Below are 141,939 nucleotides of genomic sequence, written 5' to 3'. Positions count from 1 at the left end.
ACAAATAATAGTGAGGACCCTCACCAGTGGCCAACTCTTCCTGTCTTAGAATATTGGGGTAGACAGGCAAGTGAGGGACTCTCCTGCAGAGCCAGGCCCAGTGGAGAGCGTGACGTCACACTGAGAGCCAACTGCTAACTCTCCAGACCTCTGGTACCCATGCAACAAGAAGAGGTTGCTATAAAAAAAATGAATCACAAAAGAGTGCTTATGTATTTTAAAATTCAACCAACCGCCAATTAAAACAGGAAGTACTAAGAAGAAGCTGGAATTTTCACAATGAGGAGTTGAAAGATAATGTCTAAGGTTGCTAAATGAATAGAGGGAACAAAATAGAGTCTAGAGTTGGGAAGGACTGACAAGAAAAGCTAGATAAAGAAAAAAAATAAAAAGCTTATCTCTAAGTTGTGGATTCAAGAGAGGGGAAGCTGGGAGGCCATTCCTTTCCATTGTAACTTGCTTGGTGTTCTTTGTATTGCCACAAGTGTGTCCTTCCTTAATAGGAAATAGAAGGGAAAAATCTAATAGGATGATGTAGTCTCCGGTAATGTCAGGAAATTCGGTTTCACTATAGGCATCAATGCCTGCTCGTTAAGACTCAACAGAATTGGTCTGTTACTAAGCAACAGAAGCCACTTGACTGTAAACTGTACACAAGATGCTATGACACAGGACCACAATCAGAGCAAATGCTTATTGATGCTTACTAGATGGCGGTTACTCGGGCTTTGGAGAATTTTATTTGCCCTTCTCTTTTGGTTTTCATAAAAATCCTAAGTCCTGAGTGATTGCAATACCATACCCATTTTACAGATGCAGAAACTGAGACAGAGATAGAAAGAAGCAAACCAAAATGCACAGGGCTAGTAAGTGGGGGACAGAGTCTGAATATAATCAGTCCGCTTGTAAAAGCACCTTAACCTCTGTGTGTCGTTGCCTCTAAGCTGTGCCCCAAATATTATCTTGGAAAATATTGGGCTAGGGGTTGGGAGTGTAGTGCGCGCGCACACACACACACACACACACACACACACACACACTCACACACACACAGAGCTATCATACTAGCAGGAGGTAAGTTCTTCATTCTAAAATTATATGTAAATTCAAATAATAATTGCCTTTAACTTTGTCTTACCTCATTATTTTACCCAAGAAATACTAGCTCCCGAACTGTCCTCTGTATATACCATCTATGACATAACTCTCCAGGGAACCCCATGGATTTACACAACTTGATTCTTCTTACACGAGCTTCAGAGCACACCGTGAGAAGCAATGCATCCGTGAGGAATGAGAGTGCTGGGCTGGGAAGCCTGACTCTCTTACCCTTGAGTGACACCACTCTTAATATACTTTCTGTTGCTATGACAACCCCTGAGACTGGGTGAAAGAAAGAGGTTTCTCTTTGGAGGCTGGGAAACCCAATATCCGGCAGCCACATCAAGTGAGGGCCTCCACGGAGCCAAGCTTCATCTCATGGCAGAAAGAAGAAGGGAAAGGGGGCATGCGCAGAAGAGAAAAGGAGGGCTGGCCTTGAAGGACAACAACCCACCCTCGGGGCATCTAACTCATCTCCAGGGAGTGAAGACTCACTCCTTTTAGGTGGCATTAATCCACTCAAGAGAGCAGATCCTCTAGACCCAAATGCCTCTTAAAGGCCCTGCGACCTCTCAGCATTGTTAGGTTGTCTACCTGACCTTAGGGCATGGATGACGTGGTGCACTAGCAGGTACTAAAGCAAGAGAGGGATTACATCTGGAACCAGGAGCACAGAGAGCCAAGGGAGAAGAGCCGTTTGGACTCTGAATCTCCAAAACAGAACTAAATAAACCTCTTCTTCATAGGTAGGCATGTGTCAAATATATCATTTCCCATTACCAGAAAGCCATGCTCAGTATAAATCACGGCTCCTCCTCATGGACTCTTGCAAACAGTGGCAGCCTTGGGGGTTAATCCTACCATACTTTGATCTCCTAGGAGGAAATGCAGACTCTGCCTCAGTCGTTCCCAACCTGGACTGGGGCTGTCCCTCTGCTGCAAAAGCTTTGGTCCCAGAACCCTTGACCATTTTTAAAAGTACTGAGGACCCCAAGACTTTCTTTTTTATGTATTTTTTTTAGTTGTAGGTGGACTTAATACCTTTATCTTATTTTTATGTAGTGCTGAGGACCGAACCCAGTGCCTCACCCGGCGCCAGGCAAGTGCTCTACCACTGAGCTACAGCTACAGCCCGCCAAGACCTTCTATTTACGAAGGCACACCTATCAATAATTACAACATTCACAATTAAAACTGAGGACTTTAAAAAATTGTGTATGTTTCATTTTAAAATTACAATAACAAGCTTATTACTGTCAATCTAAATAACATATTTCTATGGAAAAAAATCTATATTTTCCAAAACAAGAAATAGTGAGAACAATAGCTTTGTTTTATACTTTTTGCATATTTCTTTAATGCCCAGTTTAATGGAAGAAAAACAAGATTTACCTTTTTACTTCTGCAATCAATTTCATTATCACACAATTTATATTTTGGAAACTACTACTGTACAATGTAAGAACAAAAAAAGGCAACAATATCTCAGTATCAGTACGGTATTAGGTTTTTATTAATTTGTGGGGTGTGTGGGGTGTGTGTGGTGCTTGAGATTGAACCCCATGTCTTGTACCTACTAAGCATTCTGCCACTGAACTATATCCCCAGCTCAATTATGGTTTAAATTTAAACTTGAACATTGCCTGAAAAGTTCCAGGATCCCTGAACCACGTTGTGAGAACAGTTTTTCTAAGAGTGTTTGGAAACAGGTGGGGGTTGACTCAGTGATTTGAGGAAGGGAATGGCCAGGTTTGCTGATGTCCTGTACAGCCACAGATAGTTCTATAAAAGGAAAAAAAAAAATCACAGGGCCCGAAACAACAGTGTGCAGGGTAGGGAGACTCAATCTCCACAGGGGATGATCTGAATTCTTGCATTACTGGCCTCAGTATAACTTTACAAACATTTTTGAATTTGTTAAATGGAAATGAAGGAACCAACCTGTTGACCTTGATGACATACCTAATAATGAGTCAAAATCTAAATGAGAGTGTTTTCATTGTGCAGCCTTCTAATTACCATGATGTTGCCAAAATTATTGCATGTCCCAGACAATGTCTAATATATATATATATATATATATATATATTTTAGACATACTTTTTCTTTTTTTGGTAACCAAAACAGTTTGGCCATTGTTAGTCATATGATTGTCTTCATTTGCTATGTTAAAGTTCTACTGGACTAATGAGTAGATTTAGTGCAAGACAGCCCAGTGGAACCCACTTCCCCCCAGGAAACAGAGTGAGGCTATAAGTCCTATGGGGTTTCTGATTAAAGTTACAAATGAACACAGGGAACTCAGTATATTTCCATAGAAAATGTCGAAGAGAACCTCTATTAAGTTAGCATCCTTTTGTTTATTTTTAAAAACCATAACTTAAATCATAAATATGACTCATTGTGCACAGGCAGGAATTACCAGGGATGTTGCGTTCTGGTTTGCTGGTCTGGAAGGCCCTGCTTTTCACAATGGCATTGGAGGTGAGATTCGGACTTTGGAGGGATAAATGCTTCCGCCCTGTGCTTCCTTCACCAGCTCCCTGGATGTAACCAATAGCTCTACTTCTCACTGCATTTTGATAGTAATTATCATCAATAAACTCTATTAGTTGAATGCATTTAGTTTGCATCTTTTTCATCCTAATTAATCTCCCCCAAACCTTGCTGTCTCTTTTCCATTCAAAATGGTCAGCGCAATGCCGGGCACTAGGGAGCTTGCCTGTCTGCCCAGCTACTCAGGAGGCTGAATTGGGAGGATCACTCAAGCCCCCAAGTTCAAGATCAGCCTGGGCAGCATAGTGAGACCCCATATTAAAAAGGAAATGATTCAGCCCATCCTCTTTCCACTCTGGATGAATACAGCAAAGTTACTAACCCGTCATCTCTTTGGTGAGTATCTAAGTCATGTAAAATTTTCCTTGATTATGAATAATACCGTTCTGTTCATAATGCAAATTTTCCAGCTTAGTATTCCAGGACTTCACACACTGTCACCTATTAGCTTTCTTCATGTCCTGATACACCCTACATAAATCCTCTGCCTCAACGGGGCTCCTCCACTCCCGTCACTAAGCCCTGCCTCTCTTCTCCTCCTTGTCACCATTAAAGCACCCTCTCAAGGATCAGCCCAGCCATCCTTCCTCCAGGGGGTCTGTATTGACAGCTCAATGGCTGTTTCTTCTCAGACTCCTAAAATATTTACCATCAGTGCCACGCAGCTGGCACCCACTGCCTCTATACTTTTTATGTATCTTCTCCCCACTCCCTGACACCACCAGGAGATGAAAGTAACCTGGTTAGCAGGAACAGCATCAGAGAGCCTTAAAGGGAAGGAGATCCCTGCAGCAACCAGCCCAGGTCCAGTTCAGTCATTACCTGCTGGTTCTCATTTGACACACATGTATACATGGTGTATTTAAACTTTTTGCAAAGTTTTTTTTTTTTTTTGTAAGTCTTCATTTTAAACTCTCCCTTAGGTTGGTTACCATCCAAGTGAAAATAACTCATTGTAAAAACAAAAGGAAGAGAGAGAGAGAGAGAGAGAGAGAGAGAGAGAGAGAGAGAATAAAGAAGTATTTTAAGAAATTGAAAGTAAAAGTCTACCATTTCATTTTTAAAGGAAAGTGTGCTTCTCCCTGAAGATCCACATGTAGAAGTCCCCGTGGGTGTGGCTGGGTTTGCATTTGCCTCAGGCTTTCTGTCCAGGGGGTGGGGAGTGGGGGAGAAACAGCTGGAGAAGAGACCTGAGTGGTTGTTAGAATGTGCTTGGCGCAGACCCTGAGACCCCTGTGTGTGCACATGGACCTTCTGAGATCACCACCCCACAGGCTGACGCTCCTCTGCCCCAAATGGGGAAGATCAGTGCAGAGAATAACCACTTACCACCCTCTATCTGTAATTTAGGGAAACTGCCGCTGTCTTTCAACACTGGCCACTCAAGGACTGCTTCCTTCCGAAGCTTGAGAAACTAGTGGGAAAGGGTAACAGAGAATATTCAAATCACCACTCAGAGATGAACATCAACATTGTTTTGTATAATTTTCCAAATTCTACACACGTGGACGTGTGCATGTGTGCACATATAGTACACACACACACACACACACACACACACACGCACAATTGGGGCTCACCCCATATATGCAACATGAGCAACTATGTGGTCAAGGTCACAAGTCAGGCCTCTAGAGTCGGACCCCAGGATCTGAACCTGGCCCTACCACAAACTAGCTCTGTGACCTTGAACAAATTGCTCTCTCTTCACATGTTCCCCCAGCTATAAATCAGAATAATGGTTCCTGCCGCATAGTGTTTTGATGAGCTTCAATGAGGAGATGTGTAAAGTGTTTCTAATAGTGACAGCACAAAGCAAGAATGATTCAGCTATGAATGATCACAATTACACAGTTCTCCAACTTACCTTTGAGTGTGTATGTGTATCAGTTACTCAACCAGGGCCTCTAGCATGCAAAGCAGGTATTTCACTGAGGTCCACCCCAGCCCCTCTCAACTTACCTGTTAACTTAAAATTTTGTTTTGACTGTGTTATTAAATAGCCTTTGAAAATATTATTTTATGATTATGTGATCCTGTATCCTATTCTTTTTTTAATTTTTTTAAAGTTGTAGATGGACACAATACCTTCATTTTATTTATTTATTTTTATGTAGGGCTGAGGATCAAACCTAGTGCCTCACACATGCTAGCAAGCACACTACCACTGAGCTACAACCCCAGTCCCCCTATTTTTTTTAATTAACATTTAATCATGAACTTATGTTTTTAGACATTCTTTGAAAACATTATTTTTGATCTTTACGTAATTAAAACTCTATTTTCTAAATATGCCATAATTTTATCTACGATTACTGAACATTTAGGTCATCTCCTATGCATCAGCATTATAAATAAGACTGTGATGGATGATATACTTCAAACTGTATCACATCCCCAATTATTTCCTGAGGATGAATTTCTAAGAGAATTTCCCAGGGCAAGAGGGCATACACATGATTTCACGTTCGTGTTACCACACTGCTCTCCAGGAAGGGCAAAACGGCCTCCCCTCATCAGCGTCCTGTGAGAGTGGCATTTTAGTATTATCTCCTCTTCTTCTTTGCTATATGGGGAAAAGAAATTTCTTATTTCTTTTTGTTTTAATTACTCCTGAAGTTAAACCTTTATGGTTATATTAGTCATGGGTATTTTTTAATTGACAAAAATTATATAATTTTGTGGTGTGCATGTGTGTGTGTGTGTGTGTGTGTGTGTGTTATACATATTTCCTCTTTTTCCTTCCACCTACCCTCATGGGTGTCCCTAAAATCTTACAACCACTTTTATATCTCATGGTCTGGGACTAGAAGAATAAAAGTGTGCAGGGAGCTTTGATAAAACAGAGAAGCTTGGGGTCCCATAAGCAGAGGGGACTGTTCCTAGCAATAGCTCTAAGAAATATCTGATGCAACAAAGCCAACTTCACGAGATTCCTTTCCCTCCACTGAGGCACAGGAGGGCCACCGCAACCCTCAGTGGAGCCAAACTCTCTCCACACCAACCTGGGTGCACCTGTGACCAGATGGGTCACCCTCCCTCCAAAGTCTCAGCCCCTAGAAACCACTTCAGGGCAGGACATGGAGGGGACCTAGAATTGATTGAGATTGTGTTTCTGGCAATGAAAGAAAAGGGAATAAAAACAATTTAATGAATAAATTTCTATTTCTTATACATTTGAAATATCTCACTGCGGTTTGTTTGTTTGTTTATTTGTTTGTTTGTTTTAAAGAAAGAAACATCAAAAAAGAGATCATCGGGGCTGGGGTTGTTGCTCAGTGGTAGAGCGCTCACCTTGCAAATGTGAAGCCCTGAGTTAAATCCGTAGCACCACATAAAAATAAATAAATAAATGTCTGTCTACAACTAAAAATATTTTTAAAAAGAAGTTCATCATTGAATTACATAAGAAATCTCCACAGTTCTTTTTTTTGGGGGGAGGGGGTGTTAAATACTGAGAATTGAACTCAGGGTGCTTTACTAATGGGTCGCATCCCCAGTCCTTTTTAAATTAATTAATTAATTTAGAGACAAGGAACTGAGGGTCTTGCTCATTTGCCCAGGCTGACTTTGAACTTGGGATTTTTTTTTTTTACACAATACCTTTATTTTATTTATTTATTTTTAAAATAAAAAAATAAATAAAATACCTTTATTTTATTTATTTATTTATTTATTTTTATGTGGTGCTGAGGATTGAACCCAGGGCCTCACACATGCAAGGCAAGCGCTCTATCACTGAGCCACAACCCCAGTTGGAACTTGGGATCTTAAACCTCTGGAGCTGCTGGAACTTAGAGGCATGCACCATGGTGTCTGGTGAAATTCCTACAGTCCTTAAGAAGAATCTGAAAATGTATCCAGAATTTCATTAAGTTAGCAATAATAATAATAATAATTTTAAGTGAATTTTTTAAAGTGCAGTTTGAAAAACATTGTTTGTTCCATTGTGTCCAAGGTGAAGGTGACTGATTCTGCTCTTGCTGGCTGGCCCATCACAAGTACCAGAAGCACAAATGTCCTTCAAGGGCACACACAAGCAAAGACCTCCTGACAGTGGGTTGCTAAATGGTCCTATTGAGAAGATTCCTTCTTTTCTCCCCTCCCAATCCATAAGCCCCCTTAGCCATTCTCCTCCTCCTCTCATCAGAGGCTGGCCTCTATAGTGGGGCTTTTTCCTCACTGAAGCAGAGTTGGCTTTCGGTGGGAGGAAGCAAGTAGAGCAAAGCTCATAGAACACGGTGTCAAAAGAAAGCATAAAAAACATGCTCAGCATCACCAGTATCAGGGAAGTGCAAAGCCAAGCCAAAGGAGAGAACATTTCACACCCATACACCCATCAGGATGGTGGTCACTAAAAAAAGGGGGAAAAAGGGGGGGGGAGAAATTGGAGCCCTGCAAACCGTTGTTGAGAATGTGAAATGGGGCAACCACTGTGGAAAACTACACAATGTAGTAATTCTACTCAAGGAATGTTCCCAAAAGAACTGAAAACAGAGATTCAAACAGAAGTTTGTACACCCATTTTCATAGGAGTATTATTTACAATAGCTAAAGGTAGAAATAAGAAAGTAGCAGAAATGTTGTTACAGGGGGAAATAGGGAGTTACAGTTTAAAGCCTTATGACATTTCAGCTTGGGAAGATGAAAAGGTTCTGGAAATGAATGGTGGTGATGGTTACACAGCAATTTGAATGTACCTAATGGCACTGAGTTATCCATTTTAAAATGGTTTAAAGGGGCGTGGTGTCTGTAATCCCAGCTACTCTGGAAGTTGAGGCAGGAGGATCGCAAATTTTAGGCAAGCGTCAACAATTTGGCGAGGGCCTAAGCAATTCAGTGAGATTCTGACTCAAATTTAATAAACAGATAAAGTAAAAACAAAAAGGGCTGGGATATAGATCAGTGGTAAAGTACACTGGGTTCAATCCCTCATACAAAAAAAAAAAAAAAAAAAAGTTAAAAAGAGCGGGAGTGTTGGCGCCCGACTCTCAGCTACTCAGGAGGCTAAGGTGGAAGGATCCCAAGTTGAGGACAGCCTCTGCAATTTAGCAAGTCCCCATCTCATAAAAAAAAAAAAAAAAAAAAAAAAAAAAAAAAAAAAAAAAAAAAAAAAGGGAGGGCCTGGGATGCAGCTTAGAAGTAAAGCGCACAGTGTTCAATCCCCAGTACGAGGAGGAGTGGGAGGTGACGGTAAACGATGAGAAAAGGAGGGAGGAGGGAGAGGGTGGTGGTGGTGGAGGAGGAGGAGAATAATCAAGAGTTAGAATGGCAACCGGGGACCCGGGTTGACTGTCCCCAGGAGCAGGTCCCAAGGAGTCCTCGGGATTGTGCCGTCAGAAGAAAAGGCCGGGAAGCGCCTTGGTGGCCCTTCTCAAGCCCCCACCTCGCTCCTCCAGGCACCCAGCAGCCTGATTCCAAAGGGTTAAATTCAGAAATGGGAAGTGGACGTCCTCAGTGGTATTTAAACTTGAAGGCACCTCTGTCGCCCTTCCTGATGTCCCCTAAACCGTGCTTTCTCAAGGGAGGCCCCCCACCTAAACAGGGTGCAAATTAGTTTAGGGGGTAACAGAAAGCTCACTTAGTTTTCACGTACAGCACAGAACGGCATAGGGCACAGGCACGTCTGTGTCCCTGCATTTGATAGAGGTGGCGGCGGAGGGGGCAAAGCCCAAGGGGAAGGGGCACCAACGTCCCGGAAGCCGAGGAGCGCCCCGCGGTCGGGGCGGGCGGACGCGGCTCTGTCCGGTGGCCCACGCCAGCCCTGCGCTCTCCCCCCGGGACCTGGGAGGGTGTCCGTGCGACCTGTACCCGTCCCAGCTCTCCTCGGGGACCCCAGGCAGCGAACGGCGGGTCACGTCCCCCGAGTAGCGCACGCCACGCTCGCAGCCGGGGCTGGCAGGGAGGCGCCCGGGCAGGGCTTTGTCCCCACAGGAGCCCCGAGGCCCCGCCCAGCCTCCCGCGCCCCCGCCTCGCCCTCGGCTCGGCTCGGTTCGCGGCTCGGCCTCCGCCCGGGCCCGCAGCGGTCCTCCGCCCGCACTCAGCGTGGCGACGCCCGGGGTGGTGAGGGCCGCTGCCGCCGCCGCGGAAATGTGTACCCAGCGCGCGGCGGCCCGGGTAGCTGGGTCTCTGTGGCGCAATCGGTTAGCGCGTTCGGCTGTTAACCGAAAGGTTGGTGGTTCGAGCCCACCCAGGGACGGGGGCGCTTCTTTTCCCGAGACATTCTCCACGAGGGTTCATTTTAAAACTGCAACTCAGAGGTTTTTAATTGAGGAAGAGGACCACGTAGAAACAGTATCTCCTTGCTGCTTAGGGACTAACGCGATTGGTGCACCCCCGGTGTGGCAATGGGCTCCCTACCCTTAACCCTAGGGGTGTGCACGTGGGTTTCAGGAGACCCGCCCAGAAGTGCTCCCAAACAGCGAGGTACTGCAAGAATGAAACAGCAACCCAGGTGAAGACATAAATGCCATTAGTTTCCCCCCAAAATTTTACACCACCAAATAGCAAACTTATTCAATATTACTACCCCCCCCCAAAAAAAAAAATGAGCAAGCCTACAGATGAAACTGTGAAAAGGAGTCATCCAGAAGAGGGTGAAGCACACCATCTTCAGAAACTATTCGGTTAACCTCAGTCACAGGCCCGTCCCCCCAACAATGCACCTGAATCTAGGAAAAGACGTTAGAACATTTACCTTAGCTTGATGATGGAATTTTCCCTGAAGTTGATCTCAAGAGGAAATTGAATAGGTTTCTATGAAAAAGTTCCAAATGACATTTTTTTTCAACTCTAGTCTTACGGGGGACACAAATATTTTTCAAGTAAATGATTTACTTAACTATGAAGACAGAGAATCCCATGATTTTTTTTTTTTATATAATAACACAATTTTCTGTGAGGCTTGAGGTCATGTGGCAGGTGCTTTGTCTCTGGAATCAAAATAGAATTTAGAGACCTAGATGAAGGAACTGAGTCACTAGAATGTCTCTTAAAGAATGCCTAGGCAAGGGGCTGGGATTGTGGCTCAGCGGCAGAGTGTTTGCCATGCACTTGGAGGCACTGGGTTTGGTCCTCAGCACCACATAAAAATAAATAAACAAAATAAATATGTTGTGTCCACGTACAACTTAAAAAATGCCTAGTAAATGCTAACTGATTTTTTTTAATCAAATAACTTGACAATAAAATATCCTCTCTTGCATAGTTAGGGCCCCTAAAGAATGAAGCACAGCATTGCTTATGGCAGAATTCCAGGCAGAATCACAGGTAGTCCCCTCAAATGTTCTTAGGTTAAAGGCCTTCCTGAAGCCTATCAGAATTCCTCACTTCCCACCTACAATTAAGAGTATGTATTTTTTTCAGTGGAAACAAGAAAATGAAAATAAATTAGGTCATAAAGTCATGTATACACTGTTCAAATCTTACCTATCTTCATCATGGAGGGTATATTCTTTGCTACCACTACAATGATGAGGACTTAGAAAGCATGCCTTCCACTTAACTGAATATTGTATTGGAGGTTACAAGCTCCTTGGGGCAGAGACCATCTTCTATCACTAATGATTATTTTAGGCTTCAAGGTGCTTCCTTCAGGATACAGATCAATTTCTTGAGCTTAACCCACAAAGGACTTATATGATCCACAGCCTTTGTCTTATATCATGTTGTCCAGTGAAAACTTCCCATGGTTATATGTACTTACCCAGGGATCCTTGAGCGGCCCTGCTGCCTTACAGCCCCAAGATGCCCTTATAAGTCCACCCCACTCAGACTCATCAGCTCAGGAGTCACCTCAGGAAACTTCCCCTCACGCCCCTCTTCTGCAAACCACCACACCACCTTGAAAACAGTGGGCTTGTCGCTGACACTGGAGAGTATACACCAGGGCTTCCCATGCTTGCTCATCTAGCACAGGACTGTCACACAGCGCATTCTCAGTACAGGAGCAGTCCCTGCCTTCTCAGGATTCAGAGAGATGGACAATCATGTAAAAACGTGTATGATGGAACATTAGCTCCAGACCCACAGAAAAATGTTGTCAAGCAGTTAAGGTGGTGGTCAACATAATGGAGGAGCTGTGTCTTCATGGAGGATTTGAAAACCTTGTAAGATCTGGATAGGTCAGAAGTAGGGGAGGGGCATATAAGTCTCAAGAAAATTCAGGACCAGATGGTAGTGGGCAGGTGGTGGGAAATGAGAACAACTGGTATATAAAGCAAGTGTACTCTAAGAGGGTGAAGTGGAGCTGTTCTTAGCTGTGGAAGGGCCCTGGAGACCTGGGGATGAGGCTAGACGTCACCCTGTAAAGTAAGGGAGTAACTATTAGAAGGTTCTGCCTCAGGACAGAATAAAACAGACTTTGGTCAGTTAGTCTGGCAATAGGGCAGAGAAAATAAGAGATCAGAGAACAGTTAAGAGGCAATTCTATTTCAAGAGAGAAGCAAAGAGATTTTGTGCTAATGTGGGTACAGAGAAGGCAGGGTATGGATGCAATTCAAAGGAAGTCTGGGAATGGGCTTTGGAGATTCAGGCTTTTAATCCCAGTGAGTCAGGAAGGTGAAGCAGGAAGATCCTGAGGACAGCCATTGCAATTTAGCAAGACCCTGTCTCAAGAATTAAAAATGGCTGGTGATGTAACTCAGTGTTACAGTGCCCCTGGGTTCAATCCCCAATACTAGCGGAAAAAAAAAAAAAAAAAAAAAAAGACTGATTAAGAGACTGAAAGGAATGAAGAGCCCAGGGTAGTACCTACATTAGAGCTTGGGTGACCCTATTAATAGATATTTGAAATTTGGAATTGTTTTTGGCTTTGTTTTGCTTTTTGAAATAGGGCCTTGCTGTATTGCTGGGGCTGGTTATGAACTCCTGGGTTCAAGCAATCCTCCCCTTTCAGCCTCTGGAGTAGCGGAATGGAGTGGTCTTAAAGAAACATAGAAATAAGAAAAAGTATAAATTGTCTATCACCCTTAGCTTATCCAGTTCGCAACCAATGAGTTCTACTGGAAACTAGAACCTAATTCTAGAAGCAGACTTCATTTTTTTAAAGTTGAACCACCTCTTTTTTCCCCCTTCTTCTTCTGCCTTCAGAAAGGGTTTTCCTATGTTGCGAAGGCTGACCTTGAACTTGTGATCCTCATGCCTTAGCCTACTGACTAGCTGGGATCATACGCATGCATCACCATGCCCAGTTTTAAACTTCATCTTGACCTTAAGTTAAGCTTTTACTTATTTAAGGCAAACTTCCCAAGAGACTACCATAGGGATTCATGGAGCCCTGTGAAAATCAAAAGGAAAGGTAAGTACTCGGTTCCCCCAAACACATATATTCAGAAATAACATTTTGTTAATGATGTCCAAGGGAATCACAAGCCCTATGAAGTAGAGTTCTTGGCCCCCAAATTTTTAATCCCTGGCTCTTATTTTATATGCTGAATTTTAATTCTAATTACTGATAAAGGCCAGAAGTCAAAAAGTGTTTACACATGGAAAAATGACTAATCTAAAGATTTTAAGTTAGCACAAAGAATCAGAATAGTCAAGTACAAAAAGAAATCAGCTTTGGGGTTACTTTGGTTGAGCAATTAAGTAGATATGTAAAATCAGTTATAAAGGACTTGAGACTAAAACAGCTGCCTTGAGGTTCTCATACAGTGTTGTCTGGGTATAAACTGGGATGAGTGGATGTGAAGGGCTTTAACAGAGTGACCCTTTCAGGACCATTAGCAGATACGAATTTGCATTTCTTTCCTTATAAGTTACTTACATGACACTCCAAAAATTGCCACGTTTTGGTTACCCCTCCAAGGAACAGAGTCATTTCCATGGTTTTTTAGCAAAAACAAAACAGCCAAAACCAAAAAAGCCCTGGTGTATACTCTCTCTGAGTTCAATTCCAGTGTCAGCGACAAGCCCACTGTTTTCAGGGTGGTGTGGTGGTTTGCAGAAGAGGGGCGTGAGGGGAAGTTTCCTGAGGTGACTCCTGAGCTGATGAGTCTGAGTGGGGTGGACTTATAAGGGCATCTTGGGGCTGTAAGGCAGCAGGGCCACTCAAGGAACCCTGGGTACATACATATAACCATAGGAATGTTTCACCGGGCAACATAAGACAAAGGCTGTGGATCATATAAGTCCTTTCTGGGTAAAGCTCAAGAAATTGATCTGCCAAAGATTGTGCCAAAGATGACTCAAAATGGTTATTCCCAAACAAGTGAATTAAATACACACTTCAAAATAAGGAGAACCTCAACTGCCTTTGTAAAAAGCTGAGTAGATTCATGTGTGTGAGCATAGTGAAGGCTTCTTTATACTTCACTGAGCTATATGTTTATTTATGCTTAGTATATTCAATTCTGATGATTAGAATTAACTCGTATAAATGTTATCAGGTAAAAGATGCTTTGGTTAATACCTGGTGTAGAAGTTTGAAATATAGGATTTCTCTATTAATTATCAAGCACAGGGACTCTATCCACCACAAGTTCCATAGCCAGGGGGCTGGGGATGTGGCTCAAGCAGTAGCACGCTCGCCTGGCATGCATGCGGCCTGGGTTCGATCCTCAGCACCACATACAAACAAAGATGTTGTGTCCGCCAAGAACTAAAAATAAATATTAAAAAAAAATTCCATCTCTCCCTTTCTCTACAAAAAAAAAAAAAAAAGTTCCATAGCCAGTCAACATCAGTTGACCACTGCAAAACTTTTGCCATCCTCCTGAATGGGCCCGGTTTACATTGCCCTGGGGCTTTGGGAGGCTTTAACTATCAAGTGACTTGTAGAATCACAGGAACTTCCTGAGCATATTCAGATAATCTCTGCCTCCCAGCCTGTGGAAAGCTTGCAGAACATCGATGAAGTACCTGCAATACCTAAACAGAAAATGCGTTTTCATTTTGAGATCTAAAGTATTTCTCTGGGTTCTTTTTCCTTACAACCTCTCTCTTCTGTAGTTATATTTAATCTACTAATTATTTTCAATATCACCAATACCAGATTTATGGTCACTTTCGTACTTTGGCTATTTTGTAGATGCTAATCAGCGCCTTTTCATGGATGCGCTGTATTTAGAAGAACCTGATGTGCCCTTCAGCCCCACTTGCTTCTGTGGTTCTCTTAGGGAATGCTGGTGGGATTTAGGAGTGCCGGCCTCTTGGTGGTGAAAAGCTATCAAAAACCAAAATGTCAACAAATGGAGTTGGACCTGTGAATTGTGGGTGGTGGCTCTCATTACTAATGTACTTTTTAATGATTCATTAATAGAGCGCATCCCATCTATGAAATAGAAGGGTGCTTATGAGCTGAGATAGGTACTAGAGATAGAAAAAAGACAAAGCAATCAGAAACAAGAAGAAAAATGGGTTTGTTTCAGTAACTTTTCCCATGGGGTTAAAGCAGAAGGGCTGTCTTAGCATAGAGCGCAAATAGACCAGGCCCCCTTCTGATTGGCTGCAGTGATCTGCTCTTTTGGAAGACTCTTATAGCACCTAGTACAGGTGACTCCACTCCGGTTTGATCTGGTCTATTTAGCCTAGTGCTGTGACTCAGTCCAAAACAATGGCTGACCATAAATTTTATTTAAAAAGTCAAGAGGGCCAGAGATACAGCATCCCAGATAAGCTCATTGACCAGGTCTGTTCAGGCCTATGAACTGTGGGTGATGGCTCTTCGTGACAGGGATGCCCATCTGAAGGGTTGCCTCTGGAAACCACTCACAGTGAAGTCATTAGTTGAAGTCATTGCTTGAATGTCACTTCTGTGGGATACTTTCTCTAATCCATCAGGTTGATTACACCTTTGCTGCCATGAGCTTCCTATCATTTTTTCCTCCCTGATATAGCACACCCCTTTTGGACCCCAGACTCTAAGGTTGGAGAGGCCAGTCCATTCTGTGTTGGTTTTGCCAGCAAAACTCTAATGCATTGTCTTCCACTTTCCATCCTCTTTTGAAGGCTTGCCAAGGACATTTTTGTGGTATCTTAAGTGGATAAAAAATTGGCTAAAAATTTAATACTTTCCTCCTTGCATGTTTTCTTTTTCTTCCAGGGAATTGGCATTAAGTCCTTGTATTTACACTTTTCAAATGGCATTTGATAAGAAAATTTCCCAGTAACTGCAACATATAATGGGAATTGAATGTTGTTAGTATATGAAGTAAGAAAGATATATAAACAGTGTGTTCTGAATCATTACAGAACCATTTATTCAACGAATTTTATTCAAACAAGCTTACTATTTGGAGAAAACCAGAAAAAAACAAAACAACAAAAAATGTTACATATCAAAATACATTCCAAATTATTAAATTCATATGCCAAAAAAACACAAGTTTCATTAGAAAAAATCTATGTGAATATTTGTAATTTAGGATGGAAACATTGCTAAGATACCAAAAGATTCTAAAATAATGTAAAAACTTCTATATTTCAAAACATTAAAAATTATGGCTGCCTAGAAACTCAAACTGCCAAATAACAGAGAAAGTTAAGTATCTTTTATACATAGAGCTGATATCAATAACCTCAATTCAACTGCCACAGGACTGGGGAGGTCCATAGAGTTCTTCCTGCTTCTCCTTCAGACACTAGTGCTTAATTTGTCTTTAGGAGACTCCTCTCTTGCCAGGTGTGATGGAGCACACCTGTAATCCCAGCGGCTGGAGAGGCTGATGCAGAAGGATTGTGAATTCAAAACCAGCCTCTGCAGTGAGGCTCTAAGCAACTTAGTGAGACCCCATCTCTAAATAAAAAAATATTAAAAGGTCTGGGATGTGGCTCAGTGGTTAAGCATCCCTGGGTTCAATCCCAACACAAAAAAAGAGAATCCCCTCTTGCCTCACTCCAACTTTCTAAGACATCAATCCAAGAGGGATGCTACAATGAGAACAGCCTGTCCTGATTCCATTCCCAAGAGCTCTCACGACTCACACTATGTGTACCTCTGTCACCCTATTAACGAAGGCCTCCCACATCTAATCTCACCCAACTGCCCAACCTCTCTTGTCTAGCCCCTTACCCTCCCACAGTGCCAATTCATGGCCTGTCCTTGACAGGACCTCCCATGACTTTGACTTCTGTCAACAATCTCCCTCCAGCCCTGTGCTAAGGGTATTCCGACTCTCCCCAGGAGGGCTAACCCTCCAGTCCTATCCAGTGTTGGTTGTTTGTCTCCCACACACCACTGGACCTGGAGATGGGCCAGGTTCTTCCTTGCTGCTATTTCAGCCACTGTTCCTCCATCCCTCCAGTGCCTTTGAAGCAAATCTTTCCACTGAATCACCAACTCCTGCTCCTTTTGCTGCCATCTGTTATTTGCACGATACAGTTGTCCCTTGGCATCCTTGGAGGATTGGTTCCCAGACTTCCCTTAAGTACCTTCTATAAAATGGTGTAGTATTTGCAGAAACCTACTCACATCCTCCCGTACATTTAAATCATCTCCAGATAATATATCTAATATAAGTGCTATGTAAATAGCTGTTCTACAGTATTTAGAGAATAATGACAAGAAAAAGTTCTGTGCAATTTGGAGAATATTTTTAATCTGTGGTTGAAAATGCAGATGCGAAATCCATAGACATCAGACTATATACTGTCTTTCCTTGAAAATGTTAGCTCCTGGTTTTCTCTTTCCACCCATTTACATTATTTTATCTTCCAAAAAGATAACCCATGTACAACATGTTCTGGCCTCTTCATTCCTTGATCTCACTTCTTGTGGACTTTTTGCCCAACTTCCATTGGGTACTTTCGTCATACTTCATACTCTACATCACTAGACTGCTGTCTCTAATCCAATTACCTACTAGTTCTGCCTTGGCATTCTTGAACTCTCCTATCCATCAAGGTTTGCTACCCTTTCAATCTATTGCCTCCTAATCATAGCAATAATCATTACCTATGTCCGCTGGCTTTGTTATTGTATGAAATACCTGAGATAATCAACTTACAAAGAGAAAATATTTTGGCTCAAAATTTTAGGTTTCAGTTCTGTGATGATTGGCCCCATTTCTTTGGGCCTGTGATGAGGAAGCACATCCCGGTGGAAGCCTGAGGCAGAGCAAAGTTGTTTCCTTCATGGCCAGGGAGCAGAGAGAGGAAAAAGAAGGGGCATGGTCCCATTATCCCCTTCAAGGGCACACCTGAAGTGACCTGAAGACCTCCCACCAGGACCTATCCCTTACAGGTTCTAGCACCTCCCAATAGGGCTAAGCTGGAGACCAAGCCTTTAGCACATGCTAAAGACATTAGCTTTGGAGACATTCCAGATCCACACTTCGGCTTTACCCAAGCATGAAACCTTAATTCCTCCATCTCTGCTCCCTTTGCCTGACAATTCTTCTCATTTGGCTAAATCCAAATTTTCACATACTACGACCCACACCTGAGCAGCTAAACTGGGGAAAAAAAAAAAAAACCCAAAGACAAACAAAAAGCTCCCCACCACCATCTTAGCTGGTCTCAGTTAAATTTAAGACTGTAAATCCCCAGTGGGCTCTCCACACAGCCTAGCAAGACTACTGCATGAACTAGCTGGATTAGCTCTCCTCTCCCAGAGACTGAATATTTCAAACATCTCCTCTTCAATATTCAACTACTACTCGCTTCACACCCCCAGCAACTAATCATTTCCCTGAGAAAATCATCAGAAGAGACCTTCCTCATTTTTTTCTCATCATAGTCTCCTAATGTTTGTCTCCACGTATCTGTCTTCCCTAGTAGTAAAATGATAAATTCTTCTGGCTCTTAAGGTCACACTTGCCTCTTCTACACTGAATCCCATCCCTGGAGAAATCTGCTGCCATGACTGCTTGTTTTTACCTGTAACATCCCTTGACAATTCTCTCCAGGGAACATTCAGGCCCACCTAGAAGCATATTTGATATCTTCCATCTTACAGACAATAACAAAGAACATTGACCTCACATTCCCCCACCAGGTACCAGGAAATGTTACAAAAATTGGATCTATACCTCCACTTTCTCATCCCTTTCCTTGTGGGCCCAACCACTGTGGTTTCACAACTCCACTGAATTGTCCTTATTAAGTTACCAGGGACTCCTCTAAGGCCAAAACCAACAGTCCCAGGCCTCATATCACTCTACTTTTCAGCAGCAGCTGACAAATAATCACCCCTTCCTTTTAGTTAAAAAGAAAAAAAAAAAAGGAAAAAAAAAAAGCATTCTTCAGGTAACAAACTCATCAGATTTTCCTCCAACTGCCCTAAAAGTTCTCCAGAGCTGTTGAACTCCCTAAGTGACCCCACCCTATATTATGGCATTGAATATGATCATGCATTAATTCCACAGTGAGTACCTCCAGTGTCTGCTTCTCTCCTGAGCTCCACCATTCTACAGCCAACTTCCTGCTAAATTATCTCCACTTGGAGTCTAAGTAGGAATCTCACACTTAACTCACCCCCTTTAAATCCGTTCCTTCCCAAGTCTCTCATCTCAGTAAATGGCACAACCATTCACTTCGCAACAAAACCTGAGATTCATCTTCGACACCTCTTTCCAACCCAAATCCAATCTATCATCACATTCTATTGGTTTTACCTTTGAAATTGAACAGCTATCCCATGACTTTTTATTTCCTTCTTTTTTCCACAGATAGGGATTGAACTAAGGGCTTCAAAGGTGCTAGGCAAGAGCTCTACCACTGATTTACATCTCCAGCTATATGCAACCACTTTTAATACCTCCACACTTATCACCCTACTCTAAATCCTAAGGAGACTGTAATTGACAAGGATTTCTATTCTGACCACTGTAGTATTTCTCTACACTTCAATTATCATATTAAACTCAGACCAGATCATGTTAGCCTCTCGCCTGAAACCTTCCAATGGCTCCCTAATCTCAATGAAGTCAAGGTCCTCACAGTGGCCCATAAAGTCCTAGGAAATCTTGTGCTGCCAACTTCTTAAATCTCATGCTCAGATTTTCCTTCCTCTGCGCACTCTGTATACCACCTCTTTCCCATTTCTAAAGTGTGCCCTCCACAAAATCATGTTGAAATTTGAAATTTCCAATATAATAGTATTAAAAAGTGGGGTCTTCTTTCAAAAGATGATTAGGTCAAAAAGGATTACTGCTCTTATAAAAGAGCTTGAAGGGACTGCCCCTACCTACTCTGGTCCTCTAAACCATATGAGGCTACTGCAAGAGATGCCATCTCTGAAGCAGGTGGTGTACCTTCATCAGGCAACCAATATGCTGGTGCCTGGAGCTTGGACCACCCAACCTCCAGAACTGAGAAATGTGTTTCTATTATTTATGAATTTCCAAGACATTTTGTTGTATTAGTCTGCCCCCCACACACTTGCTCCAGTCACATGACTAACTCCCTAACCTCCCTTGATCTCAGTTCCAATGTCACCACCTTCAACAAACCTCCCAAGTCCACCCAGTCTAAAATAGTTCTCCAACTCATGCACTTTTCTTCTCCATAGTATTCAGTGCCGCTGACTGCCAATCCTAATTATTTGTAAATTCCATATTTGTGAATTCACCTACTCGCTAAAATTTGCAACCCTAAAATCAGTACTTGTGGTGCTTCCCATGGTCACTTGACATGTTCAGCTGCTGAATGCACACATTCCCAGCTCAAGTTCAACACTGTGCCTTTGTTTTTCAGCTTTCATACTGTAACCAAGTAATTTTGAGGTCTACTTAGTGCCCTGGTTTTCACATTTTTGTGACTTCCCTGTTTGAAATGGCCCCTAGCACAATGCTGAAGCGCTGTCTAGTATTCCCAAGCATAAGGCAGCTGTGATATGCTTGACAGAAAATCCATGTTAGGTAACTTTGTTCAGCCTTAATTTACAGTGCCATTGGTCATGAGCACCATGTACTAAAATTAAATAAGGTTATCTGTGAACAGAAACATACAAAAAACATGATCACTGATTGGCTAAAAAGAACATGACCAGAGGGTCAGGAATTTAACCCTGTACTTCCCCTAGGAACATAGTATCTAAGACATGACCTTACTACAAATTTACAACCTTGTATGGCACTCACCAGTAATCTGAAAATATATAAAGTGGGTAATACAAGTGAAAGATGAATGAGCAATTCCTGAAACTCAACTGACCAATAGTTACAGAAAATATTCAACCTCAGTAGTAATCAAGGAAATGTAAACAAAACAGCCAGGGTTGCCCCCTTTAAGCAATTATTAAGACTTTTTAAATGTGGATACCTTTTGACCAAGAAACAAAACTCGGATCTGTGCAAAAATTTATCAGCAATAGTAACTGATGTGGCAAAATTAACAGCACCAAAACAGTAGAGATCACCTCAGAATCTAAAAAGGATGAGCATATCCACCCAATGTAATATGTAGTTATTAAAAAGGTTGTTCAAAACTATGTGATATGGAAAAATGTCCATTATACAAACAAGTCTGATAGGATTTGGGGGGATATGGGGGATTGATCCCAAGGTCCTGTACATGTGAGTCAAGCAGTCTACCATGGAGCTACATCCCCAGCCCGTGGGATCTAATTTTTATTGTTTATGTGCATAAAAATATGAAAATTTGGTTATTAGCACTAGATATTAAAATGACCTAGTTTTTCCTTATGAAAAATATGCATTACTTTTATAATCAGAAAAAAAAAAGAGAAAGCTTAGAGAGTAAATTTGGCAAATCAATTACCAAGTTCTGAGTCTCTGGCAAAGTCCTGCCACCCCTAAACTGTGTGCCACTTTCAACCTGAGTTCAACTCCAATCACTACAGCAGGAACACTGTGCAGGCATTCAAACTTTTAAACGAAACCTGATAAGTGAAACCTGGAGAGAGAAGCTCAACACTTCTAACCCCTGTGATAACCACTCAATCCCTGCCCTACAAAACTCATTGACTATGTACTATTTTCTGTAAAATGTGACACAAGTTGTCTCACTCACAGGAATGGTGAATTTTAATGAAATAACACTTCGTATATTATAGAATCCAACATATAGCAAGCCTCATAATTATTGGTTATTACTCTCCCCCCAAACAGAACTGTTAGCTGGTGTCCCACTCTGGTTACAGAAATAAATGTATTGGGAATAAAGATGGTATATTTACAATAACGTGTAAACATTTCACACATCACAAATAAAGACTACCTCTGCCCTGTTACAGGTCATTTACTGATCACATAACATTACTCACAGTTCTAGTCAGGTTTCCTGCCATCCATTGTGAGGAGAGGCAGAAGAGATGAGTAGCATTGAGGCAGTCATGTTCTCTTCCTCTAAGAGACAGGCACAGGCCCTTCCGAGGAACCTCATTCACTCCACATGACAGCTTCAGTCTGTATGAGCAGTATTTATACTGAATCTAACCAAAACTTAAAATCTAGAAATTTAATGCACCCAACTGTATAAATCTTCAGGAACTAAACAATACTTTTCATCTTTAATGTTCTGAAATCCTCATTCTCCCACAAGTACAAAATGAAACCAACAACAAAAACACATTTCCTGATCATTTTTATTTGTAAAACTGATTCTATGACTCATGGGCAGAATCAAAGGTAAAACCTTCATCAGCTTACATTTTATTCAAGATTATAACACAAGGTCAGTGTATAAACACTACCTGAAAATACAGTTATGTATTTCTAAGAGCAATAAATATTACACTAAAGAGTTAACAAGCATTCATCAATTCTCAAACAGATATTCATCAAAATGAGGTAAGTCTAATGTGTCATTTGCTAAAGAATTTAATGCTGAAGTGGAAAAAAATTCATCGAAAATATCAGTCTTCATGGGGCTCTCCAAGTTTGAGGTTCTTAGGGAGGCATTATTCATTAGTGAGTCTGGATGAACTTCACATTGATTTCCCTTGGTGGGGCTGCAATAATTATGGTCCTGTTTCAGATGTTTGTTCTGGGGAACATCATTTAATTCACTGGGTACTGGGAAAGGGTTATCTCCCATTTCCAAATATCTGAAGTCAGTTTCCCCATTTTCTGAGATCTCTGTTGAAATAGTTGTAGGGGACAATAATTCTGCTAAAATTTCTTCATGAGTTTGACCACTATAGGAGGAAACAGGAATAGTGGTACATCCAGATTTATTATCTGCAATATCAATTTGATACTGTAGTTCACTTAACAAGTCTTCTATTGATTCACAGTCATTTGGAGACCCACAATGGGGCACGGGTTCTAAATTTTCACTTGGAAGTGTTTCACTTTGAAGGGAAGATGTAAGAGCAGCTAATTTCCTCTTTTTTGCCTTTAGCTTTTTAAGAAGTTTGAGACGAAGTTTATGAATCTGACCTTCAACTGAGTCTCCATGGTTTGCTGAAGAAACACCATTTTCATTTCTGTGAGAATCATGGCTGAGGTGAACTCCCTGGGAGGCACTTTCACACTTCTTCGGAAGTTCTGAAGTGCTGTTCCCACCAGTGTGCGGATGAACAGCTGTGGTACCTGATGGCAGAGGACCTGGTGGAGGACTGCAGACTGGAGGAGACTTATCTGCACTCTTTCGAGCTTTCTTAGATAACCGGTTAGCTTTTTGGTTTAGACCTTTAGTTTTAAATCCACCAAAATTATTTGCCCCTTTAACTGACGGCTGCAAATCAGTTACAGTGTTTCTATTATGAGCTGAAACACAAGGTGGCATAAAAGAAGCACCTCTGCTTAACAGGCCTTTAACCCAACTTCCCACAAATGGTTTCCTCTGATTTTCTTTTGGAGGCTGATTCTGTGATGACTTGGCTATTACGGTTTGAGAATCTGCTGCAGTGTTTTTCTTCAAATTAGATACCTGAGATGTAGCAAGTTGTTCCGGTTTTAATTTCTCAATTTTTGGTGGAAGAAACTGTTTTAACTCAGTCTCCTTCTCAATTTCTACTGACTTCATTCCCTGTACATGACTAGTAGAATGAATACTGTTCATAGATGTGGTAATTGACGTATCTCCTGAATTTGGCTGCACTGACTGTGTGTTCACATTTACAACTTGTGATGGAAAGCTTAAATCCACAAATTGGGCTTGGGTAAGCTTTTCTTTACGTGGACTAGATGCTGAAGAAGCCTTTAGTGATTCTTGAGATGGTAAAGTATTTGCTTTGCCAAGCCCTATATTTTCTGTCACAGATTTGTTTTCTGATGGGAGAACTTTGGAGTTAATGGGGAAATCTGGGGCAGTTTTCTGGATAGTTCCTTTAAGTGTCAAAGGTAAAATAATACCGTCAATCAAAGTTTTTTCATCCCGATTTTCATGAGCTATAGCTCTGTCCTGTGGAATAGCATGAGAAACAACTGATGATACATGTGTAGGGTGAGTCGCTGAGGACGTTTCTGCTGAGGCAGCCTCACCCACAGAACACCATGCTGGAGATGCTGGTTTCTTTTCACCAAAAGTGTGCTTGTCATTAGTCTTCGGAAGGCGAAGGTGGGTAGCTTCCTTATCTGTCACATGGGATGATTTTCTTTCCCAAATAACAATATGTATCTCTGAAGCAGGAACTTCAAATTTCTCATGCCTTTCAGCACACGGACCTTTTAAGTCATCACACTCTAGCCAACTTCCTGTGGAATGGGAAAGAAAGCCAGCCATTAGACAGTCACAAACCACTAGCCTAGGCTGACTTTCTTCTGGCCTTTTAAACTGCTATTATCACTGAATATCCATCCACTAAAGGAGATCACTCTAAAACAATGCCTTATCCTTGTTACCAGTCTTCTCTGTCAAATTTTTAAGTCCTTATTTGGATGACAAAAGTTACTAATATAAGCAGAAAACTGAAAACCTCAGATAGTTTTCTGGAATAGTTCACTCTTTCCTAAAAACTAAAAATAAACAAAAAAATAAATAAAATCAAGACAGCTTTATATTTAACTTGGGGGCTTAGAATATAGTATTGCCTAATTTACCCAAGAAAATCAGAACATAGCATAAGTTATTTCAGATATATGAATTTTCAAATTAATAAAGTTTATTACCTCCAGTAAAAAAACACAGAAAGTGCACTGTTTCCTTTCCCTGTTCTTTAAACACATGCATTTATCATTTTTGCAACAAAAATTTCAAATTATGAGGAAAAGGGAAAGTTAAGAAAGCATAAAAGAGATCTTTCAGCAACTACCACTTTAGGCCAATTTAGTTGCTAATACACTGGCCAATTTCTAAGATATATCATTTAGTAACTACAAAATGTCATTAGACATTTGTGACTACAAATGTCTATGACCAACAAGGTCTAAGATCCAACATATTAAAAAAATTCTCCAAAGAGAAGAATTAAACACAAGATTAAAATGCTTATTAAAATATAATATCTGATACAAAGTAAAATGAGTGACAAGTCACAGAACGGAAATATGAATTCTCTGATTTACCAAAAAGAAAGCAAAATATACTCAGATCTGCTAACCTCTCAAATAAACAAAAACAAAATCATTCACCTAAATATGTGGTTTATGTAGATATACACTTATAAACTACCTGAATACTTTTTATTCTCTACCAATTAAAACTTTGAGACTCTTCAGCTTGCCTACATCAATGATTTTCTACCATATGCATACCAAAATTACCTGGGGAACTTTTTTAGTATACGTGTTGCCAAAGCAAGCACTCACCTGGGGAACTTTTAAAACAATACTGACATTTGGGTCCAATGCCCAAGACTCATTTGTTGATATGGGGTATAGCATGGCAATTTTTATAAGTTAACCAAATGATTCTTATATGTCACCAGAGTTGGAAACCACACTGTACCAAAAGTGGATTTCTCATTTCCTGGAATACACCAAAAGTTACAATACTTCTATCCAAAGCCTGATGCAGGGTAAAACTTCAAGGTAATAATTACACGTATAATGTGAGTTTTAGTTTGCAAAGTGCTTTTGTTATACAATTTTGCATCATCCTTCCAAACCACCTCCAAGAAAAATATCAAATAAGAAAATTGCCCAAACAATAGAAAACAGCTATAACAAAGTAATTCCTCACTGAGGGCCTGAAAACACTTTACTGGGATTGAATTATCTTGTTTTAAGACAAAAGTGAACATTTTGAGGAAAACACACCTAGCAGTAAAACACACTGAACAAATGGAAGGGGGTGAACTTCCAAAATTTGTGAACTGTATTTATTTGGTTTTCCATTGAGAAATTTAGTCATTTAAGTAAAGGCTTCACATTTTAGCTGTTGGCCAACTATGGACTTCAGATGGCTATTTCAGCAACAGAAGGGCTACACAGTATTATGTTTAATAGTTTTAGAAATAGACATTCACTTTTATTTTGTTTATACAAACAATTATAGCAAAATATAAGGAATATTTTTACCATTATTAAAAATCATATTAAGTATGATATACTTTCTTTTTAGAAGTACAAAGTATCTAAAAAGTTAAAATTCCCACCATTCATTTTTCTATATTAAACACAGATTACATGTAACACATGTAATTTAAAAAATAAAAGAATATTAAACAGAAAAAAAGCAAACTTCAAACCAACAATAGTATCCGATCTCTATGTAAGAAAGAAATAAGAATGTGCATCATATAGATATGTGAAAGAAGAGTTAGGAAGGACACTAAAACCAAACTTTTAACAGAAGGGAAAAAAAGGCAGAAAAATTAAAATCCAAGGGGAGAGAAAAAAAGTCAAAGCATAGGTTGCCTTTTAAAAAATAAATAAACCATCAGAGTTTAGTTTGCATGCCTACTATCATAAAAGAAAACATTTCAATACTTACCATCAGCATCTAAAATCCAAGTTATAAAATGATTCTTTGCTTGGTACTGAATTACGGATGTTGCTTGATAAAGACAGCCTTCAAAATGAAATGCATAGTGCTCCAAGTCATTCTGTGGTAAGCCTTCTACGAAGTGCAACATGAATATGGGAGATACTCTGTGGGGAAGAAGGCAAGAGAAGTCAAACAAATTTAATGCCATGTGTCTGCTTATGCAAGAGTCTAAAGTGAACTAGTCAGTTACACATAACACTTTCAAGGCTAACTAAACTGATTTTTCTTGAGCACCTCCAGATGTGTGCCTTAATTAGAAATGAAGAACTTGCTCTAAGAAGTATGTAACACTAAACCCTTTTCAGATTGCTATCACTGACAGTTGGAAGCCGTCATGCAATAAGAGCAACACGGACCATTAAACAAAAATTGCTCTGTGAGCAGCAATGTTGCTTTGGCTTAAAGAAAATCTCATGGTCGCTACTTTGTAAAATTCAAAGGAAAAAGTCCAGATCATTTAGAATTTTCTTTGGCATCAAGTGCCCAAATTATTTACTTTTGTTAGGTGAATAGGCAACACATGAAAATAAGGTAATTAAACCTAAGACAGTCAAATAAATGTTAATTTGGCCTATTTCTTTCTATCATCTCAGGAAGCAATCTATCAAATTACAATTTCTACTTAGAAAAAAGTTTAAATTTGACTTAAAACATACTGGTTAATTTATTGTAAACTTCAAGATATTCAAAACTTTCAAAAATACATTTTTGTTATACTGCAACATGTCAAACTAGAAAACAGAACCCACAGATGGGCCTCAAATAACTAAATCTAACAAAGCTATCAGGATTTAAGAAAAATGTTGAATATCCTTTTTCCTAATATTTAAGCAGCTGTCAAGACTTACTTAGCTTATCAAAATTTATTCAGCTGAAATGAACTTGAAGCAATGTCCAAAACGTAAGATTATTCATATTGACAAGGGATAATTTGCAAATTATTCCTTGTCAGTCATTTTGTTAAAGAATAATCAAGTCCTCAAAATTTAAGAACCTTAGAAATACAAAGTCCTGAAAACTGTAACACTGAACCCTTTCCCACTGTTTTTAAAATCATAACTATTTTCACTGAATCCAAGACATCAATGATTATAAAGTATACCACGCCATCAATTTTGGGTGGGGGGTGTGCAGGGGAACCAGGGATTGAACCCAGGGAGCGCTTAACCAATGAGCCACATCCCAGCCCTTTTATACTTTAATTTTGAGACAGGGTCTCACTAAGTTGCTTAGGGCCTCAATGAATTGCTGAGGCTGGCTTTGAACTTGCAATACTCCTGCCTCAGCCTCCAAAACTGCTAGGCATGCCATCAATTTTTAAACATACTTTTATTTCACATGTTAAAATATGAAGTATATGTCTTTGAACTAATACTTCACAGTAAAACTACAGATGTGTTCACAAAGCTACAAATGCAGGCTTGAAGCACCTGCCTCTTTTATTACTATTAAAAAATTTTAAAATTACTAATATTTGGTTCCCTTGGACTCATACAATATCTGTCAAAATACCTTCTGAGGCTAGTTACTATAGCAATCTCTTTATAATCCTAGACTAGGAAATCTCAGTTTCCTGCCTTTATGTGATTTACACATGGAAAACGTTTTAAGATAATGTATACATGATCATTTGCCAATTTTTATGCTTTTTATACATTTTAAGCATTCTAAACTACTCTTTTGTAAGTTGGTAAAAGTAAAAACTGCCAAGACCAGTATTCAAGAGGCCTTGGGTTCAATCCCCAATACAACACGAAAAATAAATTGTAGCTGGGTACAATGGTACACACCTGTAATCCCAGCAACAAAAGAAGCTGAGGCAGGAGGACTGCAATTTAAGGTCAGCATAAGCTACTCAGCAAGACCCTATTTCAAAATAAAAATTTTAAAACGGATGGGGATGTGGCTCTGGTAGAGTGCTTGCCTAGCATGCATGAGGTACTAGGTTCAATTGCCAGTACCACTTTAAAAAAAAAGACTAACCCCCTCTTAGTGAGCTTCCTTAGATAGAGTAGGTAAATTCCCCTAAAGTCAGCTTTGAGATCTAGAGTTCTACAAGGCAGAAATTTGATTTTCTTATGGGGGGGGGGAGATCAGAGTGATGAAACAAATTTTAAAACATCTTTTTATATACTATTCTCTCTGGAATTACTGCACCAAAGTTATCCAGGGCCTAACAGAGACTGCAATGATGCCAAGCAGAAATATTATTCTTTTTTTTTTTTTTTTTTTGGCAGTACTGGGAATTAAACCCAGGGATGCTTTACCACTCAGTTACATCCACAGTCCTTTCATTTTTTGAGATGGGGTCTTGCTAAGCTGCTGAGACTGGTCTTGAACTTGTGATCCTTCTGTCTCAGCCTCCTGCCACTGGGATTGCAAGCATGTGCCACCCCACCATGCTTGGTTAGAATCAGTTTTATTACCATTTCACCTGAACAGAGGCAAACCCCTCAGAATATCCTCCATATTACTTTCTCGTTCCTATTTTTTAGTTGTGGGGATCAAATGCAGGGCCTCACACATGCTAAGCATAGGATCTTTCACTGAGCTATACCCCCATGCCCTTCAAACTACTTTCTGTAACTATAAAACTGCGTAAACTCCAAATACCAAATCAATTACAATTTTCTTTGTATGTGTTCGTGTGTGTCTGTGTGTGGAGGTGGGTATACAGAGGATTGAACCCAGGGCCTTGTGCATGGGAGGCAAGCATTCTACCAGCTGAGCTATATCCCCAGCCCTTCCCTCTGTATTTTAACATGTCTGAGACTGGGATGCATCTTATCATTGATGGCACAGCTAAACAGGCAGCACTTCTTTCTTAATGGCATTTGAAAAGATGGTACAATTTATTGGAATCAATCAAGTAATATGCTTCCTCCTCCTCCTCCTCTTATTCATTTTTCTCAGTGGGTTTCCTAAAAGTCACTGTATTCTCCTACACACAACTCCAGTTTGTTTTACATTTCCAGCCTCTCAGGTGAGGGCAGAACTCTGCCTCCATGTTTTGTTCTCAAGCTTCTTCCTACACTCAATGTTAGAGCATCAGTTAGAGATGATGCTCAGAGTTGTAGAGTACAAGTTAAGGTTCTGCCTGAACCATGAAAAAACTGGATGGCATGGATTAACAGAACTGGAATCAAAAGTCAACAAGAAATTTCAAGCTAAGACACATTTGCCTTCACCTAACATGGGGCCGATTTCCTCTTCTTATAAGGACCTTTTTTTCTTTTAAGAAAAAAAGCACAAAAGGATTGTGTTAACCACTGTACCCAAAGACAGCAAGGGAAATGCAAATCTCCATTACGCAGAGAGCAGCCACATCTTGCACTAATGGCCTGGAGTAAAAGTTTTTTATTTATTTTCAACCCAACTAATGAAGTAATTCATATTTTATAAAATGCAAATCTAAGCTGGGTGTCGTGGTACATGCCTATAGAGCCAGTTTTTCAGGAGGCAGGAGAATCACTTGAGTATGAGCACATGAGTTCGAGACCAGCCTAGGAATATAGCAAGACCCCCATTTAAAAAAAAAAAGTTAAAAAATACCAATTAAAAATGTGCATATATGTATATCTGAACTGTAATAATGTAGGCTTTAGGTAATATATATGTATATATATAAAATATATATACATATATATAATTTCTCATTACATTTTAGGTCTACTATATTATTTCAACTATTTTAGAATCTGATAAAAAATATTAATAAAGTCAGTTGCAATTCAAATAATTAGAACAAGATCATATTCACTGTACTAAGTAAATACATCTTCAGAAAAATTTAACTGGGTTGGGCACAGAGGTGCACATGTAAAGTCCTAGCAATCTGAGAAGCTCAGGAAGGATTGCAAATTTGAGGTGGGCCTTGACAACTTAGTGAGACCCTTAGCAACTTATCTCAAAATAAAAAACAAAAACAACTGGGGATGTAGCTCAGTGGTAAAGTGCCCCTGAGTCCAATTCCCAGCACAAAAAAAAAAAAAAAAAAGAGAGAGAGAGAGAGAAAAAAAAAATCTGCTAAACAAAGTTTATAAACTGTTCTTTGGAGTTAATCAAGGATCTTACAAATTAATAAATAAACACTTTCTTTCAAACAATGAAGACTTTAGAAAATCTATTTTCTATATTCCATTCAAAATTTTGTAGGGGAACCTGCAGTTACTTATAAAAAGAAATGTTAAATCATTTTATTAGACCTGAATAAGTTCAGTAAGCACAGAACAGAAATATCTTACTTCTCTTCCTACCACTCCACCAATCTTGACAAATAGTTGCTAAAAACAAACAAAACCATTAAGACTGAAGTTCATGTAAATAAGTTTTTAAAATGCCAACCAAGGAGAACTAGACTCTTAAAGGAAATTCATTTCAAAAGCTTGAGAAATAAAATGAAATCTGATTCTAAGATCTTGGTGGTTCCATGTCAGTGTGCTCTGAATATAATTCTAAATAATTTACTTAGAAAAAAATAGCAGATGTGGATCAGACAGACATTATTCACCTGATTTATCAATGGATTCTTTTCCTAATGGAGACATCACATTACAGATGTAGATTATCTAAGATAAGATATTTGGGGAATTTACAAGACTATTAGTCTTTGGAATGCTGTATGATTAAATTACTCACAGTATCGTGATGGACTTAATTATTTTTAAGTTACCTCTAACAACTATGTTAAATTTGTTTCTAAATTCCATTAGACACCAACAAACCGAGTTATACAAAGTAAAAATGCTACAAAGGTTTTGTATAAAGATCTTGTCATTTATAATTTAAGTGAAATTTTACATGTGTTCGATTTACTTTTGAAGAATACAGGAAATGTCCACATTACAAATTTTGCTTATAAATCAGCTCAGTGGAACTCAAAAAAAAAAAACACATTTTACACTGGAATACGTTTTTACCTAAAGGATATCTTTCCAGATCAGAACATGAATGTTTAAGTAAAGCAATTTATGTATATAATTAAAAAGTGTACGTTGCAAAGTAACCAATTAACAGATTAAACAAAGAACAGAATGAGTCTATCCTCAATCCTGAGGCTTAAGAAAAAGTAGATATAAATGTTAGGAAAAAACTATATACACCAAGATGCCTTAAGCAGCCCAGTAAACCAATGCAGGACGCAGACAGTCATGCTCTGCTGCCTTTCTACCCATCTTATCATCCAACGAAAGGGTTTACATAGAGGATCCCTCAACACTTAGATCTCAAAACTTGGCCACCAGAAAGGCAAAATAGGTTACTGACTTCTGGTTGAAGACAGCTCCTTGTTTCCTTGTTTTGCGTCCCACTCAGAAGCTTTCAAATGACAGCAAAGGACAAAAACCGGTAATAATCCAAAAGGGCAAAAGAAGAGAAAGGGCACTGAACAAACAAGCCAATAAATATTCAGGGGACAGCATACAGAGAAATGGCCTCTTATATAGCAGAATGGGTAAAGTGATGACACAGCACTACAGAGCAGGCATGCTGATGAGAAGAGCTTATCCGTCCCACTCAACTCCCAATCGATATCCACAGGCAACAGATACTGTGGAATATGGAGACGAGGCCTAGGCTAAAAACTGGAACAGGGAGTAAAAAAAACAGAAGTATAAAGAGCATTCCTATGCACAAGGCCTGGAGAGAGCCAGTACAGTCTGGAGCAAAGAATGGAAGGCAGCAGGAGAGAGGCTTCCAGGAGGGAAAAAAGGGAAAGATTCAAAAATTTTAAAGTATTGAGTGCTGGAAATTTATTATTTGAAGTATTTGGGGAGGGAGACCCACTATATGATAAAGTAAATGAAAACGTTGAATAAAGAATTATAAGAGAAATAAAATATAACCATGTATATTGCTTGGCTGGAGAGGGAATAATATATATGTATTAGTAATAATGCAACAGCGAATACTGGTTTAACCAAATACAAACACTTGGAGGAACCAAGAAAGGCAAAACAGAGAGATAGGGCCCAGGTGCTGATGCAGGAACTCTTGCTCTCAACTACTTAAAAGGTGAACAGGCCTCGCTGCAGCAGAAGCAGCCATCATTTTCAAATGTCTAAGTAAGTATCATCTTAATTTGAAGATCTGAAGCAGAAACTGAGAGACGGAGTGAGGAAGGGGATTTCCCTGTTTGCCTTCTAAGCCTTTTGGTACTATTAATTGAGAACTGATTGATTTGAACAATTTAGGAACAATTCTGAGGAGTTTCTGGTAGATTCAAGAGCATCAAAGGTTATTGATTTTCTTTTTTCTTTTTTGGTGTGGGGACGGGAGGTACCAGGGATTGAACTCGGGAGGCACTCAACCACTGAGCCATATTCCTAGCCCTTTTTATATTTTATCTCAAGACAGGGTCTTGCTAAGTTGCGTAGGGCCTTGGTAAATTGCTGTGGCTGGCTTTTGAGCTTGTGATACTCCTCTGCCTCAGCCTCCCAAGCCATTGGGATTCCAGGTGTGCATCACCGTGCCTGGCACTGATTCTTTATTAATATACAGTTACTGTGAAAATGAAGGCTAAAGAGGATGTGTACATTGTGTGAGCAGATTAACAAAGAGAGACACTGCCTAAAATGAAACTAACCTCTGAGCTTAAAGAGTGATTCTGGTAACATAGGAAAAGAGAATTCTGACCAACTTTCCTGCTCAGGACAAATTGAAAAATTGGCACAATATAATAAAGGCACATCTGCTAAGGGGCAGATGAAATAATAATAATAATAAAAAACTTACATGATGATGAAGAATTAGCAGGCCAAGATAGAAATTTAAACAGATGAGCCTGTGGCTTACCTTTGAAACATCTTGGTTCTTGAAATTATATTTTAAAATTCCCAGAATTCTAGTGACTTAAGAAAATTAGCAGGAGAAAAAAAACTAATGTTCAATATCCATAAAGGGAGAAAAAAGGCAAAGAGAAGGAAAGAAACTAGGTGAGCGGGGTCAATCACCCTAAGCCAGCAGTACATGGTATTTCACAGCTGCTTATACCCATTAAACAGCTGGTCCAGGTGAAATACCAGTGTTCCTATAAAGACAGGCATTTGGCAATTCATAAAGATCTATTAACTCAAACTTCTGAGAGACAGGTTTAGTTGCCATTTTGCACTCTACACACACACACAAAAAATGCATATCTACTTTCATCTTATTTTTTAAATGATGAGGTAATTTTAACTCACTTTTCCAATACCATTTTTCTTATTTGTGATTTACTGTTGCAAGCATTACATGGGCCAAAATGGGCAGCATTAAGTGGGTGCCACTCAGAGATGACATTTGTAAAGGTGACCAAACTCTTCATACACCTATGAAAAAAAAAAGACAAATTCATTTATGTTAAATTCATTTACATTAATCTACACCAATGTCTAAAATACCTTCATTTGTTTAGTCATACTTTCTTGTTTTCCTGAATCATGTATTAGTGTGGTAATTTTCCTCCCTATTCTTTGTTGTAAGGCATCGAGAATGTTTAGCATCATCCTGGCTTTCTATTCCCCAGATGTCAGTGTAGCCCCCAGCTACAGCAGCCAATGTCTCCAGAAACTGCTAAATGCCCTACTGGTGGGTGGGCAACAGAGCCCCTTATTGAAAAACCACCATTCTTTGGCTGTCGAATATAAAGAACTCGCTGCTTATTAAACTCAATCTAGCTATATGTTACTGACAACCCAAAATGAAAAAGGGTATCTTCTTTCTTTGTGTGTGTGTGTGTGTGTGTGTTTTACTGGAGATCGAACTCAAGGACACTCTCCCACCAAGCAATATTCCCAACCCATTTTTAAATTTTTTTTTTTATTTTGTGGAGACAGTCTGGCTAAATTGCTGAGGCTAGCCTCAAACTTGTGACCCTCCTGCCTCAGCCTCCTGAGTAGCTTACACCACCAAGACCAGCTTGTATCCACTTTAATAAGCATTTTTAATTTTTAAAAAAAAGTTACTTATTAGCAAAAAGCAATGGCTGTTAACAAAAGATAAATTCTCAGAGAAACTAATATTTTAAATGCAAAGCAACAGAGAAGTATTAACAAATACAACAACCATGTTCTGCTAAATTCTTCACTCTCAAAGGTACTGTTTAAGCAAAGCCTCCTGTTTTTTTTTTTTTTTCCTTTTGGTAATGGGAATTGAACAGAGGGGCACTTAACCACTGAGCTACACCCCCAGCCTCTTTTGTATTTTATCTACAGATAGGGTCTCCCTGAGTTGCTTAGGGCCTTGCTAGCTGCTGAGGCTGGGTTTGAACTCGTAATCCTCCTACCTCAGCCTCTGAGCCACTGGGATCAGAGGCATGCACTACTGTGCCTGGCCAAAGGCTCCTATTTTTAACTTGTAAAAGACAGTTTGTCTAAACAAATAAGTGTTAATGCTTGCCACGACAGCTGCCATTTCTGAGCACGCACTATGTGCAAGGCAAGGCACATTACTACATAGTTTTCTTCCAAACAACTCTTTAAGCAGTCAATGCTGCCCTTACCCCATTTTACAGAGGATGAAAACTGCAATTCAGAGGGTATTGATAAACTGAGTCTGGAGTTCCAAATCCAGGCAGTCAGCAGATGACTGCAAAGGCCGGTTTTTTAACTGTGTTTTTCTAAACCAAAGCCCTTAACTAACACAAAAACCAGCAGCACAAAATGAATGGATCACAGTCTTCCTTCAGCTTACATGAAAGTAAGTTCTAACTGTAAAACATTTAATGAATCGTTACTTGACTTTAGTTTTTCTATTATACTTGCTTTCACTTTTAGAGATTATTTTTAAAACAAACTGCAAAGTGTCTGGTGGATTCTTCCTATGAAGTTCTTGAGCTCAGTTAGGATGTATGCAAAGATATCATAAAAGTTGCAAAAAGAGCCAACTAACTGACCCTTTCTTATGTGTATATATATCATCTCTAACTAGTAATCTGAATTTAGCCAGGATAGAAATTATTTCTAGTGGCTAGGTGAGTTCCTAGCACACAGAACATAATGAAAAACTGTCAAAATATTATGAAGATGCACATTCTAGGAAAGCTATGATTAAGCTGATTCTAATCGTTAAAATTGTTTATATATTATTTTTAACCTAGGGAGTGATTACAGGAGCTTACTCCAGTAAGCAAAAAAAATCTTTACAGGTCAGAAAGGCCTGAGTGTGACTCCTAGTTATGTCTCTTTACTAGTGTGTCCCTTTGGGTACCACCTAACTTGTTTCAGGCTTGAATGTCTATAACTGTCAAAGAAGATGCTATGATCTTAATCTCAGAGTTTCTGTGAGAAAACCAGATGGTTTATACAATTCAATGCCAAAAAACTTGGAAACTGGTATTTGCCTTCATCAGTACTTGCTTATACAAAATTATTCAAGTCCTAATATGAATAACACATTAATTTTCACCCTGTTCTAGTTTTTAGCTCACTGTTTTTTTTTTTTTTTTAAATAAAGACTTTCTGTTGCCTGTCCTCTCCAGAGCATTCTCTCAGCCATAGATCTCTTGGATTGCTCCTTAAATGCCTACAGAGAGCCTCATGTTTAAATAAATGAATATCTAAGCAATATTCTACTCCCACATCTTTATTTATTTAATAACTTACTAGTGAGTTAAAGAAAAGAGGAAAAGAATTTATCTCTACTGTAATAATCCGAATACATGACCAACAGGACCAGTTTGGTATTCTTTTAAATTTCCAGCCTGCAATACTTTATCCAGGTATCAATGAAGCAAGAGTATCATGTCAAATGAACACCCACCCTGACTCTTCTCCTTGTGTGGCAAGTATATGACAGCAGAAGAAATCTGCAACTTTTTTCTTCTCCATGCTTCCTCCCAAGTGCCAATCTTAGGGCCCAGAATGTCACTCACTAAGGCTCCTAATTCTCACCTAGAGGACTCAGGGATGCAGAAAGTATGGCTGAGACAGTTCAGGTGCAGGAGGACTCTCATAGGACTAAGAGAAGGAACAGGGAAGTGTAGGTTATCTGTAAGATGCTGCCAGACTCTAAGAGCCTGAGATCTGTTTATATGATTAAAAGACTAAAGTTAATGAACAAAAAAATGCCCTAGCTTCCAACAGAGGAGTAAAGAAAACACAGTTTCAAAGAATTCTGAGTGGTATTCTTAGCTGGGAATCTGAAGTGCGTCTCAGTTTTCCCCATGTCCTTCTAAATAAATTCTTGAGAAAACTCCTATTAGCTGGGCACAGTGGCGCATGCCTGGAATCCCAGTGACTCAGGAGAGGAGGAAGGATCACTAGTTCGAGGCCAGCCTCAGGAACTTAGCAAGACCTTCAGCAACTTAGTTAGAACTGTCTCAAAATAAAATAAAAACTGGGGATATATAGTTCAGTGGTAAAGCGCCCCTCTACTATATAAAAAGAAAAAAGAAAAAGCCTATTAGTAATCTCTCAAATCATAAATTTTTAACCCTTCCAGTTTAAAGCAGCAAGCAAACTGCAGTTTCTTGCTAAAACATGTCCTTTTAACCTTAGTAGTAGAGAGAGACCTTAACATGTGGTGGGAAATTTTGTCAAGGGTAGAACTATAGAGAGCAAGTGCTGGTTTAGGGGCCAAAGTTTTATTCAAATTATATTACTCAGAACCATTTCAATAGAATTAATTCATTTAAGGAAAAAAAAAAAAAAACTAACCTGTTTTGATACCGGTGCCCACACTGTGAACATTCAAAGTCCCAAGAAAAAGAATATGTGAAGAGCTTTTCAATGTGGGGTTCTATTTTTAAGAGCAAGGGAAATGCGAACACAGGGCTTTCCATATCACCTTTCAAGAAAAATTAAAAAATATATATATTACTCTTACTTTAAAACTGCAAAAAGCAAACTCAAATAATGAACTGTTATCTTTTCTCACTGCATTTATAGTATGAATATACATGTATACAGTCTGATAGTTGGAGGGGAGTTTTAAAACCATTTTTTTTTTTCTAAAAAATGCCAGCACAAATTTAATTATCACCTCAGTTGCTTCTGTTTTTCTTGGTGGTAACATTTATGAAAACTTGAGACAAAAACAAAAGATCCATACTGTCTTCTCACATCTTTCTATTATTTCTCATGAAAAAAACAATTAAAATGTAACTGGTGAAGATAGTACAGAATAATATATGAATCTGACAAAAATCACTAAAACACCATTACTATTCTGACCCTCTTTTTCTACATAAGAGGACCCACACACAAGGGCTAAAGGATGAGACTCAATCCTTCCTACTCTTCATTTACCATTCTTTCCAATCTTTTATTCAAGTCCTTTCCTTAAACTCCAGTAACTTTAAGATCTGAATTTTGTTGTCATTAAGACAAAAACTAGGGGCTGGGGCTGCACCTCAGTGGCAGAGTGCTTGTCTAGCTGTGGGTTTGATCCTCAGCACCACATAAAAATAAATAAAGGCATTCTGTCCATCTACAAAAATAAAAATAAAAAGTAAAAAGACAAAAACTAGTCAATGCTAGCTTCCAGCTTTGAGATCAGCAAGTCAGTTAACAGGAAGACTCACACTGTTCTCACATTCACGAACCAATTGTTTTCCTTCCTCAGGGAGCTTAGATGGCCCTCCCTCCCTCCCTCCCTCCCCAAAAGAGCTCTCTTTCACCATCTAGTTCTCCCCCAAGCCTGCGACTATAGCTGTCTAGAACATGGCCAGGAACAGTCACCTTGGCAGGACCACAAGGCAGAGGGTTAAGTGCTATTACATGAGCATGTTCTATAAATATCAGTAGGTACAAAAGCTATTTTAATAGTCACCTCACCTTTGTAATAGTTCCACTGCTATTTTTGTACAAAAACATATAAAATCAACACAAAATATTTTTATAAGTAGAAATACAAATAAATCTCCTAGAAATGAAAAATGTAACACCTTGAGAAATGCAAACTTGAGAACAGTAAAAGTCTGTAAAAAGTTATCAGGCTTTAAATGCTTACCTTATCAAAACTAAGTATTACTGAAAAAGCAAACCATTTATACTTCATGACAACATAAAATCCTCAAATTTAAAATAAAATTTTCAGAAAGGTAGCAGAATACAACAATTACTAATAGGGCATTATGTAAAATTGTGGATGTGTAACCGATGTGATTCTGCAATCTGCATTTGGGGTAAAATTGGGAGTTCATAACCCACTTCAATCTAATGTATGAAATATGATATGTCAAGAGCTTTGTAATGTTGTGAACAACCAATAAAAAAATAAATAAAATAAAATTTTCAGTGAATCAAAACATCATAAAAGAGCTCAAAACTGTTAATTAGTTACATGATGGCAGATCATTTGAGATAACTTAAATAGCCCCTAAGTTGATCTTTATTATTTTTCCTCAGATTACAAATTTTACTACAGAATATATAATACCAAAACCTCAGTTTAAATCTTATAACTTTCTGCCTAAATTAGTTAAGTGGTGTCTTTTTCTCTAGAATCAAACACCAGTTCCTCAACCCAACTCTTAACCTAGTTTGCATATGTCCCTAAAATACCTCCACTTGCCAAGATGCAAACCTTTCAATGACTCCTTCTGTACAGTTATTGGAGTTTTCTTGTTAATTGCTCATTGATAATAGCAGGCCACTTCCCCCCCCCCAAATCAGGGTTTATTTTGTTTATTTCTTAATAAACAAAAGTTCTAATATATCCTGGATATTACTTCTTTGTTCTATCCTTGCCCAAAAGTTTCAAAATTTAAGGGGTATTTACAAATTTTTTCCATCTTATTTGTAATTTTATAATTTTTCCCCACTATATATATATATATATATATATATATATATATATATATATATATATTTATATTTATATTTATTTATGTCCAAAGTTTTAGAACCCTGCTTTTTTACACTTTGGTCTTTAAATATGCTGAAGTTTCTTTCCAACTATGCTGTGAAGTAGAGACCCAATGGTCCTCCTGTATCAGGAATCAAAATTACTCTTTACATTGACATAAATAAGCAGAAACTATAACAATAGTAGCTTCTACTTTAAAAAAAAATTTTTAAGTGATGATGAAGAAATGGACACTGGAGGGGGAAAACACCAAATTAAAGAGTTATCTTTGTGCAGAGATAAGGAAGAACTGGGGAAGTGTACAAAGGGGACTACAGTTGTATTTGTAACATTATATTTCTTAAATTTCAGGGAGGGAAAGCAAAGAGAACAGTATACAATGTGTTCTTTTAAAACAACAATTAGGATGATAAAGGAGCTGATCTGGAAAAAGTTAACCAACATTCACGGTCAGTACAGATTCTACTTGTCTTTATTACTCTGAAATAAATGCTAATATTTGGAATGACAAGACACAGATGGCAAGATTTTAAAGTGCTCTCTGAAGCAGATTAGGTTTCATTAGTAAGGTTTTAAGTTTTAATGTAGCACCTACCACTACTGAGTAGGTAGAGTATAAATAAGAGAGGACTTTACCATTCTAGAAAAGCTACACCTGCTCAAGTTATCATGATTGCACACAATAATATTTAATTTTCTTTTCTTCATAGAAAACCCCCAAGGCCAAGGGGGCACAAGAGATGCAATTTGCTTCAAATACAATTATCAGTGATAAGAAGGGTGGTGATTCTGATTAGGGCAGAAACACCTCTTCTTTTAGTCACACCTCAGGTTACCCTTTGGGGGGAGATGGGATGCGGAGCCCCTCAATTTGTATTCAGAGATGCTTTGGAAAAGGCTAGTTTGAAATGGGTATTCATGCAAAACTTCTTTGTGAGGAATAGGGTGGATTACAAAGGAGCCTGGTGAAGTTTTAGGGTGATAGATCTATCATGAATGGAGTGATCATTATACAACTGTATACATTTAAAAGGTTTTACTATATGTAAATCATACTTTGATAAAAAGAAAAAATATGTATCCCACTGGAGATCCCACCTGATGATAAACGAGAACCGTTCTTTAAACCAAAATGAGGTTATGCCAGAGACTGGCATATAGAAAACCTGTGTATTTTAAGTGGAAGGCAAACTCATATGTAAAAGTCTATGAAAAATTAAAGAAAACTAGGGGGTAGACTGTGAGACAAACAAGTAGGTCAAAAGCTGTCAGGTATGGACAAAAGACATTGCTTCTAGATACCATATCTAGGCCTGATGAAATAAATGCCATTCACTGAGAGGAAAAAATAGAAGGCACTGATATTTTGCATAATTGAGTATAGGTACATACTAATACAAAGCACCATACATTATTAATGGAAGAGTTAATACACAAAAATAAAAAAGGGAAATAAAAAGGCACTCCTCGCAAAAAAACAAAACAAAACACCAAACACCAGTGGCTCCTTCTTGTAATACTAAAGGCATGTAGAAAGATCTGGATGGAGACTCTGGTTTCCTTGCTTCACTCTGCTCCCACAAGGCCAAAAATCAATTAACAGAGGACAAAGCAAGTTCCACTCTTATACCCTTTTTAAAGATGAAAAAGCTTTCCTGAAAGGTCTTCAGCATAGTTCTCTTAATATCCCACTGGCCAAAATTGTACCACATGTCCATTCTTAGAATCCACTGGTAAGATAAGAATTACTAGACTGGTTTAGATCTGATTCTTAACCCTACCCACATATATGAGCCCCAGCACTGGTATTTACTTTTAAATTCCCTACATATTTCATGATGCACAGTCAAGTTTGAAAATGTTGAATTAGCCTATTGGGGTAAGAACTGGAGAAGCAACCAAGGATGTGCCCTCTAAATATTCACCTGGCTCTGAGCACTGCATCCACTCTCAAGAGGTAGAACACCAACCTGCAGATTTATCTAAACAGCTGTACACACCAAAGATTCAATCAGTGGTAGACTCCTAAGATAAACTAGCCAGATTCCTGCTCCCAAAGAATCCGAACATCCAAAGTACTAAACCAATATTATACCTCCTTATGATGTACACATTTCTATGATAGATGAGTTAAGGTACATCAATTACTTACCCAACGTGCATCTAAGCTGGGGCTGCAGTTCAGTAAAAATTTCGCCTCTGACTTCATTCAGACAGGTCTCTATCTCTGTGAATATTTTTGAAGTAATTTTATACTCTCCATCTATAAATACATTCAGAACATTATCATCAAAAAATTTCTCATCAATGTATATCTTTCTACATAAAATTTAAGACATTAATAAAAATGGAAGTTTATTAATTTGTGCAAACAGAGATAAAAGGCAAACGTAAAATTACAGTATAATATATAATTCCCTTTTTATTTGTTATCAGCACAGTATCATTAGCATTTACTACCTGAATAAAAATATCACCCAAATAATCAGAGGTCTAGTAAAACATAGGTTGGGATCATTAGTGTTTCACATTTCAGGTTGAATTTTTTGTTTTGTTTTTAAGATTTTGGAATATCTGCATATACATTTTGGGGAGAAGAGCTAAATCTAACCATGAAATTCATTTATTTTTACACAGAGCCTGAAGTTAATTCTAAAATATTGTGTTTTGACTATGACCTGTCACATGAGGTCAGGTATGAAATATTCCTACTTTGGCATCATGTTGGTACTCAAAAGTTTCAGTTTGAGGGCATTTTAGATTCAGATTTTTGGATTAGGAATATTTAAGATATTTTTGTCCATCTCTGAAACAGCCGAAGCTCTCTTTATATGCAATTATTACTTACACTAGAGACAACTTCTAATAATTTACTCCACTTTAAACTTTTCTTGAACCTACCTAAGTCTTAATGATTAAGTTATGATTATTTTCCTGATATCTAGCATATTTCCCTTCTTCCAAATCCTCCTTTTGGGGCAGGTAGAGAGGGTCCTCAATAGCATTACAGTTTTTATGCAATTCCACATCCTCCTTTGTTCATACAAATTTGCTTCATTAAGCACAGGGAGACTCAACAGCATGTTCAGCCAGAGGAAGGAGAAGTTGTGCTTCATTTGTGAAAAATGTGACAAAAATGCATTCTACTGTCATGTATAACTAATTAGAACAAATTAAAAAAAAAAAAAAAACCACAGTGGGCTAGCTGCACCCACTGTAACCAACAATCATTCCCTTATTGCTAGACATTTCTTTTTTCAATATCATAAATTTATAGTAATAACATCTTTGGGCACATATCTATCCATATTTTTGATCTCTTCAGGGTTAAAGTCCTCAAAGTGGAATCACTGTGACAAGAAACTAGCCAAGATTAATAAATTATTTTGAATATAAGCCTCCATATACATCCAAATACATCCAAGACTCTGGTTACTCTTAAGCAACAAATGGATCTTCTCTTGAAACTCTTACAAATGATACATACAGCTTGACCACTCTCTGCTTAAGTGTTTCACTAATAAAAATATCTCGATTGTCCTTAATAAAAAAAGTAAGCATTAACCCAAATTTTTAGTTATTTGATGATGGCAAAAAAGAAAATTTATAATGCAAAAAAAAGAAGTCGAATATAATTAACATACAGATTGTGAAAATACAGTTATTCTATAGAGTATAACAAATATGAAATTAATTCTGGTATTTAATTATTGCTTTTCAGCAATAATTGACTGAACAACTGTCTCAAAGCATGTGGAAAAGACTCTGAGACTTCTGTAATTACATAAAACAGAAATAGAAGAAAAAGCCAAAGGCAAAAATGCTTATGAAAGCTGGGCAGGATGGCACACACCTATAATCCCAGCTACTCAAGAGGATGAGGCAGAGGACCGCAAAAAAAATTTCAGAAGGGTTGGGATGTAGTTCAGTGGTCGAGCACTTGCTTAGCAACTGTGAGGGTCCTAGTTTTATGCCTAGTTCTAGGAGTAAAAATTTTTTTAAAAAGGCTTATTTTAAAAATTGCAAAAAAAAAATTTTGCAAATGAATGATGCATGAAAAAATTTAGTTTCAGGGAAACTTGAATCGAAACAAAAATACTCTTTACAACATCATAATTTTTTTTTTAACCTTGGGATTAAACCCAGAGCCTCCCACATACTAGGCAAATAGTCTACCATGAACTACATCCCCAGCCCTTAGATTTTATTTTGAGACTGGGGGTTTCAGTAAATTGCCCAGGCTGGTCTCAAACTTGGGATCCTCTTGTCTTAGCTCTAGAGTGGCTACTATCACAGGCATGTGCCGTCTAGCTCAAAGCCAAAGATGGCTAGAATACTCTGAGATATTTTCTTCCACAAAATGAAAATAGAACTATATTAGTATAACTCTCCTGAACCATAATATTCATATTTTAACATCCCTCTTGACATCAATGAGCAATACATTCAAAAGAATATATACATATTTGTCATAATGTGAATCTAAAATAGCAAAAAACAGTAAGCAACCTAAATGGTCCACAGTCAGAAAGCAATGTACAGGATCCATACAAAGGACTGCACAACCAAAGTCACATTTTTTAATATATTAATGAATATGAAAATACCTACAATGTCAAGTGAAGAAAGCATGGTATGATGTTAAATCTGTCAAAGAAAATATATGCATAAATAAGATCAGGGAAAAAATATACCAAGACACTTCAAAAGAAATTCAATAAAAATGAAGATCTTGTCCTTCCAGACAGCAAGACTTTAAAAAAAGTCAAAATAGTGTGGGTATAGGGACAGACAGACAAAACTAGGAGTTAACAGTTGCACATACATAAGACAAACATGGTATGGCAGGATCAACTGACAAAAGGAGGAAAGCTAGAAAAACAGGCTACACAAATGAGAGAAAAATGGATCTTTACTCCATACCATACACAAATATTAACTTCTGCTGAATTAATAATTTCACTGTCAAAAACAAACTTTATGATTTTTTCAGTGACAACAATGATCAATGTCCAACTTCCTGTTCTCAGGAAAAGGCTTCTTTGCCACAACACTAACTCCAAAAGAAAAGCTGAACACTTTCCTGTATATCAAGACAGCTTTTAAAAAGTAGAAAAACAAGCCGTGCGTGGTGGTGCACACCAGTGGCTCGGGAGACTGATTTTAGAGGATTGCGAGTTCAAAGCCAGCCTCAGCAAATGTGAGATGCTAAGCAACTCATTGAGACCCTATCTCTAAATAAAATACAAAATAGGGCTGGGGATGTGGCTCAGTGGTCAAGTGTCCCTGAGTTCAATCCCCTGTACCAAAGGAAAAAAAGTAGGGAAAAAAGATGTATCTGAGAGAAGATTCAGCAACAAATATCTAACATAAAAATAGCAACAAGGATATTCAAAAATTCATACAAATCAGTAAGAACACAATGACCAACAGAACAAATACGGATAAGACACTATTAAACACTTCACAGAAGAGCGAACATATATGGTCAATGTACACATGAAGGGTAAGATCAAGCTCCTGAAATCTGGAAATGCAAACCAAGACCACAGACCACTTCATGACACTCAAATAGCAAAAACCTCAAGTGTAAAATCACTAAGAGAAGATGTCTTATAAATTGCTATTGGGAGTTCCTGACTGATACAACTACTTTGGAAAACAACTGCCATTATCTGAATGACTAGACTCAGATATGGTAAATGCATTACTATGGAATATGCAAGAGAAACTCTCCTACTATTCCTACTATCTATACTCCTGGAAAATTATCCAAAATGGTCACAACAACAGTATTTATAATGCCAAAACAAGAACCCACTGTCCACTGACGAGTAAATCACAGCTGGTCCTCAGTACCTTCAGACTCAACCAACCATGGACTGAAAATATTTGGGTGGGGGGGATTGCAGCTGTACTGACTGTACTTGTACAGCCTCTTGTTCCCTTGCCATTATTCCCTAAACAACATAGTACAGCCACTGTTTGCATCACATTTGTTATATTAAGCAATATTAAGTAATCTAGACATGATTTCAAGTATATGGGAAGATGTGCATGGGTTCTATGTAAAAATTAAACCATTTTAAATAAGGGAATTAGCATCCTTGGATTTTGTAATCTGTAGGAGGTCCTAGAATCGATTCTCCACAAATACTGAGGGAAGAGTACATTGATATATTTCCAAAATGAAAAATACCATACATCAATGAAAATCAACAAACTGCAACTCCAGGCAGCTTCATAAACCCTTAAAAAAAGGTTCCAGAGGACACACCATCTTTTTTTAAAACATTCAAAATAAACTAAATTTGGCAATTTTAAGAAAAATTATTAAGTAGTAGTGACAAAACACAATTCAGGATAATGATTACCTTTGGGGGAAATGAAGGGCAGGATGGGAGGTACACATAGGTGGACTGAGTATAAAACAATGTTTTAATTCTTCTTGGGTTGAAAAGTAGGTTTCTGAGTATCCTATCAACTTGTAGAAAATTAAAAAAAAATATATCCCTCCCTGTAAGGATTCTGGAGGGCTGTAGGATTACAGGTGATTTTTACTTGCTTCTTTATTCTACCTTTCAGTAGTTTAAAAACTTAAAAGATTTTACTTTGATGGACTGTGATGACGACTACTACCCTGACAACCACTGCTTCTTTCCCCCTCACAATTAGTTTTTGAAAGATGACCTTTGTGGCACTCATGATGCTGTGGCCGGTGTTATCTCATCTTCATGACACTATCCTTGAGTTTCCTGCTCCTAGGAAACCCTACTGATGGCATCTTTTCCACATGCTTTGAGACAAAACTCAATAACATCTTTAAAAATTAAGGAGAAATAATGTACTACTACCAACCTTTAACTCCATCCAAATGATTGTTATACAGAAGCTTACTTGCTTGATCATATTTTTCAAACAACCTCCAAAATACAGATTCTTCCTTAGAACACAATTTAGTCACAGTGTTCTTTAACTCTTCCAAGTGTACCAAAGCTGACAAGAGACAGTCTAACCAACATAGAGCATTAGTATTTTTCCACTGGACACAGAGAGTCTGGAGAAATGGCATTTCCAGTTCAGATGTATATCCTTCATTCTGAGGGGAAATTCCCCCAGTTTCAGAGACATCAACAGTAATAGGATCTTCTTCAGCCATATCAACATTATCAGCGTCCAAGGTCTCATTATGATCCAAGGAATGAGCAGTTCTAACTGAATTCTGTTGACTACTACTATTGGGTAAGTTTGACAAGATTTCATCATATTTGCGGTTCAAAACTTGTTCTCCATCAGTAACAAGATGATTTCTAGTCTTTTTGGAATTTGCTAAAAAAGGTGAATCATTACAGATGGTTTCTAAGATCTTTCTTTTTTGAGGCTTATTCGGAATGTGACAATCTTCCAAATCAGGAGAAATTAAATTATTAAGTGATTTAGAGCCCAAAGGATAGATGCACTAGAAAAGAAAAATAAAATCATACAATTACAAAAATTCAAATAAGTAAAAGTTTTACTTTACAGTTTCTAGTTTCTACACTATGAAAAACAAATTTTTAGCATTAATTTAACATGAGAATATATTTATCAATCTAAATTTGAAAGAACTAATGACAAACACTATTTAATCAAAATGTGGACCCCCCCAAAGAAAAAATTTTCCTAATGAATTAAATCTAAGGTTTAATCTGAGTTATAACTAGGGTAAGATAACAAAGAAAACATATTTATGTTAATAAAAAAATCTAATTTCAAGAATATTAAAAAATTTCAACATTGTAAAGAAGACTGAGGACCACTACTCTTTTGGAACAAACAGTGTAACATTTTAAAAATTGGAAAAGTATGGTTTTTTTTTTTGGTGGTGGGACTGGGACTGAACCACCACCCATTAGTACTCTACCACTGGATCATATCTCCAGCCCTTTTTGAGACGGGGTCTTGCAGGCATGTACCACCACACCTAACTTGGAAAAGTATTTTCAAAGTTAAAAAACTGCATGGATTAATTTCTGTGTTTCCTATATTTTAACACTGAGTATAAATCTAAAAACATGCTATTTTAGTTCATATGTAATGGGTTGAGAGAAAAATTGCTCAATTTTAACAACTCATCAAATCTAACTGGGCATTAACACAATTTCAACCAAATTCCAAAATGTAAATACATCGTAAATCAGTGAATTTTTCTTAATTTTCAAGACCACCAAAACATTCTACAAGATAAATTCAAGAACCTATACACTAAATGCCCTCATTTAAAATATATATTTTGGAAAGAGATACTGTAGTTCAGTGATAAAGCACTTGCCTAGTATAGTATGCAAAAGGCTAATTCAATCCCTAGCACTGAGAAAAAGTAATTTAAAAAATTAAATGAATAAATAAATAGCATACTACAGGGACACAGCCACATGAATGTTTATAGCAGCACAATTCACAATAGCTAAATTGTGGAATCAACCTAATGCCGTTTTGTAAATGAATGGATAAAGAAAATGTGGTATACACAACGGAATATTATTCAGCATTAAGAGAGTACAAATCAAGGCATTTGCAGGTAAATGGATGAAGCTGGAGAATATAATGCCAAGTGAAATTGGCCAATCCCAAAAAACCAAATGCCAAATGATTTCTGATTTAAGGATGCTGATCCATAATATGCTGTGGGGCAGGTATGGGGAGGATTAAATGAACTCTAGATAGGGCAAAGGGGAAAAGGGGAGGGAGTACGGGTATGGGGTAGGAAAGATGGTGGAATTTGATGGTCATTATTACCCTATGTAAGAAAACATGAAAGATGTGAATCTACTTTGTGTACAACCAGATATAAAAATCGTGCTCTATATTTGTAATATGAATTGTAATGCATTGTTGTTATATACAACAAATCAAAATTAAAAATAAATATATATTTTGAATGGATGTTGTTTAATGATGTTCAATTTGTCACAACTCTGACATAATAAAATTATTTCTATGATAAAAAATTAAATTAATAAATAAACAAAACATGCCTTTTTTCTATACAAGTTTGGTAGACCGCTACACTTTGGTGGCCTTCAGTGAACTGAAGAACCATACCTTCTGGTAACTGATGTCCTCATATTGTCAAGTCCTCTACACAGACTGGGCTTAGGCATTTACTACCTTTGATGGGACATTTGGACACAAGATTCACATGAAGGTCTGATAAGCACTGGCCCATTCTTGTACTCTTGGAGGCCCTTCTTCAGTCCCAGTTTTCATGCAGTAAGAAGCCCAATTAGTCTCAAGAAAAAGAACTGAAATTCCCAGCTGGCTCCCTAAGCTGAGCTCCCAAACAGCACTTACAGTCAGACATGCAAGCATTTTCAGTCATCACAGCAGATATTGTACATACAAGGATAAGAACTGCCTAGAGAACCCACAGAATCATGAAAATAAAGCCATGCAGTTATTTAGTTTTGAGGTAATTCACTTCATAGCAACAGACAAGTGAAATGCACTGAAATCCCTCATCTAGCTTCTTCTATACAGTGAATACTATATTTAAAATACTATATTTGCATAGGCCTGCAACCCCAGCTAACTCTGGAGGCCAAGGTAGGAAGATCACAAGTTCAAAACCAACTGGGGTGAATTAGCGACAGTTTAATAAAAAAGGATGGGCTAGCGATATAGCTTAGTGGGGAAGCATTTGCCTAGAAAGTGGATGCCCTGGATTCAATCCGCAATACTTGGGGATCAGGGTAGGGATGAAGGAATACTAACTTGACTAACAATTTTATATCTTGAGATTTCTCAAATCCTACCCTATGCCAGGAAACCAAAAACACTTTAAAATCAATAACAATGCCAGATGTGGTGGCATACATCTGTAAACCCAGCAACCTGGGACACTGTTGACAGGAGGATCACAAATTTGAGGACAGCCTGGGTAACTTAGACCCTCTCTCAAAATAAAAAATAAAAAGGGCAGGGATGTAGTTCAGTGGTAGAGCACTTCTGAGTGCGATCCCCAGTATCACACACACAAACTAAAACTAAAATCAATAGCAATAATTGCATTTTCAGAGTCATAAAAGATTACATTCAAAAATATTGAAAGCAGGATCTCAAAGAGATGTTTGTACACCCATGTTCACTGTAGCACTTATTCACAATATCCAAAGGTAGGAAAACAACCCAAATGTGTGATGACATATATGAACTGATAAAGAAAATGGGGTATTATCCATTCAATAGAATACTATTCAGCCTTAAAAAAAAAATAAAGGAAACCATGTCACATGCTACAACACAGATGAACTTTAATGACATTATATTAAGTGAAATTAATCAGCCACACAAAAAAACCACATACTGTAATGATTCTATTTATATGAAGTACTTAAGAGTAATAAGATGTATCAAGAACTATGTAATGTTTTGAACAACCAATAATAAAATTTTTTTAAAAAAGAGTAATAAGATTTATTGAAATAGATCAGTGGCTGCCAAGAGCTAGAGTGAAGGGTGACTAGGGCATCTGTGTACAATTCAGTTGTGCAAACTAAAGAAAGTTCTAGAGATATACTGCATGACCAGGTGAGTACACATAGTACTCCTGAACTATACACTTAAAAATGGTTAAGATGTTAGATTCTATAATTTTCTGTCACAATTTTAAAAAACAGAAACAAAATAATTTTTAAAAAAATTACCCAAATACCAAAACAAAAGTCCTTCACCAATCTCAAGCAGTCAAGATCTTGGTGTATATACATACTGCTTGTATCCCTATTTAATGAAAAATAATAAACTATGAGGGTCTTGGGCTACAAAACTTAGTGCTTGTATCCCTATTTAATGAAAAATAATAAACTATGAGGGTCTTGGGCTACAAAACTTAGTGGCCTGGATGGTTTCCACACTTGCTTTACAAATGTTTTCACTGACTTTTTTTTCTATAATCTCTACTCCCATCACTAGGGCAACCAAAATTATAATTTGTTTTTACCATAAGTTTTCCCTTTTATAAATTAATACTTTTATATTATCTCTTTGCATCTGACTGTAGTTAGCATTTTATTTAAAATGTAATAACTAGAATAAAGCTTTTTAACTTAAACCTAATGCTGTTTCTCAGTGATTTTTTTTTTTTTTTGGAGCAGCTTAAGTAATTTCCTGTTTTTATTCCTGAAAGACAGTAATAAGAAAACATGTTTTGTTTTGTTGTTGTTGCTTTTTTTTTTTAGTTGTAGTTGGACACAATACCTTTACTTATTTATTTTTATATGATGCTGAGGATCAAACCTAGGGCCTCACATGTGCTAGGCAAGTGCTCTACCTCTGAGCCACAACCCCAGCCCCTATTGTTGCTGTCTTTGTGTGCAGTGCAAGGGATCAATCCCAGAGCTTCTCACATGCTAGACAAGTGCTTTATCCTGAGCTACATCACCAGCTATCATTTTATTTGGAAATTAATTAAGCTTCAGCCAAAGAAATTATAAAAATAATTTATAAATATCTTATGCCCTTTCCTTCTTTTTTCTTTCTTTCTTTTTTTTTTTTTTTTTTTTTTTGGTGTTACTGGGACTATTTTCTATTTTTTAGGTACTGGGGATTGAACCCAGGGGCACTTAATCACTGAGCTACATCCCAGTCCTTTTTATTTTTTATTTTGAGACAGAATAGGGTCTCCCTAAGTTGCTTAGGTCCTCACTTACTTGCTGAGACTGGCTGGCCTCCAACTTGTAATCCTCCTGCCTTAGCCTCCCTAATTGCTGAGATTAAACATGTGTACCACTGTGCCTGCCCTTTTTGTTTTGAGACAGGGTCTACATTGCTTAAGGGCTTGATAGATTGCTCAAGTGGTCTCAAACTTATTATCCTCCTGTCTGGGTCTCCCAAGTGGACAGGATTACAGGTGTGTGCAACCATTCCCAGCTACTTATGCCCATTTCACAAATGAACAAGTATTTTCTTTGATGACTTAACACTATTTAAAAATCTCTTTATAGCTGAACAAAGTGGCACACATCTGTAATCTCAGCTACTTAGGAGGCTGAAGCAGGAAAATCACAAATTCAAGGCTTGCCTAAAAGCAAGATCTCAAAAAAAAAAAAAAAAAGAAAAAGAAAAACAAAGTATGCAAAATCCTTTTCATTATAAATCTTTTTCTTTAAAAAAAAAGGACTGAATAATAAAATCCTCCAAAATAATGAACTACTCAAAAAAAAAAAAAAAAAAAAGAAAGAAAAGTTAAAACATTTTAAAAATACTTGAAAAGTTCCAATTTGGTATTAATTCTAAATTAGTTTAGAATATTAATTTTTTTTTCAAATTAAAAAACATTTTAACATAAATAAGCAATTGGGCTGGCGTTGTGGTTCAGAGGTAGAGAGCTTGCCTAGCATGCGTGAGGCATTGGGTTCGAACCTCAGCACCACATAAAAATAAAACAAAGGTATTGTGTCCACTCACAACTAAAAAATAAATACATAAATAAGCAATTAAAAGGGGTTCCCACATGCTTCTTCCAATTTAGAGCAAATACATGCAAAATGCTCAGCGGACTCCAAGTTTTATAGAACTCTTTACATATTATGTATTCAGGGGTCTTATGGACTATGAACCAGCAAACTTTATCTATAAAAGGCTAAAAAATAAACATTTTAGGGTTTGTGAGCTACACAGTCTCTGTCAAAAATATTCAATTCTGCTATTATAGTGCAAAAGCAGCCACAGATGTTATAAAAATGAGCATAGCTATATTCCAATAAAACTATTTATACACATGAAATTTGAATTTCATGATTTTCATGTTATCAAAGAGACTTCTTTTGATTTTGATTTTCCCCAACCATTTTAAAACAGGAAACTCATTCTAGCTTTTTATCATACAAAAAGAGTTTGCTGACCCCTGCTGTAAACCAATCTACTTCACAAAGTACACTAGGCTCATATTGTTGATTAGTAAAAAAACAAAACATTTAAATTAGATCAATAAATTACTCCGGTTCTGTGTGTGTGAGAGAAAAAGAGTTACTAAAAGTTGTACCCAGGGGTGGTCAATCACTGAGCTACACCCCTAGATCTTTTTATTTTGAGACAGGTTCTTACTTAGTTGCTGAAGTTGGCCTTGAACCTATGATTCTCCTGCCTCACCTCCCAAGCTGCTAGGTTTATATAGGCATGCACCCACATGCTTGGCTCAACTCCAGTTTTTTTTTTTTAAACATTTGCACTGTATATACTTAAAATTCTTGACTATATATTTTCTTCTATCACCTAAAAAAGAATGCTTAAAATACTAAAAGTGCAAATAACATATCCAATCTTAATAGCTAAAACCTACTTCCTGAAGACAGGAACTGCTCTATTGTTATTCTCCTTGGTTAAAGAGCTCTACTGAATATCACTTATGTATTGTTCCAGGAGGGCAAAAGTACTTTCATCTAAAATCAATAAGATTTTCTCTTTCCAATGGTCACAATTCCACAACTTTAAGTTAACTAGCAAACACTCTAAATATAGCCTGTTATTAAGAATGAGCCCATGAAAAGCTCCTACAATCAACCCCTCACTGTGGGCAACAAAGTCTACCTCCTGCTCCAGGGATATGCCTCTAGCTATTTTCCCAAACTGTCCCTCAATGAATACAACTAGTATGCTGGTCTTTTTCCCAGCATACTTAAAAATTTTTTCTACTTAAAATTTTAAAAAATTCTTTCACATCTATGCTTCTCCTTCTGTCTGCTCCACTCAGGCTTTTATCACCACTGCTTCACCCAATCTATTCTTCCTGAGGTGTCCAAGGACCTCCAGGTCACTCTAGTCAAAGATGAATTGGGTTGTCCTCTTCCCTGAGCTCTCAGCAACATCTGACAATAACTAACACATTCCCTCCCTTCAATTTTTCACTGGACTTCCTGCACAATGCACTCTCTTACCTGGTTTTACTGCTACAAACTTCTCAGACTCTACTGTGGTCCATTTCATCTTCCCAACTTCTTAATGTTGGAGTGGTTCAGGGCTGTTATTAGACCTCTTTTATCCACTCCTAGGGGAACTCTTCTAACTTTATGATTCAGTTAGCCACATGCTCACGACAACCAAGTCTTCTTCTCTAATCCCAAACTCTCCACATACAGCTCCAACTACTTACACCACATGCTGGTAGCAGGCCTTCCCTGGCCCCCGGGGCCCAGCCCCCAGTTCCTTGTTCTGCATGTCAAAGTGGCCAGCTCACAGGGTCATGATGCAGGCTTGCGGTTTCATGTTTATCTGCCTCAGACATATGTGCCTTTTTGGGAACATCTTGGCCTTCTCGGAGCTTCCTGATAAGGGACGGTCACGGTAACCCAAGAGTAGCAGGTGTTATTCCTCCCCTGTTTTGGCTAAATTTCCACTGCAGTTATAGAAAGTATATAAGGGAACAAAACTTGGATAATAAGGCGGCACACATGCCTCCTCCTGGATGAAGAACCTTGGTGTCCTGTGAACTCTTTTAACCCCGACGTCTCTCGCCGGACTCGGTCCATTTCGCCGGACGCGGCAACCACAGATGTTACAAGTCTCAACCTTGATTATTCTGACCTCTCAGGGGTTTTAAGCTTTGTGTGAGAACTGGGAACAAAACTAACTAGTCTCCTGGATTCAGTTCTTGCCCATTACATTTATTTTTCAACCCAACAGTCACAGCGATCCTTTTAACACATAAATCAGAATATGTTACTCTTCTGCCAACTTCCTTACTACAGTTCCTCACTTCAACCAGAATAAAAGTCAAGAGCTTATCATGGATTGTAAGACCCTACATGGTTCAGTCCCCAATTATTTTTCTAACTCATCGTCTATCACTCTGCCTCTCACTCAAAAGCATCTCAGCTGGTTTCAGTGCAATAGCATAAACATGACAGGAAACCTCTCCTCTCTCGTGGCCCTCCTAGTGCTTGCTTCTCCTAGTGCCTAGGATGGCTCAATACTCTCCACCCCACCCCCTCAGGCCTTTGCTCAAATTCCACTTTCTCAATGAAGCATTCTCCCCACCACTCTTTAAAACTGTGAACAACTCCTCCCAAACTCCAGTTTTATGTTTCTTAGTAGCACTTTTCATCATCTGACATAAAAAAATCATACTTCACTTGTTATTGTCTTTCCAAATCTAGAACATAATCTCCTCAAGGGTAAAATTTTTGTTGTTGCTTTATTCATCCCTGTATCCTAGCATTGTATTGGAAAAAGTGCCAACTCAGTGACACTCATTTGCTAAATAAATGCATAAGGAAATTTGTTTCTATTTGTAAACACGCCTGGGATTGTTTTCCCTCAAATTACACCAAGCAAAATATCTATTGCCAACTGTGTGATGTTGCCTTGTATTCCCAAACTGGGCTGTTCATTAGATTCATTCTCAAAAATTACAAAACTATAGAAATATGGGCCAACTTTAATGAACAGTGTCTAGAGGTGAGAACCAGAAATATTTTAATAACATTCCAGATGATTCTGATGAACTGCTAGTTGAGCTGGAATAAACAGGTCTGAAATTAGCTCATTACATTTTCCTTTTTTTTTTTTTTCCTTTCTGTACTGGGGATTAAGCCCAGGGCCCTCACACATGTCAGGTGAGTGCTCTCCAGCTGAGCCACATCACCTAGCCAACAGACCTGAAATTAGAAAACCACAATCCAATCACAGCTCTGGCACTCTATAAAGATCTTCTATTCCCCAAACCCTCTGAATCTAGGGTGCTTGTTTTGTTTTGCACAGTGCTGGGAACGGAATCCAGAGACTGACTCATGCTAGATAGTGTGCTACCACTGAGGCACATTCCAACCCTGAATATCTTTTCTTAAAAAAAAATGGGAATACTTATCTTGCAAAGCTTTGAGAATTAAAACATGTACAAAAAAGTTTCATAAAGTGTCAAGTACAGTAAAATGTAGAATATTACGGGATTAATAAGCTCCTATATAAATGTTGTACTAGTGGATACAATTACTATAATTAAAACATATTTAGAGCCTTTTAAAATTTTTAAGTACAAACTACTTAGCAAATAGAATAATACTGTTTTGGGACTAATGATTTCCGAAATACTTTTCCAGGTAAATTAGAAGGTAATAACTTTTCCAGTCTAAAAGTTCATAAACCAAAGAGAATAACTACTACATGCTAATAACTAACAAGAACTCCCCACCAAAGTTAAAAAATAACGTATGCAACAACTAAGAAATCCAAATGGAAAAATGACATAAAGAACCAAACAGATTTAGAAACTCAGATTATCTATGTGTTAAAAAGCTACATTCTAGGGGCTGGGGTTATGGCTCAGTGGTAGAGCACTCGACTCACACATGCAAGGCCTAGGTTTGATCCTCAGCACCACACAAAAATAAACAATTAAAACCAAGTTATTATGTACAACTACAAAAAAAATAAATATTTTTTAAAAAATCTACATTCTAAAAATACAAATCGAAACCGGGTATGATAGCGCATGCCTACGTCCCTATAACTTGGGAGGATAAGGCAAGAGGATCCAAGTTCAAAGCCAGCCTCTGCAACTTAGCAATACCCTATATCAAAATAAAAAATTTAAAAAGGGCCAGGAATGTGGCTCAGTGCTTAAACACTCCTGAGTTCTATACCCAGTACCAAAACCAAATTGAGTAATAATACAAATAATGAAGAAAAAAAAAATCAAAAGACTAAAACTTATGTGCTATATTAGATTAATACTTTACCTGCAGATCCTCACACAAAGAGATAGATTCTTGAAAACTAATTCGGTATGTCTTTAAGGCTTTTACTTTTCCCTTCTCTCTACAAGCGGGGCAATACCCATCTGAGGTAGCTTTAGCTGAATTATAATTCTAAAAGAGAAATAAAGCAATTAAAATGAAAATATTTTTAAATCATATCAAATTACAGAAAGTTCAATTAGAAGTGTCCTGGCAAGATTAAACACGGCAAATAAAAGAAATGCATAAGGTTTTAAATTTAACTATTACTGAAAAAAGAATATCATAAGAATTAAACTTTAAGTGTTAAAAACAGCATCCATTTTATTTGCAGGAAGAAAAAAAAGTAGCATCAACTGCCAGGGAAAATGTATGTTCCATACTTTCAAAGAATAATAAACTATAAGGTCTGTTCATACATCAATAAACACAGAGAGGTAAACACATTAAATTAATCTTTCGCCATTGCTGTAAGATTTCCGTGGAAGATACACCATTTTAGAAGTTAATTGGTAAAATTAAAACTGAATTTAAGTGTCAAAAATAGAAGGGGGGGGGGAGAACAACTTTGTACTGAGCCAAAAAATAAGTTCACTAACTTTTCCCAAATACCCCACCATAGGGAGTGAAGATACCCCTATATCAGCCCCTGGTCCAATCACTGGCAAACCATTTCCAATCTTCGGAGAATCCATCATTCCGAGTCATTGGCTAATTTATGTCACTTGAAACATGTCAATATCACTAAGGATTTTTTCAATGAACCCTGGAAAAAAAAAGTCAATAGACAATTAAATAAAAATTCTTATTCTAAAAAAGAGCTATGATATTTTACAAAAGATACATATTTTTAAGTATATGTTGAGAGATCTATATTCTAGGATAAACATATTCTAAAATTGTGATCATGAAGTTGAAAATATCTAAATTTATATATTAAGCAAATGTGTGAGGAGAGGGCAGAGAACAGCAATTAAACAAAATTTGTTGTAGACGCAGACACTATTTAAAGCACCCTATATTCACCAGAATTTGAAAATGTAAGTTTTTAAGAGCCTATGCACAAGTTAAAACAAATAAGCCAGCATTATAATGAGAAAGTCTCTAAAACCCCCCAGATTCACTGTGTTATTACTTGACAGGGAAAAAAGAACCAATGAACCACATACATTCCTACTGTTTTCAACCCCCAATACCTCACCAATTGAGAATGCTACCTTTTAAAAGTTACCAACAAAATATAAAATTCATGTTATTTGTAAACAATCTGTACCAGAACTAAAATATAAACACTGCCATAGTACAAATTACACAACAAGCTTGTTGAATGTAGTCGCATGAAACAGAACCATATTCAGTAAAAAATTATGACACGCAGCTCAGAATAAGGAAAAAGTTATTAAAAGCAGTTTAAAATATAGAAAAATCAGACATAAGAAACTTAAGTAAGGCAAATTACCACTTGGCTACAACACTGTTAAGTAACTTCAAGCATAAGTTACTAAAAAGCCTAAGAAACTACAATTCTACAACAACCATCTTCTGGGAATCAGTGGCTCACAGATTCACTTTGAAAACTGGTTATACTATTCTGTTCTAGCTGTATAAATTTTACACACCTTCAAGCCAAGGAATAATTTCAAAGATTAAAAAAAAATTAAGTATCAGTGAATCTCAATTTCCTATTCCTCTAAACCACAGACAGGGTTTCTTAACTACAGCACCACACTTTTTGGACCAGATTAATTCTTTATTGTAGGTGCTGTCCTGTACATTGTAGAATATTTAGCAGGATCACTGATCTCTACCCATGAGACAACCAAAAATGTCTCCAAATACTGCCAAAATGTACACAAAGAGATAAAAGTGTCCCATTGAGAAGTACTGCCATGGACTGGGGTTGTGGCTCAGAGGTAGATCGCTCGCCTATCATGCGTGAGGCCCTGGGTTCGATCCTCAGCACCACATGAAAATAGAATAAAGACATTGTGTCCACCTATAAGTAAAAAATAAATATTAAAAAAAAAAAAAGAGAGAAGTACTGCCATGAAAGTTACTACAAGGTGGATGCTTGTTATTTTCAGGCTCTTTATGGACAACACCAACTTATGGTCTCTAGCTAGTTATAATCTACTTACAAAAAAGAATTTCAGGGGGCTGGGGTTGTGGCTGAGTGGTAGAGTGCTCACCTAGCACATTCGAGGCCCTGGATTTGATCCTCAGCACCACATTAAAATACATACATAAGTAAATAAATAAATAAAATAAAGGTATTGTGTCCAACTACATCTAAAAAATAAATATTTAAAAAATAAAAAAGGAATTCAGGGGCTGGGGTTGTAGCTTAGTGGTAAAGTGCCTACCTATCATGTGTGAGGCACTGGGTTCAATCCTCAGCACTACATTAAAAATAAATAAATAGGGCTGGGGATGTGGCTCAAGGGGTAGCATGCTCGCCTGGCATGCATGCGGCCGGGGTTCAATCCTCAGCACCACATACAAAAATGTTGTGTCCGCCGAAAAACTAAAAAATAAATATTAAAATTCTCTCTCTTAAAAATAAATAAATAAATACATAAAGGTATTATGTCCACCAACAACTGGGGGAAAAAAAAAAAGAATTATAGGATACAGGAAAGAGTCAAACTCGTACTGTCCAGAGTGACTATCAGCACCAGTTTTGCACCTGCTGATCTGGGCTAGAAACTTGTTAAACTGTATCATTCTAAGGATTAAATGAAATAATGCATGTCAAATGCTTAACACTTGACACATAACAAATTTATAACTACTCCTAGTCCTAATTTCCTAATTGTATTTATTTATTTATTTATTTATTTATTTATTTATTTATTTATTTTTGGTGGTGCTAGAAACCAAATCCAGGGCCTCACACATGCCAGGCAAATGCTTTACCACTGAGCCACAGCTCAGGTCCTAACTTTACACTTAACTATGCAGAAACTGTGCAGTGTACTTTCTATCATTCTGCAGCATTCTCAAGAGATACTGATAGGCTAAGTATCTTCAATATTTTTTTTTAAATAAAAATCTCCATCTGCCTGAGGGATCTAGGAAACCATTTCAGATTGTTCTCTCTCTCAATTACAGACACAAAACACAAGGAGCCTTCAAATCTTCTCTCTGACACTACCACCCAACATTTCAATGGGAACAGCTGGTAGGTTGTGGAAAGAAATAATGAATATTCAAAATCTCCCCCCAAAAAAATCGTTATTAAAAAATACCAGAGATAGGTTCTTCAAGTCTTCTTTCAAATACAATTTACTCTTATATGCAATCCAGGAGTGGCTAATTACAACTAAATATGTCCCTTCACTGTCTTCTATTCAGAAATGTGTTCCTCCTCCCCAATCTCAACCAAATCTTGACATCTCCAGCCTCCTAAATATAGACTAGAAAGTGTGAATCGTTCTCTGCTTTTGTTTTTCTTTTCTTCATGTAGTAAAAGTCACCAAAGTCTGTGGACAGTTCTTTGGAAATGTTTCAAATTCGTACCTCTCTATTCCAATCTTACTCCACCCATCTCTGTCAAAGTGATGCTCCTATAAAACAAGTCTGAGTTTGGCACTGCTCAGCTTAAAAACCGCCTACTTACTGCAGCCTGATTATAGGAAAGTCCATCCGAACACCTCAGAATGACCTAAAGATACTAAGTACTATGACCTCATTGCATGGCGAAACCAGCCTAGCTTTAGGGTCTCCCTCCACTTCACTCTTGGCCCCTTTCTTCATACATCCCTTTTCGACACTTCTGTAAGCCACTGATGCTCCAAAGGTCCTCAGTATGCACCCAGTTACAGCGCAATGAATTTGTTAGTGAAGCTAACCATGGGGATGGCAAAAAGCACCCAATTAAACTTAATTCACAGTGCTATGTGAGAAATGATAAAACCCAGAGAAACTGTGCTCAAAGGAGCTTGCACCCATTTGAACTTGCCCTTGGGACCAAGTGGGCTCAGCACGTGAACTCTCAAAGGCCAGGCCACCAGAGACTTAAAGGCGAGGAACGGGATCAGCTTTTAACGGCCACCCTGGTACCAAACCCCAGGTGTCCTGAAACAGAGACGGACTGGACAGACACACGAGAGTTTCAAACCCCAGCCCTGGAAACCCCCGAGACGCCGCGTTCCGTTAACCCTGCCCATCTCCAAAGCTTCCGGGAGACGGAAACGAACTCTGGTTTCTCTTCAGCGTTTACCTCTCTGTGACCAAATAAATCTCTTAACTCCAACTCTTATACCTTAGCCATCAACCTTTCCCACCTGAACCTCGTCCCTGCCCATCCTTTCAGCGTGCCCACTATCCCATAGGGCATCTCAGGTGTTCCTTTTTCCTTATTTCGAAAGCCGAAAGAAACTACTCCCTCTTCTCCTTTACCTGCAATTGGAACTCCCCCTCTTCGTACCGGATCGGTCCGAACTCCACACCACCTAGTTGTTACGTTCAACCCACGTTCCCTTCGGAGTACTCCTCCCCCACCGGCATCTCCGCTAGGAAAGCAACTTCCGGTTCGAGTCCGCGGCAAAAAAAAGTCCCCCTTCCTGCTGCACGCGGGGCTTGAAAGAACGCCGACGTCGCGGGGAAGGCGAAGATGGGAACACTTCCGGAAGGGATCCGCAGAGGCGTGGCTGTGCGCCCTGTAATCGCAGCCGCAGTTTTAGCTGCGGCTAAAACTGACGAGGAGGGGCGGGGCGGGTGGCTTCCAAGCTCGCCGAGTGTGAGTGGTTGGGTTTGGGGAGGCGATGTTTCTGGAAGCTGCTGGAAAGCACTAGAGTAGCGGAGGTGACGCCGACGGCCAGGGGGTGGGGCGTGATTAAAACTAGTGCGCGGCCCGCAGCGGAGGGATTACGCTGCTGAGGAAAGAGCGCCGTGCGTCTCTTTGCGCCCGGCCAGGGCCGCGCGACCCGGGGTTGGCCACCACGGGGGCCCCCGAGTGACCCTGGGGGTGGCGCAGCAGAGGGGAGGACTGCCATGGAGGCTCTTGGCTGGCTCGTCTCCTTGGTGCCACGGTCGCCACGACGGGGCCACGCCGGGCACCCCTAGTCGGCTCGCTAAGCCTCGGTGAGAGCCGAGCTGCCACAGTGCCTGTTCACAAAGGGTCACCACACACGGAGCTGCCCCTCCCTTCTCCCTAAACCCCACCTTCGAGGCCAGGGGCTTTTCCACCAGGATTCTGGGGTGTTTCTCCTCCTTTCCTCCCTCCCAGATCTTCTAACGGTAAGGGGAGTAGCGAAATCCCAGGGACGCGGCTCTCCATGACCCGTTGTGACTCCTGAGTAGCCGACCCGTCCCTGCTGCACTGGTCTCAGCTGCCCTGCCTGGTTTTAACTTCAGAGGAAGGGGGAGTTCTCATTGAGTTGATAAGTTGCAAGGCTGCTTTCGTAGGGAGGTCATGTGGTGCACGGGACGTGGTGACCGCGTCTGCTGTTTCTGGAGTCTGCATTCTAAATCTCAGGGCAGCCTATTCAGAAGTACTTTGGGGTTGGATTGTTTCTGGGTCCTAGGATAACAGTTTGTAGTTTACTGACTATCTCTTTACATCGTCACCGTGTTGGGCATTTTGGCCTGTGGGTTTCTTTCAAGTGCTCAAACGAAATGATTATATTCTGGAATAATGCTGATGCCTTTGATAGGGTGATAGGAAGGAAACAAGTTCCATGTAGGAGGAAATTAATGACTAAAAGAGATTTTAGTTTGTGGTGTTTCTGAATGTCAATGGCCAAGAAATCCAACAAAGAATTGTTGGTTTTTTCCCTCCAGATGAAAATAGGCTGGTTAGGTTTTATTTACTACTTTTTTTTTTGTAGTTGTACTAGATTATTAATATACTGGTGCATTCGTTGTAAGATCTAATAATAAAAACATTCATTATTTTGAATTTATGAAAATTTGGAAAAGTAGTATTTCCTCCTGAAATAATAGCTTTTTTCTTGCTCTCCATTGCCATATCCATTTTTAGAAAGAAATACAGTAATAAACACTTGCTGAATGTTAACTCAAATTGAATAAAACCAAATACAAATGTAGTAAAAAATTTGAGATTGCAAAACAACGTCATTGACTAAGTTATGTCAAAAAGTAAACGTTTACAAAGTTGATTTTTATTCTTTGAGTGCAATTTTGATTTTTTCTTTTCTTTTTTTTTTTTTTTTTTTTTTTGGCCAGGAAAGATGTTAATATGACAGGAATAAAATGGAGATGGATGGGGCTTCAGTTATGGAGAAAAAAGATTTTAGTTGTTTTGGTTGTGTAATGACTCCAGAGCCTTTCTCCTTGTAGGAAGTTAGGAAAGTCTTAAAGGAGAGGATTCAGATATAGGCGATTAGAAGAATTTGTCTAGAAAACTCCACTTACATTTGTGTTAGAGAGCAATGGTCCCAAATTGGTAAAATTGTTTGTATTTCTACTTATTCCTTAACCAGTGTATTTGGAATCCTTTGAGTACTCCAGTGGCAGAGTGCAGTTACCTTCCAGTGGCTTCAAGCTATTGCCTTCACTCCCTTGTCAGCAGCATGGAACACAAATTACACTTCTTTATTTCCATTTATAATCTCACGTTTAATACATGGAAGTTTGTTTTTATTATTTATTAATATAGTGAACGACTATAGTAGTACAATGCCATACAATTAGGATCTCCTTTTTTTTTTTTTTGCGCTTCATTTTCTCTCATGATGTCAATTCTTAATAGATTGGCTCTTTAACCAATAAACTTTTTTATCTCAGATCTGGAATATAAAAGCTGCCTGCTGTGATTCCTTGTGTGGCTTCATCCAAAAGACAGAGACAAGTATTCATACTTCTTAGTAGCACCCTGCAAGTTCAGTGTCTAATCCCTTATGTAAATCTAATATTCAGGAAGCTTGGAAAATCAAAAGCTTTTGAAGTTTAGAGACACAATTCATCACAAAATACAGCCTGCATTAATGAGAATTACATAAAGTTTTTATTCCATTTGTTTTTCTAAAACAATATTAGTAATTATGATTGTGGGGTTCTGTTCTCGGTCACTGTTTTATGGAGTGTTAAATAATGGTTTGTGTACCTTGCAACATTTTTAATTCCAAGAAATTGTTTTTGTATCCCCCCACCCCACCCCCAGTTCTGGGAATTTTGCACCCAGGCCTCTTTACCCTTGAGCTACATCTCCAGCCCTTTTATTTTTGAGACAGGATTTTGCTAAGTCGCTGAGGTTGGCCTTGAACTTGGAATCTTGCTTCTGCCTCAGCTTCCTGAGTTCCCTGGCATTACAGGTATGAGCCACTGTGCCACCAGGCAAAAATTCTTAACACACCTAACTAATCTAATTTCTGAAATACAGCTAACTCTTGCATTTTAGGAATTTTGAAACTATTGCTTGTCAGTAAAGTTGTGCTAGGCATTGTATATTTCAAAACTTAACTTTAAGGGCTGGGGTTGCACATGTGAGACGCTGGGTTTGATCCTCAGCACCACATAAAAATAAATAAAATAAAGGTATAGTTCCCAATTATAACTAAAAAAAAATTTAAAAAAAACTTGAGACATTTTAGTATTTGTCCTCAGTGATTTGATTTGTTAGAAGGGAACATGCATTTATTTATTCTGCTCTATAAGTGCAATTGTAGAGAAAAGCACAAACTGTAAGTGTAGCCATTTAGTGATCCAAACAAGAAATTATTAATCCCAGGATTTAAGGTTGTTTTATACTTTAAAATTTAGATAAAACCTGACAACTTATAATGTAGCCCAAATTTACTTTTTGCCCACACAAAATGAAGACAGTATGATAAAGAGTCTTACAACATAATTTGGAATATCTGATTTCTATTCCAGAGTATCTATGTGACCTTACACAGGTCACTTAATTCTGAAGGCCTTGGTTTACAGATTATAAAATGAGAAGTCTGAAATAGATGGACATCTTAGAAAGGTCTTTTATAGTCCCACCATTATACCTGCAGATATTTACTTTTTAAAAAGTGTTTCCCACTCAGGACATCCCATTTCCCCATAAAGTGCTATCTTATTACTCTAAATTTGTTGTGGTGTTTTGGGTTGGTAGTATATTCGTATGGTTCAAAATTCAAAAGTGTATGTAGTGAAAAGTCTTCCTACCACACCTGTTCCTCAGTTACCCAGTTCCCTGCCTAGGAAGCAACAAAGGCTAACAGTTTCTTGTATATTTTTTTAATTATGCATATACAAGCAAATAAGTACTATTGGTGTTTATTTACCCCTCTTTTGACATAAGTGATATATACAATGCATGCTGAAATACCTTTGTTCACATATCTTAGTTATTGTTCTCTATTACTTAGCAAGCAGTTTGTTGTTTTTATGGCTGCATAATATTCCATTAAGCTTTTTCATTATTTCATCAGTCCTCTCCCCTTTTGGATATTGAAGGGTTTTTTTTAATCTTTATTTAAAAGTATTGTGCAATGAATTACATTGTATATTCACCTTTTTCCACCTATGTGAATATATCTGTGCCCTTAATAGTGGCACAGATGCATCCCCTATGTCATAGTGGGATAATGGAGTCAATGTCCTGTTTAGTTCTAAAGTAAGCACAAGATCTTGGGTTTGATCCCCCAGCACCACAAAAATAAATAAATAAATAACCTGAAGTAAGACTAGCTATATGAAGTCACATTACCTGAAGGACTGCTTCTACATTTAATCTCTAGAGGAAATAGGTGGTTTGTGTTCAGGGACAGACACAAATCTTTAAACATTAAAATCATTCAGCACAGCAAGATTTTCAATAAGAAACATATGAAAACAGACTGTCTTCTGTGCTTCCAAACCAATGCTTATTCCAAAGCATATGCTATTTAAACTTATTTTTTCTTATACATTTGGCTAAACATGTAGTTAAATTTGTCTATGATGCAACTGCTGTGCATTGTCATTTTACCAATAAGAAAACACCTAAAAGAAGTAAACAGTTTACCCAAATTTACACAACACAGTGGCAGACCTGGGACTAACACCCAAACCTTCTAATTTCTTTCTTTTTTTTTTTTTCAGTTTTTTTTTTTTTTTAGTTTTATTGATTTTTTTTTAATACACAACAGTGGAATGCATTACAGTTCTTATTACACATATAGAGTACATTTTATTTCTAATCTCAGACTATTCCAACATATCATCCACCTTCATAATTAAGTGGGTAGCTTCAGCCGTAGACCTGATCTGAGAATGCTCAGTGGTTAGGGACTGCTTTAGGTACATTTTTCTCTTCTTAGACCTTAGACTAACCTAGAGTTCAGAAAGCAGCAGTACATTTTTCTAGCAACAAAATGACATTCTATAAGTACTTTTTGAAGTAATCACACAACATGCTGATTAGCAATCAGGAGGCCTCCCAATCAAAAAATTAAGCTTATATAGAGAAGCATTCCTAATTGAAACATAGTTGTCAATTCAAAATTAATTTATCAGTCATAAGGACTGAAAGGAATTTAGGATTATTTGGAAATGGGTAGTCTGAAATTCCCCAGAGTTCATGCCATCATTTAATTTAGCCAGGAAATTTAAAACAAGAAATCACCAAGAAAATAAAAACAAACAAACAAAAAAACATAACCAGAAGAGAGTGATAATAGAAACAATAGCAAAATAATCGAAAAAAAAAAGTAGAAGGTTGGAAGATGTGCTGTAGTAATGGCATTGCATCACATGGCAATGCTATTCCTTGTCTTTGTAGAACTTGCTCTTCTCAAGCTTTTGATCTCAGCTTCAGTGTCTTATATCAAGTTGTCCACCCTGTTACAGAAGCCCTCTGTCCTTTACACCCACACTAGTTTTTTATTACCACTTACTGCTGTTTTCCTCATGGAATGAATGTGTAATAAATACATATATATTTACTTTCTCTGTATTAGGTTCTGTGAGAACTTGGACTACATCTGTTTTGTTCATATGGTGCCCAGTACATACATAGTATGGACTTGAATGATGATCTTCGTAACTTCCAATTTCCAATTAAAATGGTAGACTTTTAAAATGGAATATTGTCCAGGTTTTTTTTGTTTTGTTTTGTTTTTTGTTTTCTTTTTTGGGGGGTGGTGTTGGGGGATTGAACCCAGAGCCTTGTGCATGTTAAACAAGCACTCTTAAAAATGAACTACAGCCCTGGCCACTTAAGATGGAATATTTTCAATAGTATATTTCCCCTATATTTTTGTATGTATTAGTTTCAGTGTATATGTCATTGAGAAAAACATTAAATTTGTCAACAAGCATCCCTTAAATATGCAAGGCACTGTACTAAATATAGGGAGAATCAAGGTGAATAATGCATGGTCCTTATCTCTAGAGAGGTAGAAACATGTAAACAGGTGACTGTCCTGTCACACAAAGCAGAATGAAATTTTAATTACTCAAGTTGCAAAGCAATATTCTATAGGAGCAATGGAGAAAAAATTAATTATAGGCAGAACCTCAATTAGTTGAATTTTTACTTTGGTCTTGACCCATTGAAAATGGAACTGACCCATAAATAGAGAAGAGAGGTGAATGAATGTTTAACTTCACTTTTTAAAAAAAAGTTCTTGAAATATTAATATTGACCACAAAGCATATGTTCTTTTAAAATCTCAGTTATAGAGGCCCCTGATCTTAGCTGGGCATACTAGCACATGCCCGTGTTCCCCGGCTACTTAGGAAGCTGAGGCAAGAGTATCACAAGTTTGATAATAATTTGGCAGCTTAGCAAGACCCTGTATCAGAATCAAAAGGGCTGGGGATATAACTCAGTAGTAGAGCACCCATGTGTTCAATCCCCAGTACCACAAAAATATTAATAAGGGCGGAGATGTGGGGATGTAGCCCAGTGCTGGAGTGCTTGCTTAGTATGTGCAAGGCCCTAGATTGAATCCCCAGTACCACCAATAAATAAATAACTCCAGCCTTAAACTTTATACTTCTAAATTGAGGCTAACCGTAAAATCAGTTTGACTAGGTTGGCAGTTCCCAAATAGTAGCTAAGTGCAGTCTAATGATTGGATTGATTGTATTTTTACTGTTATTTGGGGGCTAATAATTTGTAAACTAATACAACCATGGAATGGTAAGAATAGACTCATATGTTTTAAAGAGCAAAACCACTGACGGTATTTAATGTATGATTCTCTAATCACATAATAAGTAAAAATGTAGACTGAGTTTTTGTGATCTAATCTGATTTCTTGTTTAATTTTACTTTTGCTTTTTTTTTTACTTCTATGTTTTCCTAAGCAATATAGACCTCCATCTACTCTTTAAAAACCATGCCAAAAAAAGTACAGGTTATAGATTCAGAGATCTGATTTCAACTTGGCCACTTATTAATTCTGGTGCTGCCACTGTTGAATTTGTTTCTCCAGACATTAACTTCCCTGAGGCTCAGTTTCATCTATAAAATGAAAATATCTACTAGTCCCACTTTTGTTATTTAACTAGTTTTGTGACTTCAGGCTAATTATTTATTCTCTTTTGAGCTCAGTTTTCCATGTATGAATGAAATTCTCTTAAATGAAGTAATATGTACAGCAGTGTCTGGCAGTTAATAAGCCCTCGCAACAAATGTTGGTTTCTCCTCATCTAAACTTTGCCTGTCCTTCAAAGTTCACTCTAACGTTTCAGTTGCTAGTTCTTAGCAGCCTCTCCTTCCAAAGTTGTACTTGCCCTATATGCCTGGGTTCCTAGATAGATACGGATGGCAGTACATTGGGAACTTGTTAAAACTGTAATTGTGTGGGTCCCATTCATGATTCCATGAACATGGAATGGGGATTGATCATCTGTATTTTTCTTCATCAAATTTTCTCCTACTAATAATCACAATTGCTCACCTATTTGTTAATAGTCACGTGCCCATTATAGTTTACATTTATTATGTAATTCTTAAATAACCTCTCAGGGTCTTTGCTTTGTATCCCAAATTTACTGCACATTTCATGCAGGCACGAAATACTCAGTTTAGAATTTGAAAAGAAATGCCTTCCTTTAGCTGGACATAGTGGTGCATGTCTGTCATCCCAGCAACTCAGGAGTCTGAGGCAGGAGGATAGCAAGTTTGGACCAGCCTCAGCAACTTAGTGAGACCCTGTCTCAAAAATAAAAAGGGATGGGGTTATGGCTCAGTGGTTACACACCACTCAGGTCAATCCCCAGTACCAAAAAGAAAAAGAAAAAAAATGATTACAAATATAATATGCTAAATAATATTAGGTTTCATAAGATAACAAAAAATAATAATTGCAGTGTTAGAGGGAACTTGAAATATTCATTTGAATTAAAAGTATATAATTCATTTGCCTTCCATTTTATAGCTTTTCAACAGTGGAACAGGTAATAATTTGAAGATTAAGGCAGAAGGTGTCTTAAGATAAACTGATAATGTCTAAATGTTCTTTGGGACTCCAACTGTAAGCATTGTTGGATTTCTTTGCATTTTAAGTTGCTTGAAGAATTTATACATAAGACCAGTAACAGAAGCCCAGCTATTAGCATGATAGGTTTTCTCAGGTATCTGTTCCCCATGTGGAAGAGCACACACAGTGTGGCGGCACAGACTTGGAACTCGTTTGGATGTCATAATTTCCAGTCATGCAGGTGTAGTTGACAGCAACTTTCACCCTCAAGAATTAGGAGGCACTATTTCACTGATCAGGAAAGAAATTTTAGGAAATTCATTTTACTTTCTAAATATAATTTGTCATGATTAATCAATAAAATGATGTTTGCCTTAAGTACTGATTAGCTTTAAAATGAGCTCTCCTCTGAATTCTTATTGTAAATGAGGGGTGTTAGGACATTTTTTCTGAATATGGAGTATATATAACCTGGATACTCAGTTGAGTCTTCAGAGCTAATAGGTGGAGATTAAATTAAAAAAAAACTTTTGTAATAAATTGAGGATTTTCTGAAAATAAAGGGCAGAGAGATTATAGGGAAGTTGGGAAATAGTAATTTCAGAATATCATGCCAGACATAGCAAATATATTTATTACCCTCAAAAACTCTCAGAATAGAACAAGTTAAATGGCATGACAAGAATCAGTCAGTCAAATCCTTTCTGTAGATGCGTCTTTTCAGCAAATCAGTAGCATTAAGAGACCAAAGAAACATGACAGACAAACGCAGTGCATGGACTTTGTGGATCCTGGATTGTAGAATATATGCTGGGAGAATTTGGATATGATGCCCAGCTGTAGAATATAATGGAGAACATGTTTTTAATTTTCCTAGGTGTGCTAATGGTGGCTTTATGTAGATGAATGGACATAGGAGACATGCCTGAAGTTTATTTAGAGATGAAGTTATCTTCAAATAGTTTAAACACATACCCAAGCACATATAGGTAAAACAAATATGATACACTGTTAAATGTCGGGTCTGTGGTCGGTATATGGTAAGGATAGTTGTCAAACTGTTCTTTTAATTTTTCTGTATGTTCAAATATATAAAATGAAAAATTGGGAGAAAAAGAAATGAATCCTCTTTTCACAGTTTTAAATATAGGAAAAGGTCTCAAAAAAAGTGTCTCATTGTTATCCAGGTATGGTGGTACACACCTGTCATCCCAGCAACTCGGAGGGCTGAGGCAGGAAGATCGAAAGTTCAAGGCCCACCGCAGCATTGTAGCAAGACCCTATCTCAAAAGTAAAAATTAGAAAGGGCTGGGGTATACGGCTCAGTGGTAGAGTGCCTCTGTGTTAAAGCCCCAGGCCCACCCCCAAAAAAGTGAATCACTGTTTAGAGCTGTTGTCTCTGTCTTCCCCTCCATTCTCGTGTGAATCCAGGCCAGTTAGGCCTTCACTCCTATCTCCCCAGCGAGTGCTCATTTCCACATCAGCATTGACTGTCATGCAGCCAGCTCTGGTGGTCATTTTTTAGTCTCCATTTTCCCTGGCCTCAGAGCAGCACTTGGTACCATTTATCACTCTCATGTACTCTAAGTTCTCCTACTTCTTGGCTTCCCCTTAGTAACTTTTACAGGTTCCTCCTCTTTGAACAGTGGCATGCCTAGGGCCAACATGGCTTCTCAGTTTCCATTTGTTCCCTAAATAATTTTGTCTTATAGCTTTAAACACTGTATGGCTACTAAAACTTCCAAGTTAATATCTCCAGCATCAGCCTCTCCCCGATCTTGGGACTGTGTCCATCTGCCTACCTGACAAACTCTCTTGATGACAAGTATGCACTTCAAATTCAGTGTGTCCAAAACAGAACACTTGAGTCCCATCAATCTCATCTGCTTTTCCACAAAGCACCTTCTTTCTGCCTGCTATTCCCACGTTATTCCTCATCTCATGTGTTGAACTTCATTCTAATTACTCAGGCAACAAATCTTTAGGTAAGCTCCAATTCCTCTTTTTCCCTTATACCTCACACTGCATCCCTCAGCAAATGTAGTCAGCCCTACTTTTAAAATATACCCATAAGCTAAGCAGTTCTGCAGTTGTCACACTATTATCTTAATCCAAGCCACATCCCGTCACAGGTTATAGCAGAGTTTCCCAATTTAGGCACTATTGACATTTGGGATCAGTAATGCTGGGGAACAGGCTTTCCTCTGCTCTCTGCCCTGTAGGATGTTTAATGCATTCTTTGCCTTCACCCACTAGGTGCATGTAGTCACCCATCCCTACAGTTGTGACAGCCAAAAATGTCAACTAGCCATTGCCAAAATGTTGTCTGTGAGGCAAAATTGCCCCCAATTGAGGACCACTGAGTTATAGTAATATCCTTGTTTTCCCTGCTTTTTTCTTGTCTCCCTTCACTTTGTTTTCCATCTAGCAACCAGTATGTCATTTAAAATATTTCTTTGTTTAAAACCTTCCTGTGTCTTACTAACTCATTAGATCAGTCTAGCAGCCTACAGATCCCTTCTCTATCCCCTCTCTCTCTCTCTCTCTCTCTCTCTCTCTCTCTCTCTCTCTCTCTCTCTCTCTCACACACACACACACACACACACACACACACTTGTTCCCCCACTCAATCGAAAAACGGCTTTTTGGGTGTGTGCAAATTGGAAAGGGCACCCCTTTCGTTAAGTGGATGCATCCCATTCCCCTGCTTTTTTTTTTCTCCATTGCATCATCTGTCACCACTTTACATGTTATGTTTGTTGAGTGAATGGTAAAGTGGGAACTAAGGATTATAATGTGTATTTAGTGACAAGTTACTTAAAGGGCACATAATGCCATCAGAATGTCAAAAAAAGGCTTAGCACCTAACCTACCTTCAGAAATCCTGTAAAGGTCTCCCAGAAGAAATGATGCTTAAGTAAGTCTTAGTCTGGAACCTGTTAAAGCAGAGGAGGAGTGGAGCAAATGAGAGGTTTGATTTTGAACTAATTTTGCAATACCTCAAGGAGGGGAGCCTTCTGTCAGGTGGTTAGAGAGACAGGACTTGATCCCAAGGTATACATCTGGATGGTAAGTACAGATTTAGGAATAATTGGGAAATAAGCAGAAATGAGAGAACATTTGCATATCAGAATTGCAAGAAAAGCCTTGAAGTTGAGTGTGGTAGAGGAGAAAAACTCCCTAAACCAATGCCACAGAGAAGAATAGGGAAAACGAGAAGCAAGATGGGAGACTACTGATTGTGTTTCTCTAAAACAAATGAAGGTGGGTCATTTGGTCATCTGTACTTTGGGACTCTTCCCATTACTTTAGTCTGGTTTAAGATAAATAATTGCTCTTCTTCAGGGATTAACAAGGTGGTGATTACATCAGACAAATGAAGCTGACGGACGGCACTACTCTTACAAGTTCTAAGGTGATTTTAATTTTTATGCTTCAGAAAACTTAGTTTTTCAAATTTGGAGATCTTTGGAGGAAAACTGTAAAAAGAGGACTATAAAGTTTTTTTTATCTCATTTGTATACTTTCTTGATCCTGTAGGTCATTGGCTAGTTTTTCTCCTGGTCTCAGTTTGGCCTGCTCACACAGCTGTAATCAGTTGGCAGCTGGCCTAGGGCCACAGAGTCTTAAGGTGGCTTCAATGACATGTCTGAGGCTGTGGTACAGGGTGTCAGCCAGCTCCTTCTCCCTCTTTGCTGGCGTTCTCTTCACTCACAGTCTCCCCAGAGGGCTTTAACATGGCAGCACAGAGTTCTAATAGGGCAAAAGGAAAGACTGCGAGGCCTGTTAAGGCCGAGTCTCAGAAGCCACACGTCAGTCCTATTGCATTCTACCACACTTAAGATTACACATTCACTCCTTTAAATTTCACAACAATGCTATAAAAATTTGGGACTTTATTATCAGTTTGTCCACTGACAGGCAAGCCACCAAGCCAGATACTTTCAGGCACTCCTTTCCTATCAACAAGCTCTGGTATGTTGATTTATCTAAGTTATTTTCTCATCTGTAAAGTGGAAGTTTATACCACTCCACAGAATTATTTTTAGGATTGAATGAAATGATTTCTGAAATGCCTAGCTAAATGCTGGATACCTAGCAGGTACTCAAAAATGTTAATATCAACACCTTCTTTTTACCCTTCTCAGGCTCCTTTTATAAGATGGGAAAATGTTTTTCATATATGTTACTTGTCTCATTTTCTTAAACAAAACCTAAGTGACCTAGACTGGACTGTTATTAAAGGAGACAGTGATTAACATTCCAATAGCTGAGCAGTTATAAAGAAAATTTCATTCTGACAGAATTGGTTATTTTAAGACTGTGATCTGAGCTGTTCTACCCTAAAGTGTTAGTGGCTGATGATCTCTTAATATATTACTCTTGCAGTGATTTACTTATATTTTCAGAGGAAATAAAGTACCAAAGAAGGAATAGAACTAAAGAATTTTAGGTTTTGTGGCAAGCCAATGAGGAAGCAGTGATTAGGAAAGGGATCTTTCAGTGGTGCTCCTTGTGGTCTGACTGCCACCATGGGCCTGCTCTGGCAAGTTATCAAGTCATACCACATTTTGTGTATAATTTATAGATTTGGGTTTCTGTAGGGAAAAAAGAGAGATGCCTTTTAATAAATTCAGATCATCATGCTACATTATTTCATTTGGATGTGTGACATTTAGATTAGCACAAATGCAGTTACCCTGCTATAAATCCAACTGCAGTGCTGACACATTAAGATTTGGACCTGTTATGAGCTGAATTGCCCCCCTCAAAAAAAAAGTTCATATGTTGAAGCCATAATTCTCTGTACCTGGATTGTGACTGTATTTGGTAATAGGGCTTTAAAGAGATTGTTAAAGTGAGGTATTTAGGGTGGGCTCTTATCCAATACTACTAGTATCCCTACAAAAAAAAGAAATTTGGATACAGAGTGAGACACCCAAAACAGGCAGAGGGGCAACCATCTGCAAGCTGAGGAGAGAGGCCTCAGAAGAAATCAAACCAGATATCAGACTTAGACCTTGAGACTAATAGTCTCAAGAATTGTGAAGAAAAAAATCTGTTGTTGTAGGTATTTTGTTAGTGCAGCCCTAGCAAATCGATACAGAGGCCAGTATCCACCTTTACACATGATGTTTAATATTGTTATTTTTTTCAAGACCAAAATTTTTCATTATAAAAAAGCAAACTGAGAATGAATTATAGAAGCTTGTTTGTTCTCATAATATAGTCAGATTAAGTTATACAACAGGGCATTTGAAATAGAACCAATTAGAAGAGCCTTCTCATCCTTTATTTTGCCACCAATGCCATAAAATGTTTCCTCCTTTCTTCTTCACTCTACCCTCCTATCCACCCTGTGCATTCTTATTGCTGGCTCTTTTACCTTCCTTTCCTTGTTTTTAATAAGCTTTCATCATTTTTCCTAAGCAACAGGAAAATGTGTGGGTTTCTTTTTTCTTTGTACTGGGGATTGAACCTAGGGGAGATTAACCACTGAGCCACATCCCAACCCTTTTTATCTTGAGACAAGGTCTCACTAAGTTGCTGAGGCTGGCTTTAAACTCACGATTCTCCTGACTCAGCCTCCTGAGTTGCTAGGATTATAGGCATGTGCCACCATACTTGGTTTGTGTTGTTTTGTAGCTTCATAAAAAAATACAAGTAGGGGCTAGACATGTTGGCACATGCCTTATAATCACAGTGACTTGGGAGGCTGAGGCAGGAGGATCACAAGTTTTGAGATCAGCCTTAACAACGTAGTGAAGCCCTAAGCAACTTAGCGAGATCCTGTCTGAAAAACAAAAGATGATAGGGTGCTGGGGATGTGGCTTAGTGGTCAGGCACCCCTGAGTTCAATCCCCAGTATCCCCAAAATAATAATAATACAAGTAGGGGGCTGAGGTGGTAGTTCAGTGATAGAGCACTTGCCTGGCATGTATGAAGCCCTGGCTTTCATCTCTAGGACTGGAAAAGAGGGGAACATGTTTTAACATTCATTGAGCAACTATTTTTTGGTAGGGACTGTGTTATTCACTTTGTATAAAACATCTGCTTTAGGGCTGGGGTTGTAGCTCAATGGTAGAGGGCTCACCTAGCACGTGCAGGATCCTGAGTTCAATCCTCAGCACCACATAAAAATAAATAAATAAAGGTATTGTGTCCACCTAAACTAAAAAGTAAATATTAAAAAAAAATCTGCTTTAATTGAGAAAACAGCAGTGGCCCAATTAGAAAAAGAAGGAAAAAATGACAGTGGTAGCTGTTTGACATGATTTTAGAACTTTCAGTCTCTGTTTCTGTGTACTTAGCCCTGCCATTGTCGGGTCTGCAGTATCTGGTGATTATGAAAGAGCACTCTTAATTATTTAAATCTCTAGATGTAAATCATTTGTGATGTGAAAACATTGTACTTTGGAGACATGTGTCTATTATAATGGGCCACGAGCAGCACGGGGCCCTAGTGGTTTGAGGGTATGTCATTGATGTCGTAAGTTGCGTGTGCTTGCTTGCTCCCTTCTTAATGAAGAGTAAATAAAGGAAAAATGGAAAAAGTTTCTAACTTCTGGACTGTGGGATGATAATTCTGAGGAAGGTACTACTCTGAGGACATTGGAAGCATGCCTGGGCTAGTGTAAGTACCACCTAACAGTGAAAAGAATTTGAAATAGTTTCTTGGGCTTGGAATGCTGAAGAAAAGGAGGCCAAGGGAAAGGGAGCTAGTTAGCCTGACACAAAAGGGATCTTCAGGCTGTGGATCATCAGGTTGTGGATCATCAGGCTGTGGACTGAGGCCTGTTTTCATACATCCCTTGGTTGAGAATGGCTTTAACATTTTTAAAGAACTATAAAAAAATATTTGACAAAGACCTTATAAATCCACAAAGCCTAAAATATTTTTATCTGACCCTTTACAGAAAAAGTATGAAATCCTTTGCATTATAATTATAAAGAATCCATTTGTGTTTTCTTCTTCTTTTTTCTTTTTTAATGGTGTTAGGGATTGAACCCAGGTGGGTCTACCACTAAGCTACATGCCCAGCCCTTTTTATCTTTGAGACAGGGTCTTAGGGTCTCACTAAATTTCGTAGGAATTCACTAAGTTGCTGAGACTGGCCTGGAGTTGGGACTCCTCCTGTCTTAGCCTCCCAAGGTGCTGGGATTACAGCTATGTGCCATTGCATTCGGCCTGTTTGTGTTTTCAGTTGGAAGACTAAGCTATACTGTAAATAGGTGAATATGAGAAATCTTCCCAAATATTTGTAGTGTTTCATAGAATTATCCAATTCTAAACCTTATCATTAAGAGATCATCTGTTCTGTATTAGTTTGCTGGGGCTGCTGTGTCAAAGTGCCACAAGCTGAATAGCTTGAGCAACAAAATTTATTATCTCATAGTTCTCGATACTTGAAGTCCAAAAGAACATGTTGACATGCTTGGTTCCTTCTGAGAATTGTGGGGGAAAATCTGTTCCATGCCTCTTCCTGCTTCTATTGATTTGCTAGCAATCTTTGGCGTTCCTTCACTTATCGAAGTATCATGCCAATCTCTGTGTTTATGTTCATGTAATGTCCCTCCTGTGTATGTGTCTGTATTCAAATTTTGCTTTTTTATAAGGATACTAGTCACATGGGATTAGGTTACCTCAATGATCTCATCTTAGTATCCCCTGCTAAGAACCTATTTCTAAATTCACATTCATAAGTATTGGCATCATCCATGAATGTGAGGTTAAGATCAATTTTATATGTTAAGTTCAAAAAGGAATTTACCAAGGTCTGCTGTTGGCTAGAGAGAATCTAAGCTTCCATGCACAGCATAGCATACACCAAACAGGTTATTCATGCTTCATAAATCTCTTTAGATAGTCTAGTGTGTGCTTGTTTACAAAAGTAATATTGCCATGTTGGCATATTTCCAGTTAAGGTGGTTCCCCCTTATCCACAGTTTTGCTTTCCCTGGTTTCATTTACCCTCATTCAGCCTCCATGGTTAAGTGATCCTCATGATGCATCATCAAAAGGTCAGTAGCAACCTCACACTGTTACACAGCCTACGCCATTCACCTCGCTTCATCTCAGCATGTAGGCATTGTTATTAGCTCACACCATCACAAGAAGAGCAAATATAGACAATAAGATATTTTGAGAGATCATATAACTTATTACAGTGTAATTGTACAGATTTCTTAGTTATTATTATTAATCTCTTACTGTGCCAATTTATAAATTAAACTTTATCATAGGTATATGTGTATAGGAATAAACAGTACATACAAGATTCAAAACTATCTGTGGAATCAGGCATCTGTGGGAGCCTTGGAAGGTACCTCCTGTGGATAAAGGGATACTACCATACAATTATTGGCTAGGTTATGTATGAGGGACTAAATCTAAAAGGTTATACTCTAGAGATCACCTAATAGTCACTACCATTGGTATACCAAGCATTTGGGTTTAAGAACACCTCATTTGCCCTCCCTAGATATCTTCTGTCTTTTATGTAGCCTTTTGTGGTAGCCAGCTACAAAGATGGCCCTCAGCATTTTTTAATGTTTAAAATTTTGTGTGTGTGGTCCTGGGGATAGAATGCAAGGGTGTTCTACCATTGAGCTACATCCCCAGATCTTTTTTATTTTTTGAGATAGGATCTCATCAAGCTGCTGAGGTTGGCCTTGAGTTTGCAACCCTCTTGCCTTAGCCTCCAGAGTTGTTGGGATTAAAGGCGAGTGCCACTACACCCAGCCCCCAATGATTCTTTTTTTTTAATATTTATTTATTTATTTTTTAGGTGTAGATGGACACAACACAATGCCTTTATTTTTATGTGGTGCTGAGGATTGAACCCGGGTCCCGCCCGTGCAAGGCGAGCGTTCTACCACTGAGCCACAATCCCAGCCCAGCCCCAATGATTCTTGCGTCTTGTAATTCATGCCCAATGACTGTGTAACTTACTGGAGTAGTGTGTTTATCACACACACATGGTGTGTGATTTTGAGGCTAAGTGATAAAAAAAAACATTGTGGCTTCCATTTCCCTCTCTTGGATCACTCTAGTGAAGTCAATTCCCATGTCATGAGGATACTCAAGCAGCCTTGTGGAAGTCATGCGTTACGAAACTGAGGCCTCCTCCCCCTAAAAGAGCAATAACTTGCCTGGTATCTGAAAGAGCCACATTGGAAGTAGATCTTGAAGACTTTGTCCAGCATGCAGAGACTACAGGCCCAGCCAACTTCTTGTCTGCCCCTAAGCCAGATCCACCTGCTTAAACTGCTCCTAGAGTCCTGACCACAGGAACTATATGGGATAATAAATGTTTATTATTTTAAACTACTGTGTTTGGGAGAAATATGCAACAATAGATAATATAATCTTTGTTGATTCTGCCCCCTTTTTTTTTCAGACCACTATTACTATATTTCACTAGATTTTTATCTACTTAAGGGCAGACAGGGTCGTGTTTAATTCATTTTTGTAAGCCTTACAGAGGTGATTGTTGTGCTTTATCAACTTCTTAAATTGAATGTGATTGGCTTCTATCAAGGCTAAACCTGGGTTGCTCCTATTGCTTCTGTTTGGAAAGGTGAAAATTACTTCTGTTTTATTTAGAAATAAAGGCAATATTTTAAAAGCTTTCTTAAAAATAATCTAGAGTATTTGAAATATGTGGTACAAAAATAGTTAATCATATGAGACAAAATTTTAACAAAGATCTAAACAAATGGGAAAGATAATAGAACAAAAAAAAAGGAAGGAGCTGGTAATCTTTGAAAAACTGACTGCTTGCTTTTGTTCCTTATTTTAAAATAAGTTCAAACACAGATAAGTTAAAAAAAAAACATACAACACCTATATACATTTTACCTAGATTCTCCTGTCATTAAAATTTTGTCTCATTTGCTTTATTACTTATGCTCATGACGACTCTTGCTCACTCTCTGAATATGTGTCTCTAGCTACAGATATACCTGAATATATGTACTCATATGTAATATTTTAAAGTCATTTATGCATATCTTCAGTACATCATATGTAATTCCTAAGAATTACATAAACAACTTGAAGTTTAATAGTGATCCTTTGTTATTTGTAATCCAGTTTCGTCAGTTGATCCAATAATGTCCCTTGTGGCATTTTCCCCCTTCCTAGTCCAGGATCCCATCTAAGATCATGCAATTATGTGTGTATCTTTGGATTCTTTCAACTTATAACATGTCCATAGCTTTTCTGTGTCTTTTATGGCATTGTTATGGGAAGAAAAAGACACCATGCCTCCCCCTTTTTAGCAGAATGTTCCACATATTGCTGATATTTCCTTCTGATTAGATTCAAATTATACAATCTACAAAATTCCCTTTTAAATTGTCTAAAATGTGAGAATAGTATTTTGTCCAAAAGATCAATTCAAAACAAAATTTAGGTTAAAAAAAAGTGCATGAGTTATTAGAAATCAAAATGGAAAACCAAAACATGCCATAGAATAATTTCTGTAGGAAATATTTAAGATCGTTTTCAGTCTTTCAAGTTACTGTATATGGTTGGTTTAATAACTAGATTTTTAAAAAATCAAGAGCTGAGCATGGTGGTACATACCCACAGTACCGTTGACTTGGGAGGTTGAAGTTGTATAATTGCTAAGTTTGAAGCCAGCCTCAGCAACATAGAAAGACTCTGTCTGAAAATAAAAAAAATAAAGAGATGGATATATGGCTCAGTGGTAAAGCACCCTTGGTTTTAATCCCCAGTAACAAAATTAATTAATTAAAAATAAAAAATTAAGAAATCTCTTGGTGCTGAAGTGATCTTAGGTGGTTTTATTTTACTTCATCATGAATTCTGCTTCCTAGAAAACCAATGGTATCTTTAAGAAACAAAAAATTTTCTTCCAACTTCCACTAAATTTATTCAACAAACATTATTAAATTCTTATTATCTGCCAGACATTGGGGTGGACCCTGGGAATACAAAGGAGAATATAACACAGACTCTGTATGCCACTGTGTATTAAAAGATCATCAGAGAAGTTCATGTGCCTCAGAGGACTGGAGGAGCTCCCTCTGGGGATAGTCTAACTGTGCAAAAGGGGGGCTGCCTAAAAGCCCCTTTCTGCCCTAAGAGGGCAATCCCTGTTGCTCCTATGAGGCGCTTAACATTTTTACCTATTCTGGTGCATTAAGAATGACTAACCTACATTGAATAGTACAAGAAATTCTTTTCAGAAGCTGAGAGATAAGATAGATTATTTCTTTTAATGCTTGAATTTTTGAATGGTTGCAGTTTTGTACTATATGATCTGCCCCAGGGACTCACTTCTTTAAATAACAATACCAAATTTTCAATGATGTCTGTTTGTTTATGCATTTTCCCAACAGTATCATGGATGAATTCGTAAATATTATTTTAAGATGGAGAGTGTGTTTAAGTCTGTAAGACAAGGCTTGACTCCCCATGACAAGATCTCAGGCAATTCATTTCATCCCCAGACTAATGCCTTCTCAGCCACTTTGTGTATCTGATTTCTGTTGAGAAATGTCAATGTACATGAGCTGCCAGAAATACTATAACTTAAGCCTGGAAATAAAATACTAATATGCTGAAGGTAGATAATTTCTAATAAGAGTACCACTGAATATAATTTTCATTTTTCATATAATGTAGATGAATGGGCATGGCTGCATTTTATAGAAGATGTTTTTAAAGACTGTATTACCCAGGAAGATTGATAATACTCATGTCATTCACAAAATAAGAATAAAGATGATGTAATAATTTTCTAAATTCTATATTGTAGACTCAGCACCCTATGATCCCAGCAATTTGTGAGGCTGACAAAGGACAATCACCAAGTTCAAGACTAGCCTCAGCATTACAGAGTGTGCCACTACAACTGGCCAGAATATTTTCTTCTTTTTTTTTAATACCTTTATTTGTTTTTATTTTTATGTGGTGCCAGGAATTGAACCCAGTGCCTCACACATGCTAAGCAAGTGGTCTACCACTGAGCCACAACCCGGGCCCCCAAAATATTTTCTTATATGAGTACTTCATAGCCAAAATGATCAGCCACTTGACATTTGCTCTTGGATATCTGCTGCCACCATCTTAATCCAAGCCCTTACAATTCTATACAGTCTTCTACCATCTTCACTGAATCTGTGTTCTCCCTGTTTTAATCCATCTTCTATGCCAGTTTTACAAATATGTTACTCCCTTATCTAATTGTTTTTTTTTAAATCTATTCCCTGTGTTCTCAGTGTACCCTTTTGTTGCCTTACTTCAAGACTTCTAATGTCCTGGCTGTGTGTTAAATGTCAAATATTTTAGCCATACAGCCTCCCATTATTTTTCATACTACAGAGAGATAACTCTTTTACTATCCCACTAATGTGCTGTACCTAATCCTGTCTCCTAGTCTTTATGTTACATCCCTGATAGGCAACTGCTTTCCCCTGCTTGTACCTATTCTAACTACCTGTCCTTCAAGATCTAACCCAGGGGCTGGGAGTACCACTCAGTAGTGGAATACTTACCTAGCATGTGCTCAATTCCCAGCACCAGAAAGAAGAAAAATATATCTAACCCAGATTGCCTTTCTTCCTTAAACTTTTCCTGATTAGTTTTTAGAATCTAACTTTTCTGTTCTTCACAATTATCTTTGAATGTGTATGTAATCATACATTGTCTTTCTATATTGCTGTGTGATGTTTTTAACATTACCTGGCCTCTTATTTTCTGTTCTCTAATTTGTGTTGATATTATTACTGTAAGAATAAACATACTACTCTGTATTTTCTCTGTATTTGCCATTGCTGAGCACATGATAAATCTTTAATGAATATCTGTTCATTAAATAGTATTTATGATGAGTAGAGGGACAGATATACATGACAGCATATGAAGGTAATTTTAGTAGGATTTTTGTTACCTCATAAATGCTGTTCTCCACTGATTGGCTTATTTTACATGGTTTGCAGAGTAGCCTCTATTGTCTCATTTTCATCATTTTGAGAAATTACCATCCCTTACTGAGCTTCTAGAAAAAGTGTTGAATCGGGCAGTCAATAGGTCCCTCATTATCAGTTTATTCCTCACAAATCTCTCAGTATTTTTCCAGACTCTCCTTTTCAAGATAAAAGAAAATCCTATCAAGTTGTCATTGATAATGACAGAGTGATGTAAAAATTGACATTGCAATAGCCCTACAAGAATAAGTAGTTAATCTTCTTGGCTGTTCTGTGGTATATGAACTTCATACCTTAGTGCTTAGCACTGTAATGAACTATATAGGGAGACATAAAAGATTTACCTGTATTCCAAATAATATTCTGATAGATATGAATCTGTTACTTAATAAATTGCTAGAATCTCATTAGTGAATTTGTGTAAATTTTAAGGACCCTACCAGTCTCAATTGGATAAGAAATTTAGAAAGCTGGATATTTAAAATTCTAACTTGGGTAGTGCAATTTGTAGTTAACTGAACCACTGCATCATATAATGGCTACTATTCATAGATTAAATACAGTATTATAGGAAAATACTAAATTTTTCATGATCTCATTTAATCCTCAGAATCTGAGGATATTATCCCTGTTTTATAGATAAAGAAGCTGAGATTTAGAAAATTTTAACTTTCCCTAAAATCTGTCAACCCCTAAGTGATAGAATAGACTTCAAAATCAAGTCTCTTCACTCCAAAATTATTGCCTTTAATTACTAGGCTAAAACTACTGCCTGAGTATTACTAGAGGTATGTGTTGTTCTCCAGGAGTACACAGAAAGGACACTTCATCCATCCTTGTTTGGGGGGTGTGTTACAGCTGGGAAAGGCTGAGGAACAGACTGTGGGGATAGCATTAGCAAATGCATTAGGTATTAAACAGTATGGTGTGAATGACAGAATTATGGAAGTTTGGTATCAACTGTTTTCCTACAGTATTGCTTTTGGAATCATTGATAACTAGAAGGTGACCAGAGTTGTGTCTAGTGCCTGTAGATGAACAGTGTGGGCATTGATTGGTTTTACCCTTACGGATGGATGACCTTATTCATGTTCTTCTGAGGGATTATTTCTTTGTCAAATGGGGAAGGTGTATTCACTCGAGGTTGCAGTTAGGCTTATGTGACATGCATATGGAAGATATCTATCACCATGGAGCATGGAAGGTAGATGTTGTGATGAATTGTATAAAAAAAGATTCAGTTCTGGGTATCAGAAAACCTAAATAAAGTGGCTCTGACCACACAAGACTGGCTCATGATCCAAGACCAGGATCACATCCCAAATTGGCAGGGAACCAAACTTGCATCTTGTTGCTTGGCCGTTGTGGGTCTCAAACTCATGGTTAAAGCTGGTGGCATGTGCACTTGAGGCATCAGGATAGAGAAAGGAATAGAAAAAAAAGACAATACTATGCATGTGATCTGTCTTTTGGGGGTATTAGCCTATATGTCATTGGCCAGAATTTAATGACTCGCCTGTATTTCCTTGAAAGAGAGTCAGAGATGTAATTATTCACACCAGCCATGGACCAGCTAAAATTTTTATTGCAACATAAGATGGGAATACCGTGTTTATAAAGTTATAAGATTATTATTTTTGACACCAATATTGATTTAGCTTATTATTTTTATAAAGAATCATAACTGGGTACAAAGGGAAGCCCTAGTTTCAACAAAGTAGAGATCATATTTTTGTTAAGTATCATACAGTGAAGAAAAAGGAACTAGATTTTAGTCCTTTTTTTAGTTCTTTTAAAAAATTTTTTTAAATTATATATGGACACAATGCCTTTGTTTTTTTAATGTGGTGCTGAGGATTGAACCCAGTGCCTCACACAGGCTAGGCAAGTGCTCTAAACTGAGCTACAACCCCAACCCTTCAGTCCTTCTTAACACTCTTAATATTTAAAGTCAGGCCAAGCATGGTAGTGCATACCTATAATCTCAGATACTCTGGAGGTTGAGGCAGGAGGATCTCAAGTTTGAGGTCAGCCTCAGCAATTTAGCAAGGTCCCCAGCAACTTAGCAAGAACCCGTTTCAAAATTAAAAAATAAAAAGGGCTGGCTTATTGGTTAAGTGCCCCAGGGTTCAATCCCCAGTATTAAAAAAAAAATTAGAGTCAGTAGAGAAATAGAAGCCAATAGAAGAACTGGGAGGAGGAAGAAGGAAAATAGCAGAATTGAGTATCGGAAAGGTGGAGAGGAAAGTGTTTCAAAGAGGGCATTATTAGCTAATGCTTCTGTGTAAGAGTGGGTAAGATGAGGACAGGAGATGTCCACCAGATTTGGCTACACAGACGTCACCGATGGCCTTCCTAAAAGCAGCTTTAGTGGAGAGCTACTGAGAACTGACGTCAGATTGGAGTGGGCAGAAGGTGAGTGGATCAGAAGGAAGCAAACAACTATCTTGAGAGGTTTTGTTGTCATGAAAAGGGGAGAAGTGGGCAGAGGGTTGGAGACAAGTCACTGGACAGTTTTTTTCCTTAGGTGGGGATCAAACAGAGCAGATTTGCATATTAATTACTCAGGTAGGAATGGAGTGAGCAGGCAGGCAGTCTTCAACCTGTGTGTTTGTGATTGATTGATTGAATCTGTGATGCTGAAAACTGAACCCAGGGGCACTTTACCACTGAGCCCTTTTTTATTTTTTTATTTTGAGACAGGGTCTCACTAAGTTGCCCAGACTGGCCTGGAAGTTGTGATCCTCCCGTCTCAGCTTCCCAGTAGCCGGGATTACAGATGTGCAGCACTGTGCCCAGCTAGATTTTGGTTTTGTGATATTAAAGGAAATATTCATACTGTAAAACTTCCCACAGTATCATCTGTATGCTTTTCTTTATATTGGATTTAAAGTTTCAGCATTGCTTTTTATTCATGGAAGTGTTTTCTGTATCAGTCTAGTGATAAGTACAATTTGCTAGAGAAGCTTGTGTTCATTGGAAGCATTTTTTTTAAATATTTTTTAGTTGTTGATGGGCCTTTATTTTATTTATTTGTATGTGGTGCTGAGAATCGAACCCAGTGCCTCATGCATGCTAGGCAAGCGCGTTACCACTGAGCCACAATCCCAGTCCCATTGGAAGCATTTTTAGAAGCTATTCAATTGCTCAAACACTTTCCAACATAATACTTACAGTTGGCCAAAATGGTTTGTTTATTTATCTACTTTTGGTACTAGAGATGGAACCCAGGGGCATTTTACCACTGAACTACATCCCCAATCCTTTTTATTTTTAATTTCGAGCCAGGGTCTTGCTCAGTCACTGAGGCTGACTGGGAACTTGCAATCCTCCTGCCTCTGAATCCTCCCAAGTCACTGAAATTATAGGTATGAGCCACAATGCTTAGTTAAGCATTTTATTTAAATAATTAGAAAATGCCTATAAAACATCAAAACTTTATTAAATTTCAAAGTGTATATGTTTTCTTGATAAAATGAAAATAAATAGATGAATTGTGTCATAGCTAGTCCATAAGCAGATTTTTCTTCAGTACCTGCTGTGTTCCAAGCACTGTTTTAGTCTGATGCAGGAGTGAAACAGACCATGCCCTCAAGGAATGCTTAAATTTTAGGAGCCCCAGTGGAAGACAACTAAGGTGATTTTTATGTATGGAAAGTACCTTGAAGAAAGTAAAATGGAATCATGTAGTGGAGAGTGACTGGTAGTCAAGAAAAGCCTCTTTGCACTGGGTTTTTAGTTGAGAGGGAATAATGGGTGGAGGAGATTCAAGGTTGAGAAAAGAACTGAAAAGAAAGCCCTGAGGCAGGACTGTTTTGACAATAGGAAGATAAAAACCCTGGCCTGGCTGGGACAGGGAGGGATGGAAGCAGAATGGTAGGTAAGGGTCACAGAGTCTGTTTGAGCCTTGTTTAGGGTAAGGACATCAGATTTGGGTTTTTTCTTAATGAGAATTAATTGAAGGGGTTAATCGTAGGGACATAATTAGCTTTATGCTTAGATCAATCTAGATGCTATGTGGAAGGAAAGACACTGTGAAGCATCCGTAGTAGTCCATGTGACAGACGAAGGTAGTTCAGACTGACTTTGACGTTGTAGCAATATAGATGGTGGGAGATGGTTAGATTCAGGATATACTTGGGAGGTAGAGCTGATCGGGTATGGTTATAAGGGAAGGAGAATCATCAAATTCAGCAGAAACACTTATGAAGTACCTGTCCTTAAGCAGTCCCGTGTTACAGAACAAACACACACATTGTAAGAACAAACATACATGTAAGCACGTATGACCCTTGCTCCTTGGAGAGAAATTCTTCACTTCTTCCCATGTTGCTGTTCCTCCCCCCAACCCCCACCCTGGTACCTGGGATAGACCCACGGGTGTTCTACCACTGAGTTACATCTCTGGCCCTTTTTGTTTTTTATTTTTTGAGACAGGGTCTGGCTCAGTTGCCCAATCTGGCCTTGAACTCGTGATCCTCCTGCCTCTTGAGTAGCTGGGATTATGGGTGTGCACCATCACACACACCAAAAAATGTGTGTGTTTGTGTGAGTGTGTTTAAAATCACCTAAATGATGTCATAAAATTACTTTCATTTTAATGTAAAACATGCATTATTTTTAAGGTAAATTTAATGTGACTGCAAAATGAGAAATAAGTATTGTTTTGTCTGCATTTCTATAGATCTTGTTTGAATGTTCGGCTCCCATGACACTGAAACATACCACATAAATGTTTCCTTGCCTCTGAAACAATCACACTTTTTTTTTTTTTTCCGCCAGAGATTGAACCCAGGGCCACTTAACCACTGAGCCACATCCCCAGTCTTTATTTTTTATTCTGAGGCGGGATCTTACTAAGTTGCTTAGGGTCTCACTAAGTTACTGAGGCTGACCTTGAACTTGGAATTCTCCTGCCTCAGCCTCTCAAGGTGCTGGGATTACAGGCATGCACCACCACACCCAGCTCCATCCCACTTCTCTTAAGGCATCTTGCTTTTGCTAAAGAGAGGCTTTAGTTTTGATGCCCCTTTGAATACTCTAATCTTTATTTTCAGATTGAATTCACTTTGCTTTCTTTAGCATGATATGGTGATTCTACTGAAAAATTATGAAACTCTCCCTTCACTAAATCCTGGGTCACTTTTACCCACAGCTCCCCCACCTTCCCAAAAGCTCTCGGGATTTACTGCAAATTGCAGTCTTGCCAGAGAAAATAGTGTGTAGCAGCATGGTTAATGGAAATTAAATGAATATCTGAGCACTTGGTCACAAGTTGACATGGACTCAGAACTTCTCCCTGCAGAAAATTCTGATTTTGCCTGCAGGTGTCTCCCTCCTCGTTGAATTAAGATAGCCTACTGTCAAAGCAAGAGCCATGGTTCAGAACCTCAGTTTCCATTATAGATGGTCAGCCCTATCACCTGCTTGCCTAATTTCTAATATATGCGGTGCTGTTCTTAATTAGCAATATAGAATGCTTACCCTCCAAAAATTAGCATACTTTCTGTAAAGGGTCAGATAAATATTTTCATCTGTGTGAGTCACTAGGCCTCTGCCACAGCTACCCACCCTGCAGTTAACAGCATGAAAGTAGCCACAGTGTGAAAACGATGGCCATGGCTGTGTCCTAATAAAACTTTATTTGCAAAAACAAGCGGCAACACAGATTCACCCTGTGCTCTGCCTTTCTCCAAAAGTTTGTTAGACAAACTGTTACTCTGTTCAGCTATCATCAAAAACTGGGCTAAGAGGGCTGGGGATGTGGCTCAATCGGTAGCACGCACACTTGGTATGCTCGCCTTGGTTCGATCCTCAGCACCACATAAAAATAAAATAAAGATGTTGTGTCCACTGAAAACTAAAAAATAAATGTTTAAAAAAAACTGGGCTAAGAAAAGTGCTGTTTATAGAATATGTTTAGGCGCAATTGGAGGTCCACTGCACTAGGTGATCTAAATTAGATGATTCAGTTCCTAGACCTGATTCCCTCTTTTGTTTTTTTTTAGGGAGAAAAAAAGGTTTTTAAAGAGTACAATCTATTTTTTATTTATTCATTGTTCTGGTCAGCTTTTTCACTGCTGTGACTAAAAAACCTTACCAGAACAATTTTAGGGGAGGAAAAGTTTGTTGGAGGCTCACAGTTTCAGAGGTTTCAGCCCATAGAAGGCTGGCTCCATTCATTGGGGAAGAAATCATTTCAGAAGAGTGTGGTGGAGGGAAGCAACTCAATGATGATCAGAAAGCAGAGAGAGACTCCACTCACCAGATACAAAATACATACCCCAAAGGATGCCCCTAGTGCCCACCTCCTCCAGCCACACCCTGCCTGCCTTCAATTATCACTCAGTTAATCCTGCCAGGGGATTAATTCACTGGTTGGGGCTAAGGCTCTCATAACCTCTAAATATTATTGCATTGCCCCACACCTGAGTTTTTAGGGGACACCTTACATCCAAACCATAACACTCGTTTATTTGGTGATGCCACAGATCACACCAGGCCTCACGAATGCTAGGTGAGCTCTCTGTCACTGAGCTACACCTCAGCCCCAATTGTGTGTGTTAAACAGGTAGACATGCTGCTGTAACTCTGCCTTGTCAACAATTGAAATGCTGAGGAAGAAGGTGCTTCTATAGCTGGTGATCTTTAAGGAAAATGTGTCTCAATGCTGACCAGTGGGGATTAGCTACATGGAAAAATATGGGCAACAATAAGGACAACCTATTGGGCAAAACATAGTAGTAATTCTCCGAAAGATCTGACTTTTCTCCGTTTCTTGACTCTTTGTGTGCCATTCTAATGTCTGGTATTTTTCAGCCAACAGTTATTAAATTCTATGTACAAGGCATGGTGTTATAAACATTGTCTCCTGAGAATACCTAAAAAATGCCTAATATAAATGATTGGTATATATTTTCCTGCCATAGAGGGCCTATTCCCTTCAGTGCAAGTAAATGCTCAGTAAATACTTGTGACCCAATTAGTATCTCCCATTATAAATCAAGAAATTGATATTATTATTTGTTAATTACTCTCCTGGATTCAGTTAACATGAATCAATGAATGAACTGATAAATAAAACAAGCCAGAGCTGAAGTCCAGCTGTGAACCCACGGTGATTCCAGATAACCTGTGATGTCTAACGATTTTAACGAAATTACTGAAAAAAATATTTTTTTCCTTACATTGACACCTCCCACACTTTGAATTAAATAAATACAATATATTAGGAAAAAAAGAAATGAGAGCTAATTTGGGGCCTAGAACAAGGCAGGTATTTTCTGGCTAATAGAGCAGAATTTGCACTTATTTTTCAACACTTACAAAGGTTCTAGTTTCCAATATTGTAATAGGACTTTTTTTTTTAAACTGGAAATTGAAATTGTAGTTATTTATTTTTACAGATGAAAAATTGAATCTAGGATACATGAAGTATAATTTATTTGAGGGAAATCCTTTTTTCTTCCTCTAATCCAAAATAAAGTCTTGGACTGGGGATGTGGCTCAGTGTGAGAGCACTTGTCTAGCACATCTGCAAGGCCCTGGGTTCAATCCCCAGCACCACAAAAAAAAAAAAAAAAAAAGGATAAATAAATAAAGGAAGGACAGTCTTGGTCTAAGAGACTAATATTAGTGTGATGTCTTATCTCTTGTATCATTTCCTTTTTCTCCCAGTGGATTCATTGCTGGGTTGAACCAGATGAACATTACTTTGTAAATAATATTCATTTTTTTTCTTTCTTCTATTTGTTTATTTATTTATTTGGAACTGGGAATTGAACACAGGTGTGCTTTACCACTGAGTCACATCCCCAAACTTTTTTTTTTTTTTTTTTTTTTTTTTGAGGCAGGGTTTCACTAAGTTGCTGAAGCTGGCCTCAAACTTGTAATCTTCCTGCTTCAGCCTCCCAAGTTGCTGGGATTACAGGCATGTGCCACTGCACCAACATGGTGCAGTGGCACATGCCTTTTAAACAGTAGTCATTTTTAAAATTTTAAACTATCTTCTGAAATACCAGCAGTGATCTCCTGACCCAGTTTAGTATTCACAGTGAATTTAAGCATATTTTACCAAAAGAAGGAACTAACATTTTTCTTAACTCGCTTATGTGCCAGGCACCAGGTGGTCATCATTACTAAGATTTGTTGAGTAAATACTAAGTGCCAGGCATGTAGGGTTGCTAAGGGTTTTACAATTCATTTTCTCCTCTACTCCTCAGAACACTCTATGAAAAAGATAACTATTACTGTTGTCAAAGTGATTTCATAAGGAAACTAAAGCATATGGTTTAATTTGATGTTTTGTAAGATATTACAGCAAGTTATGATACGAACCCATCTAAAAATATACTTTTCACATCTCATTAATCTTTCCAAAATTCTATATGGTGGCATTATAGTTGAAGTCATTACCAAATAAATTGGACTAAACTAATAAATGACCATATGCAGTATTTTTCAAACCTTTTTATAAAACCTTTTCCAAACTTTTTTATTCCACAGTGGGTAATATACATTTAACATTGCAACCCAAGACACACATACACATATATGCAACTAAAACAAAAATTATACCCTCTGCTGTTTACTATTATTCTCTTAATGGATGGTAACTTACAGTTGGAAAAGTAGCTATCTGATGATTCTATTCAATATGTATTTTTAGTGTGATGCACAGTAAAACAAGAGATTCTCTCATTTTTTCTAACCATCTATAAATTATTTAAAAGCTACACACATACTGAGTGCTTACCAAATCTCAAATGCAGCTCTAGGTCTCAGCATATACAAAGGTAAATAAGATTCAGCCCTTGAACTCAAATGGATAAGAGAGACAAAATCGTAATAATTTCTAGTAAGTGCTGTGCTCTCAGAATGAACAGTGTGTTGTGGGCACAAAGAGGAGTAAACAGCTCATTCTGCCAGTGAACATCCTAGAAACAATAATGGAGTGACTTAGGAAATAGTTCATAGAGCATGAGTTCAGAGGTGAGAAAGGACATTGGTGGCAGAGGGCACTGCATATGCAAAGGCAAGAAGGTTTGAAAGTGTGGAACTTACTCTCGCAACAGTAAGAAACTTAGTGTAGCAAGAATTTCTGTACACACAGAGAAGTGAGCAGAGAGAAGATTAAAGGACCAATGGGCCTTGTTAATTAATATTTGACTTTCTAGCTGACTGCAATGGTACACCCCTGTAATCCAGAGAATCGGGAGACAGGCAGGGTCACAAGTTCAAGGCCAACCTTGTCAACTTAATGAGACCCCGTCTCCAAAACAAAATGGCTGTGAGCATATCTTGGTGTAGAACAAGCACCCCAGTTTCAATCCCCAGTACCAAAAGGAAATTTTTTTAAAAAAGGTTAGACTTTACATCTTATGCTGTGAGAAACCCAAAGAGGTTTTGAATCTAGGGATGTATAAGATAGGATATTTGTGTTTTAGGAAGACAGTTCTGTCAGCTGTTTAAAGGATGGCGCGAAGAAAAGAGAGATTACAGGCAGGAAATCCTTTGCATTGCTTCACATGGGAAATAAAAACTTGAACCAAGATAGCAACAGCATGTATGGAAGAGATGGTGTAGATTCCTTAGCTCTCTTCCATTCAGTGTATCAAGCATTTACTGACTTTTACTGTATGACAGTTTATCAAACACTGATACAAAAAAAAAAAAAAAGAGTAAGAAATGGCCTTTGATTCTTCCATCTAGAAAGGCAAACAGATCACTGCAGAATTACAGTGGGTAAGTAAGTGTTATGATAAAGCTTTGCATACAGCATACGAGGAGCAAAGATGAAGAGTTCATAACCCAGACCAAGAAGTCCACAAAGGCCTCCTGGGAAGGAAATATCCAAGCAGAATCCAGAAGAATGAATAGGAGCTGGCTGGGCGACACCAAGGGCCAGGACATTACAAGCAGAGGGCAGAGAGAAGCAGGCCTGAGCATTACGGAACAGTGGGGAGCTGCTGCTGCGTTCAGCGTGGCTGGAGCTTCGAGTGGGTGAGGAGCCCTGCAAACGAGCCAGAGGAGGGGAAGGTTCACCTGAGCTCCTGTAGTGGAATTCACAGGTTCATATGGAGCCTCCATGTCATGCTGAGGGGCACAGCCTTTTTCCTCTTGGTGGTAGGGAGCCTATTGAAGTGTTTTAAAACATGAACATGACATGGCAGCTTTGTGGTTTAGGTGGCCTATTCTGATCACTTAAATGATGGTGATAGCTAACTTACATCAGCTGCTTACAGTGTGCCAAACACGATTAAGCATTTTACTTGTATCGCCTTGTTGAAACAACCCTGCTATCAGTCTCATTTTACATGGAGGTTACTGACACGCAGAGATAGAACTTGCTCAAGTTCACAGTCAGCGGCAGAGCAAGAACTTAAACCCCCGTGATGTGACTCTAACCGCAGTGATGAAGCGCTAGGGAATCGAGTCTGTGGCCAGCCTAGAGAAAAGAGACTAGGATGAGTTGCCCTGGGGCAGTGGTGACAGGTGGAGGGAAGGTGACTGTATTAGTCAGCTTGGACTGCAGTAACAAAATACCATAGACAGGGAAGTCTAAACTTCCTCTTTTGGAAACAGAAATTTTTTTTCTCATACTTTTAGAGGCTGGACGTTCAAGGTCAGGGTATTGTCAACATTGGGTTCTAGTGTGGGCTTTATTTTTGTCCTGTGTGTGGCCACCTTCTTGATGTGTTTGAACAGGGACTCTTCTTTATCCCTGAGTGTGGAGAGAATAAAAGAGCTTTCTTGTTTATTTTTCCAGCAATAGGGATTGAACCCAGGGGCTTTTAACCACTGAGGCACAGCCTCAGCCCTTTTCATTTTTGAGACAGGTCTCACTGAGATGATTAAGGTTGTGCTAAATTGCTGGCTTTGAACTTGTCATCCTCTTGCTTCAGCCTCCCAAGCCATTGGGATTACAGGAATGCACACCATGGCACTGGGCTATACGGTCTCTTCTTATAATGACACCAATCTTTTTTTTTTTAAGAGAATTTTTTATTTAAAAATTATTATTTTTATGCAACCTAATGGACATTTATCTTTTTAATAAAATGGTTTTATTTTTGAGTTAATAAATCAATCTCATATATATTATTGAACCCAAAGCTAAATTGATGCCTAAGAATTTCCTTATTTATTTATTTATTTTAATATTTATTTAGTTTTCGGCAGACACAACATCTTTATTTGTATGTGGTGCTGAGGATCGAACCCAGGCCGCACGCATGCCAGGCGAGCACACTACCGCTTGAGCCACATCCCCAGCCCCTATTTATTTTTTTTTAAATATTTATTTCTTTTAGTTGTACACAATGCCTTATTTATTTATTTATTTATTTTTATGTGGTGCTGAGAATTGAACCCAGGGCCTTGCACACACCAGGCGAGCCTCTACCGCTGAGCCACAACCCAAGCCCCAATTTTTAAAATTTATATATGACAGTAGAATTATTATAATTTTTATTACATATATAGAGCACAATTTTTCATCTCTCTGGTTGTATACATAGTCTATTCACACCAATTCGTGTCTTCATACCTGTTGTTTGGATAGTAATGATCATCACATTCCACCATCATTAATTACTCCATGCCCTCTCCCTTCCCCTCCAACCCCTCTGCCCTTCTAGAGTTCATCTGTCTTATCGGATAAGGGGCCCACCATTATGACCTTATTTAACCTTCATTACTACCTTAGAGACCACATCTCCAAATGCAGTCATCTTTAGGGGTGACTTCAGCATAAGAACTTTAGAAGTCATGAACTTTAAATCCGTGACAACAATAATTCTGGAAAATATTGGGAAATAAAAATAAGCACAAGTTGGTCATTGATTTGGAGAGTGAGGGAAAGAATGAGTTTAGAGTCACTATCAGCTTCTTCACAAAGGATGCAGAAGTCAGCAGCAAGTTTGTGGGGTGAATGGCAGCTCAGTTGGGGTTACAATAAATCAGAAGCACATGGAAAGCCTCCAGGAGATAACTGGCACTCCTGATATGAAGAGAGGCAGTGGTATGTGGAGCTGGTAGTTGAAGCCACAAGTTAGGTCACATCAGCCACGGAAAATATGGAGAAGAGACCTTAATCCCAGAACCCAAAGGGAATGAAAATTCCAAACAATAGGGAACCATCAACATAAATTCTGTAGCCTCTTATGCATTGGATTTGCATTCTTGGGTGAGAAAAAAGAACAACTGTAAACCCAGCGCCCTTTATTGCCCAGTAGGACCAGAGATGATTTTATAATCCTCTCCTCCTACAAGGGAGGGAAACCGAAGCCCTGCAAAGCCTTGTGATTCTGTCTTTCATAGTACAGACAGGACTAGTGTTTAGGTCTCCCAAACCTCTTGACTTGAATCTAGTGCTTTTTACAGCATATCAAATAAAATCCGCCATTGTAGGGTTTGAAAACTAGGTCTAAATTATTAAAAAAAAAAAGTTATTAAATAAAGTGGAGAAAGAAGGATCAGAATTTTTATACACATTTGGGGAAAGTTAAGTAATAGTACATAAACTATCTAAAACTTGGTTTAAGAGGGGAGAATTGTACTGTTGGCCTTGAGTAGTAAAAAGAAAATTGGTCTGGAGGTGCACAACTGTAATCCCAGCTACTCTCCAGATAGGTCAAGGCAGGAGGATTGCAAATTCCAGGTCAGCCTTCGCAACTCAGTGAGACCCTGTCTCAAAATAAAAATATAAAAAGGGCTGGGGATGCAGCTCAATGTTTAAGTGCCGCTGGGTTCAATCCCCAGCACCATTTTTTTTTTTAAAGAGGAGAGAGAGAGAGAGAGAGAATTTTTAATATTTATTTTTTAGTTCTCGGAGGACACAACATCCTTGTTGGTATGTGGTGCTGAGGATCGAACCCGGGCCGCACGCATGCCAGGCGAGCGCGCTACCGCTTGAGCCACATCCCCAGCCCCCCCAGCACCATTTTTTAAAATATTTTTTTGATGTTGTTGTAGATGGACACAATACCTTTATTTTTTATTTATGTGGTGTTGAGGATGGAACCTAGTGCCTCACATGTGTTAATGTGTGAAACAGACAAAGGATAGAGTTATTAACAGAAAAAAATGTGTGTTTGTGTGTGTGTATTCGTGCATGTGTTTAAGTATGTCTGTGTACAAAATATAAGCTACCACTGAGCTATGACCCTGAACAACCATTTTTAATGTGACTCCTTTTTATGTCTTTTGTTTCCCCCATCACATGCCAGGCTTATTCTCTTTTTTACTAACTTTTTATTATTTTCCAGTTATAAAAATAAGTTCAGCTGGACATGGTGGCACATGCTTATAATCTCAGCAACTCAGGAGGCTGAGGCAGGAGGATTACAAGTTTGAGGGCAACCTCCGCAACTTAATGAGGCCCTAAGCAACTTAGACTCTGTCTCAAAAAGAACTAGGGATCGGGCTCGGGCAATAGTTCAATAACAGAGCGCTTGCCTAGCACGTGTGAGGTACTGTGTTCAACCCTTAGCACCACATAAAATAAAGGCATTTTATCCATCTACAACTACAAAAAAATTAAACAACAACAAAAAAGAACTGGGTATGTGGCTTAGTGGTTAAGCACCCCTGTGTCAATCCCCACTACCAAAATAATAATTTTAGCATACTACTGAAATATAGAAAAGTAAAATTTTATCTTAATTTTATAACAAAATCATGCTTAATATTAAGTGCAATCCTTTCTCCTGTAGTATTTTACTCTTTTAATTGACACATGATAATTATAAATTTATAGGTGCATTATGAGATTTCAGTACATGTATATAATATATAATGATCAGATCAGGATAACTGGCTTATCTGTCCCTCCAACATTTAGTATTTATATGTTAGGAAAATTCAAAATCCTACTTGGGGGTCAGGGATGTGGCCCAGCAGTAGAGTGCCAGCCTAGCATGCGTGAGGCCTTGGGCTCAGTTTCCCACAGTACATACACACACGTAACCCTACTAGCTATTTTGAAGTGTTCAACTTTGTTGTTAACCGTGGATATCCTCCTGTGATACAGAACATTAGAGGTTATTCTTCTTTCCCACCTGCACCTGTTTATCCATTAGTCATACTCTCTCCATCTCCCTCTTCCCCACATCCTTTTCAGGCTCTGGTACCAACTGTTCTGTCCTCTACTCCTTTGAGATCGGTGTTTTAGCTTTCACATACAAATGAGAACATAAGAGTATTTGTCTTTCCGTGCCTGGCTTACTTCACTTAGCATAATGTCGAGTTCCATCCATGTTGTTGCAAATGACATAATTTGATTTTTTATGAATGAATAGCATTCCCTTGTATGTGTATACATACACACATCTTCCTTATTATTATGCAAATGTGGCATATATTTATGTACACATACCACATTTTCTCTATCCATTCATCCATCAATCAACACCTAAGTTGATTATCTTAACTGTTGTACATACTGCTACAATAAACATACAAGTGCAGATGTCTCTTCCACATACTAATGTCAGTGACTTTGGATCAACACTCAGTAGTGGGTTCACTGGATCGTATGGTGTTTTTATTTCTATTTTTTTTAAGAACCTCCATAGTTTTCTTTATATTCCTACCAACAATGTATGAGAGTTCCCCTTTCTGCACATCCTCAAGAGTATTTGTTATTTTTTGATAATAGCCATTCTAACTGAGATGAGATGATACCTCATTGTGGTTTTGATTTGCATTTTCCTGGTGATTAAAAATATTGAGAATTTTTAGATGCTTATTAGCCATCTGTGAAATGTTTGTCCAAGTCATTCACCCATTTTTTAATTGAATTATTTGGGGTTTTGCTTTCGAGGAAATTAATCCCTTGTTGGGTTCATAGTTTGCAAATATTTTCTCCTCTTCTATAGGTTGTCTCTTCATGATGAGTCCCATGTTAGATATTATAGTATTGGAAAATTGATCTCAAGTCAGTATATTTATGGAGAGGAAGGGCTTATGCTCACAGGATTTTTTTTTTTTTTTTTACAGTACTGGGGATTAAGCCCAGGAACATTCTAACACTGAATTATATCCTCAGCCCTATTTATTATTTTTATTTTGAGATGGGGTGTTGCTAAATTGCCAAGATTGGCCTCAAATTTGAAATTCTCCTGCCTCGGCCTCCCAAGTAGCTGGGATTATAGACCTGTGCCATCACACCTAGCCTTACAGGATTTCCAAGTTCCCTTCAGTCACATAAACTCCCCTAAGTGAAAATCTCTTTCAGTAAAGTTGATCATTTGATTAATGAAGTATATATTGAGTATCCATTATAAATAGACTTCAGGTGGTATGAATGAATTCAGTAGTGTCCCTATGTGAAACATACATGTAGCCTATTGCTGTAGGGTAAGAACAGTGTGATATGAAGGTTTAGACAATGTTTTAATAACGTTGCTTAGGAGTGCTAATATGTCCTATTCAGTACTTACTGAAAACTATGTGAGGTGATTGGGTTATATTTATCACTTTCAAATTTAAAAGAATGAGCACTATAGCAAATTTAGCTATTCTCTTGGCTTGTGTATGAATTGCTTTTTTGGTTTTGTTGTTTTTTTTTAAAGAGAGAGTGAGAGAGGAGAGAGAGTGAGAGAATTTTTTTTAATATTTATTTTTTAGTTCTCGGCGGACACAACATCTTTGTTGGTATGTGGTGCTAAGGATCGAACCTGGGCCGCTACCGCTTGAGCTACATCCCCAGCCCGCTTTTTTGTTTTTTACTAGCTAAGAAGCAAGTGTGAATTTGACTTTAAAAAAGTTTTCTATGTTCTAACTCTATAGTTTAAAACTATATAAACTAGCATTTAAAATAATAAATATATGCACACCATACAGATATTTTTACTCTGACTTTTTTTTCCCCCTAAACATTTTTTGGTTTTTTGTTTTTGTTTTTGTTTTTTTTGGTGCTGAGGACCTGTGGGCTATGTGAATGCCAAGCAAGTGCTGTCTCTGCCCACTGAGCTACACCTCCAGCCCAATTTTTGGTAGATTTTGATGTATTAGTTAAAAGATTCATAGAGGGGCTGGGGATGTGGCTCAAGCGGTAGCGCGCTCGCCTGGCATGCATGCGGCCCGGGTTCGATCCTCAGCACCACATACCAACAAGGATGTTGTGTCCACCGAGAATTAAAAAATAAAATAAATATTAAAAAAAATTCTCTCTCTCTCTCTGTCTCTCTCTCTCTCTCTCCTCTCTCACTCTCTCTTTAAAAAAAAAAAGATTCATAGAGATTGATTCATCAACAGACACTAGGCCATCAACGGAATTTTTATGTGGTATGTACAAACTATAAAGTACGTTATATAGAAAACAACAAGTGAGGTATATACCAGCATTAAATAATAAGGCCAACTAACATGCAGTTAATGTCATAAAAGTAATTTTTGTGTATGGCTAGACTAGTACAAGTTTCTACATTAGATACAGTGCTCTCTAAATTACCAAAAGGCAAAGCATAGCTTTAGAGGATATTAGTATATTGGCAGAAACCATAACATATGTTATTCCAAACATGAAATCTTGCCAGCGAAGGTGTTTTATGAAGTCTGAGCCAAAATGCTGCATTACTTAAGACTTTTGAGTAAAATGGGACTTGAACATATTCATCTTTTATTCCCAATTCCTACCATAGGTCATGGAAATTAATAGTTTCTCAATAAATGTTTATTAAATGAATGCTTTCTGTTAAAAGTAAAACATTAAGAAGCAGTTTTGACTGGGAGTAGTTAACAGAGGATTCACTTAGCACCTGTTCATTGAGCAACATTATGTGGAGACACTGTGGGCACTAGGAATGCAGAACCTGAAAAGGCAAGCTTTCAAGAGGTGGAACAGGAGAGGAATCGATGCAAGAGGGAAGGGAAAAATTTGTAAACAAAAAATACGTAAACAATGAGAGACAATTGGTAGTACAAGAGAAATACAAAAATAAGTAACTCTAAGATGGTTATATGATCATAGAAATATCTGCAAACAAAATACAGTTATGCTATTATAAAAATGCAAAATGTCCTGGGAGCTCAGAAGAGAAAGGAGTAGGTAGAAATAGGTAAGAGTGTTGGCAAGATTTCACAGGAGAATAGCTTTTGAATTGAACTTTGAAGAATATCTCACTGATGTATTCGGTATCCCAAATCCATGTGTCCATGTTTATGGTCATTATTTTATTATCTATCCCAAACCTGCACATGTGAGTCTTGAACATGATTACTGATGTTACTGTTCACCCCTGTATCATTCATTTTAGGAGTAATTTAACTCCCTCTTGATCTTTGGTCACTATAATTACATGAAGTTTTGAATAGTTAGCTTTTTTTTTTTTTTTGGTACCGGAGATTGAATTCAGGTATGTTCAACCACTGAGTCGCATCCCCAGCCCTATTTTGTATTTTATTTAGAGACAGGGTTGCACTAAGTTGCTTAGCTCCTTACTAAATCGCTGAGGCTGGCTTTGAACTCACCATCCTCCTGCCTCAGTCTCCCCAGCCACTGGGATTACAGGTATGCGCCACCACACCCAGCTAGTTAGCATTTTTTATAACTGATATATTTTATGCATTTATCAGTCTACTAGTTAAAACACACATACTGGTGCTGGAGATCTAATTCAGGGCCGTGTGCATGCATGCTAAGCATGCTCTCTATCACATTTTATTTATTTGTTTATCTATTTATTTAGAAGTGCTGGGGATTAAACCCAGGGATACTTTACCACTGAGCTATATCCCCAGCCCTTTTTAGTTTTTATTTTGAGAGAGGGTCTCACTATGTTCTGAGGCTGGCCTCAAATTTGCAATCCTCATGCCTTAGCCTCCTGAGTTGCTAAGATTACAGGTGTGTGACACCATGCCTAGCCCTATCACCTATTTTAAATTTTGTTAAAATATATGCAAAAAAATGTCATATTTTGAAGCAATTCATTTTTTTCTACATTGAAAAAATACAATTTTGGTTTTAAAAGACAGATCATTGAGAACTTATCATAGGGGAGCTGCCCTGTTCTACAATCATGACAGTATTTTTATTTTAAAATAATACTGTTCTAAAAATATATTTCTTTTGCTCTGTCCTTGTCTCTATGGAATGCAAAGTTTTTATTACTGTGGAATTTCCAAACAGTAATTTGTTGCTGCTGCCATTTGGAGGAGCTGGCATCCCAGGGTAATGAAGAGTTGATTCTGACTGGCAAAGATGTTTTCTTTGAAATTTAGTGCCCCCCCCAGAAGAATTTGCCATCAAATTCTCACAATTAATGAATTGTGTCTTTGTTTAGCAGTAAATTAATGGAAGTTACAATTACAACCAATTATTCTGTAGATATATTGAAGATGTTCTTACACCCCTGAAACAACAGATCTTCTGAAAACTGAAAGTGAAATTGTCAACCTTGGCGCCCATAGTTAATTGACTACTCGGTTTTGTTGATAGATAGTTCAGGTAATTCAGAGATTAAGCCAAGAGTGTGGGAGGCCTCAGGACTTTTTGAATGGAAACATTTAAATTTTGCTAAAATCCATGAAGCATAATCATAGTCTCTTTTAATCCAGATTTTTTAATTATATCTACAAATACTTGTTCTCTAGTGTGGTATTAGGAGTTAGGAAAAGAAGATGTGTATGAAAATGTATTTCACTTGTTCCCCAAGATTTACAACAGAGTTACTGAGAATTCATCAATGAGAGATTTGCCCTTCTGGTATCTTATTCTGATGAAATAGTAGAAAGATGTTTTAAGAAGTAGAAGATTAAAGAGTTTAAGGAATTTTCAGTTAATTAGCAGAGTTGCATTAAAATATCTTCTTACCGTGATAGTGAGGTCCTGAATTCTAATTTTGCCTTTTCTCACCTAATGCTAACCAAATATTTGGTTTAATTTTCAAATTTTCATAATAAACAAATAGCCCAGTTTCTATCAATAAGGTGGAAGGTTTGCATTTAGAATTGCCTTCAAAATGTAATTGGTTCCTATGCCATTATAAAATGTTACTGAACAGTCTCTAAAGGCCAACAGGAACAAATTATCTCTGGAATATTTGGTTGTGGCTATTTCCTGAAATAGATGAAGAAAGGAAGATTCTTTCTAAATTCAGTGTTCACCTGCACCTACCCTGATGTCATAAAATTCCACTGCCTCCTGCACAGTGCACATGCATACTTTAAGTCTGAACTCGAAATCCATTCTTTGAAATCATGCTTATTCTCCCATCTGGATCCTGCAAAACTAGGCCTGAAGCTATTATATTTCCTACCAAGTAATACCTGTTATTCAGGTATATATATCAATGCAGAAATAACCTAGGTCTACCCTCATAGTATATAGAGCTGGGTTTATCATACACTAATTACCAAAAAGCAAATATAAGCACCATTTTCCATTAAATTTTTTTTTTAGTATATAGTAACTCACTAAAATTTTTGGGAAATAAATATAAACAACTATCATTATACCATAAAAACAATATAAAGTAATACTTGCAAAATACAAACACACTGAGTTATTATTTTTCCTTACTACTCAATTAACTATCTTCCATCTCCGCCTAGACAAATCCTAGATTTCTCCAGACTTGAATATATTTAAATGTTTTTCACTAACCTTTTTTGTAGTTTCAAAAGTACCAGGCTCTGTGCCAGTTATTAATGGTGGAATTTTATTCTTTTTTTTTTAATTTTTTTAGTTGTAGTTGGTACAATATCTTTATTTCTTTATTTATTTTTATGTGGTGCTGAGGATCAAACCCAGTACCTCACACATGCAAGGCAAGTGCTCTACCACTGACCTACATTTATTCTTATTCTTCAGCTTAATTGCCTATAAAAGAACTTTGTCTTGTTTTTTTTTTTGTTTTTTTTTTGTTGTTGTTGTTGTTATTGTTTTGTTTTTTTTGCTGATTCTAGAACAGTGATTTCCAACACTTCTGTCACTACTTAAGTTGTCAGGCTTCCTACTTCTTTGGTTTTTGTCTGCCAAAATCAAAACAATATAGAATAAAATGATTATGCTGTATACATCAAAAATTTTCTTATAACTGCATTTTTAATCAAAACAAGATTTTCTTCTACCTTCTGACTACTATTACTCTTTTTTATATGAAAATATAATTTGTAGTAAATATATACATTTATTCATGAGTCTGACTTTTGAACAATTTTTTTTTTTTTTTTTTTTTGGTACTGGGGATTGAACCCAGAGGTGCTTTACCACTGAGTTACATCCCCAGCCCTTTACATTTTTCTTTTGAGACAGGATCTTACTAAGTTGCTGAGAGCTTCACTAAGTTGCTGAGGTCAGCCTCCAACTTAGAATCCTCCTGCTTCAGCCTCCCAAATCACAGGGATTACAGGCAAGCACCACCATGCCCATCTGAACAAGACTATTTTTAAAGTCTATTTTAAAGACTATTTTAAAAAGACTATGATATTTTATCTTTGGCAGTTCTGGGAATTGAACCCAGGGCCCGCACATGTAAGACAAGTACTTTACCACTGAGTAATATCCCCAGCTCCACTTTGATACTATTTCCTGAAAATGAATTTATATTAAAAATATTGCAAGAATATGAAAATCAAAGTGCATTAATTAATGTATTTAGAGAATTGCTTTTAGAAGAGGAAACTGCATGAAATTAGAACTTTCCCAGAAACTATGGACTATGTAACTATCATCTCTATTCAATATGGCCCTTGTCTGTTTGATGGTGTTTGAGTACAGGGGCTAGCATGGTGGCCCAGAGGGACATTTAATAAAAGATTTTAATTACCAGGAGATGAATTTCCCTTGATATGAAGAAGTAACCAAAGCAATGCTTTTATTCTGTCTCTAAAACATAGGAAAGCAGAACATTTAATATACTCAATAAGAAAGCTACACACAAGCCTGGAGCAGTAGCACACATGTAATCCCAGTGGATCTGGAGGCTGAGGCAGGAGGATCTCGGAATTCAAAGCCAGATCAGCAATAGTGAGGTGCTAATCAGCTCAGTGAGACCTGTCTCTAAATAAAATACATAATAGGGCTGGGGATGTGGCTCAGTGATTGAGTGACCCTAAGTTCAATCCCCAGTACCCCCCTCAAAAAAAAAGAAAGCTACACAGAAATTCAGAAGTATACCCTAAAGATTTACAGAGGCCCAATTACATGAAAGATGTAAAGATGTAAAGCCCCACATGTCAGTGTCATTACGTGGATGTAAATTGATTAAGCTAAGCACTTATCGAAATTGCTTTCAGAAAGCTGTGACCAGAAAATAAGATGCAGAAGTTCAAAATGAAAAAAGTTACCCTAGACTAAGTAAAATGAGGCCCCAATCAGGCATTAAAGCAGTTTGGCATTACTTGCAAGCCTTCACTAACATCTGGAAATTCACAAGTGAATTTTTTTAAAGAACGAAATGTGAATCATTACTTGCTTTATTATTAGTGTGCTTGTTTAAGCAGAAGGGTGGCTGCTTAGGCAGTGCCTCAGACTTCTTTTTCCCTCCTACTCTCTCTGCTTGTGAGTCATCAAAACCAGGGTGCCCTCCTTCACATACAAAGAACACGCTGTTGACCCATCAGCCAGGAATGCACTGGTTTGTATCATCTGCTCTGCTTTCCGCCCGTCTTGCTACAGTCGGCCTGGCACTGACAGACTTCTTGGCAGGTTAGGGAACCTTAGATGTCTGTGGAGGGAAGCAGGGATAGCTCAACCTACAGAAAGTGGCCTCTGGCCTCATTAATACAGGGAACTGACTCAATTTATAAAGCGTTTCGACTTGGTTTTGGTCCTAAAACATTCTTGTTGATGTTTTTTACCTTCCTCTCCCCTCCACAGCCTTCCCCTGTGAGTAGCCTGTGTTTGCTGTTCTTATCCATCAGAGCACACTGTGAAAGACAGCCCAGGAAAAGCATGGCGGCGATGGAGAGCAGGGGCTTTGGGGATCGGACTCAGTAGCTCAAGACTTGGCTCTGCCACTTAATAAATGTCTCATTCCAGGCAAGTGAGTCACAGAGCCACATTGTTTTCTCAGCGTCCTGATCTGTAAAATGGGAACAATACCCACCTGAAGAGGATACACAAGGTGCATATTTAAGGTGCTTAGTATACTGCCTGCTGTATAGAAATGCATACTGAATAGCTAAAAATGAAAAAGAAGGCAGACTGGTTTACAGTAAAATTGATACATTTAACTTACAAGATCATGTCTTACCTTTCCCAGAAAAATTCATTTTTTAATTTTTTCATTTCTTTTTAGATATACATGAGTATATATATAGAGAGTATACTTTTAAATTTCTTTTAGGTATACATGAGTATACAGAGAGAGTATATTTTGATATATTATACATAAATCGAGTATAACTTCCATTTTTGTGGTTGAACACGATGTGGAGTTACACTGGTCTGTGTCATATATGAACATAAGAAAGTTACGTCCAATTCGTTCTACTGCCTTTTCATTTTTTTAACAAGTTATAAAACATAATGTCTAAGTACAGACTTAGGAACACTACACAGTTTCTGAAAAGAGGTCATGTTTTAAATGAACCTATGCCGTACCCTGTAATCATAGACCCCATTGGGACATGCCTGTTTGCTGAATTCAAACCTACAGACTTTTAACCACCTCTTTTTGCTACTTCAGACTCGTCCATGTCCTAGGATGAACCACTTTTCCTTTCTCCTACTGTGTACTAGGTTACTAATGTTGTGCCATAACAAATTATCCACAAGCATGGGGGCTTACAACAATTAATTCTTCACAGCCCTAAAAGCCAGAAGTCCAAAATCAAAGTGTCGGCAGAGCAGGTTTCCCAGCGACTGTGAGGGAGGAGCCGTCTCGGCATCTCTCCTTGCTTCTAGTTGTTGCTGGCAGTCATTGGCATTTCTTGGCTTGTAGCTGCATTATTCCAGTCTCTACCTCCCGCCCCTCTGGGTCTGTCTCAAATCTCCCTTTGCCTTTCTCTTATAAGGACAACTGTTACTGGATTTAGGACCCATTCTAAATCCAGGGTGATCTCAAGATCCTTAACTACATCTTCAAAAAACAATTTTTCTAATACGGTCATATTCACAGGTTCTTGGGTTAGGACATGGACTTCTCTTTTAGGGGACCACCATTTAATCTACCATATTCTGTGTAAGAGAAGACCAGGATCTGGGGGGAGTGGGTGTGAGAGCTGGAAAAGGAAACTGTACTCCCTGAAGAATCCACCCAGTGGGCACAGTAGACCCTCACTGCCAACATGGTATCATGGCACCACTGATGGTTAATTTTCTGGGTACACTGAGGCCTCTGTTCAGTGGGTCAGTCTTGATCTTCACCTGCAGGAGCACTGCCATTGGGATTTGTTCAGTTGTCTTTTTCAATTTTATCAAATGTATCAATACTATTTAGTTCTTGGAACCTACTAACTATAGTATTGGGGGGCAAAGAACAAGCAAGGGACCTAGAAGTACCTTCATGTGGTTTGGGCCTGGGTGCCATGAGAGGGGATGTGCTAACAAGAACTAAGTGTAGAAGACTCAACAGGCATCAGTACCTTAGACCCTCAGTCACCTCACCACCACCACCACCCCTTTCCAGCAGGCATTAGCCCTGCGTCAGGAGTGTGTAACTAGAAATTTGATTAACAAATAGAATGAGGGGAGGGGATTGTATTCTTGACATTTTTGGTTTTGCCCCAATGGAGCCCTGGGAAATGAACAGACAAGCTCAATAAGGAAAGATAAATCAACTAATTATAGAACTGGGCACAGTGGCAGGCACCTGCAATCTCAAGAGACTGAAGCAGTAGGATTGCAGGTTTGAGGCCAGCCTAGGCAAGATGGTGAAACCCTGTTTTTTTGGAGGGTGGGGGGATCACCTAATTTTATTCACCACAATAGCATTACTAGTGACCGAGAAAAGGACTGTATTTGTGTTGGTTTTTCATTACTGTAACAAATACCTGAGATAAATCAACTTAAAAAGAGGAAAGAGTTATTATTTTAGCTCACAGTTGCGGAGGTTTTAGGCCATGATCAGTCGACCCCATTGCTTTGGGCCTGTTGAGGCACAGTCCATCGTGGCTGGAACACATGGGGGAGCAAAGCTACTCACCTCATGCAGCCAGGAAACAAGGAAGAGGAAGGGCTGTAGTCTCACAATCCCTTTCAAGGGTACGCCCCCAATGACCTAAACCATGGCACCGTGCCCCACCTCTTAAAGGTTCCACCATTTCCCAATAATGCGGCCTTGGGGAACAAGCCATGGATGGATCTTTGGAGGACATTCCAGATCCAAAATATAGCAGTACTAATACCAGGGCACTTTGCCTGAGATATGGGATTTCATCTAGGAAATCTACCTAAAGTGGTTTGGAATGGTAAGTGGTTCAAGAAAACCCAGCATAGCAGAAAGGTGTGACTTTCTATGATAAAATTTCTTATTAAATTACATAGCAAGCTGCCCTTGACAGTTATCGTATTGCACTTTTTTTTTTTTTTTTTTTTTTTTTTTTTTTTGGTACTGGGGATTGAACCCTAGGGCACTTAGCCACATCCCCAGCCCTTTTTAGGCAGGGTCTCTCTAGGCTGCTTATAGCCTCTGCAAGTTGTTGAGGCTGACTTCGAGCCTGTGATCCTCCTACCTCAGACTCCTGAGCCATTAGAATTACAGGCATGCACCATCACACTCAGCTCAGTATTGCATAAATTTTTGAAATCAAAACTTACTTATCCACCAACTCTCTCGGCCAAGATATCCTCAAAGATAATTACTGCATTACTCCTTTTTATATCTGTGGTTCCTGTCATAGTGCCTATTTGGGAAATATTTAATAAGCCAATTATTTAGTGTATTTCATCATTGCTCACCTTTTAAGGTGCTATAATTGATTTCCATAAAGATCAAAATATTGAGGGAGCAAATGTCATTATCTAAAGGCTGAATTAGGTGGGTACAGTCTCTTCATTCTTCAGAATAACTTCTGGTTGTCTTATTAGGGGAGATGAGAAGTAAGTGCGTGGTTTCAAGGAGAACAATGTGTGGGTATGAACCAGGCCAGGGTATTACTGCTTCAGACCTGGGGTTGGCAAACTCTGGCCTGTGAGCCAAACCCAGCCCACCACCTGTTATTGTGTGGCCTGCTAACTAAAAACGGTTGTTACTTTTGTTGTTGGTGGTGGTGCATTTTAATTATACAGAATAACAGGTTTCACAATTTTGAATCATTGAAAAAAAATCAAAAGAATAATATTTCATAGCACATGAAAAGCATATGAAATTTTCATTTCAGGGCCCACAAATAAAAAGTTTTATTGGAATACAGCACCTTTGTGTACATATTTCCTGTGGCTGCTTTTGTCCTACAATGGCACAGTAAGGTAGTTTTGAAAGAAGTCCTATTTGGCTCAGAAAGCCTAAAACATTTGTTCTCTGGGCCTTTCCAGAAAAAGACTGCTGACCCCAACGGCAGAGCAGCTGCTGATAAAAATGCTGGTGTTTGAACCTCAGTATATTGAGCACCTGAGTTCATCCTCTCAAGCTCTACTTTGACCAAAGTAGGGACACATTGTAGCACATCGCTGCCAGGCATCCCTCCTATGGATGGTGGGCTGAGTGCAGGCCCTTTTAAACTGGGCAGAAGCTCCACGGTGCTCAGAAAGTGGTCCATGACCAAACGAGCCTGGCCAGCAGCCAAGGAGTAATCTAAACAGGACACTGCCACCAGTGCCATCTCGGGGTCACTAGTACCCACATTTCTCCTAAATTGTCTTCGCATCTGTGCAACAGCCTCAAAGGTCAGGGCCCTGGAAAGAAGTCTGGTTGGCAGACCTAGGCTGTTTGCCCACACCTGGTCAGGTAAGAGCAGATGAGGTGGATACTCTTACTTGCTGGTTTTCCATGTGTCCCTCCTACTGTGATGCACAAGGAGGTTTCTCTCAGTGAGAAAGGATGCTAGGCAGCTAGAGAATGGAAATCAGATGTCTTCATCTCTGCTGCTCCAGGTGTGGGCCACGGACCAGCAGCGTAGGCCTCATCTGGGAGCACATTAGAAATGCGGATTCTCAAGCATCTCCCCAGACCCAGGGAATCAATCTGCATTTTAACAGTTCTCCAGGTGATTTGTGTCTACCTTCAAAATTGAAATGAGATCCTAATAAAGTACTAATTTGGCAGGATTTCGGGAGATATATGAAGTGAAGGGAAGTCTTTGGGCAGTGGGAGGTTATCCTAAGCATGACAGATCTGCTGGGGAACCTATTTGCATAGGTTGTGCCTGCTTCTCACAGCTTCTTCCTTTCTAGAACCCTCCGACTTTAAGCCTCCCAAATTATAACATTTCTGGAAGCTGGGTGCAAAAGCGCGTGCCTGTAATCCCGGCGGCTCAGGAGGCTGAGGCAGGAGGATCGCGAGTTCCAAGCCAGCCTCAACAACTTAGCAAGGCCCTCAGCAATTTAGTGAGACCCTGTCTCTAAATAAAATACAAAAAAGGGCCAGGGTTGTGGCTCAGTGATTAAGTGCCCCTGGGTTCAATCCCTGGTGCCCCCCCAAAAACAAAACTATAGCAGTGTACCAGAAGGCCTGAGAGTAAAAGTGGATGGGGGTTATGGTGGCCAAACAGATGTATGGCTTTTGTAATACCTGCTTATTCTCAAGGCCAGAACTTATTTTAAAAGGCCCAAAGTGAATTTTTGACCTAATATAAATTCAGAATATGAATCGAGTCACACTTGGATTCAAAGCCCAGCTCTGACACTTATTTGGTGAATTTTATATAACTTACATTATCTCTGGAGACAGATTTTCTCATCTCTAAAATGGGATTAATAACATGAATGAGAGAGAGACCATTATTGGTTTAATTTGCTACTTTGGGAAGCCATGGTGCATTCTGAGTTAGTTAACCAAAGTGTTCCAGCTTGTTAACTCATTTTGCAATGGGATTGTTAATAGCCATTCATGCTGAATGATCTATGTTGAGTTTTAGAATCACAGATTGTTGGGCATTCAACTTCTGTTTCTGCCTCCTTCTGGTTTCTGTTACTGTGAGGCGTTGTAGAGTTCAGTGTTCATATCACCAGGTCAGTTTGCAACAAGGAATATCAAAGGATAAAAGCACAGTTTTGAAAAGCTGTTATGTGTACTAAGTACATTCTTTAAGTCTGACTTCTGGCATATTGCCACTAGTGACCACAATAGAAAAGTCCCAGAAACACCTTTCATGGGAAAGAAATAATTACTCTAACTCATCACAAACTTACTAACATTTACTTCCAACAATTTTTTTTGGGGGGGGCAGGTATTGGTGTTGGAACCCAGGGGCACTAAACCACATTATATTTAGAGACAGCGTCTCACTAAGTTATTTCAGGCCTACTTAATTGCTGAGGCTGGCTTTGAACTCAGTCCTCCTGCTTCAGCCTCCTGAGCCACTGGGATAATAGGCATGTACCACCGTGGCCAGCTTCCAACATTCTTTAGCATTAAAGATAAACAGATCTCTCCAAGCACAGGACTGTGTTGATGTCACAAACGTGCAGTCCTATCATCTGTCCACTTCTCCTTTAAGAATATATATCACCTTCATAAAATTGAACTGGATTTTTTTTCCATGGCTAAAATGTTTGGCCACAATGCCCCTGATGTTACTAAAACAAATTATTCATTGGAACACAAAATAGGTTTCCAGTTACTCTGTTAATTTTTGTTGCCTTGTAAATTAAAGAGCATAGTTATAAAGCAGGAAGCCAGCTAATAAAGCTTAAATAAGTTGGTAATAAATGAACTAGATCATACAATCTTTAAAACATATCTCAGCCATGAGGCTTCTTCATCCTCAGTAGATCATATAATGTTTCATCCATGTCACACCATGTCAATGACACCTCTTACATGAAGGTCCTAGGTCACTTTGGCTAGAATCCAAATGTAGAGTGCAGAAAAATAATTCTATTAGTCTTTGAAGTACATAGCTATAATGTACCAAATGAAAGGAAATGTTTGCTTATTAATAGCTTTTTTTTTTCCTGTTGAGATGGTGATTTACTATGTTGCCCAGGGTGGTCACAAACTCTTGGACCCAAGTGATCCTCCCACTTCAGCCTCCTGAGTACTGGGTCTACAGGCACACACCACTACAACGGCTCAAGCAATATTATTAATTATTGGCCAGGAAATTAGGGGGATACTCTATCAAAAATTGAATTTGAATTTGTGGGGCTTTTCCCCAAACAGAACTTGTAGCTGCCTCTATAAATGCAGAAATTGACTTTGAGCTTAGAGCAGATCTTTCTTGTTGCAGTAATATTTGCCCACGTCATTGTCCTTAGAAGGCTGGGTAGAGTAGACTCCCTGCTCTTATGGGTACAGGAAACCCTAAATACTATTCCCTGGAGGCCGGCCCCTCTGCCCCCCAGACTGTAGAACATACATCCCAGGTCTGATCCCAAATGGCATTAACATTAATGTGTCACCTACACCCTTTCTCCTCTTGAAGCTAATCCCTTGTGGTTTACTAATCTTGTGCCTTCTAAACCCCTTACACTTGTTTGGGAATGCACCAGTTTAGGTACAGAAAAACAGAAACTCCCTGATTCTCCAGTTATAAGACTCTGCTGTTGCACAGTGGTACCTCCTCTAGCCAATCCGGGCCTTTCTATCTGTGTCTGGGGTGGGAGGAGGGTAACCTGGGAATCCAGGGCCCTGGGCATGCTAGGCAAGAACCCTCCACTGAACCTCTGGCCTCTTTTCTTTAAATGTGTTGATGAGGCTGGGTGCTGTGGTGCAGGCCTGTAATCCTAGCACCTTGGGAGGCTGAGACAGGAGGATCACAAGTTCAAGGCCAGCCTCAGCAACTTGGTGAGAATGTCAAACAAACAAACAAACAAAGTGTTAGTCATATCCTGACCCCAGTGTCTCCCAAATTCGCAGCCCTCTCACTGGCTTGGGTTATTTTTCTTTTTCACTATCAGAAATGGACAATTTATACTTCTGTTATGTGAAATTGTTCTTGAAAATATTTATTCTCATTATACAAATTTTTGTATGAGAAAATACTTTCTGATGTAGAAGTTTGTATGATTTACTATATCCTTATGTATAAGAGTATTTTATAGTGGTTATGTATAATTCGATATATATACATCTATATGAGAGAGTATTTCATAGAGGTTATATGTGACTTTATATACTAATTGACCTATATATGAGTATTTTCTTACACTGTTTTCTGTAGTGACGATATATATACGAATTTCTATATAAGGCAGCATTTTCTTTTATTAACCAGGAGGATTATACAGTCATTCATTCACCTTCTAACCACACCCCCACATTCACTGAGAAGTTGGGGGACCAGTTGCTGGTGTTTTCTTTCTTTTTTTTTTTTTTTATACTGGGGATTGACCCCAGGGGCAGTTAATCACTGAGCTACATCCCCAGCCCTTTTTATTTTTATTTTTCTTTGATACGGGCCTTCACTAAGTTGCTGAAGCTGGCCTTGAACTTGTGATCCTCCTGTCTCAGCCTCCCGAGTCGCCTTCGAAATTACAGGCACGGCCACTGCACCTGCTGCTAGTGTTTCCTTCTCTCATTTCTGTTATTGCCATTTCTTTATGAATGGGATTTTCCTCCTGGGCATTCAGTGACTTTCACTCTCTTGATGACCCCCTTTCTCTTCCATCTTCAGGGTCTGTGAACAGCATCCCACCACAGTATCTACCAAATAATTCTTCTGCAGCCACACATTCCATTCTAGCTACCCTTCTTAAATGTCAAAGAGTAACCTGTGCGGTTGCCTCTCCTCAACCCAGTGTCTTTTCCCAACACTTTACTGACTTGCTCTCCCCGGGGTCTTTCCTTCTCTCTCACGGCTGGGTTGACTGCTTGTCAGTGTGTGATTCGTTCATCCTTCCCTTTGGGAACACTTCACTGTGTCCACCGTCCTACCTCTCTGGTGACAACTACTCAGCCTTTTTGTTCATCTTGGGTTCCCACCACAACCCCAGTAGATATTTGTGTTCCCCAGGAACATCTCATCCTTTCCTCTTCTCACTTGACATGCACAAGCCAGGCGATCTCAGCCTACTTGCATTCTTTTGTTGTATTTTGTTTATTCATCTCTTCATTTGTTGGTACTTGGGAAGGAACCCAAGGGCACTGTACCACTGAACTACATCCCTAGTCCTTTTTATTTTATTTATTTATTTTTAAATTTTGAGACAGGGCCTGGTGAGGTTCCTGAGACTGGCCTTCATTTTGTAATCCCCACGTTGCTGGGATTACACATGTGCACCACCGCACCCAGCTTTCTTCCTTGATTTTAATACACTGGTTAGAACTGCTGCTTCTGAGCTCTAGACCAGGAAGTCACTATCCACCTTTCCCTCCTTTGTGAGATACTTTCATCTACTGGCTTCCCTGATCCCAGACCATCTTGATTTTTCTCCTATAGTCTTTGACAAATACTTCTTTGTCTTCTGAAGTCTGCCACTCTCCTGCTTGAGCAGTTCAGTTACTTGAATTCAGTGTGAATTATAAACCCAGCTATTACCTGGCCCCTCCCTAAGCCCCTGATGCTTCCTACCTTTTACCAGCTCTGCGCCTTCTTAACAGAACTTTCATTTCTTTGAACACCCTGTTCTCTGATCTCTTGCTCCTGGAGAAAAAATATAATCTGAAGTCAATTCCAGCTTATGAACTCCAACCTCTGCTGGTCCATGTACTTGTTCCAAATGTCCATTGCTTTTCAGACTTCAGTATTGACACCACTACCCTCTGCCAATTGACTGCCACCTCCTTCACAGGACACACATACACACACACACACACACAAATACATATACATATAGGTAGCATATTTCTATATTAATGGCCGTTATTCTCACATTTCCTGAGCCTCCTCCTCAACAGTTAGAAACTTACCTCCGTAGGTGCCTCTCGTTATTCTTCCTTATTCTCTGTCTCCAAGGGAAGAAATGTGCTACTGCCTCTTTAAATCTGATCTGATCTTTTCCCAGCTCTTCATGAATGTAGGTTTCTTTGTTTCTTTATTTGTTTTGTTTTGTTTGTGGTTCTGTGGGTTGAACTCAGGGCTGTACCACTTAGTTATATCCCTCAGTGCCTCCCCACATACCCACTTTTTTTTAGTATTGGGATTGAACCCATGGTGCTTTACCACTGAGCCACATCCCCAGTCCTTGTTATTTACTTACCTATTTATTTATTTTAGGCAGTCTGGCTAAATTCCCCCAGGCTGGCCTCAAACTTCAGATCCTCCTGCTTGGGCCTCCTGCATAGACGAGGAGGACTGTGTTGTAACTTCTTCATTGATAATGGGCTTTTATCTCAAGTGTTTTCACCCAATGCTATGCCCTGACATTCCCTGGGAGGAAAACAGCACTTTGACCCCACATTCTCCTTTAGCCCTTGACCTGACCCGCCTCCTTCTAGTCAGATGCAAGCTTTCTGAAAGGCTTGGCCTCTGTTGCCTGTTTGATTACTCCACCCACTGCAGACAGCTGTTCCTGAAGAAAGAGGTTTGGCTAATCCTTCACATTGGCCATAACTAGAAGTACTGTTTTATCTTTTTCTTACTCTTTGCCTTTGTGGTACTCGACCTTGCTGACCACCCTGCCAAGGAACACTTTTTCCTTTGATTCACATGACCTCACTTTTTCCTGTACTTCCATCTTTCTAGCTTTTTATTTTGCAGCCTCTTTGGGGCTCCTCTTTTCTCATTTACTTCTTCCAAAAATATCTATTGAGCTAGCCCTAGAGCTGCAGCGATGCACACAGGATAGAAGCCCTGTCCTCACAGAGTTCACGGGATAGAAAGAAAGATAGTTATGTAAGCAGGGCACAGTGGTGCACCCCTGTAATCTCAGTGACTTCGGGGGGTGGGGGGGCAAAGTGGGAGGATCACAAGTTCCAGTCCAGCCTCAGCCACTTAGGCCTAAACAATTTAGTGACACCCTGTCTCAACATGAAAAAAAAATTAAAAGGCTGGAGATGTGACTCAGTGGTAAAGTGCCTCTGGGTTCATTACCCAGTAACAACAATAACAACAAAATTATACAAATAATTATAAATAATTTTTTTTATTTGTTACTGGGGTTAGAACTCAGGGGCACTCAACCACTGAGCCACATCCCCAGCCCTCTTTTGTATTTTATTTAGAGACAGGGTCTCACCAACTTGCTTAGTGCCTCACTGTTGCTGAGGCTGGCTTTGAACTCACAATCCTCCTGCCTCAGACTCCAGAGCTGCTGGGATTACAGGCATGTGCCACCACGCCCAGCAATTATAAATAATTTTAAATTCTGCTGAGTGCTGTGAGAGCAGGTGCTAGGGATTGATTTAGTTTAATAATGAGGAACACCTGATATCTGAAGTGCACCAAGGCGTCATCCATCACGCTGTGCCTCTTTTCTGACTTTTTTTGAATATGAGATTTTGGTGAATGAATGCAGATTCATCTTAGTCATACTCTTAATTATTTAATAATTGTCACTCACATACCCTTTCACAATCTGCTGTTTCCAAGTGGAGATATTTTTAGCTTGTATTTGCAGCCTCCTCCGTCTCCTATTAGGAGTTACGTAGAGATCTAGGCTCAATACACATTTGTAAATCTTAGCTTGCTGATGCCCTAGTTGGGCAGCAATGACTAGAATCTCACAGAACTCCAGGTGCCCATCTATTTGAAGCTGAATTCCATCCGCTTTTCTTAAAAACTGAAATTTCCCCACATAGCTATCTAAATTTAGATCTCATGTGTTAGAGCAGCCTACTACAAGCACATCTGTGAACGTTCCATTTCTGAATGCCAGATTGTCAAAGAGGTGTGGACGTAGTGCACGGCTGGAGTCCCACCTCCATGATTTCATAGTTTTGATGTGTTATTTAAATTCCAGTCTCAAGGAAACAAAACTAGTAAACTGACGTTAAGACTTGGGCAGTCTGACCGGGATTGGGAGTTAAACTGGTACAATAGTCCATTGTCCTGTACATGACCATGGGTGATTGGGGAGGAAGCAGTTTCCCTACAGTGTGCTTCCCTACCTGTTCTAGACGCACAGGAAGCAGCTCGCCTTGGAGTGAGGCGAATGCCTAGTCCTTGATGATAAGGAATGACCTAAGGCTGGGGTTCTCAACAGGGATTGATCTTGCCCTGTCCCCCAGCCCCAAGTACATGTGACAATGTTTGAAACATTTTCTGTTCTCACAACTGGGTTGGTGCTACTAGCATCTAATGGGTAGTGGCCAGCGGGGTTGCTAAACAATGCCTGCGACAGCCTTCCCAGCCTCCCCATTACTGAAATGCCAGTAATGCTGAGGTTGAGAAATCCTGATCTAATGGGTAATGAAAATGTGATAATTCACTGACTTTGCACCTAAAGATAGATGGAAGGAACAGATTCATGTGTCTCTGGAGAAGTCCTCAAAAGGTCCTTGTGATTTTATGCTGGACGTGGTGATGCACTCCTGTAATCCCAGCTGCTTGGGAGACTGAGACAGGAAAATCACAAATCCAAGGCCAGCCAGGGAAATGTAGTAAGAACCTGTCTCAAAGTAAAATAGAAAGGGCTGGGAATGTAGCTTAGAGTTCTTGTCTAGAATGTCCAGGGCCCTGGGTTCAATCCCTAGTACTGCAAGAAAAAAAAAAAAAAAAAAGACTTTTATTTTTAAGAATAAATATAGATTCAAAGTTTTTCTGGGAAAATGTATATGTAGACTATTCCTTCAATGCATTATAAACATTTACTATGAGCAGGGATAGCCTTCAACAATTTTGGACCTTGACCTGTAGGAGGTAATAATCTAGTCTGGGTTGATGGTCCTCAGATTTTATCATACATCAGAATTGTTTGAGGCTCATGAAAAACCCATTGCTGGGCCACACCCCCAGAGGTTCTGGTTTAGGAGGTCTGGGGTGAGGCCCAAGGATTTGCAGGTCTAATAAGGTCCCAGGTGGCTGGCTCTCGAAGCTGGCCCAGGATCACTCTTGAAAATCATTATTCCTTGAAGCGGAAAGAAAACTCCGATATTTTTTTTTTAAACTGGGGATTGAACTACTCAACCACTGAGCCACATCCCCACTCTTATTTTGTATTTTATTTAGAGACAGGGTCTCACTAAGTTGCTTAGGGCCTCACTTTTGCTGAGGCTGGCTCCTGAACTCAAGATCTCCTGCCTCAGCCTCCAAGCCGCTGGGATTACAGGTATGCGCCACCGCACCCTGGCCCTTAGTTTTTTTTAAAAACATTTTTCTGCAGATATCATGGTGAAAAAATAGTTTTAAATTCCACAATCTTAACTAATAATGAGATAACAAGATATAGAAACTACTTCTTAAATTTAGTACTGTTTACCTTTGCCAAGTGAACATATACTGGATCATATGAAATTACAGAGAACAGTTTCTAGAATATTGTTTCATTTTTATCATCTTTACCTTTTCATCATCTTTACCTTTCCATTGAAAGTCGTAATCCGGTAATCAGGGTTGCAGATCTCAGGTTAACAAGGGTTAAGTTTCCAGACTACCACAAATCAAAGTGACAAAAAAAGATTTCTGTCCCATCTTTGCCTGGGAAGGTTCCAAGGGAAACCCAGGAAACTGCACTTGAGTCCCTGTTTTCTCCATTCTTCTTCTTCTTCTTTTTTTTTTTTTTAAATAACTTTTGCCTAGGCTCAGTTTTTGGAAGTTGTATGATGCTAATTTAGGTATGTGTGTCATTGCAGTTTTCACATGGATCCTTCCCAGGCATACACAGAATATGCCAGACACATTCAAAGGAAGGAGCCCCGAGGGCACTGGCAGGACTCAAAATCCACCTCCACACCCACCAGACTCTGAGCCTGTGATTCAAGTCCCTCTCTGTTCCCGTCCCTCTTTCCCTGACGTTCCTTGCCCTTTCCAGACTATATATAATTCCTGAAGTTAGAACTGTCCTCAGGAGGTGAAAAAATAAAAAGGAGCAAAATTCAACTCCTTTAAAAAAAAAGTATATCAGATAACAATTAGCTTTACTGTGGTGAGTAAAATTGGGAGCAGAGAGAAGTTCTCCTAGAAGTGTTTATGCTAACAGTGGTAGAATGGGTAGTTAGGGGAAGTAAAATGGGTAGTTAGGGGAAGTAGAATGGGTAGTTAGGAGAGTGGGTTACAAATGTCCTCCAAAGTCTTTTTTTTTTTTTTTTTTTTTTTGGTACCAGGGATTGAACTCAGGGGCACTAGACCACTGAACCACATCCCCAGCCCTATTTTGTGTTTTATTTAGAGACAGGGTCTCACAGAGCTGCTTAGAGCCTCGATTTTGCTGAGGCTGGCTTTGAACTCATGATCCTCCTGCCTCAGACTCCAGAGCTGCTGGGATTACAGGCATGTGCCACAGTGCCTGGCTCCAAAGCCCTTTTTTTAACTGCGAATTGAATCCTTATGTTTAGGATTCTTTGGTCAACACTAATTGATGGACATCACAATGTGCTAGGTCCAGGGCACACAAAGATATGTAAAGCAAGATCTCTAGCCTCAGGGATTCAGACTGGTTTTAATGAATGCTCTCTTACTCCCTAATTGAGGAGACCAATATATACATGTAAATAATCATAATAATTATGTTAACACAAAGTAACAGTGTAGTGATGGTTTTAACAGGTGTTGAGGATCACTCTGATTACATTTAGAATTAAATTCTTACCGATTACATTATTTATACCGATGTGCAGCACCCGAGGAATTATTTATTTATATTTCTTTTAATTGATGCATTATAAGTACCCAAGGAATTTTTTAATAGAATTGACAGACAACTTGTTTCCACAAGAACACTGCTTATAGAAAAATAAAGATAAAAAGATGGGAAAAAATATATGGCATTCAGTGCATATTTTGTTAATCTACAAAAACATAATTATTACTCTTTTAAAATATTTACATGAGATCATAAAAGCTATGTTTGAAATACATTAATATAACAAATAACTTCTTTTAAATTTATATGGAAGTAAATTAATTGCAGTGTCTTAAGGATTCAGACTGGTTTTAATGAATGCGCTCCTTGAAGGTGTGCTGGCATCTCCTGCTTATTGACAGCTATGGCAGAAGCTTCCAAAGCTGCTTTTTCTAAGATCTTTGCAGATTTCTGATGCTTCTCCCATTGAGAAAGTAAGATTTTTTTTCCTTTGAATAATTCTCATTTCCCACAAAGTATATAAACAACTTGGTGTATCTCATAAAATCCATACAGATTAATATTTCAAACATAGTAATCCTTATATACATTATTTTTGACTATGGATATTATGGTAATGAAGTGAAGCTTTTGAATAAAAACTACTTTTGAGATCCCAAAGCTTTGAAAAATCTTAGGTATAAGCAAAACAACATTTTCCTGTGAGATATTGATACGTAAGCTAGTTTTCTTAAGTTCCTGACCCAAGGGTTGAAAATTTCTTGCTGAAAGTTAGGTTTAAGATATTAGAGAAAAACCACATATGGTAGTGCACGCCTGTAATCCCAGCGGCTTGGGAGGCTGAGGCAGGAGGATCGAGAGTTCAAAGCCAGCCTCAGAAATTAGCGAGGCACTTAGCCACTCAGCAAGACCCTATGGGTTCAAGAAAAGATATTAGAGAAATGTGGTTTGTGGTTTGTCTTTTCCTAAATTTAGGATGAGTGTTTTAAAGAGTAATTCTAGGGGCTGGGAATATACCTCAGTTGGTAAAGTGCCTGTCTCGAATGCACAAGGCCCTGGGTTCAATCCCTAGAAAACACACACACACACACACACACACACACACACACACACACACACACACAAAGTAATTCTAGGCATTGTTTATTCCATATATTAGTGTATTCCCAGTGCATTGATTTGAACTTCAGTTACTAGTAAAAGTAACTAATTAAAATTAACCAAAACCAAAAAGGGATATAAATGGAAGAATACAGCTGGGCCTCAAGAAAGAAATGGACCTTGGAACTGAATCCCAAGTTCTTTCTCCCTGTGCTCTCCCATCTCTGCTTCTTCAGGAAGTCTGTGAGACACATAAATGAAGCCCTGTGATACTTAAATGTGCCTCGTTTTTGTTTCTTTCTGTAAACCAGGTTTTTGGGCTTCTCCATCCACATGGCAAAACATGGTGACTCCAAAGGTCCCGGGATGAACATTTTATCCCTAAAACTATGTGCTATATTAGCTGCCTATTCTTGATCTCCAGTTCAGCCCTGTTCCCTGCCAAAAAATGAATCTCCTCCGTGTCCAGGGAGTTATGGCTAGAGGGGAGGATCATGAAATCTCCTAGTTAATATGAGCACATGAAAATGAGGGAAGAGGTAGTAAATTTTAAGAAAACTGGGAAGTAGCTGAGTGCCGTGGTGCACACCTGCAATCCCAGCAACTCGGGAGGCTGAGGCAGGAGGATTCTGAGTTCAAGACAAGCCTCAGCAAATTAGCTAGGCCCTAAGCAACTTAGTGATAACCTGTCTCAAAAAAAAAAGTGGGGGGGGGGGTGGTTTGGGAACGTGGCTTAATGGTTAAGCACCCCTGGGTTCAATCCCCAGTACCAAAACAAAACAAAAAAAGAAAATGGAAGGAAGAAGATGGTTTCTAAGCTAGACAGATACATAACATGATTTATTATAGTCAGTCATGACTCTTCAGCTTATGTATATTCTGTGTGTGTGTGTGTGTGTGTGTGTGTGTGAGAGAGAGAGAGAGAGAGAGAGAGAGAGAGAGAGAGAGAGCGCGCGCACATGCATGCTCACAGAGCCAGGGATTACTCATTATCACAGTTCTATAAAGGAAGTATTATCAGAAGTCAAACTGTTAAATGACCTGCCCAGGTCATGGCTGGTAAACGTCCATACTTAGATTCAAATTCAGGTCGGTCTGGCTCCCAGGCCCGTTGTCTGTTTACCTTACCTCACTGTTGTCTTCTGGGCTCTCCTGAAAATAGAGCCTGTGACAAGGACTTGGCTGCAGTTTGTTGGTCTGGGAATACGTCCCCAGAGAACAAATGAGAGAGACAGAAGAGTGGCACCAGGAAAGAACAATAGAGTCCAAGGATCCTTTTCAAGTTGGCAACCTTTGTGAATATCTGCTCCTAGATCCCATGGGAGCTTCTGAGGAGCTTCATAAAATGCATCTGAGAGTCATCCACCCTGGGATCAAAAGTGGGGAGCATTTTTCTTATGCGCTCCTGTTCTTCACAGTCAATGGTGAGCTTTCACAACCACCCAAACCCCACCCTCTTTTTCCAGATTGTTCATAGCCAAGCGCAGGTGGTTCCCACATAGCCCTGGGGCTGGAAGCAAGAGTTGCACAGAACAGGCCAAAGCAGGGTGCTTCCAGGCTGCATCTGCACAAGACCAGGAGCCCCACGGCAGTGTTTAAAATAGGAGATGAAATTGAGAACATGTGAAGTATTGCCCAGAAGGTTCCGAGACCACATTGGCCAGTTAGAGTAAGAGAGGAAGAGAATCTCGAATGTCACCACTCATTCATTCGTTTATCCATTCAGTCACCAACCAGTGCCAGGTGGTGTATGAAGTGCCCGAGGAATTGAAATGAGTCCAGTTAAGTTTCAGATACTACAGAAAAGGAAATAGATGTATGATCGTCTGTATTAAGTGCATCAACCGAGTGTGCAAAAGGGAGTAAAAGTGTAGAGGAGACATACCTGGTGTTGTGGGTGCTCGCAAGCCTCACACACAGGGGCACAGGTATGTTGAAAGGTCACGTCATTTTCCTGGAGCTTAATCTTGAAGGGCAAACAAGAGTTAGCTGACTGAGGAAAAATGTGAATCTTGACTGCATATTCAAATTAAATTTTAATATTTTGATATTAAATTTCCTGAGTGTTATCATCATATTGTGGTTAGGTAAGACGAAAGTCCTATTTTTAGGAGACATAGGCTGAAGAATCTAAGAGGAAAGTGTCATAACGTCTCCATGGTACTCTCAAATGATTCTTGGGGGCGGTGTGGGGGGTACAGCAAATGAGCACATGTGACAACATGTTAACAATTAGTGAATATGAATGAACCTGTGTTTATTATACAGTTCTCCCTCAGTAGCCAAAGGGGTTGTTCCAGGACCACTGTGGATACCAAAATCCAAGGACGCTCACATCCCTTCCATAAAATGGTATAGTATTTGCATAAAACCCACATACATCTTCCTGTATGTTTTTTTTTGTTTGTTTGTTTGATTGGTTTGTGGTGCTGAGGATTGAACCTAGGGCCTCATGCATGCAAGGCAGGCACTCTACCACTGAGCTATGTCCTCAGCCCATCCCCTATACTTTAAATTGTCTCTAGATAATATGGATTTCTAATGCAGTGTAAATGCTATGTAGATAGTTGTTATACTGTATTGTTTAGGGGATAATGACAAGAAGTTTATACATGTTCAGTACAGATGTAATTTTTTCCCCATTTTCAATCCAAGGTTGGTTGAATCCACAAATGTGGAACCCGCTGACTATACTAACTTAAAAGCTTCTTAAACTTCTCCATCATCATCATAATAATTTAAACAAATGGGTGCTGTGGAACACACCTATAATCCCAGTGGCTCTGGAGGCTGAAGCAGAAGGATTGCAAGTTTTGAGGCCAACCTCAGCAATTTAACAAGGCCCTCGGCAACTTAACTGAGATCTTGTCTCAAAATTAAAAAAAAAAAAAAAAAAAAAAGCTGACAATGTAGTTCAGTCCTCAATGGTAAAGCGCCTCTGAATTCAGTCCCCCGTATCAAAAACAAATAAATAAATAAATTGCAGATGCCATGGAGCATGCCTACGATCTCAGCAATTCAGGAGGCTGAGGCAAGAGGATCCAAGTTTGAGGCTGATCTCAACACTGTCAGTAACTTAGACCCTCTAGCTCAGTGGTAAAAGGTCCTCAGTACCAAAAAAAAAAAAAAAAAAAAAAAAAAAAAAAGTGGGCCATGGAAAGGAGCTGGGGGACATTGAGGAGAAGCAGTGTGGGTTGAGCGCATAGGCTCCTCCAGACACAGGGAAGCTTCAGACTTCTCAACTTGTCAGAGGTTGGGTATGACTTGGAACAGGAAGCTATGGGACAGGAATGTCAAAAGTGACAAGAGAAGACCGTGAGCTGGGCTGGAACCCTGAGGCTGCATCCTGCAGGCATAGGTGACACTGAAGGATTTCGTGCATCCTAGTAGCAGTTTAAGTACCACTTGGGCAGGGGCAAAGCCATGGTAGAAAGAGTAGCTCCCAGGTTGTTACAGTAGTTAAGGGGACAAGCTCTGAGGCCCTAAAGGAAAACCATACCAAAGATAACGAAGACAACTTTGAAGCTACATAGGACTGAAGAATCAATAAGAATGTGTCAATCAATGCTACTCAGTAGGGATCTCCAGCAATGCAAATAAACAAACTTGCAGCTCTGTGAAGACTGATGTGGCTCAGTTTGGTGTGAAGAGTTTTTGGGTTGGGTTTTCTTTTTGTTGTTGCTGTTGTTTTGTTTTGTTGGTACTGGTGATTGAATCCAGGGATGCTCTACCACTGAGCTACATTCCCAGTTCTTTTTATTTTGAAACAAGTTCTCACTAAGTTGCATAGGGCTTCACAAAGTTGCTGAGACTGGCCTCAAACTTTCAATCCTCATGGCTCAGCCTCCTGAGTCTCTGGAATTACAGGTGCATTCCACCATTCCTGGTGGGGATTAGTCTTAAACACCCTCCTCCCCCTAATAAAAGGAAGACTTACAGAAGGACAAGATTATTATAGAACTTCTTTAGCCATGGACTATTAAATGAAAGGGATTGTTTATACATCAAGAGTGTATTTATCTTTTATCACCATAGCTAGTACTACTTTTGCGATGTAAAGGCATTCAATAAGATTTTCCAAATTGTGTTTGGAAATCATGATAGTAGAAGGTAAAATGTTTCCTTCAGTTGCTGATACTCAGGGGAAATATGCTGTGTGTTTTGTTAATGTTTTCTCCCCGAGGGCTGAACATTTGGTGAACATCTGTCTGCTAACACCTGTTGGACTGGTTTACAGAGCAATGTGAAATGAACACATGCCTGGATACTGCCACTTAAAGTACCTTCCCTTTTTAAAATCCATCAGGTGTATCTAGAATCAGTTATGTCTCCTACCAACTAGTTAATCACCTCACTTTGGAAAGTACAAGTATTTCTACTTCTTAGTAGTTTTAATACAGGAAATGTGAATTTCAAGAACTTGCAAAGTAGGAAAATTAATATTTCATACAACATGAATTTTCAAACTCAAAAATTTCCTCCCGGGAGTCATTCTCATGCTTAGGAGCAGGGAGGACGGAACAAATATGGCACCGAAGCCAAGCTTCCTACATACTGCAAACTCAGGAAGAGAAGAGGCGGCCCATGTGTGCCATCAGAGGGTCCCCAGGCATAGGAGCTGTTCCTCTGGTGGGTGTTGAGCTGAGCAAAGGCAAGTAAATGGGGGTGGTCACAGAGAAGGAATCCCTGCACCGTGGACAGACATCAGGACCCAGGTTCAGGTCCTTCCTCGACCCCTGTGTGAGAGCCTGGGCGCTAACCCCCTCAGCCATAGCCCTGATCACTTTTACTGTAACAGCTTATAATCCTCTGCTTTCCCCTGGGCCTAAGCTAAACCCTGGGAAGGTGCCCACCTGTGTGTCCCCAGCATTGAGCCTTGTGCCTAGCACCAGGTAGTTGCTCTGTGCTTTCTACATACACAAGTAAACAAATGGGCAGACACGACTTCCTAAGAGAATGTCCCCACTTCCAGGGGTCGTCATAGCACAAGTACCCACCCTTTTCTTTGTAATGAGTTCCAGTTTAGTGTTTTTAAAGAAAACGTATGTTTTTAAAGTTGTTTTCATCCTTAATTGACATAATTGTACATATTTATGGAGTGCAGTGTGATTTTCCATACTTATAAAGAATAGATAATGATCAAGTCAGGGTAATTGGCATATTTATCATTTTGAACATTTATCCTTCCTTTGTGTTAGGAACATTCAAAATCCTCCCAACTAGGTACTTCGAAATAAGCAATTAATTGTTGTCAACTATCATTTCTCTACTGTGCTGTATAGAACATTAGAAGTTATTTCTCCTATCCAGCAGCATTCCTGTATCTGTACTCTGTCAGAATTTTAATTAACGGTACACACACACAAACACACACACACACTCACACACATACCACACTTCAGAGTCTGTCTAATGAATATGAATTTTAACTTGAAAAACAATCTAAGTTCACATGCTTTAGGAATTAATATTTTTCCACTAAAGTATTATTTAAGATGTGCCAAATAAAAAGATTGCAAGCTTAATGTGGCCATTGTTGTGTTAGTCAGATTTCCAGCACTGTGACAAAACACCTGACCTAAGCAACTTAACAAGGAGAAAGGGTTTTTTGGCTCATGGCTTCAGAGGTGTCAGTTCATGGTTTCTTAGCCCCTCACTCCAGGTCTGGCATCGTAGCCCTTCGTGGGGGAGCACATGGTGAAGAGGCCTGCTCACCTCATGGTGAGAGAGAAGAGAGGCCAGGGTCTCAATATCCCTATCTCCCACTGGTGCCACAGACTGGCAATCAAGCCTTCTTTAGCCGGGCCTTTGGGGACATTTAAGGTCCAAGCCAAATCAATACCCTTTTCTGATTCTTTTTATTTCATTGAAACTAAAATTTCATGACACCAAGAGAAAGCAGCCAAAAGGAGCTACTACTCTCTCTCTCTTTTCCTAATTTATTTATTTTGGGGTCCAGGGTTTGAATCCAGGGCCCCTTAACCACTAAGCCACATCCCCAGCCCTAAATTACTTAGGACCTCAGTAAGTTGCTGAGGCTGGTTTTGAACTTATGATCCTCCTGCTTTAGCCTCCAGAGTCACTGAGATTGCATGCGTGCACCACCAAATCTAGTTCCTTTTTATATTTTGAGATGGGGCCTGCTTGGCTGCCAAGGCTGGCCTTGAATTTGCAATCTTACTGCCTCAGCCTCCCAAGTAGGGTGTGCACACCACACCTGGCCACATACTGTCCCTGTATTCACTGTTATGGGCATTTTTTTTTCAGTCTGGGAATGAAATCCAGGACCTTGCACATGTTAGGCAAATGCTCTACCACTGAGCTACACCCCAACCTAGAAATAATGTTAATAAGAAGGCTCATTTCCAACTTTGCACAGTGCTCTTTGCCGCCCACGGCCAACACTTCCAAGACAGTGTGGTCCATTTGATCTTAGGAGCAGATACAGAGGAGTTAGTCCACAACCTACAGCAAAGCTCTGGGGGCAGCTACTTCCATAGAAAACTGTCTTTTCTTTTTGATGTGTCCCTCAGGGCAGAAACTGTAGGTCCTGATGACATTTTATCCTAACTCCTTAAAAAGGTTGAGAAGCAAGCAAGCAAGCAAGCATAGCTCTGGGCTAAGAAGGACTTCTCTCATAAGAATTTTGCAAACAATATACACTCTCTTGCTTTGTTACAATGCTTTTAATTTATCTTTTAGAAAGAGACCCACAGATCTTGATATCAGTGCTTATTAGTAAACATCCTTCTCTAATTAATGAAAAATACAAGGTTTTAGGGACATCAGAGAGTCCCCTGCAATAGATGATGTTACCATTTAAAAATCTGAGGCCAGATGCAGTACACACACCTGTAATCCCAGCCGCTGGGGAGGCTGAGGCAGGAGGATAGCCTCAGGATTCAAAGCCAGCCTCAGCAATTTAGCAAGGCCCTAAGCAACTCAGTGAGACCCTGTCTCTAAATAAAACAAAACTGGCTGGGGATGTGGTTCAGTGACTAAGTTGCCCCTGGATTCAATCTCCAGTATCAAAAACAAAGACCTGTGGTGTTAGACAGCCGCTGCAACATGGTGCCATGTGACTCAGGGGTCACAATCATGGGTATCTATCTGTTCCTCTACTCTCAGGTCTTCAGGCTGGCTGACGGTGAGCTGCGCTGCTTCAGGTCGTAGGCCAGATATATTCAAATGGAAACCACCTCGCCCATATTGGGCTCATTAGATTTTGCCCCCATACACAGTTATGAAACTTTTACTTAAAATGTTTAGGGACAATTTTTTTTTTTTTTTTTTGGTGAAATGTGAGGATAAAGGAAGAAAATTTGTAACTGGAGCAATGCCTTGCCTATAGTAAGTTCTCCAATAATATTTGGAAAAATAATAAAACAATGAAATATGGAGAAATCAGGGGTGATAAATTTTTCTGGAAATAGTAGCATTTAAGAGCAAACCTCCGACAAAGCCAAGTACAGACCACTTTTCACCCACCTCCATTGGCATTGATTGTCTGAGGGCTTCAGGTTTCACAGGGCAGACTGAGCACACGTGCTCTGCGCTCCCTGCCATGGTAGTAAAGAAATGTGTACAAATACAGTTTGGCAGATGAAAGATAGAAGGACAAGTGAAAGGGACTTGGAGATGTAGCTCAGTTGCTAGAGTGCTTGCCTTGCATGCACAAGGCCCTGGGTTCAATCCCCAGCATCACCACCCCAAAAAAAGGACAAGTGAAAATTAACAGCAAAAAGCTGAACCCCACCTCCCAGAGTGCTTGTTCAGGTTGAGGGTCAAGGATCAAGAGAGCGGGACAGTTGGGCTCTGTGGTGTACTGTGTAATCCCAGCGCCTTGGGAGGCTGAGGCAAGAGGATCGCAAGTTCAAAGCCAGCCTCAGCAACCACAGGCACTGAGCGACTCTGTCTCTAAGTAAAATACTAGGGATGTGGCTCAGTGGTCAAGCGTCCCTGAGTTCAATCCCTGGTACCAAAAGAGAGATAACAGGGCCTTCAGATACTTGTGGGCTCATAGTAGGGCTGAAAATTAAAGAGTCAATGGAAAGATTGTATAGACAGAAATTAAATCTCCAGATTCCTTCCTCCAACAGTAACACTTCTCTCAAAGCTTAAAACATTAAGGTTTAATTTTCAGAACCATTCAAAAGAACTTTCTGGGAAATTGTGGAAATATTTTATCTCCGCATTGTCCACATCAGTCCATATCCTTATCAGTGGCCACACATCAGTGTGACCAGTGTGATGGAGAGCTGCATCTTTAAATTTTTGTTCAACTAGCCTCGTGTGGTTAGTGGCTACCATATTGGACAGGGCAGCTCCAGACCCAGGGATTCCAGGCCCTGGAGAACAGGGGTGGATTATCTTGTGGAAAACAGGGGAAGTAAGTAGAATTCATCACCTGAATGGTGAGATCTCTCGACTTCTAATCATTGGAGCCCAGACTAGAGGATTATTTTCTGAGAAAACGGACCTGTCAAAGGATAAGAAAATGCAGAAATGCAGACATGAATTTAGCCCCAGTAGAGAGGCCAATACTCTGCCTCATCACCCAACGACAGCACCCCTCACCCAGGGTGCTCTCAGTTGGTGTTTTAAATGTGTCTGCATTTCGAATGTGTCTCCCCAAAAGTTCATATGTTGGAAGCTGAATTCCCCCAAGTCTTATGTTAAAGGTGTTTGGAGGTGGGTCAGAGAGGATCACATGCCAGCATGCCAGGTGGGGTCTCATGATGGCATTGGTAGCTAGATAACAAAAGAGACCCCAACTGGCATGCTAGCCATGTGATGCCCTCCGCCATGATGTTATGATTCAGGAAGAAGGCCCTCACCAAATTCTGGAAGCTTGATATTGAACTTCCCAGCCTCCAGAACCATGAGATTAGTAAACCTCTGTTCTCTATAAATTAACCAGTCTGTGGTACTCAGTAATAGCAACAGAAAATGGACTAATACAGATGGCTTGCTCCTAAATATTACTAGACAGCCAAAGACCATCATAGGCTGTGGAAAGCTGTCCAGCTGAATCAATACAAATGGAAGAAAAGGAACTGAAACAAAGACGTTACTAAGAAAAAATGTTGACTAAAATGTTTAAAGAGAGAAGGTATTACAACCATGAGACAAGATCAAGAGACTATTTAAAAGATCAAATTTTTTTTATTTATTTTTTTATTGGTTGTTCACATTACAAAGCTCTTGACATATCATATTTCATACATTAGATTGAAGTGAGTTATGAACCCCCAATTTTACCCCAAATGCAGATTGCAGAATCACGTCGGTTACACATCCACAATTTTACATAATGCCCTATTAGTAATTGTTGTATTCTGCTACCTTTCCTATCCCCTACTATCCCCCCTCCACTCCCCTCCCAACTTCTCTCTCTACCCCATCTACTGTAATTCATCTCTCTCCTTGTTTATTTTCCCATTCCCCTCACAACCTCTTATATGTAATTTTGTATAGCAATGAGGGTCTCCCTTCATTTCCATGCAATTTCCCTTTTCTCTCCCTTTCCCTCCCATCTCATGTCTCTGTTTAATGTTAATCTTTTCTTCCTGCTCTTCCTCCCTGCTCTGTTCATAGTTGCTCTCATTATATCAAAGAAGACATTTGGTATTTGTTTTTTAGGGATTGGCTAGCTTCACTAAGCATAATCTGCTCTAGTGCCATCCATTTCCCTGCAAATTCTATGATTTTGTCATTTTTTACTGCTGCATAGTACTCCATTGTGTATAGATGCCACATTTTTTTTATCCATTCATCTATTGAAGGGCATCTGGGTTGGTTCCACAGTCTAGCTATTGTGAATTGTGCTGCTATGAACATCGATGTGGCAGTATCCCTGTAGCATGCTCTTTTAAGGTCTTCAGGGAATAGTCCGAGAAGGGCAATAGCAGGGTCAAATGGTGGTTCCATTCCCAGCTTTCCCAGGAATCTCCAAACTGCTTTCCAAATTGGCCGCACCAATTTGCAGTCCCACCAGCAATGTACAAGTGTACCCTTTTCTCCACATCCTCGCCACACTTGTTGTTGTTTGACTTCATAATGGCTGCCAATCTTACTGGAGTGAGATGGTATCTTAGGGTGGTTTTGATTTGCATTTCTCTGACTGCTAGAGATGGTGAGCATTTTTTCATGTACTTGTTGATTGATTGTATATCCTCCTCTGAGAAGTGTCTGTTCAGGTCCTTGGCCCATTTGTTGATTGGGTTATTTGTTATCTTATTGTCTAACTTTTTGAGTTCTTTGTATACTCTGGATATTAGGGCTCTATCTGAAGTGTGAGGAGTAAAAATTTGTTCCCAGGATGTAGGCTCCCTATTTACCTCTCTTATTGTTTCTCTTGCTGAGAAAAAACTTTTTAGTTTAAGTAAGTCCCATTTGTTGATTCTTGTTATTAACTCTTGTGCTATGGGTGTCCTATTAAGGAATTTGGAGCCCGACCCCACAATATGTAGATCGGAGCCAACTTTTTCTTCTATCAGACGCAGAGTCTCTGATTTGATATCAAGCTCCTTGATCCATTTTGAGTTAACTTTTGTGCATGGCGAGAGAAAGGAATTCAGTTTCATTTTGTTGCATATGGATTTCCAGTTTTCCCAACACCATTTGTTGAAGATGCTATCCTTCCTCCATTGCATGCTTTTAGCGCCTTTATCAAATATAAGATAGTTGTAACTTTGTGGATTAGTCTCTGTGTCCTCTATTTTATACCATTGGTCCACCCGCCTGTTTTGGTACCAGTACCATGCTGTTTTTGTCACTATTGCTCTGTAATATAGTTTGAAATCTGGTATCGCTATACCGCCTGATTCACACTTCCTGCTTAGAATTGTTTTTGCTATTCTGGGTCTTTTATTTTTCCATATGAATTTCATGATTGCTTTATCTATTTCTACAAGAAATGCCGTTGGGATTTTGATTGGCATTGCATTAAACCTATAGAGAACTTTTGGTAATATCGCCATTTCAAAGGCATTTCTGTATACCAGCGACAAAACTTCTGAAACGGAAATGAGGAAAAACACTCCATTCACAATATCCTCAAAAAAAATAAATAAAATACTTGGGAATCAACCTAACAAAAGAGGTGAAAGATTTATACAATGAAAACTACAGAACCCTAAAGAGAGAAGTAGAAGAAGATCTTAGAAGATGGAAAAATATGCCCTGTTCATGGATAAAAGATCAAATATTTTATAAAAATCTTCCAGTGATTAAAAATATGATCGAATAAAAAGCCAATTGAAGTGTTGAAGGTTAAAGTTGAAATGTTCTGCCAAAAAAAAAGATATGAGCATTAAATGATCAGTATAAATTATAAAATTCCAGAAAGAAAAAATAAATATAATAAAGGGGGAGGAGGGAGAAAGTGTCAAAGTAATTGCAGAAATGTGTGCCAAACCAAAAAGAAGTAAACACTGAGATTAAAAAGGTCCATTGAGGAGTGTAGCTCAGTGGTAGAGCATGTGCTTAGCATGCTTAAGGCCCCGAGTTCAATCTCCCACCAAAATTTAGAAATAAGTAAGTAAATAAATAGAAAGGCTCACTGAGTCCCCAGCCAGAGAGTGGGGGGGAAAAAATCCTGGAACAAGAATGAGTGGATCGCCACCCAAGGGGTGAATCTGACAAACTTAAGAGACGGAGAGCAAAGGACTACATATTGCATGCTCTCATTTCTATGAAAAATCAAGTCAGATGCAGTGGTACCCACCTGTAATCCCAATGATTTGGGAGGCGGAGGCAGGAAGATTACAAATTCGAGGCCAGCCTCAGCAATTTAGTGAGGCCCTAAGCAACTTAATAAGACCTTGCCTCAAAACTTAAAAAAATAAAAATAAGAAGTGCTGAGGATGTGACTCAGTAAAGCCCCTCTGGGTTCAATTCCCGGTACCCAAAAAAAGGAAAAAAACCACCACTGAAACCAAACCAGACCAATTGATCCACGGCCACGTTCTTAGAAATTGCAGCAGGGTCACCACTAGGGGCAGGCAGGGGCTGAAGCAGCTGGGCCGTCTTGTCCCATGAAGTCTGCTCCTTTCATGAAACTCCATTAGGTCACTGTTTATGATCTGGGCTCTTGGGTGTGTATGTACATTACACTTCAATAAAAAATAAATACATTTTACATTTTTAAGTCTAAGAACCAGAGATGGAAGTTTTGGATGCAGCTAGTTGGGGGCAGGGAGGTGAAAGCAATAAGACAGAATAACTTAACACTTCGTAAAAGTAATATTGGAAACTTAAAAGGCCAAGGAGAACATTCTGAGGCCATTCTGAGGGGCGGGCAGTTACCGCCATCTATAGTTAGGAGGGAGGGGCAAGGCGAAACCATTGCCTACACATAGGCTGGAGAATCCACCCTCCGTGCACTCTTTCTCAGGAAATTTCTAGAAGATATACTTCATTAAAAAATAAGAAGAAGAAAAATGCAAGACAGAGGATCCAGGAAACAGAAAAGAGGGAAAGAGAATCTCCTAAATGGGGAGGCCCCAAATTCAGCGGCTCAGTGATGAATCTTGGCTACCTGCCTGTGACAGGCACCTGAGTTCCACTGGGCAGAATGGGGACAAAGAGGGACAGGTACACAGAAATCTCGACAAGTTAAAACCAAAAAAGAGAGAGAGTGAGTTACTAAACATAGGAAAACAAAAATGTGTGAGAAGGAAATGCCACAGAGTACACCACAATGAACGATAGTGACTCCATCATTAAATAATATAAATATGAAATATTGATTTAATTTTTTTTAAATCTGCCTGTTGGGAAATTAGAAGAAGGGGAGACGTACACTACATCGCCAGGAAAAAACTGGAGGAAAAGCCAAGGCGCTCTGCACTGTGCTTCTGCGTTACTATGATAACTCTGTGTGTGTCGCTGGAGGGCCACTCTGCCACCCCCACTTTGTTGATTTTTATTTTTGAGATAGATAGGACCTTGCTAGGTTACCCAAGCTGGCCTCGAATTTGGCAATCCTCTGGCTTCATGGGACTCCAGGTGTGTGCCACCAGGGCCGGGTACTTGGATGACTTTTAAGACACTGGGTTTCTCTGCATTCCTCACCAAGACTTGTTGCTTTGGGTTCTTCGACAATAGCCTTCCTCAGGGGTGTGAAGTGGCATGTTGTGGTTTTGATTTGCACGCCTCTGATGATTAGTGATGTTCGGCATTTTCTCATGTGCTTCTCGGCCATTTGTATCTCATTTTTGGAGAAATGTTTAAGTCTTCTTTCGTCCTCCTCCTCCTCCTCCTTTTTTTTTTCTTTCTTTTCTTTTTTTTTTTTTTTTTTTTTTTTGAGTACTGAGGATTGAACCCAGAGGGACTCTACCATTAAGATATATCCCAGCCCGCCACCTTTTTTTTTTTAAGGCAGGGTCTCTAGAAATTGCTGAGGCTGGCCTCAAACTTGGATCTTCCCGCCTCAGCCTCCTGAGTAGCTGAGATTATATATGTGCACCCCAGCATCCAGCCCTTGTCCACTTTTTAATCAACTTGTTGGATATTTTGTTGCTGTGTTGTGGAGTTCTTTATATATTGTGGATATTAACCTCTTACCAGATACATGATTCTTAAATCTTTCGTTCATTCCACAGGTTTCCTCTCCACTCTCTTAATTGCATCCTCTGATGCACTGAAGTTTTAAATGCTGACATAATCCCCTTTGTCTAATTTTTGCTTTTTTCTGTTCTTTTGGTGTCACATCCAAGAAATCATTGCCAAGTCCAATGTCATGAAGTTTTTCTTCTCTGTTTCTTTCTAGGAGTTTCACGGTTCTAAATCTTATGTTTAGTCTTTAATCCAGTTTGAGCTGGACTTGTATTTGGTATAAAAGTCCAATTTTATTCTTTTGCATGGGGATATCCAGTTTTCCCAGCATCAACTTGCTGAGGAGACTGTCCTTTCTCCGCTGAGTGGTCTTGGCGCCTTTGTCAAAACTCAATCCACCCCATCATGGAGGGTTTATTTCTCTTTCTACTCTGCTCCTTTGTTCTATAGTCTGTCTTTAACCCTTTTACCTGTTGGTCAGGCAGTTTTCCAGCTAAATCCAGGACTCTATGACGTCCATGGGGACCTTCATCTGGAAGTGGATGATCCTTTTTTTCTTGCCTCGGCCTTGAATCTTGGCTCCAAAGATTTTCCTAGTCCAGATTCCTAACTCACGTTTCGATCTGATTATGTGGTGGCCTGGGTTCCTAGCCATCCTTTGGAGGCAGAGTGAGGCAGCACATCCATCCCGTGATGTTACTGAACAGGTCCCGTCTGGCACCTGGAACAAGACGGGACCTGTGTCTCGCATGTAGGTTCAGGAGGTAGCTCTGGGAGGTGGAAAAGGAAGAGAAGATGTGAGGCAGAAAGTCGGGTGCTGCTCTGCTGGCCTGCGAGGAACCCTCGTCTCTGGACTGATTGGTCAGAGGGTAGCAGCTTTGCTCAAGGGAGGGTGTCTCAGGAGGCTCGAGTGGGAGGGAACGGAGGCTGGCCCAGGCTGCTGGCCCCGTTTAACTGAACACGTGTGGACCGGCCAGGAGTAGGAAAGGCGGATCCAGCTCGAGAAGAAGTCCAATACCAGACTGAGGAGCAGGATCCTTAGTGAGTCCTGCGTGGCCACCACCCGGGGAGAGTGACGCTCCAGGATATGGTGTGTGTTCAAACCGGGCATTTGTTAATTTTTTATTTTTGTTTATGAAGAAAATTTCACAATGCCTTACATGTGGTGAATGGAAGTATTGTTTGATGACACCCCCATTTCAGTGTTTTCAGGGTTCCAGGGGTCACAAGGCCAATGTGCCTTCTGAGAATCATGCAATCAAAACATGGAAAGACTTTTCATCTAGAGGAAGCTGTATGGTTGTCAGCAAAAAAAAGCCCCACTGAGCCCTGGTGAGCGGGCCGCGGTACTGTGAAGTTTCTGGGCTGTGGTCACACAGCTGTCCCCGGGCTCTGGTCCCCAGGCCTTCCTTCTCAGAACATAGCAAGGGGTGCCACCTGAGGGTCCTTTTCTGCGTCCACTCTCCACTCTGGGAATCCTTTCTTCTGCCCTGTGGGGGGATCCACGTTGTCTGGGCTCAGTGTGTTTCCAACTCAGTGGACCTGGGGCTGCAGTCAGCCACACACCAGCACAGAAGTTAGGCCATTCCGAGCCTCCGTCGCCTCTTCCTTAAAAGAGTTGGGAGAGCAATTAAGACCTGCTTCAGAGGGTTGTCGTGAGAACTTCATAAAGCTCCATTCATGTGTTCATATACATGGAGGGTTGACTGCAGTTCTGTGTGTAAAACCCCAAATTTGGAAACAGTTCAAATATCTAATAGATTTTCTTTAAAGTATGTTACATCAATCAAATGGAATACTACGCAGCTATTGGGAAGAAGGAGGTAAACCTAACTCTACTGACAGGGAAAGAACACCTACTATATTACCTCCTAGTGGGAAGACACAGGTTGACAACCATGGTCCAGTTTTAAACACAGATTTCTGGACAAGCATAAAGAAATGCTGTAGTAGCTTAAAGGTGGCTATAGTCATTATTTCTGAAAAGAAGAATTTGGAGACTTTAAATTTCTGTTTAGTAAAAGAGATTTTTTTGAGTGTGAATTTATTTTGATGTGGGCAGGGTTACTGGGGATTGAGCCCAGGAGTACTCTACCACTTCCCTATGCCCACACCCTTTTTATTTATATTTATTTATTTATTTATTTATTTATTTATTTATTTATTTATTTATTTGAGACAAGGTCTCTCTAAGTTGCTTAGGGCCTTGCTAAATTGCTGAGACTGGCCTCCAACTTGTGATCCTCCTGCCTCAGCCTCCCAAATGGGCTGGAATTATAGGCAGGCTCTGCTGCACCTGGTTGGTGTGCCTTTTGTATTAAGGGAGAAATTAGCTGAACACACACACATCACCTGTCATGATAGTTGTGTGCGCTCAGCTGGACCTGTGGTACTGAGGGTTTGTCCTGAGAGTCCAGTTCCGGTGTGAGGGTGCTGCATCTTCACATCCTGTGTTCCTGTAGAGTGGGACCAACACTGTCCTAGGGTTTCTATGTGAACACATACCCCTTTGATTGTTTTTGTTATTGTTGTTGTTTTGCTTCTGTTTGTTTGTTTCGTGGTGCCAGGGATATCACCCAGGGCCTTGTGAATGTTAGGTAAGTTCTACCACTGAGCTACCTACCAGTCCCTTTCTTTTTCATTTTTGATAGACTCATTATTATAGTTGAGGCCTGTTTGGAATGTTCCATCATTTGTTTTACTTTTTAAAATCATAATAGCAGTGTGGGCTGGACAGTGGCCTGTTCCCATGCATAGAAATCTCTAACTGGGCTGGGGATGTGGCTCAAGCGGTAGCGCGCTCGCCTAGCATGCATGCGGCCCGGGTTTGATCCTCAACACCACATACAAACTAAGATGTTGTGTCCACCAAATACTAAAAAATAAATATAAAAAAAAAAGAAAAAAAAAGAAATCTCTAACTGTGTGGCTGCTGACTCAGCGTTCCTAGACCATACCCCCCCATACACTGAATCGAGTCCTCTTCTCCACTCTTTTCAGAACTGCAGAAATCTTGTCCATCATTCTCTGTGCCCTTTTTCTCACCGACATCCTGCATGATATTGATTCAGCATCTGGAGGAGCCAATCCGAGTTGACCAAGTCAGGATGGTCTCCTAACCTTACCTCCTGTGCCTGCAGGATTGGGTGGAGCTCGGTTTACAAACCCCTGCTGGACCTGGTCAGCCCCCAGGCTCTGTAAAGAAACTCTAAATGCTGGGGAAAGGCCAGACTGGTGGAGCATGCTTGTAATCCCAGCGACTCCAGGCTGAGGCAGGAGGATCGCAAGTTCAAGGCCAGCCTCAGCACCTTAGCGAGACCCCCAGCAACTTAGCAAGACCCTGTCTCAAAGTAAAAAATAAAAAGGGCTTGGAATATAGCTCAGTGGTAGAGCACCCCTGGGTTCAACCCAGTACTGGAAAAAGAGAGATAAAAGAGAGAGAAACCCAAGGAAATATAATATGCTAATCTTCTATAGGTAAATATGGTCTTTCTCTCCTCCCAACACATTATTTATCTTTATGTTTTTAAAAAGAAACAGGTCTTGGGAGGCTGAGACAGGAGGATCACCAGTTCAAGGCCAACTTCAGCAATTTAGGGAGATCCTTTCTCAAAAGAGGGGATGGGGTGCCATGGATGTGTCTCAGTGGTAAAGTGCCCTGGGTTCAGTCCTCAACACCAAAAAAACAAAAATCAAAAGAGAAGGGCCCCGAGCTGGGAATGCCTCATCCCTCCCTTCTGTCAGGTGCAAGTTTCCTTCCCCCCCCCCCCCTGCCCGCCTTTCCTAGCAAGGGATTGGCCATGAAATCTCCCACTTCTCCACCTCCCCCCCCCCCCAGAAGACATTTCATTTCACGTTTTGCTAGTGACGGGAGCCCCAGTCCAAAGCTGTATGCAGAAAAGAGCCTGGGACACCGGTTGCCTAGTCCCTGTGCTGCTGCACACTGAGTTCCCGTTTGGGATCAGGTTGTTAAGGCCATGTGGGGATGAGCCACTGTACAAGTGCCTCCCTGTCCCAATTTCCGTTTGCCAGAGCATGTGAACCCACGGACAGCGTCCTGGAAACAGTGGTTCTCAACTCAGAATAAAATTTAAAAACGATGAACACCTGGCTTGCTTTTTTAAAAATGTCGGTGTGTGAGTTGGTGCAGGAGGAGAGGGCAGATCTGGGGGGCTACAGAAAGCATCTGAATAAAGGGGGAAGGAGCCCAAGTTCTTCAGAGTGAGCCGTGTTGGACTGTGAAACCTGGCCTCCCCCAGTATTTGGCTATGTGACCTTGAGAAAGTTACTGTAAAGTCTGGACTCCCTTCTCTGGGAGTTGGAATATCCCACCTTGCAGTTTTGTGAATGTTAAGTAATAACCATTAAAAAAAGCCTGGCACAGGGTCCAGGGTGCGTAAAGGTTAGCATGCCTGCCATCTCCTCTCCACCATCTCTTTTTTTTTTTTTTTTTGGTACCAGGGATGCTTCACCACTGAGTCACCCCCACCCCAGCCCTTTTATTTTGTATTTTGAGACAGGGTCTTGCTAAATTGCTTAGGGCCTCACTGAGTGACTGAGGCTGGCCTTAAACTTCCCATCCTCCCGCCTCAGCCTCCTGAGTTGCGGAGATGACAGATGTGTGCTCCGCACCGGGCTCCCATCTCTTCTTATGACACATTGTAGCCAAGCCTTGTCTTCCATCTGGGTTAAGGGAAGCCCTGATGTCATGGTGACACTAACCTTGAGGGTACAGTCCATGAGAGAAGAGATGGGACAGAAGATAGGCCGTCTTATCTCATCCATAGAAGCAAGACACCTGCAGCCCCTACAGCCTGGCTGACACCCAGGAAGGAGGGCAGAGGTTCGGAGCTGGGCACCTCGCCTGTCCTCGGGCTTCCCCTGCCCAGCTATGCTGCCATCTCGGGCCAACCATCCCTGGTGAGCAGGTGAGCAGGGTGACAGAAGGTAAGGGTTCTGCCGTCCCCCTGCGCCAGCCCGTGCTCCCCTCGTCCTGAAGCTCATCTCAGAATGATGCACACAGGAGCCGAGAGCCCAAGTTCTGGGTCCCCGAGTCTCACAGTAGACAGGGTCTGCCTCCCGGACCCCTCCTTCCCCGATTCCTTACCTCCCTCTCCGGAGACGACGAAGACTGAGCAGCCGATCCGCAGCCCCTGGGGCCCCTGCTCCAGAGACAAGAACCGTTCAGGCGACCTGCTGTCCCCCTTCCAAGACTCAAGAGCATCAGCGGGCTGAGCCCAAGACACTGACTTAGAAATGGGCCCCTAACGGTCTCCTGGATCAGGAGGAAAAACAAGAGGAGAACAGAAGACAGACCAAGATGCTCAAGCCTCCCACAGCAGCTCAGGGCAGGAACTCTGGGATCGGGAGACCACGTCCCTTCTGGTTGTCCTGGGACCAGGAACTCAATAGGGACAGAGGTGTCTCTGTGTCTCTGCTTCCCCCAGATAAAGACCTGTGGGTTCTGTGTAGATGGTCTCCAGCAACCCCACGAAGTGTCCGAGATGCTGTTACTATCACTGCTACTCTCCCTGTCTAATAAATGTGGAACCTGAGACTGAAGAATTAGTGACGTGCCCCCAGTGGGGCTGGTGTCTGTCTGACCTCCCTCAGCCTCATTTCTCCCTGACAAAACAGGACTAGAAAAAATACTGACTCATGAAGTCGGAGAAAAGACTGGGTCATGCAGTAGGTGTCCAGGAGACGTGCATTGTCCTCTCCCAGGAGAGAGGGTCCCAAGGAAGTGAGGAAAAGGAGCAAAAGGTCCTGTGCACGAGGACGCACCTGGGAAGCCACCTAGATCCCAGCAGTATGACATCACATACACAGTCCTGCACCACTGAGCAGCAGGGGTACATTCTGAGAAATGTGTCGTTAGGTGATTGTGTTGTATGAACGCCATAGTGTGCTTACGTAGTGGCCCATACGACTCCAGAGGCTGAGGCAGGAGGATTGCAAGTTTGAGGCCAGTCTCAGTAATTTAGCAAGGCCCTCTCTCAAAATTTAAAAAGGGTTGGGGATGTAGCTCAATGGTAAAGTGCCCCTGGATTCAATCCACAGAACCAAAACAAGCTAAAAAGTTAATCCGACTTTAGTGTTTAGAGATGGAGTCTTTGAGAAGTGATTAGGATTAAATAAGGTCATGAATCATATGGAGCCTCGTGGTTGGAGTTTTGGTGGCTTCATAAGAAGAAGGAAGGAGACCAAACTCTCTCTCTCTCTCTCTCTCTCCCTCCCTCCCTCCCTCCCTCCCTCCCTCCTTTTCTCCCTGTCTCTCCTGACATGTGATCATGTTATGTCATATGGACTCTGCCAGCAAAAAGGCCATCACCAGATGTGGGCCCTTAAACCCCAGAACTGAGCTAAATAAGCCTCTTTTCTTTATAAAGTCATCCAGCCTCAGGTATTTCATTAGCGTATTGAAAACCAGACACTGATGGACTTATCTGGCTCTGTAACTGCAGTGAGGTTTCACGGTCCAGTGATAGGAAGGTGACTTTCCTAGTAAGGTGCGAAAGCTTCCCTTCGAGGCCTTTGCCCTTGCTCAGCTGGGGTTGAGCAACATGCAGAGTTTCTTTGACTAGAAAAGCTTAGTGCTGTAGCATTTAACCTCCAAGGAGATTATTTCATAAAATATTGATTTTTTTGCACAAAAAGGAGATAGTTCATGAATAGAAAATGTGAGCATAAGCACAAATTCCTTAGTTCTCTCAGTTCATAAGCACAAAAAATAATGAGTCCAGATTATAAACGGAGGCTGCCTTCTACGATTCCTACAGGGAGCGAGGTAGAGCAGGGAAATTATTTTTCCTCTATTTTCTCATTCCAAGAACCCAAGGACCAAAGGGACACTAACAGGGGCAGTGTGGTCTTTTCCCATGGGCTGTGCAGGCAAAGCTAAAGGCTTTGTTGCAAATTGTAGATTTTATTTATTTTTGCCTCTGTACCTCCCAAGCTGTAAGCGGACCTTTTCCCAGAATAAGACCCATCTCGCTGTGCTGTTATAGGAGAGTGTCACTGGCTGCTTGCTCCTTACAGAGGACAGGAGCATCAGTTAAGGTGGCCTTGCAGTTACCATGCCGGGTGGTGTTCCTGCACTAAGCCCTCACCCTGCCCAGGTCACCTCTGATCTGTCATCACCCTTGACGTGGCTGTACAGGTAGGTGACAGTCCTGAGGTTGGGATAACTTGCTGTGGTGGAAGAACAGTGATCCCGGGATCTAGCAGCACGATTGTGTTCTAGGTCACATTCTGTCACTAGCTGAGCCATCTGGAGCAAGTCAGCGAATGAGTCTAGATGTTTGCTCCCTTGTCTGTAGTTCAGGGTGCTGACGAGTGTGTGAAGATTGAATGAGGAAATGCAGGGGAGACTGCTCTCAAAATAAGTGCAGTGTCAAGATGAAGTGTGAGTTCTTGCCCACCAGGATCTGCCATCAGAAAGATAGATCATAACCAGCCCTGGACAGGATATAGGAAAATTGGAACCCTCCTATTATTCCTGCTAGGATTGTAAACCGTACCACTGCTTTGGGACACAGGGTGACAGTTTCTCATATGGTTAAACAGAGTGACTCCTAGGTACGTGCCCAAGGGAAAAGAAAGCATATCTACACAAAAATGGTATGTGGATGCTTATATACCAGCATTATTCATGTTTTAGTCAGCTTTTTCACTGCTCTGACTAAAAGACCCGACCAGCACAACGACAGGAGGAAGAGTTTATTGGAGGGCTCACAGTTTCAGAGGACTTAGTCCATAAAAGGTCGGCTCCATTTCTCGGGGCTCCAGGTGAGGCAGAACATCATGGCTGAGTGAGTGGAGGAGGGAAGCAGCTCCCATCTCGGTGATCAAGAAGCAGAGAGAGAGACTCCACCAGATACAAATATATACGCCAAAGCCACATCCGAATTCCCACCTTCTCCAGCCACACCCCACCATTTCAGTTCCCACTCAGCTAATCCCTATCAGGCGATTAACTAACTAACTAACTAATTGGGTTAAGACTCCTCATGACCCATCATTTCTCCTCTGAATATTCTTGGATTGTCTCACACATGAGCTTTTGGGGGACACCACAGCTAAACCATAACACATAAATGCCCCGAAGTGGAAACAATCCAAGTGCCCGACTGGTAAGTAGATCAATAAGCTCCGGTCTGTCCACACACTTCAGTATTATTCTATAATAAAAGGATACGAGCGTTCCTATGTGCTCCAACGTATGGACTTGAAAACATGATGCTAAGCGAAAGAAGCCACAAAAAGCCACCTGTTGTGATTCTGCTTATAAAAATATTCAGAATAGGCAGAATCACAGAGACAAGAAAGCAGATTAGTTGTTAGGGCTGAGAGCTGGGGATGGAGGGATACCAGCTGCACATGGGTGTAGGGTTTCTTTCTGGGGTGAGGAAGTTGTAGTAAAGCTGAATTGTCGGTCTACTCTGTGAATGTAGTGAGTATCACCAGATTTTTGCTTTATTTTTATTCATTTTTGGATTACACTGAGTATTAAACCCGAGATCTCACACACACTCTGTAAATGCTCTGCCTCTGAGCTACATTTTCAGCCCTTTATACTTTTAAATTTGAAGCAGGGTCTTGCTAAGTAGTTGCCCAGACTGGACTTGAACTTTCAATCCTCCTGTGTCAGTATCCTGAGTAGCCGGGATTACAGGCATGACCCGGCACCCAGCTGAATTTTGTACTTTATTTTGTTTGTTATATTTTTATTTTTGCAGTACTAAGGATTGAACCCAGGGATGCTCTACCACTGAACTATATCCACAGACTTTTTTATTTTTTATTTTGAATCAGGGTCTTTTATTTTAAGTTCCCAGAATGACCTCAAACTTGTAATCCTCCTGCCTCAGCCTCCTGAGATTATAGGCATGGCCAGGGCCCCAGCCTGAATTTTGCATTTTAAATGGGCATTTGTATGACACATGAATTTTATCTCAGTAAAGCTGTTTGGGTCGGATGGAGTGCATTGCAGAGGTCATTAACAGTAATACTGATTTTTGCAAATGATCAAAAGGGAGCTGATCTCCAGCAAGGACAGATTTACCCACGTTTGAGTTTAGAATACAGCTGTGGATGGTGGGACAAGCCTGTAATTCCAGCAATTGGGAGGCTGAGGCAGGGGGATCATGAATTTAGGCCAGCGTCGGCAATTTAAGACAGAACTTGTCTCAAAATCTAAAAAAAAAAAAAATTAAAGGGATGTACTTCAGGGGTAGAGCTCCCCTGGGCTAAATTCCTGTACTACCACAAAAACAGAAGATGAAGAAAAAGAAAGGAAAGAGAAGGAGAAGAAGGGGATGGGGAGGGGAAATAATTCAGGAAGCATCTTCTAATTGAAAATGTCTCCATCTGTTGGCCACGCCACAGGGGTCTTTGCCTACATGTCCATGAGCATCAGTATCCCTAGTGTCCCTACTTGGAAATTGGGTGTCAGTTGTTGGAATAAAATGGAAGAAAGTGAAGCACTCCTTTTTTTCTTAATCTTTTTTTTTTTTTTTTTTTTTTTGTACCAGGGATTGAACTCTGGGCACTCAACTACTGAGCCACATCCCCAGTCTGTTTTTGTATTTTTTTAAATTTTGAGACAGAGTCTCACTGAGTTGCTTAGTGCCTCACTTTTGCTGAGGCTGGCTTTAAACTTGAGATCCTCTTGCCTCAGCCTCCCGAACCAGTAGGATTACAGGCATGTGCCACCATGCCCAGGGAGTGAAGCACTCTTTTAACCTTTGTAAAACAAATGTTTATGAGGAAAGGGGTGGGGAGGATGCTAAATTATCACATGTTTGTAAGAGTCTTGAAACAGAAATCAAAAATAGGCAAGCTGCTGGGCATGGTGGCACACGCCTGTAATCCCAGCTACTTTGGAGGCTGAGGTAAGAGGATTGTGGGTTCAAGGCCAGCCTGAGCAACTTAGTGAGACCCTGTCTCAAAATAAAATCTAAACCAAGCAGGGGTGGGCTGAAGATGTAGTCCAGTGATAGAAAACCCTCCCGGCCCCAGTACCAAAAAAAAAAAAAAGCAAAAAGCCCCGCCCCAACCAGAAGCTTAAAGACATGGATTCTCCTAAGAAATGCTGCATCACCAATGTCTTTGGCGGCACAAAGGGTGGCATTGAGTGAATAAGCAGCCAAAGGGACTCTGAGTCAAATAAGTGATTCAGAAGGCTGGGACTCTGGAATGTGAGGACAACTTAGGAACATTTGAAATCAGTTTATTTTGCCTCCATTCTTTTCATGTATGCAAAACAGTGGCAACTGTTTCTCAAACCTAAACCTAAAAGAGCAATTTCAGAAATATAAAATACAAACGGTAAGTCATAAGAAAG

The 141,939-nt window shown here is 39.5% G+C and overlaps 1 protein-coding gene and 1 long non-coding RNA gene across 5 annotated transcripts; one reads left to right on the top strand and one right to left on the bottom strand.

Moving 5' to 3' along the window:
- Nucleotides 1-22,126: 22,126 nt before the first annotated feature.
- Nucleotides 22,127-60,471, bottom strand: USPL1 (ubiquitin specific peptidase like 1). Of its 4 annotated transcripts, none has more exons than XM_081280186.1 (10): nt 60,333-60,471; nt 56,531-56,697; nt 55,935-56,063; nt 46,078-46,678; nt 41,372-41,482; nt 37,068-37,197; nt 36,303-36,368; nt 33,615-33,740; nt 26,380-26,537; nt 22,127-24,200 (listed from the first exon to the last, which is right to left on the bottom strand). In XM_081280186.1, exons 2-10 carry the CDS (start codon nt 56,627-56,629, stop codon nt 22,318-22,320), a joined length of 3,303 nt encoding a protein of 1,100 aa, XP_081136312.1. In that variant the 5' UTR covers nt 56,630-56,697; nt 60,333-60,471; the 3' UTR covers nt 22,127-22,317. The 4 variants fall into 4 exon arrangements, with proteins under 4 accessions (XP_081136312.1, XP_081136313.1, XP_081136314.1 ...); XM_081280187.1 differs by having other exon boundaries at nt 56,567-56,697; XM_081280188.1 differs by lacking the exon at nt 36,303-36,368 and having other exon boundaries at nt 60,333-60,469.
- Nucleotides 60,472-61,058: 587 nt separating this feature from the next.
- Nucleotides 61,059-103,245, top strand: LOC308641528. The gene is made up of 3 exons (XR_014020466.1): nt 61,059-61,172; nt 71,645-71,714; nt 103,086-103,245. It is a non-coding gene; the product is annotated as an uncharacterized lncRNA (long non-coding RNA).
- The last annotated feature ends 38,694 nt before the right edge of the window (nt 103,246-141,939 follow it).

The sequence above is a fragment of the Spermophilus citellus genome (assembly GCF_964194105.1).
Source record: "Spermophilus citellus genome assembly, chromosome: 1".
In the NCBI taxonomy this organism is placed as follows: Eukaryota; Metazoa; Chordata; class Mammalia; order Rodentia; family Sciuridae; genus Spermophilus; species Spermophilus citellus.
The sequence above is the reverse complement of the archived record's forward strand: the minus strand, read 5'-3'. Positions and strand labels throughout refer to the sequence as shown.

Excerpts from the sequence above, each read along its gene's own strand:
- USPL1 (XM_081280186.1), bottom strand. The coding sequence starts at position 56,629 with ATGATGGATTCTCCGAAGATTGGAAATGGTTTGCCAGTGATTGGACCA. Across the intron at positions 46,679-55,934 it reads CTTTGTGTGAGGATCTGCAG|TGCATCTATCCTTTGGGCTC; the intron begins GTAAAGTATTAA and ends TTTCTTTTCTAG. Across the intron at positions 36,369-37,067 it reads GGGCACCGGTATCAAAACAG|TCCTATGAGAGTCCTCCTGC; the intron begins GTTAGTTTTTTT and ends TCCTTCTCTTAG.